The sequence below is a fragment of the Mixophyes fleayi genome, chromosome 2 (genome assembly GCF_038048845.1).
Source record: "Mixophyes fleayi isolate aMixFle1 chromosome 2, aMixFle1.hap1, whole genome shotgun sequence".
Taxonomy (NCBI): Eukaryota; Metazoa; Chordata; class Amphibia; order Anura; family Limnodynastidae; genus Mixophyes; species Mixophyes fleayi.
Window position 1 is genome coordinate 244126941 of NC_134403.1, and position 144179 is coordinate 244271119.

The following is a 144179-nucleotide window of genomic DNA, read 5'->3' on the forward strand; positions in this document are numbered from 1 at the left end:
TCGCTGCAAGGGACGTGCAGGTCGCGGCCCTCGGTATCAGTCAGCTGGCGAGGTAACAGTTGAGACAGCGGTGAGAGCCCACCAGGATGCAGGATGGAAGAGTAGTCAGCAAGCCGGGTGAAAACCAGAGGAACGGATATAGCCAAATCAGAAGCAGGAGAATGGTCAGGAAGCCGGTCAATACCAAATATCAGTCTAAGCAAGAATCAAGAACCAAGGAGAAGTCAGGAACAAGCCGGGCTCAGAATCCAAATAACAGCAACACAGGAACAAACGCTGGAGCAAGGCTGAAGACCAAATACTCTGGGACTAGACATGTGTCAGAGGCTGCCTTATATACCCTAAGGTGCCTCCTGATAGGGTTAGGGAGATTTTGGCGGTAAGACATGCTGGCTGCAGATAGGTGAGCAGAGATAGCGTCCCGCTGCTAGGCAGCAGGACGTGGTTGCTTGGAAGGTGCAGTCGTCCATCTCCTGCACCAAGTGTCAGTGCGGAAACGGCGCTTGACAACCCCATGTTCATAGTTTGTGACTATAAATACCTGTAAAAAACCTAATTAACTAGATGATAACCCCCAGTGTGATTCTTTTATTCACCAGGATCAGGGGGACAGATGTGGATCAGATAATACCATTTTAATCTGTAGCAGTGATATTCTAACAACTGCAGTAAAAGTTTTTTGTTGCTTTTTACAAAAACAAAAACAAACCAAAATGGTAGTTTAGTGGTATTATGCTTTGCTGGCCACTTAGGGCACTAATATGCCTAACTTGGGTTTTAGATAGAAGGTAAATCAGTAGTGGATACAGCGATCCTCTACCCTGCAAATGTAGTAATGCACAAAATTTCTAAAGCTTTTAAACATTATTTAAAGGTCAAATGCTTAAAGAGGTTCTTCAGGGGGAAATTGCTATCAACAATATACTAAATAAGTACATTTCTAAACAACAGTAATCCTGCACCCAACGTTAGGCGTAGATATTTTGCGCTGGCTTATACAAACCTTATGTTATATATTCACAAAAACCCATTGCAATACCAATGATAGATAAAGCAAATAGGTCTCACGGCACATATGTAGCATATATTGTGTAAATAAATGAATCATATAATAAATATAAATGCAAGGACAATAAACATATTTAACCAGGTCTACTGACCTCCCTAATATAAAAATTGCAATAGAATCTCAAAATCTCCAAATGGCTAATATATATCATTAAAATACGTATTTAAATAAAATAAATGCATAAAATCTAGACAAAATGTAAATAAAACAATCTTGGTAGAGAATTTCAAACCAATTTCGTTAAAATAAGTCTCCCATATACTTCCTCACTTGAAAAAAAGAGTGGGTGGGAAATGTCTGTATATAATATATATAAAAATAAAAAAGTCCAATAAAATGCATGCAAAAAAGGTAGGAGTACTCACTCTGTTGACAAGTTCTTAGTAATCATTTCTGTAGTACAGGATCACTTATAAGTACCAGTATGTTTGTAGTCTGGTACTGTCTCCAATACTAGCGATGCCCTGGCGTCCGATTACAAAACGGGGGATTTCCAGAAAGCGCAAAATAGATGCTATCTAAGATAAAAATACCACCATAGAATTATATTGATATATAATAAAATGTATTTTAATCACAAAAAACAGTAAGTTAAAAATCAGTATCACATACAGTATATAAATATAAAAAATATAACTCATGTAACTAATGTTGCGCGATGATTGGCACATTTGCAGTAGCTAATTACTTTATGGCCACTGCATTTTCAGACACGAACTGTACCTGCACAGTATTATCGGTGCGGCAATAGCGCACACCTGGGTATAAGATATCACAGATCCACAAAGGGGCCAGCAAAGCTGTACACAACTCCCCCGCCTTCAGAAATCTGATTTTCTGTAGTCAAAATTGGAGCTGCTTAGGTCAATCGCTTAATTAACATGTCAAAAGGTATCCTGTACTGAGACTCTGCCCACCTTTGGGGTGAACTCACTAACAGACACAGGAATTCTGGTCATTTTTGGTGCTGAGATGAAGTCACTAAAAAATATCTCTCCATCCTTCCTGCTATATATATTACATGGAATCAGACCCATTGAGTTTTTACAATAAGGCTAAGTAGTTAAAACTAATTGTTGTAACATGTTACATAGGTAATTGTGTGGTGTTAGTTTTTAGTTGATTTGTATGTGATATTATTAGTGTACTTAGAAAGTGATTTGGAAGATTAACATGGTTGTTTTAGAAAGTGAATAGTAAGTGATTTGATTGTATAACACTGTAACTATAGAAAAATGATTAATGCAGTTTAGTGTAACATGGCAGCAATGTGCAATATGACTGCCATTGTAAGTTAATATGAATACCATGGTATTGTTAGGACTCTGTGTTAAGTCTCTGCCCTTGTTTTGTGTCTGGCTGCAGTACCTCTATGCCACCAGAGGTGCTACTGTTCTACCTTTGAACATTATCCCCTCACTGGTAAGAGTTAATCTTCTGCTCCTTTTTAATTACCACACCTGTGTGGTAATTAAAAACACCTGATTATTTATGCCTGCTTCCCACAAGGTACCTTGCAGTTCATTTTTTTTGTTTTTCCCTTGGACGACCTGCATTGCTACATTCTGTTCCTGTGCAATCCTTGATCTTGCCTGTACCTGCTGTGCAGTGACCACTTACTACTCACCTGTAGCCAGTCACCAGGATGTTAATCTGTGTTACGCTTGGACATACTGCAAATTTACAGTTCCTGTGAATTCCTGGCCTTGCTGTTAATCTTTGTTCAAATAAGTTACCTGTACTTGCTGTGTTGTTTTCATTGCCAATTACTTGTTATCCTGCCACACCTGGATGCAGAGCCGGATTAAGACCTCATGGGGCCCTAGGCAAGATATTGGTTTGGAGGCCCTCCCCCTAAAACAATCCATAGCACTATATTTTAGCATAGCATATACTCCTATAGTTAAGTAGAAGGGTAAGCTATGTGCCGCTGCACATCACGCTGCTCCTCCTGCATCACTATGCGGCCCCTCATTATTGTCCCTCTCATCACACATGCCCCCTCTCTGTGCCCAGCACCTTCACACATGCCCCCTCTCTGTGCCCAGCACCTTCACACAGGGCCGTAACTAGGGCTGTACGACAGGGGCGACCGCCCAGGGCGCAACGCTAAAGGGGGGCGCAATTTACGAATATTTTAGGTTAATTTGGTTAAAATTGAGGGCTAGGGGGGCGGCATTTGTCTTTCTCGCCCAGGGCACTAGAATTCTAAGTTACGGCTCTGCCTTCACACGTGCCCCCTCTCTGTGCCCAGCACCTTCACACAGCCCCTTCTCTGTGCTCAGCACCTTCACACATGCCCCCCCTCTCTGGCCAGCACCTTCACACATGCCCCCTCTCTGTGCCAAGCACCTTCACACATGCTCTCTCTCTGTGCCCAGCAGTTTCACACATGCCCCCCTCTTACACTGCAGCTTCAATCTCAGACACACTAGCTCTCCATCACAGTACCCCTTCTTCTTACCTTTATCTGTAACTCCAGGAACAGACAGAAATGCTTTAGCTCCTGCACACTGACTACCATAGAGATCCAGCAGCCCGCCGAACACTGTGTACCATGTGATCGCTACCACATGACCCTGTAATGACAGTGACCTAGCTAAGCTAAAGCAACCCCCGCCCGCACGAGTCGCTTGTCGTGGTTGGGTGCCGTGAGTCGGGGGAGAGCCCCTAGGCATGTGCCTAGGGGTAAATCCGGCCCTGCCCGGATGTTTGCTTATTTACCAAGTCTTACCTGGTCTGTGTTTACCTTGCATTAGCTGGCTTGTGTTCCCGTTGCAATAAATAGTTTTTATATTTTTATCATACTTCTGACTTCATGGCTGTCATTGCAAGGATCTCATTTTGGAACAGAATCATAACAGATATATTATTTGTGATATCTTATTTGGAAAAGTTTGTATGGAAAGTGAAGAGAATCTTACTCAAGTGAAGAAATCTTAGATGGGACTGGATTAGAAAGTGATATTGGAAGTTGGTACAGAAAGTGAAATAGCATGTGGTTTGTACAGGATAGTCATTGGGCGGATGTTAGGATATTGCTGAGGTTTACATTGTTACATGGGATAAGTTCAGTTTTGTTAGGTAATATGGCAGCAAGGTAATATTTACAAAGATTGTATTGTTGTGGTGGAGTTTAGTATCAATATGGCTAAATGCTAGTTGTAGAGTTTAATACGGATTGTATTGAGAAATATGCTGGTTATACTAAGATGGCCGACAGAGTCAGAGTCATACGGCCTGGTCTTCATTTTGTAATGTCTTTGTCTACCCTGTGATCTATCCTCTCGTGAACGCTCTTCTCTCATGCACACTCTCACGCACCTGCTTCTCTAGCGCAAGCTCTTCTCTCTATTGTGCACGCTCTCATCTCGTGTACACACTGTCTTGTTTTATATATATATATATATATATATATATATATATATATATATATATATATATATATATATATTTAGTGCCAGGGCCCCACTACTGCTGAAGCACACGCGAACAACTTCTTCCTTTTTACGCAGTTTTAATGAGACCCTAAATGATAGCTAGACAAAGACCAGCTCTCTAAAGACCAGCCAGTTTCCCCAACGTTGGTCTCTGTGAACAATGAAACAAGCAAGCTTTTATACATGACACTCCTCCTACAGCCCTAGTTTGATGGGCAGGTGACACACCCACCTTCCCTTTAAGAGGAAACTCCCATCAGTGGTTTTGTTTGCCATGACAGACACCCCATCTGTTTGCTGTGGGGGAAGGACATTTCAAACTATCTAAGTTAAACTAAACTGTAGTGCTCAGTCAGCAACTATACAGATGAAGAGAACAGGTCAAAGAAATCTGTAATCTCTGTTAGTCATTGAGCAAAGCCAGCTTGGAAGTGACAGATTTTTTACTTATGACTTTTACATAACTGGATTACTTATCAGTGCTGTCCATCTGGTGGCTTATGAGCTGCAATTAGTCTGCAGTATGGTACAACATTGTTGGCCATTGTGAAAGTGAGTGGTCTTACTTTCCTCTAATACAGTAACATTCATGAAAATGGCTGTTGCCTGTGTTTCAGATAGACACACTGGGTCCGATTCATCAAGAAGCGCAAATCCTGATACGTGCCGTATTTTGTGTAAAATTGGTTTGCGCATGCTCAGAAAGGATACACTAGTGAACACAAGTGCAGTGTTCTTCAAAACGCAAATGACACTTACTACCGAGTATGAGTTTAAGGGCAAAATGGGAGAGAAAAGGGGCAGGTGACCATAGCCAAAGTACAGTAAAGGCATTCCTAAATAGACAGGCGATTTGGATGGGCGCAGAAGTAAGCTCCTTCTGTAAAGTTTGCACCTGCTCCAGGGTGTAACTGATGGATGATAGTGATGACTAAACATGGCATTCACTGTCACAATCCATTGTGATAATTGCCTGACACCACTTCTCTAGGCAAATAACATAAGATCATGGCAGGAGGATGTGTAGGAGCCATTACGTTTTAAAATAAAAAGGAAGATTTAAAAAAAAAAAAAAAAAAAAGACTGATTACATAAAAGAGCCAACAAATGAGGAGAATGTAGAAAAGTCTTGCAAAGATTAGGGCAGCAAGCTTTACTCGGACCTAGGAGGATTATCACAATATTGACATATATACATTTCAGTTGTCAGTGTTTCACCAGAATCTTCAGGTTTATCTCTAATTACTTGTCTTTTAATTCTACCATTATATGTGTTATTTTTGTATGTGTTATTAGTTGTGAGTAGAATGAAGGATTAAAAACAGTTCTGATTATCCATTTTTACTATTGTCGAAGTAAAAAAATTGGATGAAGTTGTTTAAATTAATAAATATCGGTTGTTAGTTTCCTGTGCGATTGTAATTAGAACGTAACAGCGTACAAAAGGTTAATTATGCAATTGAATAGGAAAATACAGTAAAAACACTTCCTTTCACACTTATACTTGTAAATAGTTCACTTTAAATAAACTTATCAATTGACATTCTTTTCTTATTAATATAAAGCTTAGATAAAGATGTATCACAATATGGTAAACCGACATTAAATATATTTATGGTTACATACATAAGAAATGTATTGTTTGGTCTTATATTAATGCACATTTCACCAGCAGAAATCTGGTATCATCGGAGAGGCGGTCGCATATTTCGATTGCTAGCTATGATTAGTATGAGAATGATACTCAACAATATTCTGTACAGCATATGTTATTATTTTAAACTGGATTTCCGGCGGTTCCATGAGGCAAAGCACATACACAGTTATTTGAGGGAGTTGCCCCCACCTTTGGAGAAACATCATTTGAACTGACTTATGACTTGCATTGTGCTGAACTATCCTGAACCTTGAACCAATGAAAAGGATTCTACACTATAAACCTCAATTTCTTCAGAACCACTACCAGAACTATCAGATCCTCATTAAAGAAATGTCCATAAAAAATAATATAAGATGTAAAAATCAAAGAACAAATCATGCTTATAGAGATGGCAACAGTAATAAGGATATTGTTTTTTTGACTTCAGGCTCGGATTCTTCTTCCCAAACCACATCATTGTCAGAATCCTGAAACAAATGTGTTCTATCTGGTTCCAAAACTTTATTAGTCTTTAAGTCTTTCCAGATAAGTGTCAGATCGACTACCTTCATGCAGTGGGATGAATGAGTGAAAGGGCTATATTTATTAAGATCACATCGCCTGCGGTTTAGTGGAACAAACTGCTGCATTTACTATAGGGCGGTTTGAGGCTGACATGTAAAATGGCTGGCAACATGTGGCAGAGTGAAAACCACCATCCAAAAGCCAGTTTTTTTTTAATACCTGCTTCAGAATGGCTTGATAGTTCAAATATGCTGTTTGAGCTATTTTGCCATTCAGAACATAAGAGGAAACACCACTGACATTTAAATTATTGGGACAATCATTATTTAATGATTAAGGAGCAAAATTAATTTAAAGTAACGTAATTTTATTTTTCATTATCTTAAGGGGACAAAATTATTGAATGTCCAGGTATTCCTAGGTTACCTGCAAAGTGCTATATGTGGCTTGATTGAAAACTGTCAGTGGTGAAAAGGATGTGATAACCCTTTTCACCACTATACCTTGCATATTGAGCAATTATATTGGTTAATATTTCTAACCTTAGTGCTAAGATCAGAGATTGAGCGCTGTGCATTGTTCTTCATTTTTGGTATCTAAAGGGAGTTTGATTGCCCCTCATCAGCTGCACTCACTGGTGAATAGTTAATCTGTACATGAGCGCTTCCAGAACCCAATTATTGTACATCAGTTAGGAACATTAATCGACCATAAAAAAAAAGGAGGTTTCATGTTTTTATCTAGGAAAATGTATATGCAAATTGTCATATTGTAAGTGGAATATATTAAAGGGTTTTCATTTTTAAAAAGGATTTTTTGTTTCATTTCTATACGTACATTCGGCGAGCCTTTTCTACATATAAGAACATTAGTAGTACTAAGAAAAGGATCAAGACTTCAATCTAAATATTATCTATATGTTGATCTTTCACTTTGCTCACGTGTATGTAAAATTGGCAAACATCCATATCACTTATAAGTGATTTCTAGCAATATCCCACCATTATATATATATATTTTTTTTCTTTGAGGGGAAACCATACTTCAGAAAAAACTTGGTTTAGCCTCTTAAAGATACATCAGCGCAAGTCAGTGTATCCTAAACTTTCTCCGTTCGAGGCACCCTTAGGGTCTACATCATTTTTTCAAGGCGACTCTAAGTCAAAATAATTACCAAATACTCCTCCACCTTGCCTACCATCAACCCTTGCGCGGCACCTCAAGGAGCCGCGGTGCAGTTTGAGAACCACTGGTGTAAGTCATTGTTACATGTGAATTCATTACACCTGGGTGTGAGCACTATTCACCTAATGTAGCAGGTGATATTTGCATGCAGTGTAAAAGTGAGGTTATAATACACAAGATAATACTTTGGTTGTGCTGTTAATTCTGGTTTTTATTATCTAACTTTTATTTAAAGAGATAAGTATGGCTGTTTTTTTTTTTATCTAAACACAAAAAAAAAAATATCTTTGATTCATTATTGGGAACTTAATACAAAGGACTGTTATTGATTTTTTTTATTTTAATAGCGATTCCCCCCTTTCTTTATTAATCTTCTCATTTTGTATTCCGATTTCTGATACCGCAAATTGCTCCTGGGTCGGTTTCTGACTAGCCCCTCCTGACTTCTGTCATATGACGGCCCATCAAGTGATCAGGAAGTGCATTCCTCCAGGAGGAGGCATCAATAGCAATTGCTGCTTTGTCAATCATCTATATTCCCCCTCCCCAATCCCACATGGATGATAGAGCATATCCACTGACAGTGCACATTCGCTGTACAAAGGAAGGTATACCTCATTAGCATACATGTAAAAATACTTTGCTGTGACTTTAAAGTCCTAATTGAAAGACGCAATATATACATCAAATTGATAAAACCGAATTAAACAAACTAAAATTACCTTTTTTTTTCAACCTCTACACATCGTGTATTGGTATGGTTTATCTTTCTTTCTACACCAATTACTGAGTAACTAATATCCTCTCTTATATTTGCATAGTTCATTTAATGACAGAAAATGCAAGGAAAAAAAAAAAAAAAAAAGGTTATTTATAAATAAAGAATAAGTTTACTGGAAAATTTAGCATGCACAATAAAAAATGTACTATTGGAACTGAAAATATTAGTTCATGGTGACCGTTGACATTTATAAGGAAAAAGATTATAGTAGACAATATAAATATTCATGACACCCTGTGAGAACATACTTTTGAAGCCGTTAAGTACACAGCTAGCTCAGTCAGTCAATATATTTACTGGGCTGGCAACAGAAGTCAAGATATGAGCAGTAAAAGTGCCCATACAAGGGCCAAATAGGAGAGATCTGGCCAGGTGTGGTTTTTTTTTTTAACTGGGCTGACATTCCTGATACTGTGTTCGTTTCAACAATGTACATTAATAATGAGTGACTATTTTTTAATATATCTTTGAAATTTGTGGGCGAGTTTTTTTCCACCTGGAATAGTTCTTTTCTGCCGAAGTGCATCACACAGCTAGGAATGCTGCTAAAAATGCACCCTCTCCACCCCTTTACCTCAATTCACTAATCATGTTCTGCAAAAATAAATAATTTCTCCACTGCTCTACAAAACTGCATCTTCAACATTTCAAAAAGTCAGGACACTGCCACGCTTCTCTGAAAGGTGATGTGGCCATGGCGGCACGTTAGGGTCTGCTCATGCAGCACTGGGTGTGCCAATGCCCCAGAGGTGTCTAGTGCTTCCATAGCACTAGGCCACCCATAAAGTCCTTCAATACATTTGGCACTCGCTCGTCATGGGGAGTGCAGGCCTACCTCCAAAATGCCTGTGATTTCGACAAAAGTGACTACCTCTAGGACATATATGATATCGGGACAGTTGGGAGGTATGTTAACTGCAACAAACCCCTGCCCTCAGCATATGCAAACACTGCCATATGCTCTGCACACATAAGCCCTTTGGGGGAATCTAGGCAAATTGAAGAGCACAGTGGAACCAAACCTTATTTTGCACTTTGTATCCATAACCCCCATGGTTATCACCTACAGAAGTGATTTCAAATAAAAATAATAAAATGCAGAACAATAGTGGTCAAAAAAAAAAAAAAATCACACAAACTCAGAACATATTTTTAATTTCATTAAGAATGCATGGATAATGTTTCTATGCACCAATTTCTTACTTTAGCCACAATATATGCACATTCACACATTTAAAATATGCAGGCACATAAAAGGATTAACTTAATAAATAGCTGTGCAGTAGGTTCCATCTCTTCAGCTCAGGATAGTAACTACAACATAGTGCCTATAATGTGGTTAAAAGCATTACATTGAAGATTTGTTTAATGAAGAAGTATGGATGAATTTTTATTTATTTTTTTTACAAATTGTGCCGCAATTAAGATAAATTTCAAAACTGCATACAGACTGAAAAGAACTTCTTTTCAGCACGTAAACTTTGATTTTTCTTCCATTATTTATGATTCATTTAAATAAGACAAGACAGTGTTTAATAACATTCTCAGTAAAACTAAAATATAAATTAGAAAAGGCATAACTTTGAAAAGACCTGCTTAAAATGTTCAATTTGCTTTTTTTACAATCACCATATCACTTTTCAACATTCTTAACTGGTGTAACTATTTATATCAGGATTCTACTATTCAGCAACCAATAGAATTCTAGGGGCTTACATACAGTAAATTTAAAATGTAACATTTTTACGACACTAGATGATGTTAAGCAATAAAAGGAATGCATGCATCTCATAAAAAAATGGCAGTGCAAGGGCATATCAAGTTAGCCATATCATTTTAAATAAATCCTCCTTGTCTACTTGAAGCAGTATTTTTTAAGATACGTGAGGAATGGTTTAATTTCTAGAGGGTTCTGACAGTAGCCTGTGGTAGTAAATTTTGTTGCAGATCCCCTTAAAACAGTCACAATAAATTATAATAAATCGGGCAGTAAAAGTCCAGGAGGTTTTGGTTCAACGCAGTTAATCCAGAAATTTGCACAACTGGCATGGTACTGGTGACCTCCATAGGAAAGTTTAAAATGATCAGTATCTGAATTAAATGCCTGTGAAAACAAAGCAGAAATCACAACATTGGTTAAATGAAAGGGACATATTTGTACGTATACTCTGTTAAAGACTAATGATTACTTTTGGTTACTACAAAAACAAAAAAACATTATTTAGCTATGCGAGTTAATAAACATCCATGTGCTGCCAGGCATGTACATACCATACAGCAAAACTTCAGTCCTTAATGGATGGTTTCAAGGATAAAATAAATAGTACCATGTAACTTGTGTAGCAGTTATTTAGAGATAAGCAACTGCATCACAGAGGATGAATTAGTGTTGAATACTACTATGTGCATTGGGCTTATTTTCTATTTTTAGGCATTTACATAACACAAAATATACAATTTTCATCAAAGAAAGAAGGGAAGACAGTGAAAAGGAGTAAACATCCCAAATAAACAAATAATTTATCTAGCAGAATGATAACTATTGGAAAACAGAGCTTCACTAGCATTGCCAAAAGGGAGGGGGATATGGGGCACATAAAAAGGTAATTTTACGAACATACAAAATTGAAAAATCTCAATGCAAATGCTGTTTTGTGACATCAAGCCTATTTTGTGCAAATATTCCTATTTTGCATCATCTGCTGGGAGGAGAAAGATGGATCGGGAGCATTCTTTATTAAATGTGAGCTAAGCAAATACATGCTCCTACTTATGAAACCATTTCAAAAACAAGATAATGTTTTGCAAGCGAGAAGTAAAGAAGATCAAAGGGTGTTAAGGAGGTATTGCCTGCCTGCCCTGCCAAAGGCCGTACAACATATTTATGTTGAATGACTTGACTTTTGCGGGTTATCAAAGGATACCTTTTTGCACTTTCCAAGTGCATTTTTACAGAAAACATTTTTAGGTGAACTGCAACCAATATAATTAAAACACATGAAAAGGACATATGTAATAAAGGCAGTCCTAATGACCCCATTCTCTTAAATTATGCTACCACAAAAGGTATTTTAGGAGAAGAACTAAAATGTTTAAATTAGTGAAAGGGTGGTCCTAAAGTGGTTGCAGGTAGGACTTCCAATTTCCAGCTGGACCCACAATCCTACAAAATAAAACACTGGCTGATTTTCTGGGAGCAGTTTCAATCATCAGGATGTGCACCTATGAATGTGCTAGGCAGATGATTAAACACATTTATGCAAATAGACATGCTCTGCAGATTTAGGCAGAGTACACACTGGAGTATTTTCATCCAATAATAGGCCAAATCAGCTGGCATTCGACCATTCAGTTGGAAGTCAAGTTAGTGTGTATAGTGACACAATGGTCGAAAGTCGTTCCAAAGTGTCAATTATCTGCTCATTTGGTTGGTCGTACTGTTTAATATTTTTCGACCAATCCGCTCAACGATCATGTAGAGTGTATAAGTTTCTGATTGATCCACAAGCAACTGCCGGTTGGTACTCGAGCTGCGACTCCTTTGGGGGCGTGTATGGTAAGTTCTGATGCCTATACCAGTCCCACGTGGTGCGGTGTTCGCACGTCAATCATTTGGTAATTTTGTGCTTCTAGCGGTAAAGCAATAGCAGGTGTCTATTGCATTATTGCGCACAGCATATGTCTGCCATTTTAATTAGAAACCTTTGTCAGTGTAGTGTAAAAAAACAATGTTCATTTATATAGTGGCGCTATTTAAATAACTGATGATGTTGATGATTGCAGAATTTTCCGACCAACGTGTTATCTACAGTGTGTACCTAGCCTTACACATTCCTAAATGACCATTATAGGCCGATAAGACATGCCATAAATCCTAGAGGTTGCTACAAAGATTACCTGTTACCAAGAAAGTTTAACTTGGTTAAATATGCTAAACTCACACCTACTATACAACCAGTGAATTAGTTAAATTTTTATCTCTATAAGACAATTATATGAACCAAATGTAAAAATACTACTAGTACATTCTTTCATTCATTTACTTTGGAAGTCTCATCTTAGGTTTATATTGTTTACTTTAAATAATCTTGCAGTGGCTTTATGCTACTTAGATTTTCGTGGTTCTATGTTTAGCCTATTAGAGTAGTATCCCTCTAATCGAGCGGTTCCCAAAGTGTGCGCCGCGGCTCCCAGGGGTGCCGCGGGCAAGCCAGAGAAAGAAAACAGACAAAACAAAAACTTACTAATCCGCGCGGCGTTGGGACCCAGCATCCTCCTCTCTCCCGCAGCTTGTCACTGAATGTGAGGGAGGGGGGAGAATGCTGGGTCCCGGCGCCGCGCGGATTGGTAAGTTTTTGTTTTGTCTGTTTTTTCTCTGGCTGGCTGCGGCAGAGGAGGGGGGCAGCGTGTCTGGATGCAGGGGAGAGGGGGGCAGCGTGTCTGGATGCAGGGGAGAGGGGGGCAGCGTGTCTGGATGCAGGGGAGAGGGGGGCAGCGTGTCTGGATGCAGGGGAGAGGGGGGCAGCGTGTCTGGATGCAGGGGAGAGGGGGGCAGCGTGTCTGGATGCAGAGGAGAGGGGGGCAGCGTGTCTGGATGCAGAGGAGAGGGGGGCAGCGTGTCTGGATGCAGAGGAGAGGGGGGCAGCGTGTCTGGATGCAGAGGAGAGGGGGGCAGCGTGTCTGGATGCAGAGGAGAGGGGGGCAGCGTGTCTGGATGCAGAGGAGAGGGGGGCAGCGTGTCTGGATGCAGAGGAGAGGGGGGCAGCGTGTCTGGATGCAGAGGAGAGGGGGGCAGCGTGTCTGGATGCAGAGGAGAGGGGGGCAGCGTGTCTGGATGCAGAGGAGAGGGGGGCAGCGTGTCTGGATGCAGAGGAGAGGGGGGCAGCGTGTCTGGATGCAGAGGAGAGGGGGGCAGCGTGTCTGGATGCAGAGGAGAGGGGGGCAGAGTGTCTGGATGCAGAGGAGAGGGGGGCAGAGTGTCTGGATGCAGAGGAGAGGGGGGCAGAGTGTCTGGATGCAGAGGAGAGGGGGGCAGAGTGTCTGGATGCAGAGGAGAGGGGGGCAGAGTGTCTGGATGCAGAGGGGCATTTTTGCATACAACTAAATAAGTATTTCTGTTCTGACCTAAATACTTATTACATTTTTTTGACCCAACTACTTCTTAAACAGGACTGCTCAGTAATTATTTTGGAGGGGTGCCTTGAAATAATTATGGAGACTCTAAGGGTGCCGCGAACTGCAAAAGTTTGGGAACCACTGCTCTAATCACAATTTTCTGTAGGTCATGCTGTTTTAAGCCAGAAACTTTGTAACAGATAATGGCTCACAGTCAGTATACTGACCCAGGTGGATTGCATAATTAACGATTAGAAGATTTCAGCCACAGGGCATAAACTTTATACCTAAATATGCCTGAAGCAGCTATTAGAATATAAGGGACCCCTATACCTGCACAATTTAAAATAAGTGATAAGTCGCCATTTGACAAGCTTACACCGTAGTGGCCATTGCAACAAGGCTTTATTGTATCTTAATTATTATTGCACGACTTCGTATAATTTCATGCTTATAATCAAAAGAATAGGATGTTGGACATCTTTCCCTCCACATGTTCTATTTGTGAACATCTGTTTGCAGTATAGCATCTGCAAACTCCCAGTACACATGATGGTTACTGGTTCCCTGCAATTTTTGTTTCAAACTGAGAACTTGGTATAAGTCCAGCACACTCCCTGTTATTATGTTGGTTATGAAATACAGTATTTGTACAGTAAGTAGTTAGGCAGTGAAACCTGTGCTGATTATATTATCACGCAGCAACCCTCACAAATATTGGCAATCAGAACGGTGAGATTTGGAATTTTTCAATCAATTAATTTCAGCTCTTCTGAGCCAGGCTAACATATTTTTCTTTTTTTGCATACCTTGCTTCTGGAGTCTACATTTAGCAAGCACACACCGCATGCTAGTTCTTGAGCATTTTTTATTCCTGGTCGTAGCATACAAGAAGCAAAATCCAGTGCGCTTTCATCAGGCTGTAAAAAAAATATGTACAATCAGAACTGTGTATAACATTCTAAAACTTAGCTTTCAATTTGGTATAAAGGATATATATATATATATATATATTTATTACATGTAGAACAGAGGTGTCCAAAAAATAGTTTTCAAGGGCTAACAGGTCATGTTTTTGGGTTCCTGTCTGTAGAAACAGGTGTGATAATTACTGACCCATTCCAACAGATTAACTCACCTTTGCATGAGTAAAGAAATTCTGAAAACGAACTGAATTTGGACACCTCCGATGTAGAAAGTCTGTAAGGTTGAGTCAAAATCACTCTATGGGGCATATTCAATTGCTTTGAAACCCTGCGGCGTTAAAACGATTACCGTTATTACGGTAATAGTAAGTGAGCTGCGAGCTGAAATCCAGCAAGAAAACTACTGTAATAACGGTATTTACGCGCACTCATTAGTAATGACGGTAATAGTGCGCACACCGCGATATTCTTGGCGTTTTCGCCAACAATTGAATATGCCCCTTATAGTTTTCCTTAAACAGGTCTCAACAATATATATTCATATTTGTGGTTTTGCACAACTATAACAGTTTGAGAAAGGTAATAATATGAATAGCAAAAAAAAAAAAAAAGCTTGTAACAATTTTTGTAACTATATGACACCAGCCTATATTAAGAAGCATGTAGCACACTTTTAGGTCTCAATATTTCAATATTTTTTTTTTCCCGGGGAAGGGGGTGGATCCAAATTTTGGTAACTGATTAATGTAATTATATATTGTAGTGAGAGACATCAGTTATATTGTATGATACATGAGCTTGTTCATACATGAACATTTTGGACTCATTAAATAAACTTTAGAGATGTATATAAAAAAAAATGTGTACTAGAGGAAAAGTAACAAACGTAATTAAAAATGTATTCGTATAATACATTATTCTGCTGTTCTGTAAGTAATCCATCATGCTTTATATGTGTAATCAACGATAGGGTCTGAACATATTTTTTGTTACATTTTGTTTTCAAATACACAGTCAGTCATAAACAGAATAAAATGCAGGATAAACACTGAGATACAATGACTGGCATAGTAAAATGCAACTGATGGAATTACAGGTGCTACTTACACTACAGTTGCAAATAACCAATATACAGACGTTTAACAATCAAGTAAATCAGTAAGTAATACCTGGTCTTTGTGATTATGCTCTACAGCAGTGTTTCTCAACTCCAGTCCTCAGGACCCCTAACAGTGCATGCTTTCCAGGTGACAAGGGAAATAATTATACCACCTGTGGATCTGTTAGAATGTGTCAGTCAGTAATGAATACACCTGTGCTTAGGCAAGGAGATATGGAAAACATGCACTGTTAGGGGTCCTGAGGAATGGAGTTGAGAAACACTGCTCTACAGGGATCAGTGCAGTGTACTGAGAAGGAAGATTGTAGCGGGGGCAAGACCGAGTAAAGGAGTGCACCTACCAGTAATGACTCACAACATGCCTGGAGATGGGGCATTATTATAACATTCAAGATTTGTATTAAACTTTGAATTAGAATACATAACCAACTTCCAAAATGACAGAGACAAACCAGATACGATTGACAACATTTGGAGGGAGGGTGTGTGGGGTTATTTTTTCCCAGCTGCAAGCATACTTGGTATTTTGCTGCAGAGCATATGTGTAATACGAGTTTGCCTAGGGATGTATCTATATGTGGTATGGGGGAGCAGGTTGGTGAGCAACAACCTAAGGGTTTGTCCTCTGACTTTGGTAATGAGTGATTTTATGAAGTTTCAGAATGAACAGATTTTCGGGCAGGATCACGAAATGTGAACAAATCTGCCTACTTGGCCACATTCTCTCCAGCATTGATTGGATGATGCAGGATAAAGTTTGTGTAGGAGTTTAAGGACCAGGTACCAGGATTTTATAGGGTATTCTTTTATAGCTACGCTAAGCAAAGTCTGGTGCAGATTTTGTCCAAGTTTTTTTTCCAAGTGTGCTCCTTAAGTCTGTTTTCCAGGCTACATCTGTTTGCTGGGAGGTAATAATTGTGTGGTGGAGCAGGTATATGGAGCAGTTTATAGGCGAGTTGGGTGAGCCGCTTTGTTTGGACAAATTGATGGGTGCCTGAACATTTTTTTTTTGTGTGATGATGATGATGATGGGCAGACCTGAAGATTCCTCACTCAAAAGGATAGATTTGTGTATGAGCATAACTATTAAAACTATTAACATAACTATTAAAAATTATATCTATATATATATATAAATAGATGCACTAACCCATGCAAGTCTTACTATTTGTAAATTCCTTGTAAACACAAAAAGGGAAATATATATGGTTATTTTCATTTACAGACTATTGTTCTATTTATTTCACTACCAACGGGGATTCAGATGTGCTGCTACTGTGGTAGCAATTGCAAAATATATAATTTTTACTACTATTATACAACGTCATATTCCATTTATGGATGCAATCCTGTGATTACCAAACATGTTAGGTGTCCCTACTGCTAGAAGAGAGTATTGTCAGACTTTATTTTCACAAAATATAACTAGCAATATATTAGTCATTATAGGAAACCTCCACAAACTTACCATTAGGGCAGCTAGGGACATGAATCCTATTAAGTTGTTCCAGAGCTTGTCAATTTCTTTCAGTAACAACTGCAGTTTCTCACTGCATACAGCTGTGGATTTTATACCCAATTGTACTCGCTTGGTGACTCTGTATACCTCAATCACACCTGCAGAAATGAAAATAATACATTTAACCAGGGGGGCTAAAAGCTTTACACTAGATGAACAAGCACACGTAATTGGACCATTGAGAATTGGCTATGCCTGTTTTTTATGATTATAGTAGTAGGCATGGTGTCAAGTTCTCAACATGTAGAGCTGTCATTTGGGATCGATAGTATTATACCAACATAATTTTTTATATATACATACATAATATATATATATATATATATATATATATATATATATATATATATATATATATATATATATATATATATACACACATACACATACATACACACACACACACACAGTCCTAGTTTGGTGACCTGAACCACTACACAGGAGGGGGTTCTATAAAAGTGGAGTAAACAGAAGGTGGAGGTAGTAAATTCATTCTATATTGAGTGGTAGAAAGCCAAGAGTTAATGCAGATTTTTTTTTGTTGATGGGGCATAGAGTTCATTTACCCCCATTTTAGGGTCAATTTACACATCCTGCTTACACCACTTTTATGTTACTTGATATCACAATGTAGCTTTTATTCACTCCATACCAAAGATGTATAATTTAATTGTATTCCTTAAAATATTAAAATGGAAATTAGTATTCAAGTTACTCTTAGGACAATGTAAAGTGATGCTATTCCAATGTTTGATAGACAAGATATAGATTCTATGCTTCCAGCCCAAGCTCAGAACTAAGCCGAGACCTTTAAACTTCTTAAAAACAAAACAAATGAAAAATAAATGTTCTATTGCAGATATGATACAAAGAGCCGATGCAAATAATAAATACTATTCTTAGATAAGATGAATAAGAATGCCTACAAGAATAAATATAATCAGTTGCAGATTAACCAATGTGTTCTGCACAATACAGAGTAATGCTAAATAAATATAGGTAAAACTAATATTGCCAATACAATCTACACAAAAAAAAAACAAAACTGGTGCAAAAGTATGTACACCTTAGGTTGGGGACACAATACTGTGTTTTCTAAAACCGACTATCGGGCCAATATCCTGATATCACAGTAGTGTGTACCCTGCAACAATGAACTATTATCATTCTAAAGCACACAAAATAGTTGACGGAAATCTTTCAATGACGGAATTATATCGATCCAATTCTGCAGTGTGTATACACACTGCAGAATTGCAACAATAATTTAGCAGCATTGGACTTATGTTTGACAGCGAAAGTGGTTCCAGGTTTTCTTCTGCAGGAAGGTGAAGACTGACAGCTTCATCCTCCAATCAGAGGGTGAAGACAGATTAACAGCTTCACCTGTTCATGGGACTGACGGAACAGTTCTAGACAGTGAAGATCGATCAAACTCTCCTTCTGGGGTTATGTTCTGGTATCTCACCCCCATGATAAAAAGCCATGCGCAGGGCAAATACTTAGGATAAAATCCATGACAGGCTCTCTCCTTGGTCCTCATTCTAGACCTGATCACCTTAGCAATGTTCAGCACAGTGGCATAGGAGAAAATATCATGTAGGAAATAGCAACTCATGCACACTGCGTCCTCGAACACCCAAGGGTAGTGGAACCAGATAAAGTTGTAGAGTTCTATATGGATACTGATCACCAGGATAAGGATATCCAATAGTGCCAGGCTCACCAGGTGACAGTGCACTGTGCCCAGCAAGCTGTGCTTCTTCTGCCCCAGTCATATGGCCAGCACATTTCCCATGGTGCGCACATTATATTTATTCTTCTAGTTGTCTGGGAATGTAGTCTTTACAGAGTGATAATTACAATGATTTGTTTTGTGAAATGATATGGTAGAACTTATGACAGAGCTTGCCAGTCCTCCAGTGATTAGGCTTCCCACCAGCAAGTGCACACTGCCGGGAATATCCAGTGAACGTGCTACAAAGGCCAATATGACAGGCAGTCCGGTATTTACTGTGTGTAATGAAACAGGCTGGCAGGTAATCGTGTACCACAGGTATAGTGTGTACACATGAATTGGTATGCTGATTGTGACTTCCCTCCCCCCTCCCCCCCCCCCCTGCCGTTGGTAAATCTCTTATTGTTTGAATTTCCCTGTAGTGTGTACGTAGCCTTAAAATGCCTATTATATTATATGAAGGTCACATACATATAAAACAAGTCTTATCAGTTTTTCATACACTACTCTCTGAAATGTGCATTAAATTAATATTTTTAATTCATTATGCATTTACATTTTTGGAGGATGTTCTATTATAGCATTTATTTTAGTTTTATTGTATTATAACTCTCCAACGTACTAAACAACATTGATAAACCAAGGACCTATATGATCTGATATGACCTATATAAGATAAAAGTGCTTTATCGCATTCCGCACTGCTCTCATTTCGAAGATATTTATTACATGAAGTATTTTCTCATTTTGTGACCATGTCCCTTTTGCTAGCCATTTCAGAAGGCGAGCTCCCCAGCCTGCGACACTGGAGTCTGTTGTGACTTGATGTGGAAGGCAATCTGTTTGACACAATATTGACTGTTAATGGATAATATTGCATCACGTAAGCAATACATTATACTTCTATTTTAATTAGGTACATAAGTGTGTCTAATTCTGTTCTTTTCAGAAGTCGGCTTGTACATGTTAAATGACATGATCTGATGTATTTTTAGTGATAAGTGTACTCTGTGTCTTTGTTTAAGAAGGGTCAATAAGAAAGGTCAAGCAAAATTAAGTTGACTGTGAAACTTACAATGTCACTACATTTTTTTAAACAATGTTGATATATGTTTGATCTCCTATCGGCCAAATCCAAGGGTCATTTCTCCCTACTCATCCTCCTTGACCTTTCCGCAGCCTTTGACACCGTGGATTACCCCCTCCTGCTGCAAACTCTTCTCTCTCTCGGCCTCTCTGGTTCTGTCCACGCCTGGTTCACCTCATACCTCGCTAACCGCTCCTTCTCTGTATCCATGTCTGGTTCTTCCTCCTCCCCCTACCCTCTCGCTGTAGGAGTCCCACAGGGCTCCGTTCTCGGCCCTCTACTCTTTTCGCTCTATACTTCCTCCCTTGGTGCTCTCATCTCCTCCTTTGGCCTTCAGTATCACCTTTATGCTGATGACATTCAACTTTACATCTCTTCACCTGATCTTTCCTCCACCCTCCTAGCTCAGGTATCTGACTGCCTCTCCGCCATCTCCTCCTGGATGTCGGAGCGCTTTCTCAAAATCAACATTTCCAAAACTGAACTCATTGTCTTTCCTCCTCCCAGCCTCCCATCCCACCATGACCTCTCCATTGTCGTTAACAACACTACCATCTCTTCTGTCACCCAACTCCGCTGCTTGGGTGTCACCCTTGACTCCTCTCTCTCTTTTGCCCCCCACATTCATTCTCTTGCCAAAGCCTGTCGCTTCCAACTACGCAACATCGCCCGCATCCGTCCCCTTTCTCTATCAGGAGGCCACCAAAACCATCATACACGCACTTATCATCTCCCGCCTGGATTACTGCAACCTCCTCCTCACCGGCCTCCCCCACTCCCGTCTCTCCCCCCTCCGCTCTATACTCAATGCGGCCACAAGACTCATCTACCTCTCACGCCGCTCCTCCTCTGCCTCCCCTCTCTGCCTTGCCCTACACTGGCTCCCCTTCCCCTACAGAATTCTTTTCAAACTCCTCACCACCACTTACAAGGCTCTCTTCCACTCTACTGCTCCTTATATCTCTAACCTCCTCTCCATTCACACTCCCACCCGCTCCCTGCGCTCGGCCAATGACCGCCGCCTCTCCTCCACTCTGATCACCTCTTCCCATTCCAGAATCCAGGACTTTTCCCGTGCAGCCCCCCTTCACTGGAATGACCTCCCTCGCTCCATCCGCCTCTCTCCTACTCTGTGCTCCTTCAAACGTGCACTCAAAACTCACCTCTTTCTCAAAGCCTACCAACCATCCACTTAACCCCCATCTCCTCCACTCATTCTCCTTTCTCTCCCATTCCCTCAACTGGCTCCTCTTGTGCCTGGTCTGTTTAACCCTCCCTTAGGATGTAAGCTCACTTGAGCAGGGCCCTCTTCCCTCCTGTCTCCTTACCCGTTCTTCTGCTCCGTGTCTATTGCATCTGCCTGCCTGGAGTTTCTGAAGTATTGGTACTTTTGTTTATTGTTCTGTACTGTTATACCCTGTATAGTCTACTGTTTGTACTATGTGCGGCGCTGCGGAAACCTTGTGGCGCCTAACAAATAAATGATAATAATAATAATAAGTTATTCTCCATTTCAAGACAGCCAATGTGAATTAGAAATGTGATAATATAGAGAAACTGTTAAATTAGAGTAAAGACTTTGTGCCTTATCATAGTATTATCCACTCAGACTCTAAAAAAAAGTAACACTTCTTTGGCCTTTAAGAACCACCAGGAAGTGTCTCAGCTGGTGGGAGTGTGATGGCATGATTCAGAGAAATCTGTTTCATAGACAGACTGTTCGTTAGACTGGGTTAGAATTTCTAGCCGGAGATCAATGTGTTACACTGCCCAGCTAATGATCCATAAGGTGGAGTAAAACAATCCCAACAATCAAAATCCTTTCCTTATCATTGTTTGGTGAAAAGTCTAATTGAGGTGCCAGGGAATGGATCTTGATACACATTTCTACTGATAGAGAGATACCTTGTTTTGTATGGTGCTTATCCGGACCCCCAGAAACTATTTATTGTGATGAGTCGAGATGACTTTTTGTCCTGTTCACAGTCCAGCCATGTTCTCGCAGAAAGGCCATCATTTAAGCTTTCCTGCAGTTGATAATGTGCTCCAAATTCTCCTTCACAAGGATGTTGTCCAAATAAGGCCCTATCGTGGCCGCTCACATTCTTAATTCTGCCACCAGAGCAACTAACACTTTGGCCTGGCAAAAATCGCTGAGAACTTTTACCAAAGGGCAGGCAGGTGAACAGAAAGTACTGACCCATGACCTGAAAAATTGTCATGCAATGAACTGCAACCAGAATATGAGTATAGTCATCCTGAAGGTCAGTGGACATGAGAAAATCCCTTCGCTGAAGGCAATGTGGATATAATTCATAGATTTCATGTGAAAGTGTCTGTACAGAGATAATATACATGTGGAGTCTCTTCAAATCCAGAACCGTGCAAAAGGCTCCTCATAATTTCATGACGAGGAAGATTCTGGAATAAAATCCTGTACTCTGCTAATCATCAGGAACAAGATAAATTGCTCTAGCCTTTATTTTAAAGTGTGCAGACTGTTGTGTAAAGCTTCCAACACTGCTTGTATTGATGGAGTCTTGCATTGGACAAAAGTTTCCCCTGGAATACTAATGGAACTCTATCTTGTATCCATTACTTACAATGTCTAAAACCCATCTGTGATAGAATGTGCCCATTTTTCTGCATATTGTGATATTCTGCCCCTCACCAGTATTAATGGGGACTAATCCTGGCAATAGAGATTGTTGAGTCCTCTGACTATTCCTTCATCCGACACCATGTTCTTTTTCTGCCTTGCATAGCACCCAGATTTTCCTTGTCACAAAAGATTCCTTAACCTTAGATATAAGTTCCTTAAACTGTTCAGGGGGCGGACTAATTATCCTTAGCCTGAGAACTATATATTACACAACAGACCCCTTCAGATTTGGTTGAAGACTTATGACAGGCTCCACAAACTCTATATTACTGTACTTTGTTCTCCTTCTTCCCTTCCACAGGCTCTAAAAGGCTATTACTGACAGCTACTTCCAAGATTGACGCAGGAATAAAACACACCAAACTTAGGGCTTACTTAGAGCAGGTGACCTTTGGCTTTTTGGAGTTGGACTCTGGCTCATGTCCAAGATGTTCCTGACAGGAGAAGACTACTATCTTCACTGTAAAGCAGCCGGACAAGTAACGTTAAAAGTAGTTTAAAGTCCTCTGTTTGCCTGGTCTTTCATTTAGGGTCCTTATCACATATTACGCCGCATGCAGATGCACATAACACTAACATCTGGGGAAATGGTGAATTTTTTTTTCCACTCCAAATCTGCTCCTAGAGGTGGTAGATTGCGGTCCCTGGTTAGCGGACCTCAGTCCTCCACGGATAGTATATCGCCGGCACCACAAAGTAAGTAAGCCCCTGCATTACAGGCAAAATAAATAATACCTGCCCTACCTAGTTCTAGAGGCAGGAAGAGACGTATGGGAAGAGTAGCAGCAGACATATACTGTCTGGGGACTTTTTTATTTAACTTGTCTTTACCAAAACTAGAAGGGACCTTACGAATTGTAATGGCTGACATGGAAGATTGAAGAGGAAAAAGAATATTTTGCATTTGAGTATAAATGCTCCTATTAGTGCTGTGTATCTTTTTGCCATTTCATGGCATATGAGACTATCAGGAGTAATGAAGTCCATGTTAACTGATGGAAATTCCTATATTGTATGCAAAACCCAATAAATTTGGATATGCTATGTAAGGTAAATACTGTTTTCTAGTAATTACAGGCCATATCCCTATAATATATGAGAAATCAACAAAAGTATTGTTCCCTCTCAGCGAGGTGTCTAAGCCAAATGCAGACAACCACATACTAAGCATAACCAAAACATCACGTGATAATGTTGTATCATCAAGCATAGGATGTTCTGGTAAAAAGAGCTTGTATGGGTAAAACATATTCCATTGAATAAATGACAAAGGGAATATCCGTGTGTTTGTTTGTACCAGCGTGTCGCTTTGCCCCATCCTCCAGCTGTGCCCGTTTGGCCATTTTGTTTACTATAGCAATTAGTATTTGTCCAGCCATGTATTAGAGAATGTGTTTACATGCTATAACCTGAACTTTATGACATACCTTTTCTTCATAAGGAACCCATAGTTTTTCAATATATTAAACATTCTCACATATTTATATATAAACTTCATTGCCCACATTAGTAGACCAATTATCTTTTTGATGTTAACCAGATCAGAAGGAGCGCGATACCGCCGGTCATGAACTATTTTCTGTTTTGATGTTTATTAATGTTTATTGAAATTCATTGAAAAGCGTTACCTGTACAACCGTAGAAATTCGTGACATTGGTTCATACATATTTATTGACATAGCAGACTATGAATGAATCCATACCTAACAAATATTCCATCCCGTGAGCTGACTGGATAACTTCAGTGCAGACAGATGAACTGCTAATTCCATTAAGAGCATCATTAGCTTTTTTAATGACCTAAATTATGAACAATAGGACAGGTTTATCATTGCATGCAATTGAATGTCCAGAAATTAAAGAATTAAGGTGACAACATTGTAACTTGAAACTAGATAAATCGTCCTTTATTTTGCACAATCATTCAGCATTACCAATGAAGTAACACACTATATCATAGTACATGTTATATATTATTCAAAATGTGCACTCAAAGTACAATGGCAGTGATTCAAAGTGAAAAAAAAAATATATATTTTGCACACAAAGGGCCTGATGTAGAGTTGACTGCAATTCTGCAGCCGCAAAATACTGACCTAACTTATGTATTTTAAACTACACATATCTTAAATATCTTAGAATTACAAGAATCACCATGCACATGGATTCCAGGGCCCACTGGAATATGTAGTTCCACAATAGTATCTAAGTGGAAAAACAAAACCTTTACGTCTTTATTAGACTCTTAAATTCCTAGGTAATCTTCTGTCTTCCCCCTCATGCAGACTAGGTTGGGGCTGGTTTCACAATGACAGGGGAATTTCACACTACAGATCACCTCGTTTACAGTGACGAGCCCAGCATGGCATAAGCTGGGGCTGGTTATCGCTTTTGCAGGGAACTTTTATTTCGAGATCTGAAATACATACGTCTCCTAAAAGTGATCTCTCGATATGTGGTCTAACTAAGCCATATACAAAAGGCCTAGTGCCTTCTTACTCATTTACACATGTAAGTTCAGTACTGTAAGTGTACGGATAAAAAAAAATATCTTTATTTCAAAACAAAAGAATGTTGCATAGCTCTATCTCCACCCCCCTAACGAAATCTGCAAGCCAGACTTAACACATGCATTTAAAGAAATTTTATTTGTGGATGTGTCTTGAGCGCTTTTTAAAAATCAGCTGAAAAATGTCCATGTGCACGTAATCTAAAAGCCAAGGATGTATGCAAAGTACATTTTACTTGCTTAGCTGGTTCTGATGAGCCATTATACTGCAGTGAAAAGGGATTAGCTGTGACATTCTGACATGTGCACTGCAAAGACAACAGTCTACACCTTATGTACAATATTCTGCTGCAAAGAATACACATTTGTTAAGCAAATTTATCCAGAACATCTCAACATACTCTCTATGCTTTTTTCTCATTGTTTTAGACGTGTAAGTTCATATACTTACTTGAAGTGCACTTTCCAAACAACGTTGCCATTCATATGCATACCTTTCACTCTCCTAGTAATAAAGTAACAAATAATTAGACTTAAATCACATGAGACGGTGATAAGTATAAGTTCTATTTTTAAACCTTAAATAGGTTATCTACAGAAATAGTATTTCCTCCCATTACCACCCACTCAGTGTACCTTAATTTTATATTTATCACTAGCCTTACTTACTTTATTGCAGCATGTAAACTACAATTACCAGTTATTATACCCAGTTAGCACAGATCTTTTAGCGAACAGTAAAGAGGAGAAATGTGAACTTAATCATTGTGTATAAGGATCACTTGGCTAAAAACAATTCCTGATCACAGCCCTCAGATAGCCACTGACAATTCTGTATCACGATAGTGGTATTGTGTGTTGTTGTGATATTTAAATTATTCAGCGCTAAGGAGGAGTGGAACTCTTCCTGCACATGCACATTGAACTTCTTTAGTGTACTTTTAAAGTAATTACATATCCCCAAGCGAGGATGCAGCAGAGATAGGTCGTCATTCTGCTGTCTCCTCACATGTAAATCACCATACAATACAACACTACAGAAACATTGGGGAGTCCAGGATGAACTAAGGGTTTGTAATGCCCATGCTGGCTTCAAGTAACTAAGAAAACCCTTCAACTGAAAGAGAATAGCCCCCTCTTTCAAATGATGTGCCCACTCAAAAGTTATTATCTGGTGAACAATTTCAATAAAAGACAGAACAGTGAGACTTTGAAAATTCAGAGTCTTATGAAAGAAAACAAGATATAATTTGAATGGGCACTGCACAAATTAAAGGACTACTATAATCTCTTAGGACTACTTGTTTACGTTACGTAGAAAATGGAAACCAAACAAGCTAGACACTGCAGGGAATGGCATGACCCAGTCAGAATCCTGTACAAGAATCTATGCAAAATGACGCACATCATCTGCTAAATAAGTAAATATCTTCCAATCTCACCTCTACTTCCCCTGTGAGATCTTTGTACTTGTCCCTTATTACAGGTAAGGTGGGCTTCTCTGTAACGGTGTTCGATCGGTCTCTGAACACTTGCTCTATAGCAGGTGGCATTCTGTTGATTTCTTTATCTCCAAGGCTAAGGCTTCTCTTATGAGATCCTGTGGAAACATGTCACAAAAGTTTAAGGCAGTACTAAAGACAGCCAACAAATTATCTCCTAAGTAAAAACATGGGTTGTTGCCTTCATTTAAATTACATATGTAAAAAAGTACATTTATTGACATATTATAATCACTATTGGGCTAGAGACTGATGTGAGTGAGTTCTCTGTACAGCGCTGCGGAATTAGTGGCGCTATATAAAGCAGATGATTACGATGATGATATTATATATTTAGAAGTCTATAGAGCACATGAAAACCGAGAGAAACTGTGCAGTTGTCCATACATGCATATCAAATACTATGTATTACACCCAAACAGAAATGATAACGCCATTGAGAATAATGAGTCAAAGAGTTCAAGTATAAAAAAAAAACCATATACTAGTTCCAAGATGCAGAACATGTTATGATGAGCATCTTTTTGATCAAAATGGGAGAAGTCAGATATAAACTAAACAAAAAAAAGATACTATAACAGTATCAATAACGGTGTCAAAATAATATTTACTAATGAGGAAAGATTAATTTTTCCACATAATTTGCATGTTTGCCATTTGTTTTGTAAACAATATTTGAAAATATCTTATGGGAACTAGATGTTCATTTAAGTTATACTACTTGTCTCTTTTCGTGAAATGGTGTTGCACCCTTCATCCTGTATGTCTTTTCCCTTTCTCAGGCTGCTTTTCTGTAACTAGGGTATGCCTCTAATAAGGTAACCCAAGGCAGTCATCTCAGGCTGCAGCATAAATGGAATTAATTTAAAAATGGCAAATGTATTAATGCAATTAATTATTGAAATTAGTGGTATTTATTTACTTTGTTTGATTTCCAACAATACTTGCAAATTTCAATATTTCCACTAACGTGCAACTTCTAGAAATGCTTATGACAATTTGTAGTGGGATGAGACAGGTGCCATAAAAATTGCCATCTCAGTTGAAGATTCAGTTGTCCTCTGCATCCCCCCTTAATTCAGTCTGCTTGCACCTCGGTTTTTCTGACTTTTGACTCTTTCCTTTTTTGTGCATTTTAGCTACTTTGGTCTTCCGCTTTGTGCCTCATACATCCCTCTATCCTTTATGCCCTGGTTTTCTCCAATTTCGTGTCACCCCTTTGTACCTGTGTTTTTTTTTTTGCGTTTCTCTCTTTACCTGACAGACATTAGTTTCTCTAACCTATCTGGGATAAGGAGAACTGTATCTCCATGGCTGCAGGTGAGTAACAGGTCCCAGTTAGTTTAGTTTAGAGATCCAACTGAAGGGAAGCCACTGTAACTGTATTCAGTGGAATAGGCAAGGCTTCCATACAATGAAATCATGGTTCTGGGAAGTGTAGCCACTTAAAACTATTTGGCTCAATATTAAAATGACAGCAGTCAGTGATAAACAAAACTTCTGGAAAACAAATCGCAGTTTCAATGTTGAAACCTCTATCTGCTGTCTGCAAGAGTTATCCTGGTAGGTCAGGTGCAGCCCATGGGCAGTTCTTATGTAGCAAAAGGATTAACAGTACAAACACTGAGTGCATAAGGTGATACATATCAAGAGGTTTTATTTTTTTAAAGCATTGTGTGTCATAAAATGCATGAGTCATGTCACAAATGCATACCCGCCACATATGAACAGGGGAGAAAAATCCCTTAAGTTTAGGGACCTGATTTTAGCTGACATGGGCTTTATTTACCAGCTATACTTTTTTTTTGTAAAGATGTACATTAAAAATGTATTAAATCCATATATATGTTCCCCTATTTATAAAGTAACCATCACTGCGACACCAGTTTTGCCCTGATTTTTAAGCTGGAGGTATAAGCAGGGAACAATGCACAATAAAAGCATACTGGATTAAAGCAAAAGATGCAAAGTTCCTAGTCGAAACTCAGATATTATAAGACGTTTGTAAGAATTATTTAGATTTAGAGTATCATTTATGGGAAGGCACAATAACAGCAGAAGTAATTATATATAATTAAGGCTCCAAGTATGGAGAACACTTACCTTGAGCACAAAGATCCAAAGTTTCAAGCTCTGTCTTAATCATTTCTTCACTTGATTTCATTTTCCCTTGAGAACTTGCCAGTATAAAGTCAAATTTACTTATTTTAGGCTTTTCACTCTGAAACTCTCCAAAATCATCAGTGTTTCTTAGCTCGGTAGCAACATTACTGGCTGACATATCATGGGTTTCAGCAGTATGTCCCAAAGCAATAGGACAAATATCATCAAGACCACTGACCAATGTGTCATCATTTGCTTTTTCACTCTGACCTTTGTTGTCTGCAATACAAGGGTCCTCTGAAGCATGGATGTCACTAGAAAATGTAGTTACTTTTGATATGGTTGTCATGGTAAGATTTTCGGTACTTCCAAATGAAGTCTCTTTCTTTGAGAACACAGCTGTAGAGGAGCCAGCACTGTAATCTGGGCTGAAAAAAAAGTCTGGCTGTTTTTTGTTCGTGTGTACGTTGTCCTTCTCTGACCAATCACAAATTGTCAAACTGCTTAGTAGGGAGCAATTGTTGTCATTCGTGCCTTTAAAATCATCTACATGCAAAAGGACAAAGAAGAACCCATATGTAGGATACTGGCAATATTAAAACAATCACCACCATGTAGTGATGTAAAACATTCAGAACCCCTTTTATCTACAACATATCACTACGTTGTCTTCTAATATGGTTTATCCCAGGTCTAAAAGGAACATGTATACAAGTTCATGTATTCTAATACCATTCATTTATTTAAAAAACACGCCACACACACCCCTCCACCAACCCCCCCCCCCCCCCCAGGAGATTCCATGCAGGTTACATCACATAAAATGTTTTTAGAACCATGGGGGTTTTTAAACTAACGAAGTATAAGGGTAATCAACCAAAGATTGAATGGTCTAACTTTAGCAGTAACAGGACCCTGCACACCTGCATTTAGTTTGTGAGAAAACTCAGGAGTCTGCTTGTGTACATTTATATTTCAAACAGTCTAAACACACATTTTAAGTTTAAATTTATTGGAAATCTACATCTTGTACAAAGCTCGCAACAAAGTTTATAAACCAGTCATTTGGATGCTGAAAATGGACACTATATGAAAATGTGGGGTTTGATAGGATTCTTCTTGCAGAAAAAATATCAATGTGACAACCATACCTAAGGTCACCTGCCCACTGGTGGTTTACTAGCATTTTAAGGAATATCGAACCCATGAAGTGGGATGTTTTTTTATTAGTATTTTAGAGCTTCCTAGGTGTGCTTCCATGTGGTAAACACAAGAAATGGAACAAATATCGCAACAAAACGTGAGTAAAACACCAATTGGTATGGGAACACTAGCAAAAAATTGCTTCCAGTGGAAGACCTGTTCAAATGCATGTAAACGGGTATTTAAAAAAAAATATCAGTGGGTAGGAGATACATTTTTCATAAGACATGTAAAATGCAGAGCAACCATATTTAATCATAATTTAGCAACTTAGGGGTGTTTACATGGCCATTTAATTTATTTTAAATAGAAGTATGCAGATGTGCTTCTGTGAACAACTACAGAAATACTATGAAAATAAACCCTATTTGTAAATAAAACACACAGGAATGTTGTTAGGATATCAAAGAGACCTGGTTCAAAATAACAAGCAAAAATGTGTAGTAGTTACCATAATCACAATATAAAAACTTACAAAAGAAAATCAATACATATCTGCTTATTATAGGTATAGAATCATACCATTGTTTTACAATCCATGGGCAAAAGTTTTGAGAAGGACACAAATATTGGTTTTCACAAAGTTTGTTGCTTCAGTGATTTTAGACTTTTTTTGTCAGATGTTGCCATGGTATACAACTAATTAAAAATTACACGCATTTCATAATTGTCAAAGGCTTTAATTGACAATTACATTAAGTTTATGGAAAGTGTTCATATTTGCAGTGTTGACACTCCTTTTTGGAGTCCTCTGCAATTTGCACTGGCATGCGGTCAATCAACTTCTGGGCCATATACTGACTGATGGTTGCCCATTCTTGCCTAACCAATGCTTGGAGTTTGTCAGAATTTGTGGGTTGTTTGTCCACCCGCCTCTTTCGGATTGACCAAAAGTTGTCGATGAGATTAAGGTCTGGGGAGTTTCCTGGCCATGGACTCAAAATTTTGATGTTTTGATTCCCGAGGCCCTTCGTTATCACTTTTGCCTTATGGCAAGATGACATGTAATACAGTCCAGGGGGTAAATGTATCAAGCTGCGATTTTGAATTTCCAGCGATTTTCTCGGGCGAGTTTAAAATCGTTGATTAATGAATTTATTACCCAACGATTTGATATAAAAATCGCCAGAGATGTGTTTCTTTCAAAATCACTACAAATTGCAGTCCTGAATTTTTGCCACTCTAGCTACATAAATCGCCAAAATGTATGAAGCTGTGATTTTGCAAACTCGTCTGAGCAGTGGGGCAATATGTATATTTTTATGATATGGCAACACTTAATTTTCTGATGGGGACACCACTTGTAAAGACTTGTAGCACTACAAGTGCTTTTGTGCATGCTGACACTTGTAGTCCCACAAGTCTGTACTTTTAATGGTGTCCCTATCAGGACATTTTAAGTGTTGACATACGATAAAAATATACATATTGCCCCACTGATGAAATAGTAAGCCACTGCTATATATAAAAAAAAAAAAAAACCAAAAAAACCCAAACAAACCAAAAACCAACACCGCACTTACATTTAATCTATAAATTACATTTGGGTCACTAATTTATTCTTAAAATAAATTGTCCTCCGTAAAAAAAAAATCATAATTTTTGCCCCTCTACAACAAAAATTATGATTTATTGAAACCTCCATTGTACCTCCATTGTACCTCCTATTATATTAACATTGCCCTGCAGTGTAGCAGTGATGTGCTTGCCAATCTCGCCTATAGAAAAAAAGCCTGTTGTATCTGGCAATTTTGAATGCAAACTCGGGAGATTTTGTGTTTAATCTCCCGTGAGTTTAACTATAACATTGGAGAGATAGTGGATTTAAAATAGATACAAATCGTCACAGATACATATGACTATTTAGCACTTTAAATTGCTGGTTCTCTTGTGCGATTTAAAGTGATTTTAAATCGCAAAGAAAAAAAAAGAAAAAGAAAAAAAAAAAAAAAAATCACACCTCGATACGGTTACCCCCAGATGTCAATTTTAGGAATCATCTAAGACACACATGAAGCTAAACCAAGCAGTATTTTAGGAAAAACATGGAAAAGCTTAATTGATCAAATGGATATGCAAGCGTCAGCAGGTTGGAACTTCACAATGACATTTCCCTCTCTTCACGATGCACATTTACAGGAGCATCTGAAAAGCCAGGCGAGGATTAATTTAACAAGGGCAGTTCCAAGGACTGAAAAGTGGACATGCACCTCTAAATATGCTCGGAGGACAGCAACAGATATAAAAGGATTACACGTCCAGAGTTTTAGTGTGTGTGTGTGTGTGTGTGTGTGTGTGTGTGTGTGTGTGTGTGTGTGTGTGTGTGTGTGTGTGTGTGTGTGTGTGTGTGTGTGTGTGTGTGTGTGTGTGTGTGTGTGTGTTTTAAGTTAATGGCCATTTAACTATACCTTGGATAATGACAGAAATTACTATTTTATAAGAGCCATTTTAGCAGCATATTTCATACCAACATTTGTAATTGGAAAATCTGGACATACTCAGCCACTTCCTTGAACACCAAAAACACAGCCATTTCTATTTTGTGATGTTAAAATACACTTTTCTAGCAATCTAATGTGCTTTCGGGAAACGTTTACATATTAATTTGTGTTACTATCCCATTTCTTAGTTATGTCATTAAGGAGAGCATGGCAAAAAAAGGAAGAAAAAAAAAAACCAAACAAAACCTAAATCATATTACAATGCAAGGAGTGCAACTCAGCTTATTATTTTGTACATAAGTTAAATACTGTTTGTACACGTAGGACACAAAAACTTCATAGCTTTATTTTTACACTGAAATGTAAAGTTTAAAATCGAGGACATGCCCTACCCCATCGATAAATCTGTCACCACATTTTAAATTTACTTCCCCCCTCCAATGCAACATGGTTTTGCCAACGTGCAAAGTTACTTTTTGCTTTGCTCTCGTTAATAACTCAGGCTCTATATGTCATCTGATTTTTTGTGAATTTTAATTTTTGCTTCCAAATCAATGTTTATATTAATTACCCCCAAACCAACCAACCTGGAATTCTGCATACCTTCATAGCACTGCTCCCAGCTAGCATAGTGATTGACATTGGTAGCCGGTGACTGAAAACAGCCTAGTTTCAAACACCTGCACATGTATGTTGTCTGTACATGGCACGCTGTAAGGAGTGAAAGGGCACTTGAACTTAAATCTATTTAACAAGCGTTCACCGTAATGCTATATAGTGGGCATGTGCAAAACTTACCTATCTGGGGAGGTCAGGAAGCAAATTATACAAAAACACATTCTCTGTTTGCCCATCAAATATTATTTAAAATGGTGTGCAATCCGCACACTCGAAAGAAATGGATATTTAATTTTTGCTGGGTGTTATAAGACATACCTTCTATAATATGATTGCAAATAGAAAGCAGGGCAATATTAAATTTCACTTCCACAAGGGTGGTGTTAAATGAGCTCATTGAACACTGGAGCTATTCCAGCGATGATTAAGCCCACAAACTGCTGCATTCAATAAGTGCTGATGGCTACTTTGGCACTATGGTAGGGGTACACACACACACAGCTACTATCTGAGCATACAGAGATTCACTGTTTTTACTGTACATATACAGTAAGCAAAATAGTTGAATTTTTCCCTGCTTAAACAATGGACTTTCGATTCTACACGACCACCTCAATGGACTGTTGTGACATTGTCCCATTGCACTATGGGCAGGGCCTATTTTCCTACTAGAATGTACATTGTGAAATAAGAAAATGGAAAAGCATATTTGGAACAAGTGCAAGTATGGTGTACAAGGGTAATTTTTATATGCCAAGTACACTTTAATGGAAAGATAAGACTGTTGGGGGTAAATTTACTAAACTGCAAATTTGAAAAAGGTGGAGATGTTGCCTATAGCAACCAGATTCTAGCCACCATTTATTTAGTACATTCCACAAAATGATGGCTAGGATCTGATTGGTTGCCATATAGGCAACATATACACTTTTTTAAACCCACAGTTTAGTAAATATACCCCCTGGAGTCTACCTACACTTTTAATCAAATGAAAAGATGGAACAAAAAATGTGGCATTATGGCTGTAGTTCTGTTATTCATTTTATTACAGCAGTTTTCCCAACTTAAAATAGGCAATACCTGGTTCTTGGACTTCCAGATAGACCAGGAGAACACGATAGATGGGCACTGGCAACACATACCTTTAGTAACATTTTAAATCCTCCATAATTTTGTGTGTAAAAAATTTAAACATCAGGCAACACAGGCATGGGATCTATTATGTGGAATGCTGGGGTCTGGAATGAGCTGGATACAGGATTTTTCAAAATTTTGGAGCAATGAGTCTAAAATATATTAAATTACTCCCATGTTTACCTTTATCTTTGTCCCTGTTATTCCCCTCCTCATTAAATGGTTTCACAGGAATTATAGGTGAGTCTGGTGATCATGTATGATAATATCACAATTTGTTACATTCTATATATCTTTCATGAATCTCATAACTATAGATCACCTTAAAAACACTCAAAAATAGAACTATTAAGTGATACAGTATTCCACTAAGGGGGAGATTCAATTCCCTGCATTTTTCTTTAGAACGTGGGGTGCGCATCATTAGCATTACTATGGTAACTGATGTGCATTATTACTGTTCGTACGGTAAATTCAGTGCTGATTTTTGCTCGCAGCTTACTGAGCCGCGAGTGGAAATCAGTGTTAAAATTAATGATGCACACCCCGTGTTGTTCTGAAGAACAACGTGGGGAATTGAATCTCCCACTAAATGAAACTGCAAAATATTACAGTTATAAATCAAGTGTGTATACACCGATCAGCCACAACATTAAAACCACTGACAAGTGTGAATGGGTGGGATATATTAGGCAGCAAGTGAACAATCAGTTCTTGAAGTTAATGTGTTGGAAGCAGGGAAATGGGCAAGCGTAAGGATTGAAAGATTTTGACAAGGGTTAAATTTTGATGGCTAGACAACTGGGTCAGAGCATCTCCAAAATGGCAGGACTCGAGGTGTTCCCGATATGCAGTAGTTCGTACCCACCAAAAGCGGTCAAACCTGTGAACTGAGAACAGGGTCATGGGTGTCCAAGGCTCATTGATGCGCGTGGGAAGCGAAGAATAGCCCATTTCGTTTGGACCACAGAAGAGCTACTGTAGCCCAAATTCTGAAAGTGTTAATGCTGACTATCACAGAAAGGTGTCAGAAATCAGTGCATCGCAGCTTTGTGCGAATGGGGCTGCATAGTCACAATCCGGTCAGAGTGCCCATGCTGACCCCTGTCCACTGCCAAAAGTGCCTCCAATGAACTACGGAGCAATGGAGGAAGGTGGCCTGGTCTGATTAATCACGTTTAATTTTACATCAGGGTCATTCCCAGAGCTGGATTAAGGCTCTGGGGGGCCCGGGGCACTTTAGACAGGGGGGCACCTTCGGTGTACTATGGCTATAATTTTAGACATATACAGACACAATACTGTGTGCACTACTGTTAGGAGCAGGCAGCTCTGCCTTCACCAGTAGTACAGTGTGAAGTGGGACATACCTCCCAACTGTCCTTATAATTGGACCAAATCCCGACTAAGCGAGAGTCACCCAAATTCGGTACTGTCCCACCAGATTCAGGACAGAAGGCAGACTGTCCTACTCTCTCCTACCTGTTCTTGTCACTTTCATCATCTGTGGCTGCTGGTGTCTTAAACTCAGTTGTTGCTTGTGTAGATCCCGGAATGTTCATGAAAATCTAAAACAGCCCTGGCATTAAATCAATAGCACCCACATTTAATAAGTAGGCCTCCCTCCCTCCAAATAGGCCTGAATATAAAATTAAATAAAATCATTAGTATACAAATTTTATAGAACTGTTCCTCCCAACTAGCCCCAACATTGAATAGCATACACATTTAATAAAAACTATTTCCCTCCCCAAAAAACAACCCAGCAATAAAACGAATAGCATTCACATGTAACAAATAAACCCATTTCACACAACCATTTATATTTCATATTCACGTTTAATAAATTAGCCCTCCTTCTCCCCAAACTTAGACCTGAATTGAATAATAAATAGTCCCGAAACCAGCACAGCGTTTAAATATTCCACCAACACCAGTGTAAAATAAATATATATGATAGCACCTATCATTAAATAAATAGTTCTCATGGAAACTGCACCATTAAATTAATAGCCCACATATTATTATTATTATTATTTCTCTCAATTTCTCACCTCTCTCTCTAGTTCTCTCTCTCTTTCTCACGTTGCCCTTTCTCAGCCACACCGTCTCAGCTTCATACTCTCTCCTTCCCCATGTCTTCTCTTCCTCTCGGTTTCTCACACTCAGTTAATTATTCAGTTATATTTCAAGAACATTATATTGGCATTTTGTACACTTTCTTCCAAGTCATACACAGAACAGTTATGATTGCTATTCAAGCAGAAGGTCCAAGACAAAGCTGTTATCACTTTTTTTTTTAACTCACCTAAGATTCACATTTAAGTTCTGTGTGTCCAGCTGTGAGTCTCTCCTTCTCACCGCATCTTCCCCCCCCTCCCCCCCCCACCGACGCAGCCACGCACCTCTCATTAATACAAACCCTCGCCCCTTCGGACGGACCAAGTCATTGGCAGGAGTCCAGACGTACAGCAGCACCGCGGCTGCTATACATTTTAGATCGCCGGCTTGTAGCTTCTTCTCTATCAGCTGGCGGCGGGGGGCCCTCAGAGAGAGGTGGGCATGTGCCCCCCCCCCCTTAATCTGGCCATGGTCATTCCACATCAGCTCACCCAAAAAAAAATAAAAAAAATAAAAAAAAATAATGAAATGTCCACCACCCATCTCAGATTTGTTTGAATTTTTTTTTATAGTTGAGAGGATGTCAAAACAACTTTTTCTTCCAAATATCTCAACTGTCTGACAATTAGGTTAATTAAATATTGATTTTTCAATTTATTAAATAATTTACTAATCGCGGCTTCTTTATTGAGTTTATTTGAAGTATCACGGGTGTTTATTAAGGAATCACCACAAAATTTGGACCCCTAAGGTAACTCTTCCTCCCGAATCCAAACCAAATGACTTCATCTGCCTTACGTTTTGCGCTACGGCAAAAACGCACGTTTTTTTCAAATAGAATTAAAAAAAAAGCTTGGTTCAATCAACATTAGGTATCCCTTTTTTGGGGGGGGAGGGGGCGTTTAAAAAAGGTACACATTACTACCACAAAAATTTTTTAAAAATTAATCAGCAGTATACTCTGTTTCATAGTGAAGAAAAAAAAATAATGAAGTTGATGCTCGATTACTGGTGTACAGCATACATAAATTTACACGTTGTTAAAAACCATACCAAAAAGAGTGAACTACACTGAGGCAATTGGATAAAACTCCCAAACAGGAAATGAAACAAACAGAAACTGATGGGAAGGGGATTCCCTTTACAGAATCCAAAACTGAAACTTTACAGAGAAAGAGAGAGGGAGATACAGAAAGATGGTCAATCATGGCAACTGCTCATGAAAAGTGCACATTTGGTAGTTTTTTAAATACGGACTGCCATATTACTGTCTACTCAAAATCCATTGGATTACATAGCCGGGAACACTTTACAGATGAGGAAAAAAAAGAACTTTTGATTCTGGAGAACTGAAGTTTCAAATGCAGTAACCAATGATCCTGAAACCTCAGTCTGCTACCATCATGAAAAGCTTCTACTGTTAAGATATGAAGAATTTCAGAAAACATGCTGTAATCCCTTGTCTCACAAAAAAGGAGCCAGAAAAAGCTTAAAAGTTATGTCACTAAAGTGGGCCAAAGAACATGGTGACGGTCAGCTTCATGCTGTTATTAAGCCAGGACAGAAACTTTGCCCAAAATGCAGAATTCAACTGTTACACTGTAAAGAACAGACAGACATAGATATGCCAAAAGAAGAAGTGGAATCCCCGGTGGAGGGTGTAACTGAACCAGCAGAAACAGATGAGCTGAATGAAAGCATTACAAAGCTTGGTTGTTCACCAGTGAAATTGCATCGGGTAAAGAGAAGACACCGGGACACATAGGCTAAAAGAAAGAAAGAGCAGGCAAGTACAGCCATTCAAGAGAAGCTTACTGAAATGTTGTCTCTTCCTAGCATATCACTAGAATCACCCCAGAAAGTAAGCAGATGTTCAGGTTGTGATGATTTACAGAATATGATATATGAATTAAAGCAAAAGTGTGAAGAGGCGCCACCAAAAGAAGTAATAAAAATATTAACTCTGGCATCAAACAGCTGGACAATTAAGCAGACTGCAGAAGAATTTAATGTCATAGCCGTCTAGAAACACAGATTGTGGCAGGAACACGTTCTCATCACAGATTTCGGCCTAGTAATGATGAGCTACACATATATTGATTGTTATCAGACGACATAAAGACAGACTTTTAAGCTTTTTCTGGCTTCTTTTTGAGAGACAAGAAAGGATTACAGCATGTTTTCTGAAATTCTTCATATCTTAGCAGCAGAAGCTTTTCATGATAGTAGCAGACTGAGATTCCAGGATCATTGGTTCCTGCATTTGAAACTTCAGTTCTACAGAATCAAAAGTTATTTTTCTTCATCTGTAAAGTGGTCCCAGTTATGTAATCCAATGGATTTTTAGTAGACAGTAATATGGCAGTCTGTATTTAAAAGACTACCAAATGTGCACTTTTCATGAGCAGCTGCCATGATTGAACATCATTCTGTGTCTCCCTCTCTCTTTCTGTGGAAAGTTTCAGTTTTGGTTTCTCTAAAGGCAATCTCCTTCCTATCAGTTTCTGTTTGTTTCATTTCCTGTATGGGAGTTCTATTCCATTGCACAGTGTAGTTCACTTTTTTGGTATGGTTTTTAACAATGTGTAAATTATGTATACTTTACACCTGTAATCGAGCATCAACTTCATTTTTTTTTTTCTCCACTATGAAACAGAGTATACTGCTTATTTTTTCTTGTGGTAGTAGTGTATACTTTTAAATGAGTTGGGCTCCAAATTCCCCAGATGTCATTCTGATCGAGCAACTGTGGGATGTGCTGGAAAAAAAAAAAAGTCTGAGCCATGGAGGCACACCTTCAAGTGCATGCCACGACAGGTCAGAACTGTTCTGGTGGCACAATGGGGACCTACACAATATCAGGCAGGTGGTTTTAATATTGTAGCTGATCAGTATGTATAAGAGATAGATAGAAATGTATCTATACACACATATACTAAATTAGTTACAAGCATAGTTTAGTCAGCTACAGCAGTGGTAGACAAAATGACGCAGACTGTCGTAAACACTTGAGAGACTGGAACCCTAAGGGCTTCTCTCCAGATTGGCCAGCTGTCATGGGGGTCAAACCATCTGCGGATATCCAAGCAAAATGGGATCTACCAAACTCTAAGATCTGGGGTATACAGGTAATGTTTCAGCTGTATGTATCTCCAGAGATACGCAAGATGGCCGAAGGGAGCTCAACCCATTCAAGACCCTTTGAACCTCCACACAGTACACAAGGACTACTTAAACATATACAAAAGCCTGATCGAACACTCACTCCGTGCCAAAATACACCAGGGATTGGTAAAAGATACTGGTGTCCCAACCTCTTAGCCAATATGTACCCAGGCCTCACCGATTTGTGCTAAAGATGTAATCTGACGCACGGCTCCCCATTTCCCATTTGGTGGGGATACTCTGAACTTCACCCCTTTTGGGAGGCAGTGATGCTCATTTCCAGGGAAGTCGCTATAGCGAAGGTCTTCGATAGCCCCAGTTTCTGGCTGCTTAATGTTAATGAGATGCCCATTTCTCTCTACAAGAAATCTATTCTGAAATATTTAAATTGTGCTGCAAAGGTGCGCTGTAAAACTAGTGCACTGGAGGTCCCACAACCCGCCATCCACAAAGGAGTGGTTTGCGAGACTGGACTTTTATATGTCCATGGACGACTTTATTTTGTCCTCTGTAGATAAATTCTGAGAATACTGTGCCATATGATTTTACCGGGTGGAAGTCAAAAATGTGTCTTTGTATTCCCAGTCGAATAAATGAGTAATCCTTCCCACCTTACCTGCTTCCCACCTTACTAGAACTGCATGCACCACTACTTTTCAGGGACAGTGATCCCGGCTAACCTCATTTTATGCTTACCCGCTCTCTCTTCCCTCCTCCCTGCCCCACTACCCAGCCAAAGTGATATATTGATCAGAGTCCACTACTACCAAAATATAACCACCCCATGACCTCTTTCTACAGTCGAGCTGCAGTGAGCTGGTCTTATAGTAATGTGTTATGGCTGGTGGATGTCCACAATGAGCAGTTGTACCACTTTGATTCTGTAAATTACCAAGGCTATAACACTTTCAATAAAAACACACTGTACCAAAAAAATGCCAGTCAGACAGATATAGGAGCCTATTTGAGTATTTAGTGAGCAAGAAAACTGGTATACTCTGCGAGCACTCCTGAATGGTCCCCAAAAATATATGAACAGAGTTCATGGCCTACATCTTGGTAATTTGTCTAGGCCTGAGGTAATCAAAGCATTAACAAGATTACTAATGACAACATGAGTCAGCCTAACCCGACAGTGCTAAACATTACACAATAGTGTATGGAAGCTGGCTAATACTGCCATTAGCCAGGTATGGACTTTACAACATTTTCAATATATATTTATCTTAAAGTAGCAGAATGAATAAAAACACCAGCAGAACACTCCAGTTAGTGTAATATCTATTGCAATTTATTTATAAACCAGAGAAAATACACACACGAGAACTAAAATAAATGATTAAAGCAAGGGGAAACAAGGGTTCCACCAATATCATACTGTCAGTACATAGTGAACAAAATTCACCAATGTTGTCCCTTAAAACCCAAAATAAAGATCATTAAGATTCAAAAACCAAGGAGAAATGGACAAAGCTACAAAAATTACATGTTTTTTATTCTATTGCAAAAGAAAAGCACTAACAGAAAAAAAATGACAGAACAGTGTTATTAAATAAAACATATCAAAAACGGTCTTCAAATGAATACAGTACTACACATCAATGGCATTTTCACCAATATGGGTATAATATACCACATAGAGTAATACAATGCTAAAAAAAAAAAAGTATAAATACATCCCATCGTAAATCATAATTCATTAATACATCACTAAGTGGACCCCAACACATAGTGGAGCAAACAATCAAACAAAAAAGTGACAATGAGTAGCGAAACGCACTAAAGACAAAAAATGGTTGACATGGTAACCGTAAACAAAATAAAACCAATGGAGGAGAAAAAAAAAAAAAGTGTCAAACACGGAACAGCAATATAAGTATGCAAAAAATGGAAACGAACCAAGACCAACAAAATAAAGAGAATAAAGCATGGTGTAAATGGGAGCTCAGGTCAGACACTAGGCAGCTTTTAACAATATAACAGTGAATTGCCAAGACTGTACTAATCATAAGCATATCAAAACATGTAAGCAACGCTAAGAGATGTATAAATTCCTGGCTATTAGCATCAGGAGTCAGAAAGTCACTTCTTCCCCAAAAACTCAGGGAGACACCCAAGAATTAGTAATTCAAACCTATACATGGGCACCATTTAACAACGCTCTGCCAAGGATTAAAATGAAGTACAGCAAACCAATGTAGTAATACTTTGGCGGTATAAATGCTGGTAAAACAAAGAGAGGAGATCACTGTTGCAACACAAAAACTACAGAAACGACCAGGGAACCAACATTGTATACTTAGAGAGGGCTTTGAAATAGAAGTGAAGGACTCTAACTGAATAGAACAGCAGACTCTATATGCCGAGAGCCCATGGCTATGTTATGCCAATGAAGGGGCCTACCTACCACTTATGAAGTTTGTCTTCTACTGGCTACTGTTCTAATCTATGCATCTGAAAAAGAATTACAATTTTGTTATATTTATGTATTTCTATTCTACTGTTACATTGACAAAACGCTGTAATTTGCAAAAAGTGTTACCTTATTAATGTACTCATTTAGCCAGTTGTAAGTTGGCGGGGCTTTCCATTAAAAGGAGTTATCCGATTGAGGCTTCTGACAAAAGGTCTCAATCTAACAATTACATAAAAGCCCCTTTTAAATGTTTTCTTGTGTTTTTATCTTTATAAAGCAAGCCTCCTCAGCCCTAAAACGAGCCTAACTGTGGGATTCTGGTGTCCGGGACACCGGCAACTCCTACAGCGCTCACGTGTCCCTCAGAAAATTAAAAGGTCAGTATTCCAAGCAATCACCAGTGTAAGTATATTGAGCAACGCTGATCTGACTGACTGCCATGCCCTCCAGCTAGCTTAATAGATACATCTCCACTGTTAGCTGTATTCATTCAAAATTATTCCAGGGTGCTGGCACCAGGAAAAGAACTGAACGTTATTTGCCAAGGCTAGGGTGAGCCTGCTGGAACTGCGGGAGCCTGAAACACCGGAACTCATCAGATTCTCGACAGTGGTCTAGGTTGTTTTATTAAAAATTCAAGACCTTTAATAATGTTTTTTCAACACCCTCTAATGCAAAGTTTATTGTAGTAGCTTATACTATACTGTACACAATACTTGTACCAGAGGTTTGGTTGTTTATAAACCAAGCAAGTATATTTGATAGAGTAGATTTAGTCAAACAATACAGTTTAGAGATCAGATGATATTTAGGTTCTTTCTACAAATAAGCAGACTTGCAAAGAAAACAGATGACATCAACACAATTAATTACAAGCCTCAATATATAAATTCTTCATTGTAAATAAACAAAATAGCAGCTGCACAAATGTACAATTATTTAGATTACAAGACAAAAATAAATAAATAATAATACCCCACCCCCTCCGATCTCTAAGTTTTGAAACACTTAATGTAACTTGAGATTTTAAAGAAAATACTGAACTGGTTACATTTCGAAAGCGTATTTAAGTGCAGATATTTATAATAACACTTGAAAAGGTCATGAGTTTTCAAGTGGAACACTGTTTTTGGACATATCAATACAAATGCAATGAAAATAACTGTAAAACACAGTTAACACTCACATTTTGTTTTGGTAATGCTTTAAGGTTTTGGTTACTCTTCAAGGAGAATAATGGGAATTGAATTCATGTCGTTTCAACCATCATGCTAACAATCCCCTGCAGGTCATGCCTTAACGCTTAACCTGTCTGTGGCAGAAATGATTTCACGTGCTATGTACAATAGTTATAGTTAAGGAGAGGGTTGAGGAACTATGGTGTAGTACTTGTGATCACAAAACATCTTTATTTCCAACAGAGGTACCAATAGCCAATCTGGAAAATTGGATTTCATTTCTGTATCAGTTTCATGTGACCATTGGCAGTCACTGTAGCAAACAATGATTTAAAGCCACAACATTATATTGCAGTCACCATGCTTTCCGCTCATTACCTCAGTGAGCAACCCTGGAATAATCTGTTCAATGCAAAACATTTGCACTTGAAAGGGTCACTAACTATACAGCAGCATTAAGTGTGTTTTACATGACACTTGCTTTGCAGCTACATTAAAATACCATTCAACTGCGAAAGGAAAATTATATTCGAACATTTCTTATTTAAACTTTTTTTCTTGCAGAAAAAAAACCCCAAACAATATGCAATGTCAGAGAGGTTTTGTTAAACTTGTATTGTAAACATAGGGGCTTAATTAAATAACATGTATTGTCTTAAATTATTACAGAGAGTAAGAGTAATATGTGGCCCTTTTGATGGTTAGAGGGTCACCCCATGCAGCCACTTATAGAAAGTTTATGTCTATGATTGATAAAGTTGTAAATAAGATTAGGCCACTGTATCAATGTAACCTATAGCAAATATTTTGTCAAATTATTTTGTTAAATTTACAGTTGACACCATTTTGTAGGCAATCTATGGCTGATAATACATTTTACTTGAGCTGAGGTAAACAATATGGAACCTTCCACACAACTTAATAAGTATTAATACACAAAGACACAAGCAGAATAAATTCTTCCAATGGGTTTCATATACCATGTATAGAAAAGAATGTGAAAATTAATTACACTTACAAGTATATTTCTCCTTTAAGCTATATATCAATGTACCCGCTAACTTCATTGTTAATGATCAAATACAACATGCTGAATAAATAATCTAAGGAGTTCTATTAAAACAGTGCACAAAAGATTTCCTTCCTTATATTCCACAAAAATAAAACTGAGAAAATAACACTGAAAGCTCACAAATATGATGTATATAGAATACTTCACCTATCTCATCTTTACCAAAGTAATCTAACCAATTCCTCACCTGCAGCAGCTGGATGCTGACCACTAACCGTGGGCAAATCCAGAGAACTATCAGACATAACATGCTTCAATTCCTCGCCCATATCTGACAACTTCATGTCAAACTGGATAGAAAGCGCATCTTCAGAGTCTTCTTTTCCAAAGCTGCTGCCACCAATAGAAGGAAGATCCAGGGATTTAATGGACATGGAGTCCTCTTTGGCTTGCTTGAGAGCAGAAAACTTGTCCACAAAGGATTTCTCTGAACTGTTCTCAACAGTGGTGAATTTGTCATACTGGAATGTAAAGTCATTGTTTTTTGTAACATGGGTAGCATCTTTAGGATCATCAAACCCTGTGGTAGATGTTTCCAAAGTAAGTGGCTCAAATAATCCATATTTGTTAATTGATGCAGAAGTATTAGGTTGAATATTTTGGGGAAGAGTAGTAGAGCGTATTAAGTCAACTGTGCTGGATACCTGCTTGAAAGTGTCAATATTTTGTTCAACAGAATTTGTATTACTTGTCATGAAGTCAACAAAGTCATTTTGACCACCAACAGATGTAGTGTTGGTTAATGGCCCAAAGAGCGTAAAGTCTCCAAAATCATCAAGAAGAGAGGAACTTTTAGCAGGGGCAAGTGAAGCATGGACATATGGTGATGACGCCGACATTGATGACAATGAAAGTGGGGGCACAGGCAATGATACGGGCTTGGATGTATGGAAAGTTTTTGGGAAGGCATGGCTTGTTAATGAAGTGAAGGAATCAAAATCAGATGATGGTTTTAATTGTGTTGGTGATTTCTGTTGCGGAGGGCCAATGAAAAATGCGAGAGATGATTGAGTTTCTCTCAATGGAGTATCTAGTGGAGATATACTATCAGCTGTTTTAAAGTCTGTGAAACCATCATCTGCTCCAGAAGATTTGAAGTCTGTAAAACCATGTCCTGAAAATTATGAAAACAAAAGAAAATTTTGGGTTAGGTTTCATATTTATAGGGTTATGGATTTACCAACATATATATTAAGTTACATACAATTGAATGCATGATTGTGTAGGCAAGCTAGTTTCCCCCTACAATTGAAAAGGATGCATCTTTTGCATTATTTTACCTTGTTCAAGGAGGATGTGCTGTGCCTAATCTTAACAAAAGTCAAAGGGTGTTAACTAGCTAACAAGTTAAAGTCACTTGTATATTAAAATACTACCACAGCTGTAATAGACTAGCAATATTTATTTCCTTTTTTGGCATAATGATGGCAGTGTGTGGCAGTAAGGAGGGATATAGATAAACAGAGAGCCAGCGACAGAGATATCTAGATAGATATATTAGAAAACAATGTCCCAGCATATCTGTTTCCAGTGGGTTATTCCATTATGTGACCAGACATGTTCGTGTGAAAAGTAAAATTGTATTTAAATATTTTTTATTTTTTTTAGATTGAGACCTTTAATGTACGAGTATAATATGTTTTAACTGTACGTTTATGTTATGTATAACCTATGCATAAACTGTGTCACCATGTAAGTACTGATACTATGTCTGAAAAATAACTGTAGATACCCTAAGGAAAGAGTGATACTGCAAAGTATGCACCAAGCGCAGCCTGCTCCATAGGTATATTAAGTGCCTGCCCATGCATCCGCAAGTAGTGGGAAACAAGAAACACACAGCGGTCTAGTTAACACACACATAGTGCTATTAGGTCTGGAACTCTGGATGTCACTAAGGCTTGATGGGGTTAATTCAGGAAGGTTACTATAGCTAAGCTAATCATCCTTGATTAGGCTCTAATAGCTGAAAACAACTGTGCTAATTTATCATCTCCAAAGCTAGCGATGGCAGCAGGGGTTAGAACCAGTAAAAATGCCCTTGATAATTATATTTACAGAACATTCTTTTGATCGAGATCCATTGTAGGAATCTCTTCTCTACAGACATCGTGGAGCTGCCACAAGCAGGATGTCTCAGATGGTGATGATCCAGCCCTGGGATATAAGACAGAGAAGGCATGAGAGGAAAATGCCACCCTGAAAGATGGGAACTGAAGACTGGGTAAAAGGCTATGCCTGGAGACCAGAAGGAGACTTGTGAGGAGCTAAATGTCAGAAACAGCATTGTAGAGATTGCAGCTCCTGCTGGACCAACTGAACAATCGAAGGCTACAGTGAGGATCCGCGGAGACGACACTCTTCTTTCTGCATCTGAAATCCCTGCAAGTCTTGTATATCTGTGCACCTGCTTAAAACGAGGTGACAATGAAGAGGGACCGTTGCTTTGCTGGCAGTGACAGGAATAAATCGTCAATACTGAAGAAGCAAGCCTGGAGCAGATTTCCTTGGAGTGGCTACTAAAAGACTGGTATTGCTATGTACTTGTATTACTGGTATGTTATGTTGCACCTACTGTAGTGCGCTTTAACATATTCAGAGAAGTGCTATATTTGCGGTCAGTGTTTTGCAACAATAGACAATGCATACTTTTATATTTCTCTGGGTGTGTAAACATGTTCTCACTTCAACAGTACTGAGGGTGGTAGGTCGAAAGAAGCCCAGTAAACTAATCTTGTGTATGATTCATTGCTGGGTAATCCTGGGTACACTCTCCACCATTTGGCCAGAGTAAATTAGCCTGTGGGTGCCCCACATGCTATCGAGGCAGGAATATACATCAATCATTCCTGTAACTAATCTATTGAACTTACTCTATTTTGTGCACTTCCTTACAATGGGAATGGAGATGGTACAGTCCTTTGCCAACCCACAACCCTCACTTTCATTTCATCTGCACAACAATCAACCAATCCAAAAACATCAGCACAAGAAGCTACATGCGCTGGAGTTTCAAGTTGCCATCTTTATATTTGTATTTTATTTTTTTTTTTACACAAGACACAACATACCTGTAAGGTGAACTGTGTTTTCCAGGAGGCTATCCGTATTGATTGCTTTAAATACAGCATATCGATCAGTAGTTGTAGACATTGTTGATGTTGTCCCAGACACAGGCATAAGCAAAGGAGGAGCACTAGGAAGATAGAGAAGTAAAGATGAACATGTAGTTCAAAGTATTTCAACACATGTAAAAGTGCTATCCTAACCAATCAGAAGCAAATGCCAATGTCTCTTCCTGTTTACAGTTGGTCACATTGTACAAAGATTCCTGCCTGCTGTATCTCTGCCATCAGCATTTGGGACTTTAATCCAAATCATACCCTGTACCAGAGTTCTAAGGCTCAGGATAAAGGCTAGGAGTATGTTTGTGTGCACATGGTCCACAGCTTTAATTTTATCATATATTTCCTTTAAATTACTTTACTGTTGGCTAAAAGTATTACTTTATTAAAACTGAATCTTTGGGCAATTAGCCAAATGTGAATAATGTTCTTAAAAACATACTTAATTTGTAGTTCATAAAAGACCCAGTCTGCACAATTAAGACCAGTTAGGCAGTTAATAGGAGTAGAAAAAACTCTAAGCTTCTATTTGTTGTAGCTAATTCATTGGTAAGAAACCACAAGCTCTGCAGAATGATGGTACTTTATAAAAGAGAATACAGATAATTACTCAGTATACTTGGACCAGATACATATTAGAACTTTTATATGTAATTTTTTAGCAATTTTATGAATTGACATGCAATATTCTCTTAGGCCTATGTTCAATTTATTGAGGTGTAATTGCTTTTCATTTAACACAGTACACCCAAGCACTAATGTAGTGATTTACTTGTTCATAATTAGAACATTATTTTACTTTGAATAGAGGTGTTCTCTAAAATGGGAGGGGCTATTCATGGACAAGTTTTTTTAATATAACCTTTTGACAAATTGATCATTGTATAGGACTGGCAAATTAAGGCTTTTTAATTGGGTTAATAAAGTAGTGGTCTCCTAAAGTGGGATGAGCTTACAGTTTATGTCCTTAATTAAAGGCATTTATTTCTATGGTTCTCAATTACACCTTTACTAAAGATCTCCAAATGTTGCAGATTTGGTCAACCAGTCTAAGCACTTTGCAACTGAATCCACCCAATTTTGTTACTCACATGCGTCCTAACTGAACACATCTTGTTGCTCAGTGTTGACGCACAACATGTACTTTTTAAAAACAAACATTTAGATAAATAAAAATATATATTAATATGCCTTGGTGACCAATACAAGGCTGGCAAATATTAATATATAGCATGAGTAACTCTGGATAGTTTCTTGGTCATTAATATTAAGTGCACCGATCTTTTGACTTCAGACATTTAAAAAAAATGTAGCGATTCTCTCATACCTTGGTCCCCAACCGCCACACCCTATTCAATGTGGTCTTGCATGGCTAAAGGGATGTTGGAAGCGCACATCGTAGTCATACATAAAGGAGGGGAAAGACCCAGCGCAAGCTAAAATCCTATCTCCCTCCTTAACGTAGATGTCAAGATATACGCAAATATTCTGGGCACTTACTTAGAGTCCTCCCGGGTCTGATATGATCAGGTGGGATTCAACCCAGGCCATCAGGCCAGTGATAATACCTGTTGTGTGATAGACCTAGTCTAAATAATAAACTAGAGAGGTCTCCCTGCTATGTTGCTCTCCCTGGACGCTGAGAAGGCATTCGACTGGATTTCACGGAACATTATGTTTCATGTCTTGAGGGCGTACGGCTTCTCAGCTGAATTCATGACAGGTGTATCTGCCCTTTACGATTCGACCACCTAGGGTTTTGGTTAACCCCCTCTCCCTTTTCAACAGGACGAGGTAGTGTTGCCCCCTGTCACCCCTAGTCTTCGCTCTAGTCATAGAGCCCTTGGTGGCAATGATGGGACAGACAGTTATGATAACGGGTGTTGTGGTGTGACCCTGGGAATTTAAAGTCTCCCTCTTTGCAGACAACATACTCCTCTTCCTCATGAATCCCCAGGGGTCTTCTATATAGACTCATGGACGAGTATCATCATCATTTATTTATATAGCGCCATCGGATTCCGTAGCGCTTTACAATGGAGTATGGCCTTCTGTCGGGTTATAAAATTAAATTTGTTAAATTGGAGGCCATGCCCCTACACGCCCCCCTTCCCTCAGGAATGACCTACTTTTGCTTTGCGCTGGCAAACCCCCCTCCCAGGCACCCCAATCATTAAATTTAAACAAAACCTAAAGATGTGGAGGAGCTATATCATTGTGGCTGGAGAGGATCATCGCTATTAAAGTGAACCTGATACCTAAACTTATATACCTATTCTAGAGTCTCCCGATGAAAGTAAACGAGTGTTTCGGGACTCCATTTTTTCTTAAATTTGTATGGCATGGCAAGCTCCCTAGAATCTCTGTGCAGGGCTCAAGAAGCCAAGGCTCGGGGAGTCAGTTTTTCTGGATATCAAACTCCATTACTTGGCATCCCATCATACCCAGATTGCAGTTACCCATATCCCCCACCAGACCATAGTGTGGATTGACTTGGAGAAACAGTTCACAGGGGTCCCTACCCTGGCATCACTCTGGGGCTTCCCTCATGTAGACAGACCACCTTTGATGTGCCAAGACGACATGAGCGAGAACGAACAAATTGTATAATAGGTGGTACTATACCCCCAGACAAGCTGTCTAGAATGTTTTCCTATACTGCTGGCAGTAATGTGGTCAGAGAGGACCGATGCCACATATATGGTGTACCTGCCCTTGTATAGTCCCTTTCTGAGGCATGGTCCTTGCATTTATAAACTCAGGGTCCTTTTCAACCTGTTGTTCTGACACATTGTCATTCCTTGTCTCTCGCCCCATACCAGACGAGAGCACCCACTCCAACAAGCTTATCTCCCATTTACTAGCAGCAGCTAAATCCCTAATAGCCAAGCATTGGAAAGACCCTAATCCTCCCTCTATGCAGGAACTACGTAATTGCATACTAGCTCCACGACAAATTCTACAAGGTGTGGGCCCAATTGTACTTACAAGAAGCCATAGTTGTCTATCCACTTTGGCTTTCCCCCCTGCTATTAGAAGATAGTATTTTGGCTGCCTCTGGATGCCTTGTCCTTGTTGATGTTTTATCTTTAATTGCATGGGGCGTTTGAAAATATGGCTAATAACAATACGTGCAACACATCTGGGAACAATGTTATTAGTGCCTTCCCCACCCCACCTCCTCCTCATCTCCCCTTCTGCATCCTTCCCTCATCTCTGATCCTTTTCCCCCTCCCCACTGATAGAACACATAAAACTAATGAGGAAACATCCTGTATTTTCATATTTTTCGAAGTACTGTGATGTTTGTATTCTTCTTGTTGTTACATAACTAAATAAAGAATAAAAAAAATGTAGGACTTCTAATGTTTTTTCTATGGAGCTACTGAATTTAGGTTAGGGTTTTATATTCTTTAAGCTTCTTGAAGCCTTGCTTCTGTTTCTCTCAAGGTTAACATTTAATATTGGGGATATAAATTCAGATGTAACCTTGTAACAATTGCACAAAATGTGTACTGCATCTTCGGTCCACAACACCCCTAAGAGCCCGGCGCAAAGTTACCAATACTGACTGGGACTTGGTACTGACCCTTTCTAGGATGTTTCAAGGACGACAGTTTCTATGGCAAAGTCACCTGCGCGAACTATCAGCAGCAGTGAAAGATTATCCAGTATCTTATTGTTGTTACTCTGAATTTGGACTTTCTGCACCAAGCAATTATGAACTAGCTGTGTTCTCTGTATGTATCGAATATAAATATTAAGAAATGATTGTAGTTTTAATATTTTAAACCATTTTAAATGTGCAGTGCTGAGTAGGGTGAAAATATCACCCACTGTTACCCTCATCGGAGGCTTCTCCATGAGCCATTTTTCCCGCCACCCTATCTTTAAATCTCTGTAGATTTCCATTAGTCCTCCTGATGCTACCTATATCTGCCGTAGAGCACTGGGGCAGAAGTCTGTGTGGAGTTTGCATGTTCTCTCCATGTTTGCGTGGGTTTCCTCCCACACTCCAAATACATACTGGTAGGTTAATTGATTGCTATCAAATTGACTGTAAACTCCAATGGGGCAGGGACCGATGTTAGCGAAGTCCCTGAACTGCGCTGTGGAATTGGTGGCGCTATATAAATAGCGGATAATGAACGCTTTTCCTCTACTCATGCTATTAGATATTTTGTTCATTAAACACTTTAACAAAAGGTGGTTCTCTCTAAATTATGTAAAACACCTTTTATCAACGGTTTCTTACATATTTAATTTTAAAGCAAGCCAGATTCTAGACAGCCTTTTAAATTATTACACAGTTCCTTACTTTTGAATAAAATAAATAAAAATAGGGGTTTTCTCTGCATATCTGCTGGCCTAGGAGAGAATACATAATACAGCTCTGCCAGCATACACTATGCCCTCTTTTAGGGTGGCTGCTTAGATTCCTCACGATTCTGCCACAAGTTCAAAAGAAAGATGCCGTGCTGTATTAAATGCTTTCTCCTGGTGATGTTGAATATATAATACACTGAGCACTATGTAATATTCAGCCTGCACTTTTAATGACTAGCATATTAATGTAAAACGTTTTCCTACCTGTTTTGCAACAGCGAAGATACTGATTTTGAAGTACCACATTGGAAATCAGAGAAAGAATCATCAATTGGTCCAGATTTAGAGGCGTCTTGAAAATCTTGAAAATCATCATCTTCTGATTTAAACAGCTATACAACAAATAGGAAATAAACTATTTAAAACACAAGTCTGTAATGAGTTTGTACATTTAATTCACACAGCTTCTTGAAAGTATAAAAAACAAACAAAAAAACCCTCTTAAATGTATTGATCAGACATCATACCAAGCACATCATTTTGTAGTGAAGAAGAATTCCTCTCCATAAATATCACACTCCACTATGACAATAAAACACTGACATCAGAGAGAAATCCTTCACCACGCAAAAATAGGATTTTTATACTTACGTAAAATCCGTTTCTCTTCGACCATTGGGGGACACCGGGGACATAGGGGTACAGAGAAGGGACAGAGCGATCTGGCACTATAAGAACTTCCGTTAACTATACACTAGCTCCTCCCTTTCTATAACCCACTTCTTGCTAGCCTCAGTTTATGTTTATCCAAGCCCACAGGAAGTGGAGATAAAGAGGAAACAGGAAAAGACAACATGTCAACCAGTAGGAGAAAACAGAGCGTTAAGGGTGGGCCCCCAGTGGACTAAGAGAAACGGATTTTACGCAAGTATTAAAATCCTATTTTCTCTACCCTCCTTTGGGGGGACACCGGGGACATTGTGGACATCCCAAAGCTCAGAAGAAATGGCACGGAGCACCTTTCTTCCAAAACTTGCATCCTTGGATGCAAACACATCAGATTTGTATAACCGCGTGAATTTGTGTACAGAAGACCACGTGGCCGCCCGACACAGCTGTTCACTAGAGGCACCATGGCGGTCTGCCCAAGAAGCACTCAAAGACCTTGTAGAGTGCGCTCGAAGATCATCTGCAACAAGCTGCCCAGTCCCACTATAAAGTCTGATGGATTACAGCCACAATCCACCGAGCAATAGTCATCTTGGAAGCTTGCCAACATCTCTTGCGTGCATCATAGAGAATCAAAAGATCCTCAGTCTTTCGCACATACTGAGTTCTACGCACATAAATGTGTAAGGCTCGGATTACAATTGAGAGAACGAATGGAAGCTTCGCGTTCCGAAGACCTAGACGAAGTCAGGGCAGAAATGAATGTCTTTATTTAAATGAAAACTAGACACCACTTTAGGGAGGAAAGAAGGCTTGGTTTGAAGAACTGCCCTGCCCTCATGGAAAACAAAAAAAAAAAAGGAGACTAGCAAGATAAAGCAGCAAGCTCTGAAACTTTTCCTGCCGTAGATATAGCCAAAAGGAAGACGGATACGATGGAATTTAAATTTGTGACCTGGAAGACAAAAGGGTTCAAAAGGCGGATGCTGTAAAGCATTCAACACCAAATTTAAATTTCATGGTGCTACAGGAGGAGCAATAAGAAGTTTCCACATGAAGCACCCCCTGAATGAAAGTGTGCACATCATGCATGACAGCGAGACTTCTTTGAAATAAAACCAAAAGGGCTGATACCTGACCTTTAAGAGAACCAAGGCACAAACCTGCATCCAGCCCATCCTGAAAGAACATAAGTAATCTGGATAAACGAGAAAAGACGTAGGATACCCATTCTTTTCACACCAGGTAATATATGTCCTCCAGACTCAATGAAATTGTTGCTGAACCCGGTTTACGAGCCCGAAGCATGGTTTGCAACACACGCTCGGAAAAACCTTTAGCTCGTAGGATCATGACTTCCAACAGCCACGCCGTTAAAGTCAAACGATCCAAACCTAGATGACAAAAAGGTCCTTGAGTTAATAAGTCTGTGCGTAGCGGCAGACGCCATGACTGACCTCCCGCCAAGGAAAGCATGTAGGTGTACCAGGCCCTTCGAGGCCAATCCTAGGCTACTAGAAGGACTGGAACATCATACCTTTTTTTTTTTCTTTAAACACCCGTGGAAGCATGGCTACTGGTGGGAAAAGGTAAACTAAGCGTTACCTCCAAGGAACAGATGGTGTCTACTGCGATAGCTAGAGGATCTCTTGCGCGGAAGCAGAAGAGGTGAACTTTGTGGTTCATCCGAGACACCATCATGTCGACATCTGGCGGATCCCACCTGTCCACTAACTGACGAAACACCTCCTGATGGAGGGACCATTTGCACGGATGCAGAGTCTGCCTGCCTTGAAATCGGCTTCCCAATTTTCTATTCCGGGAACAAAGATAATCATGACCGCCTGAAAGTGTGTTTCAGCCCACTGAAAGATCTTGTCCGTCTCTTGCATGGCTAAGGGACTCTTGATGCTGCCCCGATGATTAAAGTATGCCACTGATGTGGCATTGTCCGACTGAATTTTCACCACCCTTCTCTGAAGCAAATGTTGCGCGCTCATAGGTGCTTGATACACTGCCCATAGATCCAACGCACAGATTGTAAGCTTGGATTCCTTCAGAGTCCAATGACCCTGAAAGCGAGCGTTAAGACAAATTGCCCCTCAACCGTGAAGGTTGGTATACGTTGTGATCAAAGTCCAATCCCAGATAGAGAATGGATGACCCCTGCAGAGATTTTGTTTCTGCAGCCACTGCAAGAAGCGAGTGACGCACATGCGGAGACGAACGGAATACCTGGCCTGACAGATTCAGATAAGATTTGCTCCATTTCGACAGAAGTTCCAACTGTAACTCCCGTGCATGAAACTGAGCAAAATGGACCGCCTCGAAAGTAGATACCATCTTGCCTAGAAACCTCATGGCGAAATGCACAGAACTCTGTTTGCCGATTTCATCATCTTCTGCAAGACAATGAATCTTGTCTGGAGGCAAGAACACCCGTCATTGTTCGACACCCGACAAGAGTGCCAAAAAGATCATGTGAAGATACCGGGATTATCTGGCCCAATGCTACCCACTTCACGCTGGCTGGCCACCCACGGGTGCCTTCCTATGCAAGGGAAGTCCACCCAGTACCTTTCAGGATTCGTATGGTCACTCAGGCAAATGCAGTTATAGAAATACAACAGTATATTTATTGTCATACAAACAACACTAGAACATTATGTACACACAGTAAATAAATGCCAGGCAGGTTTACCACATCATCTGTCCCTCACCCCAATAGCTTAAGTAGCAATAGTCACCTGGCTGTCCAGACTTCACAACCCATGGATCTCTCTCAGCTGCATATTGTCACACGCCGGTCCCATAGTTAGGTGCCGGCGCTGTGACTTTCCCTTTAAGAACCATGATTGTGCTTACTTCTGCTTCAGAGACATTACTCTCACACACGTGTTCCTTGCTACCTTGATCTGGACCTCCTCCCGATTCTCATTGGTCCTGGAGCACTATTTTAACCTCCCATGATTATGGACTCTTTGCCTGTTCTTCGTGTTACTCACTCTGCATTAGGATCTGGCTGCATACCTTGACCTTCCGTTTGTCTTACCTGCTCGCTGAACTATGGACTGCTGCCCTGCGTCTATACCCACAGTTCAAGCTATCATCTCTACTCGGCTGCTTCAACATCACTGTACTTACTGTGGGTTCTACTGCCGATGTTACCTGTCATCTTTGGTTCCTGGCCGGCTCAGCTGAAACTCCTCTCCGCTGTTCATCTGCACGCTGAACTACTATCGTGAGTTGTTTGCTACACCTGCGCCTAATCTTTCGGCTCAAGTTCATCTCTATCTGGCTGGCTCTATACCGCTACATGTCGCTGATAGATCTACTGTCAAGTTACCTGTCACCTGTAATTCCATGTCTGGCACGGTTTATCCTCACTCTGCTGTTAACCTGTTTGCTGGACTGTTATTGTGAACTGCTTGCTGTACTTGTGGCTATTACTTCAGTTCAAGTGGCGTGGCTCTGTTCAGCTGCCTCATACTACTGTGAACTTACCTTTGCATCTACGACTGGATTACCTGTCACCTGTAGTTCCACGCACGGTTCAGATACTCCTCACTCCTCTTCTACTTCTAGGCAACATTTTGCTGGATGTGTTTGTGGTCATCCAAGTCCTTGGGTGTTGTTTAACGCTTATTGCTCTGCTATATAAGAATCACTGCGATACCAGTAACCACCTGCTACGTTGAATCATCTCTATTCTCGGATCAGCCAACTTCTATATACTACTCTGTTTGGACTTTAGCTGTACCAGTGATTCACATTCATCTGCTGTGTGTTACTCTGTTGGATCCAATAATTCTTATTCATCACCTCTGCGTTGAACTGTTGTATTATTCATCTCATGCCGTTGCCAAGGGTTACTAACTATGAAGTAGCATATGTGATTTGTCTCTGCAATTTGACCAACTGCCGTGTGTTCATCTCTGCCGATATATTTACAAATATTTTCTCTCATTCCTGTTGTACCATCAGTCAATACACTACTTTGCAGCACTACTACTATCGCCTGTGTTATTATTATTATCAGTGATGCTTATGAGCTGTGAACTTTTAATCCTGTGAATATCACCATTCTAAATACCATTGTGTTCTGCCTCCACTATCCTCTACTAGTACTCTATAGTAGAGGCAAGGGATCTACAAAAATCATTCAGAGCCGTGACACATATATAGACTCTAGTTAGAGACTGACAACTCAAAAGCTAGATATTGCAGTCTTCATGAATGAACACCCTTCCCCCTTGGAGTGACTCCTTATATAATCGGGTCTAATTTCCACAGTCTTTCCCCTCCCTCTGCAAACCCCTGGGTCTATTCTCCTTAACCATTGGTCAGTGTTGGACATGGGGGGGTGGGTTTGAGAGGGGAGTGAAGATGAGCTGTTGTTCCACAAAACCTCCCCTGTTAAATGGCCTGTCTGGACTAGCCTGGAGAGAAAACAATGGACACTAATTAGCTTTCCCACTCAGCATCTTACAACCTTATCCCTACCCATAATCCCCCTGACTTCAATGCAAGTCATCAATATACAATATACATATGTACACTAAACTACAATGTCCCCTTAGCCACACGTTATTGGACAATACAGTTGTAGTCTGGTGAGCTGGGGAACAAAAGCATGGGCTATAAAAAGTACTTGCTATAATCCACATTATGTGAGAAATGAGAAACCGAATGCTCACAGGGTTATCACACTCATTTTGTCACAGATCATCTGCTGGGATGGGATCAACTTGGACTTTTTGAAGTGGAGAACCCAACTGTGAGATTCTAGAGTCTGGATAACTACTTGGATAAGAGACCGAAGTCCCTCTGGAGATTCTGCCTTTAAAAGAAGATTGTCTAGGTAAGGGATGATTGTAATTCCTGTGGACCTTAGCAGAGCAGTTATGACCGCCATGATCTTGGTGAAGATCTGTGGGGCCGTGGCCAAACCAAAAGGGAAGAGCCTGAAATTGGAAGTGCACTGACTGAACCGCAAACCTGAGGGACTGATGATCTTTCCAGATGGGAACATGGAGATAGATATCCTCGATATCTACAGCCACCATGAACTCTTCCCCTGTTCCATGCTGTGGATGAACAACCGCAAAGCTTCCATCTTGAACCTGGGCACATTGGTATTCAAGGATCTTGGATTCAGAATGGGTCTGAATGAGCAGTCTGGTTTTGGCACCAGAAAAATGTTGGAAAAAAAAAAAAATCAAACCTTTGAATCTCGCATCGGAATAATCACTCTGGAAGAAATGAGGGATTGTGTCACTTCTCGTAAAGCCAGTCGCTTTCTTGGACACGCTGGATGCACTGTGGTAAAAAAGCGCTCGAGGATAACGAGCAGATCGATCTTGTACCCCCGGTCCACAACTCCCCATACCCAGGCATCAGCAGTAGACTGAAACCACAGACCCCTGAATAAGAGAAGACGGGCTCCCACACAGACGACCACAAAGGGGGCAAAATTCCCGTCACGCTGACTGCTAGTCTGCAGGCTTAGCTGCTGGACATCGAACAGACCAGGCCTGACGCCCACGCTGCAAACCACCCCCCTGGGGGCAGATGACTGACCTCTGGAGGATTAGCCCGAGGAATATTGACCTCCTAGAGCTGTCTGAAAACCGAAATGACCTGGACATTTGTTTGGGAGCATTTACAGAAATAAAAGTGCTCTTTCCTCCCGTTGCTTGACTGACAATGGAGTCAAGCTGAGGGCCAAATCAAAAACCCCCGGAGAAAGGAATGGTCTCAAGAACCTCTTTAGACTCAACATCAGCATCCCAGGACTCAAGGCAGAGAGTCCGACAAGCCAAAACCGCAGAGGCAGATATTCGTGCCCCTATCAAGTCCGTCTCCCCTAAAAAAATAATAAAAAAAATAAATAAAAAAATCTGTGTTGCCATCTGAATTGACTCCACCAACAGAAGTAGTTCAGAGGACGGTCATCCTGCCAACAAACCTTCAGACAGTTGTTCTGACCAGCGTTCTAGAGGCTGATTGACCCATGCAGACGCCATGGCGGGCCACAAAGAGAAACCTGCCACCACAAAAAATAGACGGTGTCAACCTTATGGTCTGTACGGTCTTTAAGAGTGGCTGCGTTGGGAAGAGGGATAGTAGTCACTTCGGCCAACCTTGCAACAGCAGCATCCACATGTACTTCCCATTTAGCAAGAACTTCAGGAGAATAAGGGATAGCATGATTGCAGCCGAAGAGACACCTGGAACTTCCGATCTTTGGAAGCACAAGGCTCAGCCAACAAATCTAATTGAGAAGAAGCGGGAAAAGACAGATTGTTTTTTCCACCGTGCAAAGAGAGAAAGTTCCGCAGCGACGGGGACAGCCGCCTCAGCAATGCCAAGCACCCGACGCACAGCCTGTATTCATTCCTCCACACAGACGCTCAGAATGAACCTCCTGCACCACAGGTGGAGTGTCCATGTCAGAATCCACCGCTAATTCGCCCTCCACCTGGGAAGAACAGTCAGAATCTGACAGATTACCCTGCAGGGGTGCCGCCACCCGCTTGCGCTTATGTGAGGAAGACTGTGTAGCAGATTGCAACATCAGCTCTAAAGAGGAGGAATCCGAAACTAAACCTTGTACCGAGGACACCAGCCCCGTACCCAGGCCGGTTCTACAGAATCTGCCACTACATTTCCAGCCGGACCTTGACTTAGAGAACCAGAATCCACGTCACTTGACACAGAGGGAGGGGGATTAGAAGAAGGACCGCCCACAGACACACTGCAACTATTAGGCAAGTTCAGCCACAGTATTGGAAAGAGACAGAGCACAGGTGGGCTCCGCTGAGTCAGAACCAGTGCCTGACTGTCCGGACGGTAACTTATTACAGGCAGCAAAGGTGAACATCAACATATATGTTAACCCAGTTATACCCGCACAGATTTGCCTCTGACATGTTAACAGATGGAACAAAAATACACAAATAGCCAAATAAAAACAGTGGAAAAAAAAAAAAAAAAAAAGTAAATAAGACAAGCAGCACACAAATCTAGTAGAGAGAGTAAGCCTGCAATACAGCTAAACAGCCCCACAATCTAAAATACAAAACCCTGGGAAACAACCACCCCCAACCCGTACCTTATAGGACATAGGACAGAAAAAGGGAGAAGCTGGAGCTGTAAAATTGCTGCCTATTCTGGTGTCTGCCCACAAAAGGAGTGAGAGACCACCAAGGAGGAAGTGCAATAGAGGAATACACTTCATCCCCCCTCCCCAGGGCCCAGCACTGAATTGGCAAGCATCCAACAGGAGAACCCCCTCAACTAATTCAGTGTCTAGCAGGGCTCACTATCTTAGTGACCCTAGCTTGACCCAGTCCCCTTAAGCATGGATTATTTATTTATTTTCAATTAACCCAAAGGCTGCCTCTATTAAAAAAGACAGCCTACTTAGGGGACACACTGCGATTTCTACCCCACCACCCTCACTCAGCACTGTGCTAGGCGAGGGTACACTTACCTGCTACCAATCCTCCTCACGCAGTAGCTGCAGCTCCTTAGTTGCGTGCACAGCAATGGAGGACAGGCAGCCTGCCAGGCTCCTAGGAGGGCTAAAACGTTGGGAGAGGGAGGAGGGGGTCTGGCATTGAAAGCACCTCCGCTCTCCCTCTCCAGACAACGCACAGCTGTCCGTGCTGTGCATTGTGAGTACAGATAGCAGCAGTAACTGACAGCTGCGGCTGCAGTTCTGTAAGCCGCCAACTGTCACATGACCGGAGGAAGAAACCTCTGATTGAAAATAAATAAAACTCAAATAAAATAACTGAAGAGAATCAAAAAGGGACAAACACAACCCCATAGCCGGGCACTTAAACTAAAAAGGAGGCTAGCAGGAAGTGGGATATAGTGAGGCAGAAGCTAGGGCTTAGTTAACTGAAGTTCTTAAAGTGCCAGATCGCACTGTCCCTACTCTATACCCCATTGCCCACGGTGTCCCCCAAAGGAGGATAGAGAAAAGGTTTTTGTGCTTGTACAGATTGCTCAATAAATTTAAGAAAGCTATTTTATAAAACTGTCATATTGGTTATCCTTTACATTAGTTGCAGTCAGGGGGTAAGAATACCCCTTTTTTGGGCAACGTAGAAATGTACCTTCCATGGTTGAGGGGAAAAAAAACCCACAAAACAAAACATATACATGGGGGTTTGACAGGGAAGTCCTCCCCAGCTATTGGCCCCATTGCAGCTGCACCCCATGCTATTATAGTAGTTACACCTTTGGTTATAACCCTCCGACCCATTGCTTTGACGGTCACAAAACAAACAAAAAAAAAAAAATCTTCCAAGCTAAAAAGTGTATGGGTTATAGCACTGCCATTGGTACCAAGAGTTTTACTGCAATTAACCTTTATGGATTTAAATACAGTGGTGGTTCTAAATCAATTAAAGCATGCAAGATTTAGCCTTACCGGCTGAGCAAAGGAGGATGGCAGGAAAGTGGGCTGTGCAACATCTCCCAAAGAAGTTGATGTACTCTTCAAAGCAACGGTTGACTGGCTAACATCAAGCGGTTTAGATACAACAGGCATTGGAGACACTACATGCCGTTGAGCCATAGTTTTGGGGAAAGTCACTGGGAAGTTACTTAAAGTTGGTATAGGTGCAGATGTAAACTGACTCAGCATATCCACATTCAAGGCACAGTCTCCTCTCTGGTTGTACAAAAAAAAAAAGAAAAAAGAATTTGGGAATAAAATGAAGCAATAAAAAATGTTTCCATTATATAGTTCACAAGACATATGGTAATAAGCAATTCAAAAGGTAATATATACAAGCTGCTAAATATTTTTTTTAAATGGGGTGGGTGGCATATGTAGAATATGACTACATGATGGCTAATAATGTAAAGTGTCTACAGTTAATTTTAGAGTAGCTAGACAACAACAATAAAAAAAAAAGTTTAAATAAAAAGGAGCAGAATACATAAACCCTGCAATAAGCCTCACACTTTCAAATAGCATAGCTTTACAATGATCTTCATGCACTTATTCAGTGAAAAAATAATGCTGTAAATGCTCAACGTCACAAGCAATCATGTAGCAAACAACTCCCTCCATCAGAGTACACACAGACCCTTAGAGTTGGAAGCAAGTCTAATTGCAGGCCACAAAAATCCACTTTAACCTAAAATTCTGCATGTGCAGTAAAATAAAGTATACCAGTTTTTTGTTTTTTTTATTTAAACATTTTGTATAGGGAAAACACAATATCAAAATTTATTGCATCAACTCTCAATTAATGCATAGAGAATTATGGCTAAGCCATATTGGCATTTCAGATTATAATGGAACTTGTGAATCTTCATCATCCCCTTTCTCAAACTGTGAGAGAGCTTTGCCTATTTAATCACATGTTTGCAGTACTTTGAGGAGAATATGTCAGGCCATAGCACTGGTGAAAATAATGTACATCTGAAATTATAGTTAGGTGACAGCAGTTTGAGAATGAGCATAAGACAGTAGTACTGTAATGTGATGTTTATCCTCATTATCCCTCCCTCTGAGGATAACCATTTGATCTCTTGTCCAATGCTCATAAGGTGGTCAAATGATTATAAAAATTTACCACAGCATAATCCTATATTTGGCATGAGAACAAAAAAATGGCAAATATTCTTAAACAATGCCATATAGCTAATAATGTTGTACAAGAGAAGAATCAATACTAGTATGGGTGGTAATTAAGCAATTGAATGTACTGCTAATGAATCCTCATCCTACTTTGTAATTAAACCAAATGTGATGGATGGCAACATTTGTCAGTCATATAGAATGCAAAACAATCTGTGTTTGCAGATTTTGGTCACAATGCTTCACAAATGAAATAACATATTGCATAGCAACAGAAATAAAGGAGTGTACCTGCACAATGCCAATCATTGCAAGCACAGTATAAAGTTCTTCTTTTGTGAGCTTCCCAGGAGTAGTTTGATTTGCCACTGCCCATATTTGCCCCAGTGTTTCCCGAGGAAGCCCAGATGACAGAAGAATTGGATACAATTTGGCTGTATCTATTCCAGACGTAGAAAGGGTTGTTTCTAAAATACTCTTGTAAACATCTAAGAAGGAAAAGATAAAATATAAAATAAAAAGTATAAATCTTTAGACGCTCTTTGAAAACCCATCTCTTCTTTAGAGGTGACCTTATAACCAATAACACTATTCAAACTAATACACCCTAACAACTGACCCAATTCCATTCTAAGCCACATTTGCTTCTCTTGTTTCAGCTGTGCCCGCTTCCATTTAGAATGTAGGTCTCTAATGAGCAGGGTCCCCCATACCCTTTGTTTTCATGTCTGAATTCATTTTGTCTGCCTTTTATGTCACTGTTTTATGCATGCACTGTTTTCCCTACTGTACTGTAGTGCCTTACAAAATAAAATAATAATAATAATGCACAAATTGATAGCTCATGTTTTAGATCATTATGTTATGCTCTCTCTTTACCAAAGACAAGTCATTCGGTCACAGAATCAAATTTTCATTATGCCGACAGTCAAGGCTCCTCAGAATGGAGTAGCATAAAATTGTTGTCACAAAGAAGCAAACAGCATAATCCCATCTGTGACAAATAGCATTTCTCAAAAGAAATTACAATTAAATTAAATAGAGCTTAATCATTCTAAAGTTGAAACTAGACTTAAAAATTTAACAAAACAATTTTGATATTTAAAGTGAAACTGTAACAAACATCCAATTTGAAATTACAATAAAACAACAACGAATAGGAAATACCTGGGACAAGGCTGTCATTGTAAATCCAAGAAGGTAGTATCGGCTCAGCTGTATCTGTTGTTGAGAACATTCTAACACCAACTGGAGCAAAAAAGCAAAAATAATCCATAATTTGAAATCTCTGGCATTTACTACACTAAAACAAAACAAAAAAACCCAAAACATTCTGCTATGCTGTATAGCAGAGACTTCCTGAGCATGCTTTGATTCAAACAAATCATTTATATATTTGTCACATTATGTGGAAAGAGTATAAATATTTCTAACTACTTTAGAGGAATAATAGAGACGTTTTCCACCTAACAAATTTAAATTTTACTAATTAACTACCTTTAACAATTATACTACTTTGTTGGCGGTCCTTGTATGAGAATGCAGATGCTCCAATGGAAAGCCTTCTGTACACTATTCATCTCTCTGTGTAGCAGGGGACTCTGATCCAGCAGCTCTAAAGGTGATCGGCAGAGTACCTGGCTATATGCAATCCCCAGTGTGCCTGGATCACATATAAATAACTTATTGTATAAATTTATTTAAAGGAAATAGCGCAGGGTGCTTATGTATATAATTGCAAATGTACTTATGTTTGATATTGTATTGCACTTTTTTAGTAGGAAATGTATTGGCCAGGAAAGGGATTTGCTTTTGTTTGTAAACTTGCTAGAGAAAATGCATTCATGTCTGAGGGATATGTTTGATTTCTGATAAGCATTTGTAAGTCTGTTGTGTAGTCTAGAGGATGTCTTCATTAAGGCTAAATAAGTCTATTCAATGTGAGTGACCAACACTTTAATGCACAACAGGGGGCCGTTACCTGAATGCAGGTCGCTTTAAACAGACAGGAGCTCTAAACAATGGAGACAGCACATCTGAAGAAATCTGGGTGATGTGCAAGTTATATTGTGCTAGATGCAAAATTAAATTACATCCTGAGATCTGTGGGAATATTCTAGACGGGTCGGAGCCAGATAGGTCCAAGAGGCTGGCTCACCCATGCTAGGAGTTATGTCAAACCTGTATAAAAGGTGAGCCGTTTGAAGCAAGTGATGTTTATTTGCACTCACTGGTTAAAGATACATTACATGCTCAAAGACCTACTTGAGAACATCTTCAGTATTGCTGTATTCCTGTGACCTGCAGATTAGACCCTAAATCTAATCCGTTCTCCGGCTGTCTCTGAGGTTTGGACCCAAAGTTTTCCAGTACCACCACTCTGCCTGCTACCCATGCAGCCCTGGCGAGTGTGATAGACCAGGGGGGATCTATCCATAGCTTCCTTGATCCATAGTAAGAGGTCAGGAGTACCAGCCCAGGTACACCAGCAATGAGATAAGGTAGTAGCGTCCGTTATCCAGAAGAAACCCGGTAAGGAGTCCAGTGGTGGCAGCCTTTGTAAGCCTCACTACTTCGGCAAGAGGGCGCATTTAGGATAACAAAAGGGAACGGTGGCAAAGTAAGCCCAGCCGGTTCCCAGCAACAACAGACAGGGTGGCATAGGCGGTCCATCCTGTCACACCCAGTATCCGGCTACATACAGCAAATGGTGGCGACTCCAGTGGAAGGACCCTCACCAAAGTACAAATAATAGTAAAACAAAGTTATTTATCTGAATTGATTTTTAAAACAAAACCCAAAAAAATATATAGCAGTTCTTATGCAGAATTATTTCTTTCGTTGCTCGAATTGTTTCAGTGGAAATGTCCTGATAAATTTGGATCAGATAGAGTGTCATTTTATAGCTGTAATCACAACCAGACAAACCCATATTTTGCTAATTTCTTAGTCCACCATCTAACATACCAGAGCAAATCGGAGTAATGCAAATAAATATTAAGAAATGGAAAACACGCTCTCATTTTCCCAATATTGTAGACATTTTATGGATATTAAATACTGTTTAAACCAAATATATACTTTTCAGTTATATGATGGCCACCCTTTAAACACATTTATGCGACGGCTATAGACAGAAAATAGACAATGTGGAGAATATTGCTTACATATGTTACTACACATTTTCAGAAGCAAATTAACAGAATATGGAAAAATCTTGGCATCTAAAAATAGGTAACAGCAGTAGGTAAGATAGCATTTTACTCAAAAGTATTACCTGGTTTCCTAGCATGCAATACTGGTGTAGGATGCATTCTGGCATCTCTAGAAAATCCATCTAAATTTCCTTTAATGGCTTCCATGGCATCATCTCTGTTTTTTTCAGCAGTCTGAAAAAGAAGCAAAATAATGTTTATAAGCAGTCATAGTAAAATTGCATAATAGAAAAACGATGCATATTTATTCGTTTAGCATTAAATATGTGGAGAGGGAATAGAGACATCACTTACATTAGGCTACACCAACTGGAAGCAGTATAAGGTCAGTTAATGTACAACAACAAAATGAAACAACTTTCTGAGAAAAAGATCGATAGAAAAAGTTCAATTAGCAGAATACCAAACAGAGTACCAATGGGAAAGCCTGCAGCCTGTGTATATTATAGAGAAGACATCCTTTTCAGAGAAAGGGATTTAACAGCAACTTTATAAAGAGCAATTAAACAAACAAAAAACACAATACATTTGGCCTCCAGTCTAAATGAGTACAGGCATCAGTGATGGGGATGTCCCAAAGGTTTAAAATGGGATTAGAGAAATGGCCTCCACAGCAGTATGACATTTATCCTGTAAATAGTAGTGAATCTATACAAAACAATGCAGCCACTTATACAAGTGATCAACAGAAGCATAACATAGCTCTGGTGATGAAAAGTTGACTGTTTGTGTGCAAGAAACCCCAGAAGAACAAAAGAGAACTTGCATATTAAACAGTATAGTTTGTGATGTGATGCACTTAACCCAAAGAAAGATCGAACATCTGGCACAAACTCCTAAAGAAGACTTTCTGCATAGGATGGCTGTAAGATGGGGAAGACTGATACAAGTTGGCCAGCTTACCATAAATTGCAATATATAAATGTAATGCATACAAATTGAAGATAGATTAAAGTCTTAAATCTTAAAATTATATATAACTTTTTTTTTTTAAACTAGCATACATTTGACTTTTGCAATATCAACTTTTACTAACCTGTCATCAGCAACAAGACAATTTCTTGCAAACCATTACGGAAATTAAATTTACAGACACATGACTGTATATTATTAGTAGATGGTGAGCAGACTATTAGGATAAAGAATCGTGCTTTAAGTAGTAGGTATCCTAAAGTCTGATACATATGAAGCAACCAGATGTATACTGCTACCATCTTTGGGTTATAAATGCCATAGTTGCCAACATAAAACTTATGAGGACAGTTTCTGGACATGTACATTTAAGTCTGTCATATGTAGTACTGTCTAGGGCTGTGTTGGTTAACCTGTGACATTCCAGGTGTTTGTGAAACTACAAGTCCCAGCATGCTTTGCCAATATATAGCAGCTTATTGCTGGAAGGGTATGCTGGGACTTGTAGTTTCACAACACCTGGAGTGACACAGGTTAGCCAACACTGGCCTAGGTGGACCTTGGTTCACTATAGTCTCCATAACGATATTTTTTGATCCACAAGTTTAGATTCTTGGACGGTCCTATTAAATCTGTTAACCATGAAAAACTACAATTTTGTATATAATGCACACTTTATATTGTGTTTTGCTTTAACTAATCAGAATGATTTCTGTTTTTCTTTGCAATTACACTTTCTACTGCCTAATTTAGAAGAGATTGCGTTAGACATTACAGAAGAAGTCTAAGCTAAGTATTTATAAAATAAACCCATACACTGTTAATGGAGTTTTGATAATTTCATAACTTACTTTGGGTTTTACATTACTTAGCAATCTTAACTTCTGCTTTTGTTCTTCAAACTGACGTCGTTTTCTTTCTTCCTCTAACATTTTCTGCTGTTGTTCAAATATTTTTCTGAATAATATAAACACAAAACATCTATTAGAGGCTGCATGGATAATACTTATTTTGAAGTGTTATTTATATATCTTCTGTAGAGTCAATATGCAATAGTGTTAAGATAAAGGAGGGGGGGAAGGCATGATTTATAAAAAAAAATAATAAAAAAAAAAAAAAAAAATCCTTTTTTTTCCCCTTCTACTTTATACTGTGATGAATCCCTTTCTCAGATTCCATCTGGGGGACACTGCTACCATGGGGGTTGTAGTTGGGGAGTGTGGAGTTGGCACTTAATTTGTGGCCTGCTGACAGACTCCTCCCCTCTGCAACCCCCTGTAGCTCGTCAGTGCAATTATAAAGCCCTCAAGGAAGGAAAGTCAAACAACCAAGAAGCAAACAGAAGAGCAGGAACGCAATGTCCCCCAGATTTAATCAGAGAAAGGCATTTATCATAAGTATAAAAATCCTCTTTTCTCTTTCTTCCAAACTAGGGGGACACTGCTATCATGGGGCCGTACAAAAGTAGCCCCCTTTAGATAGGGACCGCTCTGGAAGCCTGACTACAGCCAAAGCTACCGTCTGAGAACACGAAAAAGTAGAACTGATAAAATTTGGTGAATGTGTGGACAGAGAACCAGGTGGCCACTCGGCACAGCCGAGGACCCATTCCGGGCAGCCCAGGAAGCCCCTACAGACCGGGTGAAATGTGCCACTATGCAACTAGGTACAGACATATTGACGTTAAGACACTCCTGTTTTATTGTAGAAGCCATTTACTAATGGTTTGCTTGGAAGCTGGCCAGCCTCTCTTTTTTTTTTTTTTTTTAAATCAATTAGGACGAAAAGAGAATCCGTCTGTCGAATACTTGAAATCCTCTAGACATAAATACGTAATGCCCTGACCACATCCGGATACTGTAAAGGTGGAGCCTGAGGGTGCGTCTTGAAAGACTGGGACCATCTCCTGATTGATGTGAAACCCGGAAATCAAATTTGGTTGAAAAAAATGGACAGTCCGAAGTACCGCCTGTCATCATGGAAGATAAGAAAAAGGTTCTCTGCAGGAAAGGGCCCCAAGCTCTGACACTCGTCTGGCCAACAAGTTGGCCAGCAAAAACGCCACCTTCCATGTTAGGAAGGTAAGGACCACTGAATGTAAAGGTTCAAAGGGGGGATACTGGAGCATGGAGAGTACCAAATTCAGGTCCCAGGGTGCCAAGAAAGGAATAAAGGGAGGTTTAATGTGCAGAACCCCCTGCAAAAAAAAAGTATGAACGTCTGGCAGATCTGCCAGATGCATCTAAAAGATCGAAAGGGCAGATACCTGGACCTTTAAGGATCCCAGGCGAAGCCCTGCCTCAAAACTATTCTGGAGAAAATAGAAAAGAATTTGTGGAAATTGCAGGCACATTAAGATGCAGCCCAAGTTCTCACAGAGCAAGAAACACCAAACCTGCGTCAATATATCCAACGTACAAAAATGGGGAAGTCCCAAGGGTTAAAAATGGAATTTTTTATTTTTTTTACACAGAAAAGGGAAACCCTTCAGAGTGAAAAATATGTAAGTGCTTCCTGTTTGAGGAAGGAGGGGGGGAAAAAAATAAAAAAAGGGGAGGAGGAAATAGAGGAGGATTACTTAAACGTAAAATGCTCAAGAAAAAGTTTTTAAACAACATATCTACAGAGATTAAATAACTCTCTGGGAAAGTGGATATAAAAATCTTCAATTTGAGTAAACATGTTCTAACTAAAGATAAAGAAAATGTTCTTAAAAAAGACTAAAATTTGCCCAGACGAATAAGATACATTCTTTTGATTTATTTATAGATTTACAAAAAAGTTTCCTTGAAAATTATCGTTGAAAAATTCTTCTTAGAAACAGGAGAAACAACTGATAATCTAGGAAATCCCAAAAGAGAGGAATCTATAGATGATGATTTGCACATTAAAACAAAATTTAAAAAGAAATCTACATTCAACCCTACCTCTAATAGTTTGTCTTAGTAAAAGTTTTGGAAGGATGGTACAAGTTGATATTTAGGACCCTAGAGAGAAGTAGGTGTAGATGACAAAATCTTACGGAAAAAAAAAAAAAAAAAAAAAAAGGAAAGAGAGAAAAGCCCTTAAATCATTACAAAATGAAAAGGAGTTGGTAATTAAACCCTCCGACAAAGGGGGAGGAGTTGTCCTTATGGCTAGATATTGCTATGTTAAAAGGAGTCGAGACAACTTGAGGATGGAAATATATATAGTCCTCTAAAAGCGGATTTATCTATAATGCTTGAAAAACATAGATTAAAGGGAGCCATTAGTAAAGAAGAGATACAATATGTTGTCATAGCTGGATGTTGCATGCTATCTTTATATATTCTTCCTAAAGCACAAACGGGTGCTCAAAATCCCCCTGGACGCCCGATAGTAGCGGGAATTAAATTGGTTACTTCAAATCTCTCAGAGACGATAGATCATTATTTACAACCTATAGTAGTAAAGAATAAATCATACGTTAAAGATACAGGGGATGTTATTTTCAAACTTAACATATGCAGTAACAAGGATATAATGACTCTCACTTAATATCTTTAAGTCTCTGTATACCTGTATAGACTGTCTAGAATTTATTGACTACTTCCTACAGAAGGAAAAGTACCATCAACCATTAAAAGAATTTTTGTTGGAGGGTATAAAATTTATTCTAACAATTATTTTTATTTTGAAGGCCACATTTATGTACAAGTGGGCACGGCGATGGGCACCAGGTTTGCCCCGAGCTATGCAAATCTGTTCCTGGTATGTTGGGAGGATCTGCATGTTTAGGGCAGACATGAGCTCAGGGCAAACCTAGTGACTTGGGCCAGATATATTGATGAAGTTATGTTTATTTGGAGTGGAAATCGTTCCACTTTAGATATTTTTTGCAAATATCTTAATTCTAATGATATTAATGCGGAATTTACATATAAAGCAAGTACAAGTGTCCTTAATTTCTTAGATCTTAAAGTTTCAGAAAGCAATATCTATACTAAAACTTTCAAAAAAAAACCACAGATTCTAATACCTACATTATGACCAATAGTGAACATCATTATAGATGTTGACTAATGTACCTACCGGTCAATTTTTATTTTGAAAAGGAACTGTACAGATCCTGAAGTCTTAGAAAAACGAAAACTATGAACATGAAGAAGCCATTTTTAGCGAGGGGATATGAAAAAAAAACTATTAGAGGAATCCTTAAAGAAGGTTTCTTCTTTAGATAGAAACTCCCTTTTTGAGAAGGAAAAAAAAAAAAAAGGAACCTTAAGAATTGCGAGTTTGCTTTTATCACCCAACACAATTCTCACATGTGGACGAATACTCCCCAATTACTTATATTAATGTTATATATGATAAATATCTTAATGCAAAACATCATTTTAAATTTGTATGTTTTACATTATGTGAATGTCAAAAATGTTTTTGATTGTATACTAAATTGAATTATGGATCTCCCCTGGACCATTTTAGCCATGACAGGTAGGGATATATTTACGAGAGGTTTGATATTTTATTATAAAAGAGATCAAAAGCAGAACATCTCATTATTGACTGAAGAGTGATCGAATATATAAAATCTCTGAAATATATACGAGGTGTCGGGTTTACTCATTAGAGTATACCTTATACTAATCACATGAACGGACTAACAGCCAATGAGAAGTACAGAATATTTAAAAGATTGGTTTTAAATCAACATCCTATATCTATATATTCCTATTAGTTTTTAGTATTTACATTCTATGATTTGAGTTCAACTATGGGAGAGATCGTAGAAGTTGTCATTATTATGGTTTCAGGTTTGTTTTGTTATATACATGGACGGAAGTTCCCAAATTATCCATATTGACGTTCGATTTAAGATATGTCAATTAAACTTGTAATGAATGAAATAATATTTATGTAACAGTATTTTGGATATGTATGTTTTAAATTATGTATTGGTTTAAGAATCTTTTAGAATGTATATATGTCACTGGATTATGGACCTCACCTGCGTTAATTTAGCCGTGATTGGTGGAGATGGGTTTAAATACTCATCACCTTCCTCTTCCTTTATCACACCTTGAATAAAACTCCGGGGGTCAAAACGCATTGGTGCGTGAAGAGGATGGTGACTATTTGGTGGTGGAGGAGACAATTCCGTGGAGCCTGCATAACTGACAGCTTGAGTCCGGACGCCAGCTGTCTCGTTTCTGAAGGCTCCTAACTTTTGGCTATCTGGTACTGACACTGATCACACTAATTACGAATACCATAGATGTGATGAGGTTTGTTCATATTTTATATTTGTGAGTGCAATAAAATACACATTTATTTTTGTCACGACACTGAATGATTTTGTAGATCCCTTGCCTCTATTATATAGGACTTGCCCAGGAGTGCAGAGTCTAACGCATAGGAGGTATTCACCAGGGATCCCCGCAAGGGGATATGGACTCCGCTGATCCTATTCCGCAGGTCGCGGTCTCCCAGACAAGAACTAACAGAGGGTAGTGGAGGCAACTCAGACTGAACACAGAGGATGAGGATGTTCACAGGATTAACAGTACACGGCTCACAAGCATCAGGAATAGTAATAACACTGGAGATAGTAGTAATGCTGCAAAGTAATATATTGGCTGATGGTACAATAGAATGGAGGAATAATTAGAGATAGATATATATATATATATATATATATATATATCTCTATCTATATAGACACATACTAAACACATGGCAAATTAGACAACATGTAGAATGCAGATCATATCATGCCACTTCATAGTTGGTAACCCTTGACAACTGCATGGGAGGAGTAAAACAATAGTCCAAACGCAAAGAAGGTGAACGGAGAATGCTTGGATCCTATAACGTAACACACGACAGATAAATGTGAACCACTGGTACAGCAATAGTCCAGACAGATTGATAATGTAGAACTGGCTAATCCGAAGACAAAGATGATTCACCGTAGCAGGTGGGTTACTGGTATCATGGTAATTCTCAGAATGGAAAAGCAATAAGCGTTGAACTTGTGGTTCTACAGATAATCCCAGATGATGAGAATAAACATAAGCACATCAAACAGTTCATTACCTAGAAGTAGCGGAGGAGTGAAGTGTATCCGAGCCGTGCATAGAACTACAGATGACAGGTAACTTCAGTAGTAGACTTGTCAGTGAAGAAATAGCGATGTTGAATCAGCCGGGCAGATATAGAAACTTGAGCCGTAGGAATAGCCACAGGTGCAGCAGACAACTCACAGAAGACGTTCAGCGTGCAGGTAACAGCGAAGAGGAGTATCCGATGAGCCGAGCGTGGAACTACAAATGACAGGCACCCTCGGCAGTGGATTCAATAATGAAATAGTAGCTCTGTAGCAGCAGCCAGGAAGAAATGGAATCTTGAGCCGAAGGAATAGCCACAGGTGCAGCAGTCAACTCACAGTGGTAATACAGCGTGCAGGTTAACAGCGGAGAGGAGTATCCGATGAGCCCAGCGTGGAACTACAAGTAACAGGAACTTCGCTGTAGGTAGTGGTATTTCAGTGAGCAAGTAACAGCAGAGAGGCGTTTCAGCTAAGGACAAACGGGAGGTCAAGTAACAGCAGCCAGGACCTAATGCTAACTGAGTAACACGAACAGGCAATGAGCCAAGGACCATGGATAGTTTAAATAATACTCCAGAAATAATGAGAATTGGGAGGAGGTCCAGAACAAGGAACACCTGTGTAAAAATAGTGTCTTAGAAGCAGGCGTAGACTAATCACAGTTCCTGGAGGAAAGTCAGTGCCGGCACCCATCTATGGGACCGGCGTGTGACAATTTTATTTAAAATCTACAGTATTGCAGTGTGTTTCTTTTTCTCCTATGTATACCACACATGGAGTGATATTACCAACTGGTTTTTCCCTGAACAAAATCAAAAGCAGGTCCCAGAATCTATCAAGACTATTGAACTCCTTTTTAAGGACACCGCATCCATTACAATATAGAGATTAAGTCAAAACATTTAAGCTACAAAAGAAGAGTGTCTTTGATATTGTGAGCAACATTCATGTGGAAGAAGAAACTTTCTATTGAGAGGACAATTTGTTTAAAATTAGATTATCAGATCCTACAATGATTATTATTGTTTTGAAGTGAACAAATGTAAAATGCAAAATGTAAAAAAAGATAAAAAGGGGTCTGAGCTTCCTGAGACAGCGTTTATGGCGGCAGCCGGATTATGGGATGGGAGGAGGTGGGGGTTCCAACCCTCCTAGGCGAGACAGAATGCAAGAAATTCCCAAGGCGCCTTTAGTAACTCAACAAAGGAGTCATCTGCGCGATACCAGCCATATGCTTGAGATACTAAAAAGTACAGAATGGAAGGAAGGCTTTTTTTCTAATGACTTAACATCACTTTATACGATCATAGACCACGATGCTGGATGCAGACATGCGAGATCCATTCTGATGAATAATGTCAAGCGTCCCATCGAACAAATTGAGTTTATACTTGACTGTATCAATTTTATTTTATATCACAAATATTTTTGGACCACCAGTGGGTACTAAAGACAGATTTGGTGGGACTGCTATGGGAAATTCATGCCCATTTACGCAAATCTGTTCATGGACCACTGGGAGAATCAGTCCATATGGGATAACAACCCATTTAGGGACCACATCCTTCACTGGTACAGATTTATAGGTGATGTTCTATGCCTATGAAAAGGCCCTAGAGATGTACTGGACTCATTTGTGAAATACCTCAATGAAAATAATCTGAACATTCATTTTATGGCCAACATCAGTCCCACTAGGGTAGAATTTCTGGATCTTGACATATACAGAGGACAACAAGATAGAAACCAGAACTTTCCTTAAGGAGGTGGACTGCAATTCTTATATCCCGTCCTCCAGCAGCCACAATACCAATTGGCTACGCAACATTTCTAAAGGACAATTCATTAGGCTCAGACGCAACTGCTCTAAAATGGAGGATTATGACCTGCAAGCCAGCACACTTGAGAGATTTAATGAGAGAGATTTAATGAGAGAGACTATGATCAGGAACTTGTAGAGAAAGCCTACACATAAGTACAGAATAGAGAGAGAATGTCTTCTCACCAAAAGAAAAACAGGGAAGCCCATGACATTTCTACACACCCTCCATTTGTCATTAAATTCAACAGAGATTCAAGAAAAGTTGAAAATATTGTTAGAAAACATTTGGGAGTTCTGCTCTGTGATGAAAAAGTGAAGGACATAGTGCCAGTAAAACCAAGGTTCATTTATAAAAAGGCAGATAATCTTAGAAATAGGCTAGTTAAAAGCAGTCTCCTTGCCGACATCTATGGCTCCATAAGTTCCTGGCTAGGAGAGAACAGTCATGGGTTTTATCATTGCAACAGATGTCTTGCTTACAAGACATATCGGAACAACAGCACTAAACCAGTTAAGACTCTTTGATGTCCAATGTCACGGGCCAAACTCACAGTATCAAGAGTAGATTATCATATGATAGCAAGGGAGTCATCTACTTACTGGAATGCCGTTGTGGCAAACGATATGTAGGCAGAACTATTCGAAGCCTGCATGTATGCATCTCAGAACACTACAGGAACATCAGAAAGGGGTTTGAGATACAGTGTCTCTGACCACTTTGCTTTGTGCCATCAGAAGGATCCCTCTGTATTGAACTTTGTAGCAATATGCAAAGTTCCAAAACCTTGGAGGGGAGGAGACTATATTAGTCACATATGTAGAGAAGAGAGTAGGTGGATGTATAACCTTAAAACCCTGACATCCGATGGGTTGAATATGGATTTTGAAATGGCCTGTTTCCTCTAAAAGATTATGGTTTCATAAACGGTCTTATAGTGCTCCTATACTACATTGATCATTTCATCGGAGAGAGAATAAGATATAAACAATATTTACACTATCATTTTACAACCCGTTACATTTTCTATGACATTTATGTTTTTGCCGATACTGTGATTATTGTCCCTACAGGTGCATAAATATATGCACAGTTATGCATGCTGTTTAGGAATACTATAATTGTTTTTCTGGTGCATTGAGACTTATGCAATTTACTTGTATACATCAGCATCTTTCTGAAATATTTAAAGAATGTATGGGTGCACCAAACATTACTAATTTCTTTCTTTAAATGCACCTATGGTACCTATCAGTATGGGACAGAGTTAATCCTGGGTGCCTTTACTGTTACCCAATGGAACATTTCTATTATCAAGACTAAGAGAGGCACATTCACTCTCCTCTCTGATTTAGATTTAATTAGTGTAGCTGTGACACTCATAAGCCAAATGCTACGCAGCTGCGCTGCTCTGATGGACCCATCACAAATCAACAGGATCCCTATCTATATATTTAAAAGGAACCCTGCTACACATTTCAACCATCCCTGAGGAAGCCAGTTTAACTGGCGAAATGCATTGGATTGGACTATTTACATTGTTTCTCTCATAACCATTGATTATTTCTAACAACGGAAGATTCTTGTCGGAGGCAGAGTCTATCCGCTACAGAACATCAAACGCATGCGGGACAAAAGGACCGTAAGTGCCAAGATTGCACTACACATCTGGGAGGCAAAAACTAATGCGGACTACACCAGGAAAGGACACTTGGAACCGGAGAGAGTGAGACGCTGTATCTGTACTTAGGGCGATCATTCCCACCCGCAGTTTGTTTGTGTTTTTTTCCCCATCCGCCTCTGCTTTTTAGTTACCAATCTGTATGGACACTTCTCAGACTTTACAAGAAATATTTTTCAGATTTAATTTGAGGGTACTTACATCCAAATCAGGTGAACTGTGTAGGAATTACAACGGTTTCTATATGTGCCTTCCACTTTTTAAGGAACCACAAGTAATGGGACAGTCGACTCCAAAGCTATTTCATGGACATGTGTGGGCTATTCCCTCGTTATTTCACCATCAATTAAGCAAGTAAAAAGGTCTGGAGTTGATTCTAGGTATGACATTTGCATTTGGAATCTGTTGCTGTCGACTCTCAATATGAGATCCAAAGTGCTGTCATTATCAGTGAAGCAAGCCATCATTAGGCTGAAAAATCAAAACAAACCCATCAGAGAGATAGCAAAAATATTAGGTGTGGCCAAATTTTTTAAACTCTTTATTTGAAGAGGAAACAACAGTAAACAGTACATACAACATTTTTGACAAGAAAAATCTTAATAATCAAGGTGTTTCCTCTGAGTTTTATACTTTTATATCGGTGGGGAGGGTGAGAAGGGAAGGGAAGGGGGGAGGGGGGTTGAAAGGCACAAATATCGTCAACAAAATATCTAATAAATAGATAGGCACGCAAATTTGGAACATTGCTAAGAAAAGCTGGGACACACAGTTACAATGGCTACCCGACAGAGAAGTAGCATATAGACATTACTCACCAACCGCGCACCATATCCAGCCTGGGGGGGGTCCAGAGGCGGCCCAAAAGCTATGTTCCAACATGCTTGCGACATGACCTATGTACGACCGTAACTCCTGCATAGAGGGAGCCCTCGGGTCTTTCCAGTGTTTCGCTATTAGGGATTTAGCGGCTGCCAGAATATGGGAGATAAGCTTGTTAGAAGGCGCGCTCTCATCAGGTATAGGGCGAGAGAGAAGGAATGACCAGGGGTCCTTACTTATCTGTTGTTCTGACACAGAGTTTATGAGTGTAAGAACCATGTTCCAGAAAGGAACTATACGAGGGCAGGTCCACCATATGTGTAACATCGTACCTCTCTGGCCACATTCCCGCCAGCAGCTCGGAGTGGCCGTAGGAAACATTTGAGACAGCTTATCGGGGCGTTCTCTCTTTTTAAGAATGTTCCAGAGAGCTCAGCAACACCAAAAGACCCGGAAGACCATGGAAAACAACTGTGGTGGATGACAGAAGAATTTTTTCCCTGGTGAAGAAAAACCCCTTCACAACCGTTGGCCAAATCAAGAACACTCTCCAGGAGGTAGGTGTATATGTGTCAAAGTCAACAATCAAGAGAAGAGTTCACAAGAGAGTGAATATAGAGGGTTCACCACAAGATGTAAACCATTTGTGAGCCACAAAAACAGGAAGACCAGATTAGAGTTTGGCAAACATCTAAAAAAGTCATTACAGTTCTGGAACAACATCCTATGGACAGATGAAACAAAGATCAACTTGTACCAGAGTGATGGGAAGAGAAGAGTATGGAGAAGGAAAGGAACTGCTCATGATCCAAAACATACCACCTCATCAGTGAATCATGGTGTTGGTAGTGTCATGGCGTGGGCATGTATGGCTGCCAATGGAACTGGCTCCCTTGTATTTATTGATGATGTGACTGCTGACAAAAGCAGCAGGATGAATTCTGAATTGTTTCTGGTAATATTATCTGCTCATATTCAGTCAAATGCTTCAGAACTCATTGGACGGTGCTTCACAGTGCAGATGTACAATGACCCGAAGCATACTGCAAAAGCAACCAAAGAGTTTTTTAAGGCCAACAAGTGGAATGTTATGCAATGGCCAAGTCAATCACCTGACCTGATTCCGATTGAGCATGCATTTCACTTGATGAAGACAAAACTGAAGGGAAAATGCCCCAAGAACAAGCAGAAACTGAAGACATTTGCAGTAGAGGCCTGGCAGAGTATCACCAGGGATGAAACCCAGCATCTGGTGATGTCTATGCGTTCCAGACTTCAGGCTGTAATTGATTGCAAAGGATTTGCAACAAAGTACAAAGTTTCAATACATTTAATCATCTTCTCAATCCTCCCACCCCGAACCCTCCATCTACTATCAGTGCTCAGGATCTTGCTTCCTACTTCAAGGACAAGATTGACAAGATCAGACTAGAAATGGTATCCTCTTCCTCAACAAGCCATCAGCTCATTTCCTTCCCACTACCCTCTGACACCCTTTCTTCATTTGACCCCACAAATGAAGAGGAAATTTCTACGCTCTTCTTATCTTCCTACTCTACCTCCTGTCCTCTTGATCCTATTCCCTCGCAAATTGGTAGATCCCTGTCTTCTGTGCTCATTTCACCTCTAACTCAAATCTGTAATCTCTCACTCTACTGGCATCTTTCCATCACTATACAAGCATGCAGTGATTACTCCTATTCTAAAAAAACAAAACTCTGACCCAAACTCTCTCTCAAATTACCGTCCCATTTCTCAGCTCCCTTGCCCCTCCAAGCTTCTAGAGAGACTTGCCTACACTCGCCTCACACGCTTTCTTTCCGCAAACAACCTGTTGGATCCTCTTCAGTCTGGCTTTCGTTCTCAACATTCCACAGCGACTGCATTGACCAAGGTTGTTAATGATCTGATCACTGCTAAGACTGAACGCCATTATTCTCTCCTAATTCTCCTTGATCTCTCGGCTGCATTTGACACCGTTGACCACTCCCTTCTCATACAAACGCTGCAATTCCTAGGTCTTCAAGACAGTTCTATCCTGGTTCTCATCTTACCTCTCTAATCGCTCTTTCACTGTTCATTTCTCTGGAGCAACCTCTGCTCCGCTTCCTCTATCAGTTGGAGTACCACAAGGCTCAGTGCTAGGTCCTCTGCTGTTCTCTATACCACTTCTCTTGGAAATCTAATAAGTTCCTTTGGCTTTCAGTATCATCTCTATGCGGATGATACCCAAATCTATCTATCCTCTCCTGATATCTCGACATCTGTGTTGTCCCGTGTAACTGACTGTCTTTCTGCCATTTCATCTTGGATGTCCTCTCGTCAACTCAAACTTAATCTTTCTAAAACAGAGTTAATAATATTCCCACCCGCCAACAAGAGCATACCTGACATTTCTATCTCTGTTGATAACATGACCATAAATCCCACCCCACAAGCTCGCTGCCTAGGTGTAATCCTTGATTCACGCCTATCCTTTGTTCCCCACATTGACTCTATATCTAAATCATGTTACATACATCTAAAGAACATTTCCAGAATCCGCACATATCTCACACAAGACACTACTAAAACCTTAATTCATGCACTAATCATCTCCCGCATTGACTATTGCAATTCCCTCCTTACTGGTCTTCCCAAAAACAGACTCAAACCCCTAAAATCTATTTTGCATGCTTCGGCAAGACTGATTTTCCTTGCAAATAGCTATTCCTCTGTTGAATCACTCTGTATGTCTCTACACTGGCTGCCTGTCTTCTACCGAATCCAATATAAAATACTTTTACTAACCTACAAGGCCATCAACAAAGCTGCACCAACATACATCTCCTCTCTTGTCTCAAAATATCTCCCAACTCGGCAACTCCGTTCTGCAAAAGATCTGCGTCTCTCATCCACCCTCATTACATCCTCCCATTCCCGGTTACAGGACTTTTTTCGGGCTGCACCCACTCTATGGAACTCTCTCCCTCGCACAATAAGACTCTCCTCTGTTCTACAAACTTTCAAGCGTTCTCTGAAAACCTACCTATTCAGACAAGCTTATAATATTCCTCAACCACCATCTTAACCTCACTACCTTTAGCCTGTTACACAATTTCACACAAGACAACTACCCCCGGACCAACATTGTTGTGTGACAGGATCATTTAGCTTATGAGTCACCTTACCTTTGCAGTCTGGCTGGGCCAAGATGCAAAATGTATACTTAACCTCATGTGTCAATCTCCCATTGTCCCATAGATTGTAAGCTTGCGAGCAGGGCCTTCTCACCTCTTTGTCTGTTTTACCCAGTTTGTTTATTAGTTTATTACGTTTGTCCCCAATTGTAAAGCGCTACGGAATATGTTGGCGCTATATAAATAAATGATGATGATGATGATGAAAATATTAAAAAGTGAAAGTTTGATGTAGGATTGTTTAGTTTGTCCCATTACTGTTGGTCCCTTAAAAAGTGGGAGGCACATATAGAAACCGTTGTACTTCCTACACCGTTCACCTGATTTGAATGTAAATTCCCTCAAATTAAAGCTCATCTTGTTTGTTTCATTTCAAATCCATTGTGGTGGTGTACAGAACCCAAAATATGAGAATTGTGTCGATGTCCCAATATTTATGGACCTGACTGTAGTTTCTTTAATTACCATAATTGAAGAGGATTAGGATATTGACACTAAATTGGAAACTGTTAACGTTATTCTATAGTATAATAAAGAAGCAGAGATGTTGCAAATGCCTGCTCATGAACTTATGACTGTCTAATATATATACACACACACATACATATATACACATATATATATACATACATATATACACACACACACACATACAAACTAAGGTGCATCAAACTTCAAGCACAAACACTATTTTACAATGGACCATATGGGACACACACACTCCTATTTAATTCCCTTTTAAGAAAATTTTTACTTTCCCTTTGCACGGCAGATGTAGGCCAGTACATACAGGCACTTATTTAATTTTACTATTCAGTGACACTTTTTGCACGTTTTCCATTTGTTTTGTCTACACGTTTTGAGGAGTTTGGGTCCAGAACCTTATGACGGACCTTTCTCTCCATGTTATGGGAAGCTCCCTCCTTCTGGTGCAAGCTTAAGAAGCAGTTCCCAGAGGAAACATTCAGTGGAACTCAGGGGAAGAAAGGGGCCCACCAAGCCTTGATGCAGAGGTGAGCCTGAAGACCCTTGCCTTCTAAGGGCCTTTTGTATATAGAAGCCATGGATGTCAGGAGCCCCCACCCCCAGCTTTGGTGAAGGGGGGCCTGAAGGCCATTTTCCCTCTATGGGGCCTTATTGCCCCTGTGGGATGGGGAGGAACAGGGTCTTTCCCTTTAAGGAAGGGCCTAAAGTCCCAAGCCCCCAGCACAATCTGAGCACTGCACATGGTGAATGGAGCACTCACCTCAGGTATCAAGAATAAACAAAAGTAAAATAAAATTGGGTAATGGCTCTGTTCAGTTTAAATATCTTTAAAGCTTTATTCCAAAATTTCTATAAGCAAGATTCCCTGACCTACTTCGATCAGGCTCACCAAACACACCTAAAGTGTGTTAGGACAGGACATTAATCTCTCCCAATGTGGAATCCTCTCCCAGAACAGTCTCTCTCCTCTGAGCAGGCCAGAAGGAAAGTAATATAGGATCAAACAGGTTTGTGACTGTTGGGCTTACTTCGCCACCCAGTCTGTTGGGGGAAGAAGTAGAAGGGATGCAATTACACAGTTTATCTGGGTTTCTTTCTCAGGTCAGTCAATAACAGACTGCTACTGACTACTCCTACTGGTGTCATCTTGCCACAGGCCACTTGCTGACTGAATGGCAACTGTGCAATAAATTGTTGGAGAATATCGGCCACCACTAGGCTCCTTCACGGCATGCAGAATTGCTTACTTCTGGCTAGCAGTTATAGGTGCTCCAGCTCCTCTTTGCTGTGGGTTGCCTGATACCTCCTGCCCACTTACTATGGATCAGGACTGCTGGGTGGCAGGCAGAGCATTGACACAGATACTGGGTTCAACACAGGACAGCCAGGGAACAGATTGGAACGTAAGCGCTTATTTGTATACAGCAGGCGTCAAGGAGAATCTTCAAGCAGTGAAGTTCATTGCTCAAGGTTATGGCAAGGACCTTTACACACTAATTAGAGGTACTAGTGATTTCTAGAAGTTCAGATGGTATAATAAAAGGTTAAAATACAGCATTATATACCGTTTCTGATACACATTAGCAGGGGGTAAACCAGCCCCCTTTCCTACCCGACAGCACAAAGTCTGAGATATTACATTCCATGATTAGCATCAGGATGTAATATAAACTTGGATTTAATGCAATTTAAACTTAACAAAATTCACATCAATCTGCGATTTCCTAAAGTTACTTGCTGTTACATTATTCGAATAGGTTTCCAATCTCCCCACACAGGATAAAAAGGCTAATGGCCCCCTCTTTTGCATTCAAGCCAAAAAAGATATGTTGGCAACTCTCAGATGAAAAGGCTCAATTAGCATGAGAGTTCCTTTCTTCAGACAGTTACAGAAACAAATTTCCTCTATCATGGAATCAGTACATTTCCAATACAAAACTTGCCACTATGTGAAATAAATTTATATAATAAATTATTTCTATGTGATGCAGCCACAGGGTTGTTTAATCAAAGTTTCATCTCCCCTTTGTGGTTGTGGTCCAGGCACTTCTCTGCATTAAGAGATCAAATATCGAAATACAGTAACCTTGGCGCTGAATAATTGTCACATATGGAAAGAGATGAACCCTGCAGCTATCATGGGATGGTGCTGACACCCCTAAAATATATATAAGATACAAAAAATGGAGACAGCGCTGGGATAATCTCAGACCAAGACATACATCACAGGTGCGATGTCAATCAATACAATAATCTCCAAGTCAAACAGCCAAAAAAGAATCTGGAGATTATAAACCAATAATTTAATCACATATACAAAAGAAGAGATAAATGCACAACTTTGGTGACTCTAATTACAGTATAAAAATTCCATATTGAGATAACATAGCAAGAAATAAAAAGTAATAATAAAAAAAAAAAAAGAAAAATACAAATAATGGTGTATAACCCTCGGTAGGCCTATGAGCTCAATAATTAAAATTACAATTGCACAAGGTGGATCATCAACACAAAACCAATAATAAAGAAGATAAATCATAAATATCTGCAAATAGGAGACTCCATAGATGTTAAGGATGTGTAAAACACAATCTTACTGTTTTGCAAGAAGTCCTCCGATAATTGTGAATAAAATAGATTGAGTCCAGGTAAATCTTCACTCTGATGTTAAGTCTGGGAACTTGTTGTTTTCACAATCCAAACTTGCATTAGATGATAAAAAGGTTGCAGCTTTCTATAAGTGTTGGTCGCGGCATGCCAGTTAAATAGCTCCGCTGTAGAAAGATAAGTAGAAACAGGTGCGCACCTGAAGTGGGTCCGTAAAAATCAGGATAGACGCCGGAGTGTTCTTAATATGTCCTTAGTTAGCGTACTCGCATGAATAGATAGGACTAGGTCACTCCTCGGCTATTCTTGAATGTAGATTCAGACCAAATGCCTAACAGCATGTGCTGGTGTGGTAACCCATGACTGTCAGTCAGTGTAAAACAAAATAGAAGCCAGAGTGTTCCTAATGCGTCCTTAAGTCAGCGTACTCGCATCAACGGATAGGACTGGGTCACTTCTCGGCTAGTCAGATTGTAAACAAGCACAAATAGTTTGCAGCATGTGCTGGTATGATAACAAATGGCAACGCGTTTCGTCCACCGTGCTGTGGACTTTCTCAAGCCTTAATGTCAATTGTCTAAAACAGTGATCTTTAAATAGCCCTTGTAGAGTGGGCTTAATTGGTGGAATCACACCTTGTGCATAATGATCATATTAACATTACCTTTAAGATGGTGATATAATAATAAAACAGATATATATACTTATACTGTTATATGCGATAACTTACTATAATAGTAAAAATAAATATAAAAATGAAAATAAAAATAAAAATAAAAATAAAAACAAAAATAAAATAAAAATAAAAATAAAAATAAAAAAAAATCAAAAAGAGAAAAAAATAAATAAAATAAAGAAGAATAAATAAAAATAAAAAATATGATAGAAAATAAATGAATGAATCAAAAATAAAATAATAATAATGGGTCATAATTTAGTGGCACCAATCATTAAACTCAATGGTCTCGTTCAAACCTTCCGGGAATAAAGTTTGTAACTTAAAGATCCACATTGCTTCACCCCTACATAGTTTTGAAAATCTATCACCCCCCTGGATGTAGCTTCAAATTTCTCTACCCCTATCAATGATAAACCTAAGGCTTCCTTGTTGTGTTTCTCTGCAAAGTGTCTTGAGACTCCATGTGTAAGGAGTCCTTTCATGATATTAGTTCGATGTTCTCTAAATCTAGATTTTAAAGGGCGAGTTGTTCTGCCCACGTATTGAAGGCCACACGGGCACTTCAATACGTACACAACAAAAGACGTTTCGCAATTAATAAATTGTGGAATCTTAAATGTTACTCCATTGGAAGTAGATTTAACCTCTTTAGCCCCATTGCAAATATATTTGCACGTCAAGCAAGTGTTTTTGTTGCATCTAAAGCAACCATTTATTGGTGAAGGAATCCAAGTTTGTTTTGGACAGGGTCCAGTCGTTTGTGATTTAAAAAAACTAGGGGCCAGAAAATTTTTTAGATTATAATTCTTCCTAAACACAATTTTCGGTTTATCACCTATATGGTTACGTAGAATGTTATCTTGTTGCAAAACTTTAAAATTATCATTAATAATCTTTTTGATCCTATAGGATTTATTATTATATTTTGAAACAAATAATGGAACATTATCTTCCTTCCATGCCCCCATGTTGTCTCTTGATCTCGTTCGGGGAACTAACAAGCCTTCCCTTTCTGTGTTGATAGCACACTCTTTTGCAGCGTCTATCCTTTTTTTTTTTATTATTACTTTTTATTTCTTGCTATGTTATCTCAATATGGAATTTTTATACTGTAATTAGAGTCAACAAAGTTGTGCATTTATCTCTTCTTTTGTATATGTGATTAAATTATTGGTTTATAATCTGCATTAAGAGATACCTACTTACTCCTCACAAACCTGTGCTAATGGTGCTCCCAGGGCAGTAATATTTGCAGGGAGGTCGCAGGCTTATGCTTTCACGGCTTTGTTCTATTCCTTATTGCTCCTGAAAATAACCACTGTGTTGACCAATTTCCCTAATCCCTTCCACACAGATCAATACAAGCTCCAGAGTATACAAAGCTGCTTGGGATCATAGTTATTATTTTGTAGCGTATACCCCAATAGTGTGGTGCTCTCACAAGCCCTAGGGTCAGCTTTGGTGGAAGGCAGAGGCATTGATATACACCACTCCTTCATACTTGAAATTACGTTTGCCAAAGCTGCCTTGTCGAGTAATTTTTTTTTCCTATACAATATTTCTTTATTGGAAATTTATACAGACAAGTAAAAAGCAAGAAAAACTTTGCGCAATAATAATAATTTGAATTACACAGATACAATGCATACAAATTAAAAAGACTAGTACAAAGCACCAGGGTTTAATGGGGAGGATCAGCTTCCTTGTTATCTTGACCTCAGGGTATATCAGTGGTGTTCTAGATGTTTCTCAAGAATGAAAGGCAAGTATTGCATCCCTAGCAAGCACTATTTTTTTAATGTGTTTGCTTCTGCAGGACTTTCTTCAAATGGCATGTATAACTAAATTGTCAGAGACTTAACTTTCCTTAATTCCTCCACTACTGATGAGAAACAGGGGATGGCCGACAATAACCCTAAAAAACATCTTATTCTAGACATGGGCGGGTTCAGACAGTTATATTAGAAACCACTTGCCCCCAAAATTGTGCACTGTTAAAGACGTCCTTGAAGGGAAATGTTCTTTGCAAAAATCCTTAGGGCACATCTGGTGTTAATTTTGTTAACAGATTTTGACAAATCTTTTTGTTACATCCCAACTAGTTTAATTCACCTTGATCAAACTAGGTTTGTTATCGGGAAGCAGAAGTCTGATGTTCATTTGGTCTCCCTGTTGACTACCTCATAAAAAGCTTTCAAAAAGGATCAATATGAGGTATATGGAACTCGTCAAACAATTCATTCTTTTCCCACCCTTTCAAAAGCAAAATATTTGTTGTATGGGTTCTCTCTCCGACCCCTTTCTTATGCAAAAAAAGGATTTTGCCTTTGGTCTTCGTAGCTAAATATATATAAAGCAAAAAAGAGTTGTGTGTCCTGGTTTGTTGAATATTACAGATATCATGTTAGGCAAAACACATTAAAATATTGCCTTATTGACCAACATTGCTTTCTTCAGTGTGTCCAATTTGGTGAAGCGGCTCTCAAAATATGGGAGGGGGATCTAGTTCCTCGATATACCACTCAAAATCTGAGGCCCTCTAGATTGGTAACGGCTGCCCACTTTTTGAAAAAGTACTAATTTCAGTATGTTGTGGAAAAAAAAACATGTATTTCCTACAACTCAACGGAATTGTCAGAATTAGAAAGTTGATTTCAGCTACAATCCAAATTAAAGGCTTTTGAAAAAACTGGAAACCATTACTGTCTGTGATGGGCTTTAGTGTAATTGAGGTTATCATTCTTGTGTGATCTGGTCACCAACTCGCTGGACATCTTGCGAGTTCCCTTCCTCATTCTCCCCACCTCCACATTCCTAATGACTGCTTTTTTCTTTTTCGTCCCTTATTTGTTTATTTTTGTTGCCTTTCATTTTTATATATGTTGATTTAGTATTTCTGTTACATTACCTTGGCTTTACACAGTCAATTGCATTTTAATGTATAGGCTAAATACTGTAAAGCAAATTTCTATAATGTTGCATTACAATTGGCTCTCAGCAAATCATAAAACTTGTTAGTACAGAGAGTGGTCTAATATGTATTGAAGACAAATGGTCATCACCTACAGTGGGAGAGAAAAATCCATATGATGAGGGATCGAGGAAAGCAACCTGGTGCTCACGAAGAAGCAGGCATGTGCTGGTTGCCTTGATAGTCACTCAGCTTCTACAGAATAAAGTGTTTAAAGTGTGGGAACAGAATTCTCTTGTATAACTGGGTCTGCTTTACTGTCCTTGGAAATTATGTTTTAATAACATTAATATATTCCATAAAGTGTTCCTTTATTATTTCACGTTTTCTCAGTTTGTATGGAATGTCTGTGTCCTGAATAATATGTGAACCAAACATTTCTTGTCTGACAAATATATTCCTTACTTTTAAATGGATAATGGTTACAGTCAGAAGGCAATTATTTATTCTAATTCTGAAACCAACTATTCTCAACACCCATCAATAACATCCAATAACTACAGACCAAATGTTCCTTTTTGCCACTCAAAAATATGTGGTCAGAAAAATTCACTCACAAAATAAGTCACGTACCAAAAGCCCCATGCAACACATTATCCAACTAAAAATTGGAAAACAGACAATTATATAGGGATTCTGTGGCACTCACAAGAAGTGTCAACTCCCCTTCCACTTTATATATATATATATATATATAATCAAATTCAGAATCCCTAAATCGGGAAAATGCAATTATTCACTGAGCGGCAATTGTTGCACCCTCAGTAAGCTGTTGAAATCTTACACAACAGGTGGCTCTACAAGAAGTTCTCACTGTACAAGACTAATCTCCATCCTCTATTGATCCCAGGTGCCATACTCATTTACTTCTTAGTTTTCCCTGTGTGTCCTCCTTTAAAACCAATGATGGATGTTTGTAACTTATAAATATTAGTTTGTTTACGTCTCTAAAAACTCCTCATGAATGTAAACTTCCATTTTCTCTGGTAGACCCACAAACTGCAAATTATTCATCCACTGTCAACTTTTGGTTAAATTAAAGCATCTGGGTAAACAAGTTAATTAGTCTACCTTTATAAGTAGAAGAAACTCTGTTCCATCTCCCTGACCCTCTCTTTAAATTTCTGCATATCTTGTCCATTTTAACTCCTGCTGTACATTCAGTGACCTGGTTCTGATGTAGCAATTGTTTTAAATATCGGTCCCATTGTGGGTTCACTGGTTTCCCGAGTTAGTGCAGTTACTTTCAGGGCTGCTCCGCTGTGGAGATGGCAATTCGGTGACCTTACCAGTGCCAAGTCCTGTGGCACTGAATAATCCCCTGTGAGTACTTCGAAATTGCATGATCAAGTAGACTGAATGTTCTTCAGGGCAGGAAATTACTAAACTGAAAGTCCAAAGCAGATCTGGGTTCCAAGCTACACTTGTATTATAAACTGTGGCTAGCTGCACAGCAATAAAGATGTACTATATAAATACAATAGTTACCCATCCGGTACAAAATTTGTAAGCTCATAATCAAAATATCATTTTCTTCAAGTACTCACAATGAAATCTACACACTTAATATCATCAAAATGCAATCAAAATTATGAATGCTCACCTTCAAAACCTAACACTGCTAGCCAGTATTACATGATTAAGGCAAAGCCCACACATAGTAATACAGTGCATTTCTATTGCAATGTAGCTAGCACACCTTAAAATACAGGTGTGAGATGGATATTTATGTCTGTGTACTCAAAAAACACTTTCCCTGGCCCAAATATCATCCTTATTCATTTGGACACATCACAAACCTCTGCTTTCCAGACCCAATGTTTAATTATTGCAGGCAAAGGAAATTACTTTTTTTTGTAATTCCTCACAGTCATATTTTTACCTAGCCAAATCAAAAGAATGTATGTTATGCTAATCACTTTGTAAATATTACACAATTGTAAGTTTCTGATAAATAAAAACAAGAGTAAAAAAAGAAGATAAATCAAATGAAAAATATCACACTTCCAGAGAGCCTTCACTTACTGTTGTCCTTCAACTAATTGCTTCTGCATGTCAGGGGTATACTGAGGAGCCTGTGGACCCATTCCTAAGTAACCAGCGTGTCCCATAAACGTCATTGCTGTAGTTTGCATAGGGCCCATAGATAATCCACCCTGCAAAAGATTAAAAAGTTTTACATTCTGGATAAAAGTAGTACATCTTTCAGATAGCTGTGCTAAATAAGAATGACCAGGAAATAAAATAAAAACATATAATGCTGAATAAGCCATTTCAAAAATAGACCACAATATACTTGTAGGTGGCTACATATGTTTCAAAACAAAACAAAAAATTGTTTTATAATTGATTCATATAATGTGCCTAACACTATCCAGTGATTACTACAGGTTTGAAATCTATGATCAATTATGCTCAAGACGTGGGTCTTTTCGGATAAGTATTTTTCTGTAAGCTGAAGCAAAATTTAGACAATATACATAAACATGTTTTGAAATTATTCCCAACTTTCCCATAATGTTCCTGTAGTTGTAAGGAGTTTTGAAGAGAAGGACCAGGGCAAACAATTGGTGTCTCATCTAGAAGTTAGCAATAAACAGACTCCTATACGATCACAAGTTTGAATTTATAATGTGTGGACAGATTTATAATTGGGAGGGAACACATGCCCTAAAGAAACTCTAAATCCGTGCCAAAACAAAGCCGCTTTGTATTAATATGCTACACAGAGGAAGCTCCCCTGAAAAAAAAAAAAAAAAAAAAGTAATTTTGCAACATAGTTGATCATATTTGTGTGTTTATAAAATAAACAAGCAGGAGCAATCTTTTTTTTTTCTCCTTTGCTTACAAGGCATTAGAACATTTACTTAACAATTGAACACATTTATGAATGACACATTTTTGTTTTATTATAGGTTAACAAGTTAACCCGTGCATGATACTCATGCATTCTAGTCAAATCAAGCTACTTAAGGTGTTAAAAAGGTTCTTGTCATGCATTTGGGGCTAGCCCAGGCCTCCTCAGGGGAAGAGCGTTACTTCCCGATGCAAGCGCCCTTTTTTAACGTGGTTTTGTCCACATGTCACCACCTCATCATTCTTCTCCATCACCTCATCCTTCATCTTCATCGCCACATCTATCCAGATGTCTATCCAGACACAGGGATCTCTCTCAGCGGTCCTGAGTATCACACTCCTCTCACTCTGTCACCCCCGGCAACCACCAACCACTCCCAACTGTCACCCCGGCAACCACCAACCACTCCCAACTGTCACTTCTCCTTCAAGAAATATATATATATTTTTTTTTTTAAATCTTTATAAACACTTAACAATTAACAAATTAAATTAACAATTTAAAAACATCTTAGTATACCAAATTTCAGCCCTTTGAGGGTTTTTTTCCACCCACACTAAAAAATTTAGTAGGTCAGTGTATAACTCCGCCCAGCAAGTGGCGCTGCAGCTTGTTTTGTTTTTTTTACACACACACACACACACACACACACACACACACAGACTAACACACGCCACTAGGCTTTTATATTATAGATAGTTATGCAAGACTATTTAAAATCATGTGGGTTGAGGATAACCAAACAGATAATACAGAGAACGGTGCTATCATTACCAATATGAAACTATTGCATGTACATGTTATGGGGCTTTATGAAAGCCATCACACATAAGCATTTTCAAATTAATTATAGCATTGTTAAATGATGTCTGTCTCTTCTACTCCTTGCTCCATAATCTATTCTGCCCTAATAAGTTAATAAGTATTTTTATGCTCATAAATATAAACTGCATGTACAAATCTATGTGTAACTAAGGGTCATTCCACATCAGATCACCCAAAAAAAACATGAAATGTCCACCACCCATCTTAGATTTTTTTTGACATTTTTTTTAGTTGAGAGAAGGTCAAAACAACTATTACTGCCAAATATCTCGACTGTCTGACAATTAGTTGATTAAATATTGATTTTTCAATTTATTAAATAATTTACTAATCTTGGCTTCTTTATCCAGTTTATTTGAAGTACCGCGGGTGTTTATTAAGGAATCACCACAAAATTTGGACCCCTAACGTAACTCCTTCTCCCGAATACAAAAATCCAAACCAAATTACCTTATCTGCCTCATGTTTTGCATTACGACAAAAATGCATATTTTTCGAATAGAATTAAAAACACTAGGTTCAATTGACATTAGGGATCCCATTTTTGGGGGGCTGTTTAAAAAAGGTATACATTACTACAACAACAAAAAAATAAAAAAATAAAAATCAGCCGTATACTTGGTTTCATAGTGGAGAAAAAAATAAATAATGAAGTTGATGTTCGATTACTGTTGTACTGCATACATAATTAACACAAGAAACCATGAAATTTAAAACCTTTAACATAACTTTAGTCCTTAACTGTAGTGGAGTCAACAATCTCATTATTTTTCCCTTGTTTGGAACTTGTTTTAACAGTCTGTAATTTTCCTTAAAGTGTCAGCAGAAAGTGTATACTGCCTTCCAGTACCTCCTTGGATAGTAGGCACTTCCGTTACACAGAGGACATGAATAAAAGGAACAAAACACTTATCTCTTGAAGGCCAGGACAGCACATTTGTTGATTAGTTTTGTTTCATGAAGTGTACCAGCACAATATGTTCCTCCTCATTACATTGAATGATATATCCAATGTACCAGATGTTATCATACACTGCTGCCATGTATGTTCCTGGTTGCAGATCACTTTTGTCCACATTTTTTGTGACTGTGGTCATAGAGACACTAACTTTGGTTCCTCCTGTCTTTATGTCGTTTGATGACAAATCGATATATGTGTAGTTCATTATTACGAATAGGCCGAAATCTGTGATGAAAACGTGTTCCTGCCACAGTGTTTGCCGTTTCTAGACGGCTATGCAGCTTGGTTTTGCAGTCTTGTATTTCGTTTTGTGACACGTAAAAGAAACTTCATGCCATGTACATTTTCAAAAGGTGTCAAGATGTGATGGTTTCCATTGCTTGTGGACTAGTGCATGTGGCTAGACGTTTAACTGTCCCACCAATGCCATCACATGGGCTCTTACCATGAGATGTGGCAAAAAATGTAATTCTGCTTGAATGTTGAAGTCATCCTTATGGAAGCATACGCTAAAAAAGTGTTTGCAGTTCTTGTATTGTGCACTAGCACCATCACTAAAGTAGTAAACATACTCCAATAGTTTCGCTAAGTTATATATTATGTATTATAGCTACATGGTCATGGGTATCTCTAATAACGCACAGGCTCACACAGTTTGAAGTGTCACAATCATCTTTCCTAAAATATACGACAAGCTGACAGTCACCATGTTCTTTGGTCCACTTCAGTGACATAACTTAAGATTTTTCGATCTCCTTTTTTCAGAGACAAGAAAGGATTACAGCATGTTTTCTGAAATTTTTCATATTTTAGCAGCAGAAGCTTTTCATGATGGTGGCAGACTGAGCTTTCAGAATCATTGATTAGTGCATTTGAAACTTCAGTTCTCAGAATCAAAAGTTATTTTTCTTCATCTGTAAAGTGGTCCCAGCTATGTAATCCAATGGTTTTTGAGTAGATAGTAATATGGCAGTCCGTATTTAAAAGACTACCAAATGAGCAGCTGCCATGATAGGAAAACACAGAAAGAGTCTCTCTCTTTCTCTGGAAAGTTTCAGTTTTCGTCTCCCTAAAGGGAATCCCCTTCCCATCAGTTTCTGTTTGTTTCATTTCCTGTATGGGAATTTTATCCCATTGCCTCAGTTTAGCGCACTTTTTTGGTATGGTTTTTAACAACGTGTAAATTATGTATGCAGTACAACAGTAATCGAACATCAACTTCATTATTTTTTTTTTTCTCCACTATGAAACAAAGTACCCGGCTGTTTTTTTTTTTTTTAAAACACCCCCCAAAAAATGGGATCCCAAAAAATGGGATCCCTAATGTTAATTGAACCTAGCGTTTTTAATTCTATTCGAAAAACCATGCATTTTTGCCGTAATGCAAAACATGAGGCAGATAAAGTAATTTGGTTTGGATTCGGGAGGAAGAGTTACCTTAGGGGTCCAAATTTTGTGGTGATTCCTTAATAAACACCCGCGGTACTTCAAATAAACTGGATAAAGAAGCCACGATTAGTAAATTATTTAATAAATTGAAAAAACAATATTTAAATCAACTAATTGTCAGACAGTCGAGATATTTGGCAGTAATAGTTGTTTTGACATCCTCAACTAAAAAAATTTCGTAGAAATCTGAGATAGGTGGTGGACAACCCTGGTTGAACTGACATGGAATGACCCCCAAGTAAACTGTGCAGAAAGAAATTTTGAGAGATATAGCATTTATTTTTCTTCTATTTTTGTAATATTATTGCAACAATACTTTCAAGCCAAATACACTAGTTACACAATGCACATATTACATACACATTAACAAACAAAGCCATACATACACACAGACTTATTTTGTGTTTATCCCCATACCCTGATTTTTCCCGTTACTCTCTCCCTCCCACACCCCCCATTTGCTCTGTGCCATCACTTCAAGTCTCTCAAGCACAGATCCAAATGGCAAATTGGAGTTAGAATGCCACACTACCTGTTAACTTCAATGGGATCGGTGCACAGGAGAACAAATAAGTTAGGTTCCCTCCACATGTATCCTTATCAAGGCAGCAGATTAGTAGAGGTAGCAGCCACCGAATTATCCGAGCAGCAATGCTGCTTCCTCCCCCACATACATTCTTTGTCTTCCTATCTTGCAAATGGATCCTTTGGCAGGCAGTAGGCATTGAAGGGAGCATAATTGCTGCTATAACAACTATGCAGTTCTTACTAAATCTGCCCTGCAAAGTCGCTGATTATCAGACTTGTAAAAACCACATATTGATACATACACAGGGCTGATTTCGTGAGAAACCAATTAACCTAAATGTATGAGTTTGGAATACGGAGAAAATGCCATAATGATAGCAAAGGTCAGCATTAAACTGAAGTCCCAGTCCAACTGATGGTTAATACCCTATAGGTTCACAAACATTTCCAAAAAAAAAAAAAAAAGTTAATGTTGGGTAAACATTCAATAAACAATGAAAAGGAACATATTTTTGCTTATTATATACTTTGTTATCTTATTTGGAGTTCTCAACTGAAGTCATATGGCTATAAAATATTTACTGATTTAGAGATATATAAATATAGGTTATTCCGCCTTGACCAGGCAATATACTTGCACACATGTAAACATGGAGGGCCTTCTTACCTCTACGTATGTATTACCCAGTATTGTTTTATTACCGTTTGTTCCCAATTGTAAAGCGCTACTGAATCTGCTGGCGCTATACAAATAAATATTGATGGAGAAAAAAAAAAAAAATAGGATATTCACTTCCCGCTAAAGCATGTAGGTGAACACTCTTCAGGATGAAGGAACTTGGTACAAACTTCCCCTCGTCCCCAGTTTACCACTAGCCATGCAAAAAGCAAGGCTGCAGACTATAGGAAGGGAGAGGGAAGCATCAAAACCTAGTGAGCGATTGCCTACTGCAGTATCTTACTCTTAAAGAAGGCATCTCCAGAGGCCATCACTGCAACTTAACTACAAGGTCATTAGTAAAAACATGAAAAGTACAGTCCATTATCTCTGCAACGCGCCACTAATAATATGCAATGTCTGAATATGTTCCTCCACAACAATCTCCCTGAGAAAGCTGTGGTTATTTGTCTTTTATTCCCCTTGTGAAACTGGCTTTCCTCACAGTCTGTAACAAATGCATGAAATCATTCTACATCATCATTTTATTTATAAAGCGCTACTAATTCCGCAGCGCTGTACAGAGAACTCATTCACATCAGTCCCTGCCCCATTGGGGCTTACAGTCTAAATTCCCTAACACACACACACACACACACACACACACACACACACACACACACACACAGAGGCAGAGACAGACAAAACACAGACAGACTAGGGTCAATTTTGTTACCAGCCAATTAACCTACAAGTATGTTTTTATTTGGAGTGTGGGAGGAACCCGGAGCACCCGGAGGAAACCCACACAAACATAGGGAGAACATACAAGCTCCTCACAGATAAGGCCATTGTCAGGAATTGACTCATGACCTCAGTGCTGTAAGGCAGAAGTGCTAACCACTAAGCCACCGTGCTGCCCATACAGATATAAAAGCACTGTGATCACACTTTTTCAAACACAGTTGTGAATAAATATATATCTTAAAACACTCACACTGCACACTATATTACCCACAGTGCAGCGAGTGTGCCCATACGGAGGCCTAGAGAGTGATGTTATTGGGGGTACAAGCTGAATACAGATAGTTCCACAGATTGTAAATTTGGCACTAATAATATAGTAATTGTAACTTACTTTACATAAGATGGGTCTAAAGCTCCTGTCAGTTTGGGCACACAGACTTAGAAGGGCCAGAGACAAACAGCAAATAGTGAAAGTCAAGCAAGGGGGGGTTGCTATGAGCATAATACAAGCTAACGGGCTGTTAATGAAACAGAGTATAACACAAGCTTGGGGGGAGAGGACACATGTATAGCCACTCTAGAGCAGCTCCCTCTGTGGAGGTTTTGGGGGAACCTTTTAAGAGGTTGCCTGTAAATATCTAGGCATGCCCCTTATAACAACCCTCTGCCTTCCATCCCATGGGTAGATATCAAAGCCAGATATCTACCCATGTACCTTTTCCGCTAGACCTAGAATTCTCACTCTATGTACTAATCTGCTAAGTGGGGCATTATCATATACCAGGGTTTTCCAAACCCAGTCCTCAGGGACCCCCCCCCCAACAGTGCAGGCTTTTGGGGCCACAAGCGAAATAATTAGGACCATATGTGAATCTATCAAAAATGTGTCAGTCAGTAATGAATACACCCATGTTTCAGCAGAGATATGGAAGACAGGCACTGTTAGGGGTACCCGAGGACTAGTTATGGGAAACACTGCCATGTACTATGGAATCCAACATATCACATCCACTGCAATATCTACACCCAGCATGCAACTTATGTTGGAAAAACAAATAAGAATGGTTTGGCAGGACCATTACTTTCTTCATCAACCCATGCAGACAGACCCATGCAGAGTTTATTACCCATTACATATGTCTGAATAGCTTTTCCTTTATTTAACACACAAGTGATGGATTTAAAAATTTGTCAATTTTTTAATTAAAAAAAAAAAAGTTACCTGCATGGCCATGGCTGCTTGGGGAATCTGAGGATTGTATCCAACAGCCATCATGTTTTGTACATTTTGCTGCATTACAGGTACCATGGGAAACTGAGCTGATTGTTGTTGCATTGGTATCATTCCTGTAACAATAATAAACATGTCTAAAAATTAGAACACTATGAAATAAGACACACAATATACTAAAACTATATTATAGTTTAAATATCTGGAAGATGCTCAAATCTTGTTGAGCAAAAAGACAGGTATATTAAGCGCCAAAAACTATTTATTGGTGATAGCATGTAAACATTCATTCTCTAATCATGCTACGTTAGTTGATGGGATAATTGAACCTTGTTCTAGTAAGGAATATATATGTGTTATTATAATTTAGCAGGCAGCACTAATTAGGAGCAAAAAAGAAAATGTATGTCTGAACATGTTGCTACTCTTCCATAACTGTAGATTTAGATTTGTGAACAGAGCCAACTTCTATTAAACGTTATAGTGCTGGTAGGCAGGCGGAGACCTGTTCCACTAGAAAGTGTCTTATGCAAAATAGTACATATGGATCGATTGTGTTTAATTAAAAGCATGCGAGTCTTCAGAAGGTTGACTACTACTTTACAGTACAAAATAATTTCTTTATCAGTTTTGCCGTCTCTGCACTTTTTTTTTCCTGCTTAAGTGGAAATGCTCTGATGAAAACATTACGTGGCTTAAAGATTAGCAGCTAGGGGTATTCCCACTGATTAATATAAACAATTCAAAGAAACATGAAAATTAGTCTTCTGTAGGTCTTTACAACTCATTAAGTTTAAACCCGACCCACATGTTGTGCTGTCCCAATCCTAACAGAAAGCAAGGAACAATGTTTATAGGGAATAAAATCCATTGCCACGCTGTTCTTGTTCTTCAAACCTATAGAAACAAGGCTAACGTTCCACAAAACCTTACATGCCTAACTGTTACAAACTAATTACAGTGGCTACACATCATCAAGCAGTGGTGTGACAGAAGTGATTTAATAAAATAGATATTAAGCGGAGAATCTGCCACTTGGCCCTTTACTTTTTTCACTATATACCTCTTCTCTTCTGGAACTTATTTGCTCATTCGGTCTCTAGTAACACTTTGATGCCAATGATACCCAAATAAATGTCTCTTTCCCTGACCTATCCTCTTCTATACTATCTCATGTAACCTAGTGCCTTTCTGCTATTTTGACATGGATGTCCCAATGCTACATAAAGCTAAACATGTCCAAAAGAAAATGTATCGCCCCTCCTCCCAGAGTCACCACCTCCCCTCAAATCTCCCTCACTGTCAATAACACCACAATTTCCTTAGTCTCCCAAGCCCGCTGCCTTTGCGCCACCCTTGACTTCGCCCTCTGCTTTATTCTTCGCATCCAGACACTCACTCAGTTTCGACGACTCCACCTTAAAAACCATTGACAGCATTCGTCCTTTTCTTACCAAACATGCTACCATTTTGACTACTGCAACCTCTTGCTATCGGGCATTCCAGACACCCCACTTCAATCCATCCTGATCTTCCTCTTTCAGCCCGCCACATCTACTGCACCCCTTTGCAAATACCTACTCTGGCTACCTGCATCCTCCAGAATCCAATTTACACCCCCTTAACTACAAAGCTCGCAACACAAACAGCCCTTCTTACATATCAAATCTTGTATCTAAATATTCTCCCTCCTGCCTTCTTAGATCTACTTCTGACCTGCCTTGTTTTTGGTAACCACCTCTCACACTGGCATACAAGAGTTCTCCTCCAATGAGGCTTTCCCACAGCATTCAGACTCTCTCTGAAAACCCATCACTTTTTACCTTTTTTTTTGTACAGTTTACCTTATCCCTGATATTATCCACACTATTACACCCTTGCAACTGTCCCAAAATCCGATCTACACTTTCTACCTCGTTTCAGCTGTGCCCTCTTCCACTTAGAATTGAAGATAATGAGTAGGGTCCTCCATACGCTTTGTTTTCAGAACTGCATTTATTTTGTCTACCTTGTATGTCCTTGTTTATTGTATATCCTGTTTTGCCTCCCTTCAGATTTATCTACTTCTACACACACACACACACACACACACACACAACTAAACAATTCTAGTTTGTCTCAAGACTTACTCTCCATAGAGTGGAAAGTAGGCATGCATTTTGAGGAGCACTAGGCAGACCATTCAGCTACACCGATGCAAAACCAAATTGATTTATGATGCATATTTAGTGTGCTTAGAAAAGAGATCCACTATTGGCAACAAGGAGTACAATTTAAACTTCTATAAAAATATCTTGAGACGCAAAGACTTTTTGGAGGAGCCACAGCACATTATAGTTTAACCCTCCACTGGGCAGTCCATAGCACAAATTACCCTCCAGACCTTGGACAACAAAATGCTGATTGGTATAAGTTTGTTTGGATATAGAGGTCTGATAAGGTAAGGTGCATATCACAATGACCTTTAATAAATACAGGTATCAGAATATAGGTGGTGAAAGTTATAAGCCTTAAAAGGAATTTAAAGCAGCTGAAAAATTAGTTCTATTTTTTTATTTATTTTTTTGACAGAAGATGGCAAGTAGGGGCCCTCATCTTCACCATACCCTAGCAACTGCCCTGATCAAGTGGCTCCAGCGACTCTTCATACTATGCGTAGATGTCGTCAGCCACGGCACACTAAAGTAACGCAAAATTTACAAAAGCGTCACCGTTGTAAAGATTGTACTTCTAATGATTTCAGCGCATATACTGCCATCTACCACACTGCTAAACAAGCATACTTCCAATCTCTCATCTATGCTCAGGCTTCTAACCTCAAATTACTTTTTAACATATTTAAATCTTCTCAATCCTCCCACTCCAAGCCATCCGACTACCATTACTGCCCAGGATCTTGCTTCCTATTTCAAGGACAAGATTGATAAGATCCGATTTGAAATGGTATCCTCTCCCTACACTACCAACCAGCTCAATTTCTTCCCAGCATCCTCTGACACCATCTCTTCATTTGATCCCACAAATGAAGAGGAAATTTCTACTCTCTTATCTTCCTACTCTACCCCCTGTTCTCTTGATCCCATACCCTCACAAATTGGCAAGTCCCTGTCTCCTATGCTCATTCCACCTCCAACTAAAATCTGTCTCTCTGCTGGTATAGTTTCATCACTATTCAATCATGCAGCGATTACGCCTTTTCTGAAAAAAACAAAATTCTGACCCAAACTCTCTCTCAAATTACCGGCCCATCTCTCATGCTTCTCCAAACTTCGAGAGAATTGCCTACACTAGCCTCACACGTTTCCCTTCTGCAAACAACCTATTAGATCCTTTTTAATCTGGCTTTCGCTCTCAACGCTCCACAGAGACTGTGCTGACCAAGGTTGTCAATGATTTGATCACAGCTAAAACTAAAGGTGATTACTCTACTAATCCTTATGGATCTCTCTGCTGCTTTTGACACAGTTCACCCCACGCTCCTCATACAGACGCTACAATCCCTAGGTCTTCGAGACAATGGCCTATCCTGGTTCTCATCCTATCTAATCACTCTTTCAGTGTTAATTTCTCTGAAACAACCTCCACTCCGCTTCATTTATCAGTTGGAGTACCAAAAGGCTCAGTCCAAGGTCCTCCGCTATTCTCCATCTACAGCACTTCTATTGGAAAACTAATAAGCTCCTTTGGATTTCAGTATCATCTCTATGCGGATGATACACAAGTTTATCTATCCTCTCCTGATCTCTCACAGTCTGTGTTGTCTCACGTTACCGACTGTCTTTCTGCCATTTCATCTTGGATGTCCTCTTGCCAACTCAAACTCAATCTTTCCAAAACAGAATAATATTCTCACCCAACAATAGAAGCATTCTGCCTGGCAGTTCTATTTCTATTGACAGCATGACCATAAATTACACCCCACAAGCTTGCTGGCTAGGTGTAATCCTTGACTCGCAACTATCCTTTGTTCCTCACATCAACTCTATATTTACATCATGCTGCATACATCTAAAAAACATTTCCAGAATACGTACATATCTCACACAAGATACTGCCAAAACTAAATTCATGCACTCATCTCCCGCATCGACTATTGTAATTCCCTGCTTACTGGTCTCCCCAAAAATCAGACTTGAGCCCTACAATCGATATTTCTCCATCATCCTATCTGGGGTACAATGCTTACCACGGGGCTGTGGAGGGGAGCTTGGGAAGTTGGCACTTAGCTAGCTAACTTTGTTACATGTATGCTGACTGACCTCTCCCCTTTACCAACCTATGAAGCCTCAATTCAAAACTAAGTGCCCAAGGAGTTTGGCTTATCTTTAGGTGCTAGTAATGTTTTACTTTTATATTTTGTTTTTCTTTTTAGACATAGTTTTAGGTGGATCGATGGAGTAGGTTATATTTATAGAGAACACACTCCTCTGTGGCTGCAGCGGCACTGCTCTGTTGGAAAGAGAGCAGGTTAGCACTAACAGAGCAAAACAGTGCCTTTCTTAACAGAGTGATAGGCGGTTTATTCAAAGCCCGATCTGCACGCCAAAGGAAGCCCGGGAACAGACTTCCTCAGAATGAAGGGACACTGCTGACTGACTCCTCTTAGCTGGAAGGCTAAGTACCATTATTCTTTTTATTGTTTACCTTTCTATTCATATTAGATAGGCGGCAATTTATAAGGTGCAAGTAGTAATAAAGTCTTTGAGTATTCTACTTAGCCATCTTTAACCAATTTTTATTACAAGTTACAACTTTTAGTGTTATAGACTAGTTGCTATACTTGTATTTAAATCAGACTATATCTTGTGTGACTGACATATTTGACAAGAGAAAAATCACACACAATGCAAATATAAACAGAGAAGAGAAAAACACCTCTCACAAAATATTGTTCAACATGTAAGGTTAGATTGCCCTCTGGACAAAAAGGACCCAGGGGCACTTTGTACTGATTGTGTAGCGAGGTCACTCACTACAAAGGCCCCGTCTATTGTAATTTCGATACCAGAGGAATCGGCATGGGCAACTTCCTTGATGCAGTCGGTTACTTCCCTGGTTCAGCTTCTTACCAAGTCCACAAATTTAATAGTGGCCTTTGTTCAGAAACCACTGGATTAACAGCAAACAGCCCTTCCAGTAAGTGGGGGAATGCCTGTTACCGCTTAATCATCGGAAACAGCGGTGGCGGGTCCATCATCCCTGGTCACAAATCCAGGCTCTACCTCTGGAGAACCAGCTTGGTCCTTATCATTGGTCAGAGGCCTGGATAGGTTAAAAAGGTTGCTTGAATCTTCAAAACCTGGACTTTCAAGAAATAAGAGGCTTCGGTCTACAAATCCTTATTTATCCCCCTCTGATTCGGAGGGGTATTCTGAAGAGGAGGGTGAATCCATTTTTGATTCGGACTCTGCTCAGATCACAGACCTGGAGGAATCCTCTAGAAATCAGAGTATTGACGATCTGGTCCAAGCATTTAAAGGAAGCTTCTGGGTATTTATATGAGGCGGCCCAAAATGCAGCCTCTATTTCCTCTTCTATACAGGCTTCTGCGGTGTCGACAAGAAGGACTTTATGGTTAAGGTCTAGAGGAAAATGAATTTTTAGCGTCAATAGATATGAAGGACGCTTACCTTCATGTCCCTATTTGGAAAGGGCATCAATCTCTTCTAAGATTTACAATTGGGGTAACCCACTATCAATTTCAAGCTCTCCCCTTCGGCATTTCCACTTCGCCGAGAGTTTTCACAAAGATAATGTCTGCGACGGAGGCTTGTCTTCGTTCCAGAGGAGTAAAAATAGTTCCGCATCTGGACAATCTCCTCATCAAAGCTGCATCAGGGGTGTTGTTGTAACAACACCTGACTTTAAACATCAGGTTTCTCGAAAACCACGGATGGTTAATAAAGCTAAATCTCAGTCGATCCCCTGCCAGCGTATGACCTTCCTGAGGATCATCATGGACACCAAGGAATAAAAGGTGTTCCTGCCGGAGGGGAAGGCCAAGTCGTTACGAAAAGTAGTTTTGCAGGTCTTCGCCACTCCCAGTCCAACAATTCATTTATGCATGCGTCTCTTAGGAAAGATGGTGGCAACCTTCAAGACGATTCCCTTCGGTCGTGTACACAACCGCCGTTTTCAATGGGATCTCTTGACAAAATGGTCAGGCTCCCACTTGCAGTTGGAACGTCAGAAAATCTGTTTGTCTTCCAAAGCAAGGATGTCTCTTCAGTGGTGGCTGGTTCAGGATCATCTGGCAGTGGGCAGATCCTTTGCTCTGTGGTCCTGGATCATAGTGACCACAGACGCCAGCTTAAAAGGATGGGGGGGCTGTTGTACTTTATGTTCGGCTTCAGAGCCTGTGGTCAATTCAGGAGTCCTCCCTGTTCATCAACATTCAGGAATTGAAGGCCATGCTGTTAGCTTTTCGGGGTGCCCAGACCTTACTACAAGGTTTTCCGGTCAGGATTCAATCAGACAATGCCACGGCAGTGGCTTATGTCAACAGACAAGGGGAAACCAGGAGTGCAGGAGCAATGACAGTGACAGCACAGATCCTCGCCTGGGCAGAATAGAATGTTACCACAGTCTCAGCAGTGTCCATCCCAGGTATCCAGAACTGGGAAGTGGATTATCTAAGCCATCATGCAATTATGCCGGGGGAGTGGTCACTCCATCCAGAGATCTTCCAGTCTCTAACTCGGAAATGGTGTCTTCCGGACCTAGACCTCATGGCATCCAGGCACAACAGGAAGGCGACTGAAATATAAAGAAAATATGGCGCTTCTTCTTTAAAAACAGGAAGGTACCAAGATTCTGCGCAAGGGCAAGAGACCTCCTAGCAGTAGCCATCGACGTCATGACAATGCCATAGGACTTCCGGTTGGGATATCCGTTTCCCCCAATACCCATGATTCACAGAGTTCTCAGACATGTGAGACAAGGGGGACTACCAATAATACTAGTGGCCCCTGTCTGGCCGCGTCGAGTGTGGTACACAGATATAATCTCGATGGCGGTAGGTCAAGAATTGCGTCTACCACTGCAAGACAACCTTCTCCAAGGCCCTTTCCAATATCAGGACTTGCCTCGGCTGACTTTAACGGCATGGTTGTTGAAGCCAGCCTTTGGAGATCTAGAGGTTTCTTGCCTAAAGTCGTGAACATACTGCTGTGAGCTCGTAAACCAGTTTCGGCTCATATTTACCACCTTGCCTGGCGTACTTATATTAAATGGTGTGAGAAGCGGCTCTGTCATACTTTGTCGTTTCGTCTTTCCCATTTTCTGGCATTCCTTCAGGATGGCCTGGATGCAGGTCTTCCAATGGGTTCCTTAAAAGTGCAGGTGTCAGCTCTTTCGGTTTTCTTTCATCCCCGATTGGCGGATATGCCAGATATTAAGAGTTTTCTGCAAGGTGTCTTATATAACCAGCCTCCTTATACTCCGCCTACGGCACCATGGGATCTTAACCTGGTGCTTGATATGCTTAAGGGTCCTCCTTTTGAGCCTTTACATTCAGCGGATTTAAGTTTTCTGATGTGGAAAGTAGTATTTCTTTTGGCGGTTGCATCGGCCCACAGAGTGTCAGTTAGGAGCGGTTTCTTGTCGAGAACCATATTTGTTTTTTCACGAGGACAGAGCGGTTCTACGGACATTCCATCGTTTGTACCGAAGGTGGTTTCGGCTTTTTACATGAACCAAGAGATTGTGGTTCCAGTGTTTCGGAGTTGATGGAGAGATTAAATGTGGTCAGGGCGCTTCAAATTTATGTTGGGAGGAACTCTCAAATTTGTCACATTGGTTCCTTATTTGTCCTTTTTGATTTTCATAAAAGAGGTTGGCCAGCCTCAAAGCAATCCATAGCAAGATGGACTATTACAACCATTAGGCAGAGTTAACCGGCCTGTGCCTGGAAGACTTACTGCCCATTCCACCTTGTCGGTGGGAGCGTCTTGGGCAGCTAAAAATGGGGCCTCAGTGGGCCAACTTGGCAAAGCAGCCACTTGGTCCTCTGTGCATACTTTTACCAAATTCTACCAATTTAATGTCTTTGCGTCTTCGAGCGCCAATTTTGACCGTAGTGCTCTACGTGCCGTCTTTTCAGAGCGGTCCCACCATTAGGGGGGATACTTTAGAACTTCCCCATTGTAAGCAGGGTCCCCCATATAGGATGATAGAGAAAAGAGGATTTTTATACTTATGATACATCCGTTTCTCTGATTCCATCCGGGGGACACTGCGATCCCTCCCTTCTGCTATTCTGCTGTATTTTCTTGGTTGATTGGCCTATTTTCCTTGGGACTTTATAATTAAACTGAGGCTACAGGGGTTGGTAGAGGGGAGTGGTCAGTCAGCATACATTTAACAAAGTTAACTAGCTAAGTGCCAACTCCCCAAGCTCTCCTCCACAACCCCATGGTAAGCAGTGTCCCCAAGATGGAATCAGAGAAATGGATTTATCGTAAGTATAAAAATCCTCCTTTTGCACGCAGCGGCTGGATTGATTTTCCTTGGAAATGTTAGTTTCTACATTGGTTGCCGGTTTTTCAATGAACCCATTATAAAATTCTTCTACTAACATACAAGGCCATCAACAAAATTGTACCAACATACATCTCCTCACTTCTCTCAAAATATCTCCCAACTGGACACCTCCATTCTGCACATGATCTGCGTCTCTCTTCCACTCTCTTCACTTCCTCTCATTCTTGGTTACAGCACTTTTTTCGGGCTGCACCCACTTTATGGAATTCACTCCCTCGCACCACAAGACTCATCTAGTATTTCTCTACTACCCTCTTAATCTCCCTAGGTTACCCTATTACCACCCTCTACGCAGCTAACACAAGACAACAACCTTTTGAACAACATAGTTGTGCGACTGAGCATACAGCCCACTAAATACTGCGTAACCTTTGCATTCTAGCTGGACAAATACACAGATATAGCACTTACCCTTGTGTATTAAACCAATATCCCATAGATAATAAGCTTGCGAGCAGGGCCCACTTACCTCTCTGTATGCATTATCAAGTATTGCATTATTAGTGTTTGTTCCGAATTGTAAAGTGCTACGGAATCTGCTGGCGCTATATAAATAAATGTTGATGACTTGTGGAAAGTGTTTTCACTGCCCGACAGAAAGGTCTAATTCACAGGATAAGGCTAGTGAAGGCAACTTTTTTTCATATTTTTTTTTTTTCATTTCTGTATGTCAGACATTGTCAGTAGCCCTTTATATAACCTTTTATGACTGAACTAGTTAAATCACAAATCATGTACACACCTTGAGATGATCCAATACTGGTTGGTAAAGGAAACGCAAACCTGATAAAAAACAAAACAATAATATTAGCTTTAAATATAGGCAAGTCAACAAGAACAGCTACATACAAAGTAAGCCAGATTTCACAGTTCACTTGTTAGTTTTTTTTTCTCATGGTTTTGTAATTTGAGGGTGCAGCACCCTACATACGCTCTTGCTCATAATATAAAATTATATGTATAATATATCTCCCCATACATACACAAATAAATTTAAGAGCGTTTTAGAGCTCTTTTTTGTTTCAGACGACATACAAAGTAAATGCATTGTCTGGCAGGCTTATCAACTGGTTCCCCTGATAGGTAACACTTACATTTCATTTATTTATATAAACCTTGTAAATGAGAAGGTTGCAACAGTATCATTTGTCACACAGAAATGGTAGAGGGACAAAACATTCTTTGGTGTGTTAACAATAGTGAGATGGAAAATGTTGTCAAGTATGCTTATGTAATAAAGTTTGCTTGGACAGTTTGGTACACAGCTACTGAAATGAGTATTTTCTATCATTAAAATTTTCTAGAAACCAAAAATATAGAAGTATTACAATAACAAGAATCCAACTTGACAGATAACAGAGAAGCAAGTCAATCAATTATACATACTGTAGTACTTTAAAAGTAAGGAAAACACATGCAGCCAAAAATACCAGTCCTCCATTAACACAACACATTCACAACCAGGGTGCAAAGGAGCACCTCTAATAACTATTTATTTATGACAATATAGCAATTGCCAAAGAAGTACACCTTTGTGGTTATGTCATTGCAATCAACAAACATTTTAGAAAAATAGCAACAACTAATGCACATGAAATCACTTAGCAGTGTGTGTGTGTGTGTGTGTGTGTGTAAAACCAACATCTTTAAAGAAAACATGTCATGTTTTTGATAGTACTTGTTTTTCATAATGCCTAGTGCATCCTATGGAAGCATACAAAAATGGTATACTTTCTCTGCTCAAAGGAAAACATGGAGGGAAATAAAGGGGGAAAAAAAAAAAACACATTTCCATCATCTATTTATTTATATACAGCCACTATTTACGCAGCGCTGTACAGAGAACTCATTCACATCAGTCCCTGCCCCACTGGAGATTACAATCTAAATCTTTTAACATAAGCTGGGTACACACTACAGGGTTTTTCTCCAATAATCAGCTCAACCAGCCGTCATACAACCGCTCGTTCGAAAGTCGGGTCAGTGTGTGTAGTGACACGATGGTCGAAAGTCTGCCCAAATGGACGATTATCGCCTCATTTGGTTGGTCGTACCATTCAATTTTTTCAGATCAATCACCCAACGATCATGCAGTGTGTATGCACTCATGCTGACGATCTCCATAGAGTTTACAGAGTCAGGCTCTTTTCAGCCGATATTAGCACTAAATGTCAGAGTGAATAAATGTAGAGTGCTGTAGAAGGAATAATTCATTTGTTCGTTCTGAGACAGAATATTTCGTTTCAGAGTCACAGAAGCTAACGAAATTCGTTAGGACATGTAGATAGCTATAACAAGGCGGTTTTAATCAGTGTGACAATAGTGAATGAATGAATATTGTGCTGTCATTCTCCAGACAAAGGACCAGATGGAGAGCACAGAGCTGAAGGTAAATCATGTCAGTGTGTATGCATGAATCGTCACACTGATCGGACCTTCAGTCGTAGGTATAATCGTTTGAGATAGCAGGTCGGTCTGAACAATTCTTCAGTGTGTACCCAGCTGAAGAATAGCAGACAATTAACCTACTAGTATGTTGTGGGAGTAAAAAAGTGGAGTCTATAGTCAACCTGCACTATTCTCAATCCTGGACATTGCCTTGCAAAGTTGAGTAGCCATTATGCGGCTACAGTAAAGAATCATTATGACTCTTGAGCAGAATTCCCTGCATTTGCACACAGATCACTTTTTTAAATATTGAACAGAAGGTGCATATAATCTTTTGTTTTTGTTTTTTAAACATCCATTAGTGCCCTAGACATGATGCAAAACAAGTATTATCTAAATGACAACATTTTCTTTAGGTGGCAGAATCAGTCCAAGGATTTAATGATTTGTCCGTGAAAATATCTTTACTTTTCACATCTGACAATAAGGACCAACTGCACAGTGCATCTTTTCTTTTATTTATATCATACACAATTGTCTCTATTATTGTCTTTAAACTTTATAAATGAATACTTATTGAAGGGGTTTAAATAAAATGTAATGAAATTACATTATAATCAAGATTAGTAAACTCCAAAGTCTACCTGTATAATACTATGAATGACCTTTTTCATTGGACATGTTCAGAATCAAAGTGTCCCTAGTATTATTTTAAAATATTTTTAAACTATGGTTAGGAAAACAGTGTAAACAGCATCAACGAATCACATGTTCCATCAGCAAATGCCACAAGTGAATTACCAAATGGTTAATCAAGAATTAGATAGCCATACATATAAAATTAGAGGACTTGGCATCAAATTGCTAACTTGATTAACAGAATTAATTTGTACCATTTCTGACACTTATATAAATATATATTAATTTTAAAAAGCTACTTTTGTTACTCTTTGGATGAAATATAACACTTAAAACCCCCATACAAATATATGTGTATGAGTCCTTAAACAGTTACCTTTCTTTCATACATAATTTTACACTTTAGAACCTTATAATCTAAACCAGTTTTAGGACCATCAGTTAATTCCCTCTCATTTACACAACGGGTTTTTATTTGTAGGCATACCTGTGAATACCAGCAGAATCAAAGCCTTTACAATTCCTACAACTGTGTACCCAATTTTAGCATGGTAAATGTATCATAATGCCAAAAGAATCAGGTGTCCACAGAGCAGCTACTTACAGCTATGTAGTTTGCCTACAATGATTTCATACATCATTGTTTTTTTGCCTTTACTTTCCTACTCATTTGTGCATGCTAAAAAATATTGTGAAATACTCAAATGATGTTTTACTTTATAGTTAATTTAGGATATATTAAACCATGTTGAAATACAAAGTAGGCTTAACATAAAGATGAAAACAACATTCCAACAAAGGAGAGCAAATGTGTGAAACTAAGAACAGCACTTCTTCTAGTACTCTGCTACTGGACAGGTAAACTGACATACACAATGTGCAGTGCTCTCAAGATACACATGATCACAGGCTAATATACTATAAATATAAAATCAGAAGATAGTTGGGCAACACAAAATAAACATTTAAAATACTCCCAACATCAGCAACATGCATTATACAAAGAACTGTATTTCCAACATAATTAAAAAGGGAGTGTACTATACATTTAACCAAACCAATACAAGAAAAATCGTAAGATTCTGGATATTAGGCATAAATCGCAACTATGCGGGAAGTCATACATCTCACATATGCATTGTCACTTTCTAACTGAATGAATACAGCCAAGTGAAATGCACAGCAGCTTCTCGAAATCGGCTAAATTCTTGAGGAGTAATGGGCACACGCATACAGGACAGTATAACATGGAAGTTATCTCTGAGATATGTTAATTTGTGTAACACCTGACCCGGCTATTTTGCTCTGTCATGTTAATCCCAGGAAGCAGCTGCTTTCGTAGAAATACAAGCGAAACAAATAACATATATACTTATTTTTATTTTAAATAAATTATATACTCGCCTGCCCCTGCCGGCACCTCCGGCTCCCGGTTGCATTGCCATCTTACTGTGTTGTAAATAAAGAGATACCGAGACCACTTCCGGCAACAAAGATACACTCACTTCCGGTTCCGAACTGCTCAGTCACACACACACACACTCGCACATATTTAATTATAATATAATGCACAGGCAGTGTCTGACTCAGCATTGTTTATGTAGCTGGTATTGGAATATACATTTCTGGTAACTTATAAACACTGTATAAAATACGAAAGTTAAAAAGATTTACAGGAAAACTAATCTATGTAATTTATACATAGCAGGTGCATTTTAGTAAAACATAATTCTATTAGTTCTGTCCTATAAGAAGGTGTGACTGTGGTATCTTTAGATAGTAGGCAATGTAGTGTACACATAAATACCAATATAAAAATATTCTGATGTACAATAGCATATCTCTCAACATTTAGAATCCCAAAAGGACAAAATAAGCCCCACCCAAATTATAATCAAGATTAGTAAACATGCTTTGAATGGGACCCAAACTCTGCCCACACATGACACATTCCTGCTAAACCCCATGTCACGAACGCACAGCCTGTCTCAGATACAGCAATCTGAACAGCTGGTCGAGTTACCTTAGTCACTTACCAATGAATACACCTTTTTCTGCCACTTCAAAGGATTTACTATGGTGACCTTGCGTTCACCAAAACCACTTATTAATGTTTCACACTTAAATCACATACACATGTAGCATGAGCCTTTCTTGGCTTTGTACGTTCACAAAGAATCACGGAGAATACGTTAGATTAAATGTATTTAATCTGAAAAATGTTTCCAAGGCTTGATTACAAAACAGTTAATAACAAGACATACAAGATAAGTTGCACAAATAAGTTTCAGAAATAAAATAGCAAATAAAACCAGAATCACTAACTTACTAATTAAGATATGGCAGGTGAGGAGTAGGAGAAGGATGGCACACTTTTACCCTAGATAATGTAGGTCTCTTTAGAACTGCACAAATTATTGTCTTGAAGATTTTAAACCTTTTTCCACATAGCTCTCACCCCCACCTCTGGAGGTTAGCTGTCAAGCAGAACAGATTGATTTCCAGAATGTCACAGGGCTTTTTTTGAAGTGAGTAAGGGATGTCCTGAGATCTGGAATGTAAACAGGGTCTGAGTTCTTACCTCTGCTCGTTCTGCTTGCCTGGTCAGGTCCACATCTTCTGCATACAAAAATACTCTTCAGAGATGCTTATTTGTCCCTGGGTCTGGCTAATTTCAAAAGATTATTGACACTTGCATAGGTTCAGACTCATGTTATTTAGCAAAGCACACGTTGAGATTACATTACAAGGTTACATACAATATACATTGTCATACCTGAATATTAAGGGAAAGCAACAATAACACTTAATCATCACACCCCACCCCTTTTGTGGTCTGTAAATCAGTTTGTCCCGCCAAAATCGGACAGTCGGGAGGCATTTACAGTGGTATGTAGAAAGGGATACATTAGGAGTAGAGAATATATTTAGATGGGGTAAAGGGGGATATAGCAGGGGGTGGGGAGTTGGTAGGTATGCACATATTTGCTCTCTGCCCACATGCATTACATACACATGCCCCCCTCTGCCCACATACTTTACACACATGTCCCCTCTGTCCACAAATTTTACACACATGCCCGCTCTGCCCACATATTTCACACACATAGTCCGTCTGCAAACATGCATTACACACATACCTTCTTATTTTTTCTTCACCAATTTAGATTCCAGTTACACAGCAGTACGAGTCCCAGCAGCATGTCTGCACAGTGTACCATGTGACTGCTGTAGCTACATGGCCTGGTGACGTCACAGGGACGTTGCTTAGCAACAACTTCACTGAAGAGAAACCTCTCTCCAATATTAGGACAAACTGTAAGTCGGGTGGGACAGTGGACGAAAACTGAAAAATGGGACTGTCCCGGCTGGAAACAGGACGGTTGGGAGGTATGCAATAGGCAAAGGTTTTTTAGAGGGGAATTTACAAATTCTTAAATGTGGAGGGAATATGACCATCCCATGGAAAATACATAACCAATTTTGCATCCAAACCTCTACATTTCTTTTTTTAATGCTCACCACTGCAACACCACTGTTTATTGTGTGTAGCTCACAGCGCTGCCCTGCAGCGTAGGACAGCATGACAGGTGACATACTTTAAATGGTCTTTGCCTTCTAATTACATTCTTTCCCCGTACACTATCATCAACACCTTCATCCAGAGGCAGAACTAGCAAGCTTTGGGCCCTGGTGTAGGAAGACGGGGAGTAGGGCACCGTGCCCCGGACCCTCTGCATCTGCCATGCAGCGGGTCACATTATCTGCATGGGCCCCAGTGCACTGGACCTGCCACACCAATGGTAGTTCCACCACTGCCTTCATCCATATTACAACCAGACTCATATCCCATTGACAAAGACTGTCATATCCATATCTCCCAACTATCTTTAGGCAGGACAGTCCCGGTTTGAGGATTATGTCCGGCCATCCCGATCCGAACGGTGGGAAACTTGGGAAGTATTCTCTGTTCGTAGAGCAGCAGTGAATGGGTATCGTTTGAAAATGCTAGTCATGGGCACGTCCCCATCATGACGTGGTCACACCTTCTGTACCGAGCTGGCTTCCCATATTTTGTGAGGTATACATATGATCTGTCATTGCCATCCTCATTGCCCCCTCCAATGCCTCATTGCCATTCTCTTTGCTCCCTTTCCTGTCTAATTGCCATTCTCATTGCCTTTCTCATTGTCTCCACTAAAGGATTTCAGGCCACTTACCCTGTAAGTCTTAAATGCACCGACCCCAACTTATCTCTTGATCATGATCTATTCCTGATCTGGGCTGGACTTCACTTGCTGCTGTTCCACATCGTTCTCCTCCCACCATGCTCAGAGATGAAATGTGAATATACATATCTCCTTTCAGAGCATCATTACAATTGGCATTCTAGAATGCTGACCCATGTGCTCTTTATCCTTGGGCATCAAATTGATTAAAGTAGTAGTGGCGCAAAGAGAACGCTGCAGCTAGATTGTATTCAGGAGGAGTGGGATTTAAGCCCAGAGGGGGGATTCTGGGAAACAGTAAATCCCCATTAAGTGCAATCAGGGCCGCCATCAGGGGGGTACAGGGGGTACCCTTGTACCGGGCTCACCAGGGGGCCCGGCTGCACACTCTTACCAGGGGGCCCGCTATCTTCAGCCTGGCTGTCACTGTGACAGCCAGACCGAAGACAGCAGCGAAGACGCCAGCCTTAACTTCCGCAGTGAAACGCATCCACCAACAGGAAGTTCCAAATGCCGAACTTCCTGTTGGTGGAAAGCATATGCGTTCCACTGCGGGATTTAAGGTCTGAAGTGTTTTTTTTCCCTCCCTCTCCCCTAATACTAATATATATATATATATATATATATATATATATATATATATATAATTACTGTTTACACACACACACACACACACTATATATATATAGTGTGTGTGTGTAAACAGTGCCCATACATGTGTATATATATATATATATATATACACACACATATAATCACTTTTTTTTTACATAAAATATATATTATATATAATATATATATATATATATATATATATATATATATATATATATATATATGTATTAGGGCCCCCCTTAACTTACCTGTCAATCGCCTAAGTCTGACCCCTTTCATGGAAGAGAGGACCAGGGAGGGAGCTGGATCGTGACCACAAAAGGTAAGGTTTTTTTTAGGTTTTTTTTCTACAGGATTTTTTTTTCATTGCCTTGGGCCACCATTCCTCCTGGGCCCCCAGGCACCTGCCCATCATGCCCAGTCGCAAAGATGGCCCTGGTTCATGGGGAGGGGGTCATCGGCGGGGGGGGCCTGCCTGCTTCATTGTACTAGGCCCCACAATTTGTGATGGCGGCCCTGAGTGCAATAACTACAGGACTGTTTTCCCTTAAGCTGTGTACACACTACAGGGTTTTTGTCCAATAATCGGCTCAACCAGCCGACATTCGACCACTCGTTCGAAAGTCGGGTCAGTGTGTGTAGTGACACGATGGTCTAAATAGTCTGCGCAAATGGACGATTGTCGCCTCATTTGGTTGGTCGTACCGTTCAATATTTTCGTTCCATTGTATTTCCGTTGTGTAGTGTGTATAAATTTCCGACCAGTCCACAACAATCCTCCGATACTTCCTTAACCTGAGGGGCATGTGCATGTAAATTTGTGATGCCTGTACCAGTCCCACGTGGTGCGGTATCTGCACATCATTGACTTGTGTTTTGTATACATGTTTATTGCACCTGTCTGGTTGCAGACCATTACACTTGTGTAAAGCATGTGTGTTATTACCCTTTGCATCTATATTGGGAACATATTCATATTTACCCTTTATAAACTTATACCTTTATAAACTATTAAACTTATAAAGTCATATTAAACTTTATAAACTAATATTTGTAAAATACCCAGAATAAACCACACAGTGTTCATGCAACAGTTTTATTGCAGGAAAAAGTACAAACATTTTTATTGCAGAATATGACAAGTGAAAAAAATAGTATTACACTTTAAAGGTGCTAGTGGTTTGTGGCAGAACAGTTCCAAACAGCATACACATTTCAACAAAATTTTTCTTAAGGTTTTTAATTTATTTCTTGTTGTCGCTTGAGTTTATATTCCCTTTAATTTCTTAAAATACGAAACAAGGAAAAAAAAAATGTTTACCATTAAACTTATATATCTGTAATCTATGTCCAACACCAGAAATACTCTCATTTGCTCAGGCTAGTGTGTATGCAGCCCATGGACCGAGCGATCAGACGATCGATCAGATGTAAAATCAAACGGCATAAAAAGTTGGTGGAAAATTCTGTAGTGTGTACCCAGCCTTATTCTCTGTTATGGCAATTACTATCTTGAAGAACAGAAGTATTAATTAGATATATTTATTTCAAGATATGCATATAGACAAACAACATCAATCAAAATAAGTTATTTTATACATGCTTCTAATCAATACAGCAAATATGAGTACATGCATGACTTATATAAGACATAAATACGACTCAGAAGAAGCAGTATTTTAGAAGAAAAATGTAAGTTTAACTCAAGGGCATGGTTCTAAATTGATAGTGTTCAGGCTTTTGAGGGAAATTATTTACCACCTGGTCCTGAAATCCTGCAAAGGATTATGCAGATAGTTTGGAGTCATTTCCCAAATCAGGATCGGGGAGTGGGTGTGTACAACTGTACAAATGTACGCACTCTGCAGTCAAATCGGTGAATTTCTTAATAATTAAATGAGCGATGCATCCTTATAGTCTGCAATTAGGAAATTACCAAATTCAGGGCAGCTTTTTAGGGGGGGAGGGGGGTGCTACCACACAGTGAAGTCCCACAGTTAGCAGCTTCAACTGCCCAATCTACGATAGGGTACCACCATTATTATAGTAATTCAGTGGCTCCCTGGTTATTAAAAAAATACAGTTGAAGCTTTCATTTTTCCTGTAAGTGCCACAGCATCATTACTTTATATCCGTGATGATTAATTATTTGTGCTGGACGAATGAGTTACTCTGGAACTATGGGACCTAGACATATACAAACCGATAAGCCCCTTCTGAACAGAGTACTACTTCAATAATTAGTTATGTGCATGTGCAGAGGTTGTTATGTAATGGCAGAGCCTTATTTAACACATTAAGTTACAGTGCAATACAACATAGACATTTATTTTCTTCAAATAGCAAGAAGAATATATTTTAAGCATACATGATACATCATTTTTCTTAACTGTCCTTCTATAAATCCTTATGGCAAAATCTCTCTGGAGAGCATACAAATATGTTTGCCAGTCACACTCACAGACTCTCAGGGGTAGACTTATTAAAGAACAGATTGTTATGCAGTTTGCAAACCAGCATACATAACAACCTCTACACATGCACATAACTGATTATTTAAGTAGCACTCTGCTCAGATGGGGCTTATCGGTTTGTATATATAAGGGGGAGGGTTGATGAGGGGGTATGAATTAAAGGGGCATTGTAGAATGAGGGCATGAATAAAGGGGGCATTATAGAAGGATACATGGATGAAAGGAGCATGACTATAAGGTAGCATGATTAAACAGGGAAATTGGTAGGGGCATGAATAAAGGAATTAATAAAAAGGACATTATATAAGGTTTCATCATTGAATGGTGGGGTGAATATCAGAAGGCATTACAGAAGAGGGCATAAATAAAAGTGGGCATAAATAAAGGGTAAATTATTAATGGGACAGTAAAGAGTGCTTGAATTAAACGGGTCATTATAGTAGAGGGGATGATCTCATCACAGCTAAAACTAAAGGTTATTACTGTAATTCTCCTGAATCTCTCTGCTGCATTCGACACTGTTGACCACTCTCTCCTCATATAGACGCTACAATCCCTAGGTCTTCAAGACACTGGCCTATCCTGGTTCTCATCCTACCTATCTAATCGCTCTTTCACTGGTAATTTCTCTGGAACAACCTCTGCTCCACTAATATTATCAGCTGGAGTTTCACAAGGCTCAGTCCTAGGTGCTCTGCTATTCTCTTTCTACACCACATCTCTTGGAAAACTAATAAGCTCCTTTGGATTTCAGTATCATCTCTATGCGAATGATGCACAAATGTATCCTCTCCTGATCTCTCACCATCTGTGTTGTCTCACGTTACTGACTGTCTTTCTGTCATTTCATCTTGGATGTCCTCTCGCCAACTCAAACTTAATCTTTCCAAAACAGAATTAATAATATTCTCAACCAACAATAGAAGCATCCTGCCTGACAGTTCTATTTCTTTTGACAATATGACCATAAATTTCGCTCATTCCGCCTCCAATACCACCTCTACGCTGATGACACCCAAATCTATATCTCTTCCCCTGACCTTTCTCCTTCTATACTATCTCGTGTAACCAACTATGTTTCTGCTATCTCCACATGGATGTCTCAACGCTAGCTAAAGCTCAACATGTCCAAAATAGAACTTATTATCTTCCCTTCTGCCATAGTCACCATCTGCCCTCAAATCTCACTCACTGTCAATAACACAACAATTTCCTCAGTCCCCCAAGCTCACTGCCTTGGTGTCACACTTGACTCCGCCCTCTGCTTTATTCCTCACATCCAGACTCTCTCCCAGTCCTATCAACTCTACCTTAAAAACATTGCAAGAATACGCCCTTTTCTTACTCTACATGCTACCAAAACTCTTATCCATTCTCTCATCATCTCCTGTCTTGACTATTGCAACCTCCTGCTATCTGGCATTCCTGACACCAATATATCCACACTTCAATGCATCCTAAATGCTGCTGCAAGACTGATCTTTCTCTCCCACCACTGCACATCTGCTGCACCACATGGCAAATCCCTACACTGGCTCTCTGTGTCCTCCAGAATCAAATTCAAATTACTCACCCTTATCTAGGGCCGGATTAAGACATTGTAGGCCCTTGGGCTGGGGATACTGTGAGGCCCCCCTTTGTCAAGCAATTTATGCCCAGTCCGATATTGGGGCCGCCCCCAGTAATATCGTATTGGGCATCTCTACCTTCTCACAATCTAACCCTAATTTTTCCACCACATCATCTTAAACCTAACCTTCTCCTACCTCATCAAAACCTAACTCTAACCTATTCCTACCTCCTTTTAGCCTAACCCTATGCTCTTACCTACTCAAAGCTCCCCCATGGAACCACTAAACTGCAAGTGAATGAACCCCAACTTCAAATGAATCTGCCTAACCCTAACCAAGTACAATCCCAGTGTGTTTCATGGCACTAAGGCCTGCGGAAGAGAATATATTCACAAAGCTCACTTGTATTTCTGGATAACAGGTCAAGTGCAATATAAATATATAATATATATATATATATATATATATATATATATATATATATATACACACATACATATACATACATATATATATATATCCTTGTGGTTTTCCTCTGACTTTTCCCTCCTTGTGGTGGTTGTCACTTCTCCAAATGGCTGTCACACCAGTCTATTTACTCTTTACCATCAGTGGTCCAAAAATGTCTGAGCTGTTTAACCAAAATAGTTCATGGGCAACAATAAAATCAGTATACCCTGCAATCTATCTAATCCGACCAAGCTTCTTTGCTTGTGTTATTTTATGCATGGATTTCCTATTTCACTATATAGAAAGTGACCATTAAATATCATAACATAACATTTTAAAAAGCCAGGGAACATCAACACACACCCTCACTGTCACTATCACGCACTTTTTTAATTCGTTTGCTAACTACTTACCTGTGCTGGCGCTGCTCAGCTTCATGAAGCAGGAGGCATCCGTCTGGGCGCGTAGCTAAGGAAGTCACGCGATAGCCTCTGCAGTCCCCTCTCTGTGACAGGCAGCCTCCTTATTCGCTGCCCAGACAGCGTCACTGCCGGATCCGCCCCTTCAGGTCAAACTAAATACGAAAGATTCGCCTATTACCCACCACCATCCCCCGCACCGCCGGAAAACAAACAATAAAAAAAAAGTACTGAAAACACATGAGGCAGTGTATGGATGGCTAATCCGCCCCTGGCCCCCAACCCGATGAAAGCCAACGTTTTTAAAAAAAAACAAAAAAAAAAAACATTTTAAAATCTCTAGGGCCCCCCAGCTGCCCAAGGCCCATGGGCTGTAGCCCATAAAGCCCTTTGGTTAATCCGGCCCTGCCCTTATCTACGAAGTCCTCAACAACAACACCCCTACATACATCTCAAATCTCATATTAAAATACTCTCCCTCCCGCCCTCTTAGATCTACCTCTGATCTGCGCCTTGTCTCGTCTCTGATAACCACCTCTCACTCCCGCCTACAAGACTTCTCCCGGGCTGCTCCCCACTTATGAAATTCGCTACCATGCTCAATCAGACTTTCCCACAGCCTTCAAATCTTTAGATGCTTATTTGAAAACCGATCTCTTTTTTAGAGGTGACCTTATCCTTGATAACACTATTCACACTAATGCACCCTCACAACTATCCCAATCTCCACTCTGAGCCACACTCGCTGCTCTGGTTTCTGCAGTGCCCTCTTCCCCATAGAATGTAAGCTGTCTAATGAGCAGGGTCCTTCATACCCTTTGTTTTCATGTCTCCTTTCATTTTGTCTGCCTTGTTTGTTCTTGTTTTACGTATGTACTGTTTTATGTATGTCCTTGTCTTCCTTACTGTACGGCGCTGCAGAGCTCTGTGGTGCCTTACAAATCTACGATAATAATAACATTAATAATAATTTGTGGTGACCTCGGCTTGTCTGACCTCTCTTTGGACCCTCCTTCGGTACTGCCTTCTGGTTGTCTTGACCTGGATCGTCTGACTGCTCTCTGCCACCACACTGGTGGCTGTCTTGGAGGACTGTGACCTGCGTATCCCTTGCAGCCAAGTCCAAACCTCCTTGCGGGGGTCCCGGGTGAACAAGAGATACATTAGACTCCACACCTCCTTGTTCAGTGGCGCTAATCTCAGTTGGTGGTTCTGATACATCCCAGAGTCTGACAGCGGCACTTTTTGAAGTCTGACAGTATACTCTGGCCGTGACAGATGGTAGTTTCTCGTTTAAACTCCCTTCAGGGATACTACAATCCACCGCAACCAGCTCCTACTGCTGCACCTTCCGCCAATGTCAGTACTACTTCCGCAAGGAATTTGCCCATCCCCAATCCTGAGAAATATGATGGCAACCCTAAGGGATGCAGGGGCTTTCTGAATCAATGCTCTATCCAATTCGATCTAGCTCCAGAGAATTTTCCTTCAGAAAGAGCCAAGGTGGCCTACATAATTTCCCTCTTAATCGGTCAAGCGCTAGCATGGGTTTCCCCACTCTGGGAACAGGATGATGCCTCTCTATGCCATTCCTCTGTCTTAATCGAGAATTTTCGTTGGGTCTTTGATGAGCCTGGTCGAGTTTCCTCTGCTGCATCCAGTCTTCTTGCTCTTTGTCAGGGTCCTCTGTCGGCTGATCGATATGCTGTTCAATTCCTGACATTAGCATCCGAGCTAAAATGGAACAATGAGGCCCTTGTAGCTACCTTTTGGCAAGGATTATCTGATCAGATTAAGGATGATTTGGCCTCTCAAGACCTACCACCCAACCTGGATGACCTCATCTTCCTTTGCATCAAGGTGGACATTCACTATCGGGAACGCTCTCTGGAGAAGGACCAAGCTCAACGTTTTTGCTCCCGCCTGGCTCCCTGCTTTCAGTCTTCAGCACCTTTAGTTGAGGAACCTATGCAGATTTGACGCTTCCGTCTTTCCTGGGATAAACGTGAGCACTGCATAAAGAATCACCTTTGTCTTTACTGTAGAGAGGTTGGTCACCTGCTGTCTGCTTACACCAAGAGGCCGGGAAACGCCATCTCCTAGGCAAAGAAAGGGGGATCCAGGATCTAGGATCCCGTTCCCACACCCACAGCTCTTATAAGAATGCCAACTTTCTGATGCCAGTCATCATCTACTCTTCGGATGGTCCCTTTGCATGTTCCACCTTTGTGGATTCTGGATCCACAGGGAACTTCATATTTGCCACTCTTGTTTCTAAACTCCATTTATCGTTCCATTCTTTGCCGCAACTCCTGGTACTAACTGCAGTGGCTGGCAATCGCGTCTACAATGGTTCCATCTCTTGTATCACTAGTCAGGTCCAGTTGTAGGTAGGAGCTCTTCACTATGAGTGGATCAAGTTCCTGATTATTCTGCAATTCGTGAATTCCATCAGGGCTACCATGGCTAAGGACGCATTCTCCTCAATTTGATTGGCATCGGGCTCAGGTCATTTCTTGATGTACCTCCTGCTTTCAACATTGTCTCTCCAAGATTCCTCGTCCTGTGGCTCAATTATCCTGTCTCTCTCTCTCCTCTCAAATGGGTCTTCTTGAACCATTACTGGATTTTCTTGTTGTGTTCAGTAAATCTGTTTCCGACAAACTTCCTCCACATCGAACTTGGGACTGTCCTATTGAACTAGTTCCTGGTAAAACTATCCGCAAGGGCAGTGTCTATCCCCTGTCCCTATCAGAGACACAAGCTATGTCCCAGTACATCTCAGAGAACCTTCAGCGGGGCTTTATTTGAAAATCTTCTTCCCCTGCTGGGGCTGGTTTCTTCTTCTTTAAAAAGAAGCATGGCTCCTTAAGACCATGCATTGACTACCACCGCCTGAAAGCTATAACGGTTAAAAACCGTTACCCTCTTCCTCTCATCCCGGAGTTCTTTGATCGCATCCGTGGAGCTCGAATTTTTACCAAATTGGATCTCAGAGGAGCCTACAACTTGGTGCATATTCGTAAAGGCGATGAGTGCAAGACCGCCTTTAATACTCGTGATGGACACTATGAGTACATAGTGATGCTCTTCGGGCTCTGTAACGCCCCTGCTGTGTTCCAAGAATGAAAAAGTGAAATCCATCCGTCACTGGTCACAACCATGTGGTCTTAAGTCTATCCAGCGGTTCATTGGATCTGCAAACTATTACCACCAGTTCATCAGAGGATTCTTTTCCCTTATCGCTCCTATAATGGCCCTGGCTTGAAAGGAAGCCTTATGTAACTCATGACCTCCTGATGCTGTCTCTGCCTTCAAGTCTCTCAAGTAAGTTTTAGTTTCTGTTCCAGTACTTAAACAACCCGACATTTCTCCCGCATCCTGGATTTCACAGAGAATCGGGTCATTTGACGTGACTCTCGGTGAATCACGCCATTTTGGAGGGCGGGAGGGGGCGGGACGAGGCCAATCGCGTCATTTTGGCCCCGCCCCCGCAACGCAAATTACGTCGCGCCCCCTCTCCCGGAAACAAGTTTCCGGGAGTTGGCAACTATGGTATAGAAGGGCTAATGCCTAAATGTAATTCTTCAAAACGTGCTCTACTGCAATAGTGGATTGAAACTGACAAAAAATTTAAAGAGATTTAAAATGTATATATTGTCAATCATGCTTGCCAACCTTATGTTAGCCAGGTCCGGGAGATCCTGGAGGGCACGAGGGGTTTATGGGCGGAGGGGACGGGGCTTCACAAATCACATCTTTTTGGCCCCGCCCCAGTGACGTAATGTATGGTTTGTTTTTTTTTACAGTGGTTAAAAGACCCCAAACAAGCATTACATCACTGGGGACGGGCAAAAATGACGCGATATGCGAAGCCCCGCCCCCTCCGCACGTTCATGCCAGCTCTAATTTAGTGCAGTGGGCAGATGCGGGAGAATCGCCAGCTCTCCTGGGATTCCGGGAGACCTACCCGGAATCCGGGAGTCTTTTTCATAATTTTTCTTACTCTGCTTGTTGTAAATGTCGGTCGACATATAACTTAAAGTATTCCCTCCAGACTCTTGAATGACAAACCCCATAATATAATATTATTTCCCAGTGGTGATTTTTTAAAATGTTTAATTCTGTTTCCTTCATAGGTGACTGTAAAAAAGGTCCCTGATGCTGCAACATCAGCAGTCAACAACTCATTTGGCAAATGCTGATAGAAATGCATCTAAACCGAAGCAGTGCTTCTTAAGTTGGGTACAGAACCCAAATACATGTTTAACCTGCGTCTATGTGAAGCTCTCACTGCCACCAATATACCTGTTGGTACTAGAGATGTTCACTGACCCCCGTGTTCTGGTTTTGGCTTTGGATCTGGATTAACTTCGTGTTTTGGTTTTGGCAAAGCCGCCCTTGCGTATTTTGGTTTTGGTTTTGGATCCCTATTTTTTTTTTTTTAAAATCAATATTTTTTTTGCTAAAATCACATAATTTTGCTTTTTTTCCCCCTACATTATTATTATTAACCTCGATAACACTAATTTCAAGTCATTTGCAGCCAATCTGGACCATCTCACAGGTCACAATATTATTTTCAGACACTTTCAGTGACCTGGCTGGATGCTAAGCGACAGAGTTATGACTCAAACACACGGCAGTTCCTAGCACATCTAGGAAACATTGCCACACAGCAGTGTCAGTAAAGAAAAGTGGTGCAAGATGGAATTGTATGAAATCAGTTATGGTTCATTTGATCACTCCACTCTTTCCTTGGATAACTGTGGTAATTCTACAGCTAATAGATGGTGACAAGCATGCGCAATGCGCTACGTTACTTGCGTAAGCGCTAGATACTGTAATATGTGATTTCCCCACTAGCGTGGGAAAATACCATAATACAGTAGTTAGCTCTTACACAAATGGCGTGAGAGCATTGCGGCTAAGACCTACTACTAGGTAGGAGGTGTTTGCGGCGCCTCAAGTTTATTTTTTTTGGAAACTTCAATCAAGCCTAAAGAGTCGGGATGTTACAAATATGTGCCCCTTCTGGGCGAAGAGTTCCTGTTGGAAAAGATTCCCTTATGGAGGTATAAATGGCTGGGACTGGGGCAAGCCGGCAAGATGGATTTACAAATACTTAAGGACAGGACCAAGCCATCAAGAAAGAAAGCATCATTGGTAAGTATTTGTTTTTTTTTATTTTTAATAAATAGTGGTGGTTAACAAAAGGGTGGCTAGTGTCTTTACTGTGGGTTTTATTATTTTAAATAAATATGTGTGGTTTGTATGAGGGTGTTGTGGCTTTGTAAACTTTTTTCTTTGTGGAACTACAGGGCCCAGCAAGCCAGGGATGTCAGGGCATGTTGGCACTTGTGGTTCTCCAAGTGCCAACATGCCCTGGCTGCCGTGGGTATGCTGGTGCTTGTAGTTATACAAGCACCAGCATGGCCACACTGTTTTTGCCAACCTGGCTGGCTGGGACTTGTAGTTCCACAAACAAAATTGGTGTCAGTTTGTTTTTTTCTACTATTTACCGTCGTATTACCCTACTACCCACAGCCCAGGGGTAGTAGGAAGAGCCCTAGTGCTATCAGCACTGGGCTGGTTCTTTCTAGGGGGGGGGGGCCCGCTCATTTTTTTCAGCGGACCCCACTCCCTAGGGAATCCAGCCCAGCGCTGAACAGTCTAGGGTTGGTTAGCCATTATGGCAGGGGGACCCCTGCCACGCGTCCCCCTGCTATAGTGCCGCCAAAACCTCGCTGGTTTGCCTAGTGCTGGTAAAGAGAAAATCGGGGGAACCCCACGCAAAATTTTTCCCCGATTTTCACGGGACCAGCACTAGTCAGGCAGCACTAGGGTTAAGCATAAATAGCGGGGGGACCCCACGCTTTTTTTAAAAAAAACTTTTATCTGTTCTTTAACATTTTAACACTGCCAGGGCAGTGTAACAGTGATGTGTTGATACAACACGCTGCTATCAAGCAGCGTGTTGTATCTGGTGTGTTTAGAAGCAAACTCTCCTGAGTTTGCTAACTCGCAGCTTGATACATTGTAGACTTGTATAGCTGCAGTGGCAAACAGTGGTGAGTTTGATCTCTGGCGATTTTGCAAGTAGCGATTTTGACAGAAGCAGAACTCTGGCGATTTTGTATGAAAACTCAGCTTCATACATCGGCTAGTTTCAACTCTCCTGAGAAAATCGCTGGAGTTGCAAACTCGCAGCTTGATACATTTACCCCCAGATATCAAAATGTTGTGCTGAGTCATCTGCATCATCCCTATGTCTCTTGGGAAAGCTAAGTTTTTTCCTAGCAGCAATTGAGTGAGAAACTGAAGGAGGTGACGCCGTCCTGTCATGTAACACTTCAGCTGTCATGTTGCACACCAGGAGCTCCTTGCATCTCTTCAGATCTGGGTCAGTTGGATCAAGCACAGTTGCCAAAATGTAGTGATCTGATTTCAAGATTTTGATAACGCTTGGATCCTGGCGAAGCTGCTTTTCCAAAAGTCTAATTAAGGGAATCACTTGACTCAAGCTAGCAGTGTCTGAACTCACTTCATAGGTGACTACTTCGAATGGTTTCAGCACCTTACACAACAAGGTAAGTATTCTCCACTGTGCTTGAGTAAAATACATCCCCCCTCCTTTCCCAATGTCATGGCTTGTGGAGTAAGCGTGGATGGCTATTTGCTGTTCCTTCATCCGCAGAAGCATACACACCGTGGAATTCCACCTGGTCACCACCTCTTGCTTCAGTTGGTGGAAGGGCAAATTAAATTGCTCTTATAGCTGTTGCAATCTTCTACATGCTGTTGCCGAATGCCGGAAATGTCCAGATATTTTACGAGCCACAGACAGCATCTCCTGCACATCCCTGTCATTTTTTAAAAAGCTCTGCACCATCAAGTTTATTGTGTGAGCAAAACAGGGAATGTGATGGAATTCACCCAGCTGTAATGCTCTCACAATATTGGTGGCGTTATCAGAATTGACATATCCTGAGGAAAGTTAAAGCGGGATAAGCCATGTTGCAATGACATCCCTTCGTTTTTGTAATAGATTGTCAGATGTATGCCTCTTAATGAAGCCGGTGATACACAGAGTAACCTGCCTCTGAAAAATGTGACGTACTTGGGTACATGCTGCTGGTCATCTGACATCTGCATGGTCATCTGTCCGAAGCAATTCTTTTAGCTTAGATGACTTTTAAATAATACAATTTCACCAATAACATCATCCTATGTCTGTGACCAATGTAATTTATGATTTCCTTCAACCTGTGTTTGTAAAATACACTCTAATAATATCAACAGGTTTTTCTTCAACACTTGTGGGGCGGGCTATTGTCTGTTCGTTCTTCCCAGTCTCCCAATACTCAAGTTTCTTTGTATGTGAAACTGTGATCGGCCTGCCACATATTGGGAGACTTCAAACTAAGGGTCCTAGCTGTATTACCTTTCCCCTACTGGCCTCCCAGTCCATAATTCGGGCACCTCAGAAATATTTAGTGGAAAAAGAACTAGTGCTACTTGATATAGTCTCTGAGGCACATGAGAGCACATCCAGCACTCAGTTTGGTCTAAAACCTTACTCACCCAAGAATGATAATCATTCTCATGGATGCCTGCTCGAGTCCGAATTATTATGGGACTGGTATCGCTAGATGCACCTCTCTTCAACTATGGGGTCAAAGTACTTGCGGACACAATACTCCTCAGACGATAGCCCCTCACACTGTTTTCGAGCTCCAAGGTTAACAAATTTTCCTTTTACCCCTGAATTAAATAGTGTAATTGGCTGGACCGATTGTGCTAACAACTTCTCCTTCATTCCCAACTCCTCAATACCACTACCTGAACTGCCTCCATCACCTGTTCACAATTGAAAGAATTGGCTGTCCTGAAAAGAGAATGAGATGAGAGAAACACTGGACAGGGAAAAAAAGGAAAAACTTCTGCTCCATGCTGGATAACAGTCTTTGCAAAGTCCTTCGCTCAGGTGTTGTTAACTGTGATCTTGGGTCTCCCGGAACAGATTCACGAGTGTAATTGGAACCTTCTCCAGGTGTTGACTCCTCTGCAGTGGATGGAATGGGTACAATGTATAATTATATACATTGGACATTCATTACATCCTAACGATTGATTTGCTAGAGGCTGGTTATTACATGAGAGAACCTTTTTGACATATACACTGGACTAATCGTTTTTTTTATCATTGGATATACATGGTGTCCTAATTTTCCACTGTATGTAAACGTGAAGGTCCTCATTTGGACGTGATTTTGTGGATCTATATATACTTTTTTGTCTTATATTCATGATGACAGGAATCTATTCAAGGAAATTAATATTGTTATGTGCATAATTAACCATCCACAATCCTGTTTATATATCATTTTTTTTTTACAAAGATTCAACATACTAGCCACCATGTATTGATCTGGACGCTGATGAGCCTTGATTGAATAGTGCAATCTGGATTGCTTGAGTTGTGGGTTATTAGGCTGATAAATAGTCATATATTTGTATTATCTGTGTTCATTATAGATTTTTATGATACCAATATTTTTAAATATTTCAGTATTAAATTGGCTATTTTTTATCAGTGCTTCCCGATTTTTCTGTTATTTGTACTACTCTATTTTCCCACTGGTTTGTGGCTGATCAAAAGTATGTAACTTACTATCACTGCTCATACATTATACCCATTATCTAAAAGCCATTACCAGTTAGAATTAATATGCCTATCACCTTCTAGGGCTACCATATCTACTAACAAAATTCTTGAATATGACACAGCAATATTAGAAACATTTCAATAAACCTTTACCCAGATATATTTCATCAGTATACCCGTACATACTTGAGAATCCTGCAAGGTGGCAATTGGATGAAGTTGATTTGTTTTACCTGGTGAAAGTCCATCTGTAGGAAGGGTATGGGATGGCACTATTGGTATTGTCTACCCAACATTTTTCCTCACTCAAGTAAGACAGGACATTGCCTTCCTACCAGCTTGAGAAGCAAAGTCTGGTGCCAACCAATATGCTCTTACCAGCTTGCACATATCCAGGGTCCAGAGGACTCCTGACCACCTCCCTTCATCTTCCAGAACGCTCTATTCTTCAGGCAACACAAATCTCATATATTAGCTAATTCATGTGTGTTTACAATGTTAAAAAAGCAAAAAACATAAAAAACAAAACATTGATTTGTTGGTTGTCATGTTTAAACCTGCTGTCCACTTGACAGCTATGTCTGCCCTGTTATTAAAGTCATGTACAGTCATGTGTGTAAGTTTTAACTTAAATAACAGCTACTTCAGTTGGTAACTGTGTCACTGTCACAAGTCATTCATGTAATGTGAGTGTTCTACTCATGTACTGTTATTGTCATAAAAGTTACTCAGTCGCCTCAACGTCGCCCCCTATCCTAGGAAAATACTGACAACCAATGTATATCAATTGATTTACCCTCTGCCAACTAACATGCCATTCTCAATCCCACAAGTTCAGCTACTTGGCTAAGTGAGGAGGGCAAAGGGATCAATTTTTCTAGCACCTTCGTCAATTATAACAATATCCAGTACATGTCTGACTATGAAAACATAAAACATGAACATTTTACATTTTCTAAAGGTTTTTACTTATTTCAAGTCTTGTGGAAAAAATCTTAATAACATGTTCCACACAGTCAAGCATATCGGTATGTCTGCCTAATTCACCTTCAACTAGTCTCCTGTCTTCTTCCTTCCACCCTTTGGGCATCTAGAGCAGGGGTCAGGAAACTTTTTTTACCTTTTATCCCCAAATATATGTAGATACGCCGACGTTACCCCCTTGATTTGAAAGGAAGGATATCATATATTATTAATTATTGGAATTAAAAATGTTATTGAATCTATTCAAAATTTCTTTGAAAGCTTCAACTTCAAAACTTGGAGAAATTATGTTGCTTCATTTTTGATACGAGAGCATCAATATTGGGGCATTTTGATGTCAGAGCAATTTGGATACAGTCATCAGCATCCAATCGATTTCTCTGCTTTGTTTTTATGTTCGTTAGAGTGGAAAATCCTTGTTCACAAAGGTAGGTTGTTGCAAAAGGCAGCAACTTTTTGACTGCCTCCTCATGTGCAATGTTGATGCCTTTGCAGCTCTTGACATCCAAAAATATGACAGATCTGCTTTGTTTTCAAATACAATACATGCTTCATTATTGCATCGAAGCTCAAGAAGTGCCTCTGGTACAACAGCAATTTCACAGTTAAAGGGATCTACAATCCAACTGACAGCATGTGAATGGGCAGCATTACCCCCAGGAATTTCATTTTTACCCCATTTGGGGTAATTTACCCCTGTTCCCTGACCACTGATCTAGAGGCACACTTTGTACACTTTGTTCAGGGGACATATATAGTTTAGACAGAACTTAAGAGGGCAGATACCACATGCAATCTATAAAACAAATCATATTTCTAGACCAAAACTCCTGCTTAAAATCAGCAGCTTCTATAAACTTAAAAACAAAACCTTTAGCTACCTTCATGACTATGTCAGTGTAGTGTGTGTACCCCTAATTCTGTCCATTGTCAAAAACGTCTTAGTCCCGTGGGTGAGACGATAACTCAAGTATTGGACCTTTGGAACAGAGTCTGTCTATATATTTTGTATCTCTTTATAAGAAAAGAATGAGATACTGACAATTAGAAATGTAAGAATGCAAAATAAAACAGCAAAGAAGAAGAATAATACTGAAGTGACTTGCAGAACAATCGAAAAGCAGAGGAGATTTACAGCAAAATGATAGCTGGATGGGACACTATGGGAAAATGGCTCTACTATTTCACTAATCCCATAGCTATTAACTAATCTATGACCCCTCCCCCATTCTTATTAACTTTAACAGGGAGTTACATCACCCATTCAATCCAGTTAGCTCCTATGGAACTTGGTATCTATGATTACAATAACTATAAAAAATTGCAATGGACTTGTGGCTATAATAGAGAAGTGCAATATTAACCCTTTGTGATGCATCTCTGTATCTCCCATGTGTGTCTTTCTGGAATACATAAAACAACATTAGAAGCAGAGTATATACACACTTCATTTTAAATAATAAATCTCAACCAAATAAAGTATCATAGCCCACTGCAGTTAGAAGAAAGAGTGTTACAATGACCCATTGTCTTTTAAGGGAAAACTTTGTACTTCTGCAATCCACATAAATACTATATATATTTATTTGGCTGTCCTTATCTACAACAGTGAAGAACAATACAAAGTTAGTATCAAATAACAAAGAAAAACAAACATGTTCATTTCTTTACTTTCAATTCTTATCATCCACCAGCAACAGGAAAATAAACACAAGACAACAAAAAACAAAAGAAAACTCAGTCTGCTTTCATTCCTTGGTGACCATTGTTTCTATGCAGGAAAATTCCCTAGCAACATTATCTACAATCTTTCTATTGTTCTAAGGCTATATAGCCTCATTGCAGTAAGGGTCAATTAACTAAGTCCATTTGTCTTGACACAATGGATATCTCTCACCTACTGGATAGCACATACATGTGACTTTTTTCCTTCTTTCCTGAATCTAAGCCATTGCATGGACACCACAAATTTCTTTTATCCACTTATTTTCCCTGGCTGCACTTTATGAATAAAAACAAAAGTTTCTTCAGATTGTTTTTTCTAAATTCAGTCACACACACCATACAGAAACACAAAAGAATATATACATTTAAGTTACTCCTCTTTAAACCTAAACAGTTACACTTAACACAGATTAACAGGTAATTTACCTGTTTGTAGAATTACAGGTATGACTTGACCTCTGGCTATTCATTTCTCCACTACTCTCACCCATTTCAGCTGCTGCACCTGCTGGTGGGACGGCTCCCTTTTCTTGTCTGTGTGGTACTTCTTGCATGTTAATAGCATGTGCAATGGCTGAAATAACAGTAGGTTCACCATCTTCTTCAGAAATATTACCTTTAAAATTGCTTAACATTGGATATACATTGCTTGTTTTATTTTTATTTTTATCATTTTTGGTATCGGCTGTACTTTTTCCCTCCAACCGCATATGACGATGGGAGCGTGCTTGTGCTCGCTTCTCGCTTCGCAACGCTTTCTTCTGGTAAGCACGGGCTACCTTGCCATGTGTTCCCTTCCTGTTGCTACAGTTTTAAACAGTCATTGTTTAATTCTCAGTTTTCACAAATATTTTTATCACTAACCTTACTCGGTACCTCTTGATAAATATTACAAACCATGGGAAAGGGTATCAAACATTCATCGGTCATCTTGACCCACTGATCACAGTATACCCTTGTACACTTACCTTTACTGTATGCCAATACATACATAACTTCACCGTATACTTGGATTTACTGTATACTTAACCTTACTGTATACTTAACTTTACTGTATACTTACCTTACAATCTCTACTCACAAACACAGACCCTATCGGGCCTACTTTGACCTGTACGTCGGTCATATCAGCCATCTCACACATTTGTTCAGAACCCATATGGAAACGGAATTTTCTAACACTTCACAGTGCAAAACTTCTGTGTAAGATTTGTGGTGGCGTGGACGAATTACACAAGCTGCGTCCACTCACTTCTTCTCAACTGGGCACAACTTAACACTTCATGTGATGATAAGCTTACACAGTGAGGACCCCTAATACACAAACTGGGAGAACAGAAATATCAACCATGCAATATCCTGCTTTTCCAGCACACCTGTTAGAGTACTTTAGAAATGGGAGAACTGAACATTGAAGAATATCAGCCTTTCTAGCAAATTTCCTCTCCACCATCCACAATTTCACAATCACGTGTGTATGCCACACATGCGGTCCGATCTCATGACCTGCAGGTACTAGTTATCTGCAAGACTATGCAATTACAAATGGGATTATGACGAAAACCCTGTTTTCGTATAACACATACATATACCATGATGTCAATTTGTATATCATGTCTTCTCAACAGAACGTCTCCAAAGGTCAATTTTTATACCCTGTTTTCTCAACAGAACCTTTGCCTTAACCAGTACTTTCACAATCACACAATTCACATACACATGCACCTTTGTTTTCTGCGCAGAAAAACACTTTCCCAAGTGATTGTAATTACTTTTCAGAGGTTTTAACAATTAATTTCACTATAAAATACAATAGGACTATATCAAAATATCTGATTAAACACCTGGCAACAATACAGGAAATGCATGCGCTATGCAAAACAAATCACATTAAATCGCACAATGACAATAAAAAGAAACAATTTTTTCTTGCTTGTACCTAAGTTCTAATCAGCGCTCCTTGGATTACACAAAACGGACATTCAGTTTCACAACACAGAATGATAAACAGGCCTTGAACACATTGCGTTCCTACCCGTATATGACGTGTCCTCTACCCTTTGTAGAGGAACTGAAATATTCCGGTAGTGTGATCTCACCACTCAGAGCCCCCAAATTATTAAAGTTATTTCATTGCTTACCAATAAACATTGTCCGCTGCGATTTCCAGTGAAAGGCAGGTCATTGGTCAGTTCAAACGATGCCCTCCAAGGGTGGAGGTCAGCTCTCCAACAGCTGCATTGTATCTTCCTGCCAAAAATCTGGTTTAAACTGGTCTATTTACATTACACACACAATACCATTCTGATAATTTATTCCCTATCATCCATAACTCGCATACGCAAGGTGCGATCTCTTAGTCGATAGAAACGGAGGTCTGAGGATAAATAGGGGATTAGAATAATAACAAACATGATATGTTTCCTGTATCCTGAAGCTTGGATCTCAATAAAGTGCTTTTAACATTATTATATTTAAAAAAAAAATATTTAAAAAAAAAAACGTTTTGCAACAGAAAACTACAAGATGAGTCCACTTTCAGAAAAAATGATTTACTCCATCTGTATAAAAAGGCCATTGAAGAGATATGGGCAGAGATTGCTGACCACTTCATCTCGTTAAGTGAAGAAATTGTGGATGTCTGTGGCAGATACATTGCCACCATCGTTGTGGGGAAGCTCAATTGTGAGGAACCGACTATACCCCATGTTATCTTATGCAGGGAGCTTCGGCAAACGAACCACTCCATGTGTCCATTGCAGTGAGAGATGCTTTACAGGTCCCTTGGCCAGATGCAGAGAAAGAGGAAAAGTTATGCTTGTTTGTGACAGATAGTGCAGCTAATATGCTGAAAGTGAGTGTGTGTTTGAAGGCTTTCCACCTTCACATGCTCCATGTTACCTGTCTAGCGCATGGGCTCACCGGGTAGCTGAAGCAATTCAGGAGCAGCATTCTGTTGTCAACAATATCATTCCTTTAGTGAAGAAGATCATTCTGAAAGCACAGAGTCGAATCGTTACATACAGGGAGAAGCTTCCATACTTCTCCCTCCACAACTTGTAGTGACACGGTGGAGGACCTGGCTCTCATCCTCAATGTATTATGCAGAAAACTAGCATTATGGAGGTCATTGATGCACTAGATGAACATGAATCTATAGCTATTGTAGGTGCAAAGAGAGCATTACACTCAGTTGTACAAGAGCTGAGCTACATAAAGGCTAACTTTTCCTACCTAGAATATGCAATCAAGAAGCTGGATGACGAAACTCTCTCAATGACAGAAGCACTTCAGGTCATGCAGGAAGTGAGGAACAAAGTGGCTCCTGGACCAGTTGGGGCATCCATAGCCAAGAAGTTGGAGGTTGTGCTGGCACGCAATCCCAATTTCAAGAATATTTAAAAAGTGGGTCTTGTTCTCTGTGGAGAGAAACTGCAAGAAACACTGTCTTGGAATCCTATGGAAATAGCAGCCATGGAATTTGCACCTTACCTCATCCTAAAAATCCGGGTATTATTTATAACACCGGCTACAGAGAAGTATATGTTCCAGGCAAACAGTCTTGTGATACAGAGGTTATTGTCACAGCAATATTTATAATAAGCAGTTTCACAGAGCACTATCTACTACACATCCGTGTAGTACCGATGTATGTTTTTATATATATATATATATATATATATATATATATATACATACATATATGCCAGCCAGGCACTGCACGCCCATGCAGTGACATTATTATCGCCCTTACAATGCAGCACATAAACCCGGAAACCGAAGGAGAGCAGTCCCTTATGTGCAGTAGAGATTATCGGCAGATGCCATTGAGCATGCGGTTGACTACATAGACGGCCCGCACGGAACCGCCATGTCCAGTCCTCGGCAAAAGGTAGACAGCTTGTAGTGCTTATATTTCGTAACACATAATATTTTGATTTATTAAATGGGAATGCTATTAATTTAATGTGGATGGTGAGAGGAAATAGCGCTACATAATAAATGGGATTGCTATTAAATGAATATCATGCTGGTTAGGAGGACAGAGGCCTAATTATTAAACTTTGGTGCTATTAATTTAATTTCACAGCTGTATGAGGAAAAATAGGCATATTCATAAACGTGAATGCTATGAATTAAATTCTGGGGCTGATTAGGTTGGAAGTAGGCCTGTTTATTAAACAAAGAAAGCTGCTGATTTAATGTGCAGCTGGTTGGTGGTGAGGGAGGTCTAGATCACTCAGTCACTGCTCAACTTTCCAGAAGGTGAATAACAATCTCTTTTCCAAACAGGACCCCAATATTCTAGGTCTAACCAAGCAGCAATTGAACTTAAGGAACCAGCAGCATGACCAGGTAAACAAAGCTACAATAATAGGTAGGAGATTGCAGCACAGGGTTGGAGAATAGTCTTGTGATTGTAGAGAACTAGACATGTCCCCATGTCTCCAACGTAGGATGACTCCCCGGCCATGCGCCACAGCTGAGAGCCAACATCTACATCCGCCAGAGTACACACTTGCCCGTTACACTGAAATATCTAGATACGTCTCTGATGAAGATGCGCAAAGTTATGTTTAGTTTTGCAGTGCATTTACACACATAACTATAGTTTACATTATAATAATTACAAACCAGTGGAAAAAATGGCATAGCTGAAACAAGAGGAGAGAATGTGGTTCAGAGTGGAGATTGGAACAGCATTGAGGCTGCATCAGTGTCTAAGAAAAGAGGGTTTTTTTGAGAGTTTTTAAAGATTTGTAGGCTGAGGTAGAGTCTGATGAGGCATGGTAGGGAATTCTATAAGGGGGTAGTGGCCCTGGAGAAGTCTTATAGGTGGGAGTAAGAAGTGGTTATCAGAGGTGAGACAAAGTACAGATCAGAGGTAGATTTATGAGGGTGTGAAGGAGAGTGTTTTGAGATGATGTTTGAGATGTTTGATGAGCTAGTGTTGAGGACTTTTTAGGTGAGGTTAAATCATTTTAATTGGATTCTGGAAGATTTCGGGAGCTATCAAACAAACAGGGCCCCTGTTTAGTGTTTCAGTGGATGTGAATTGGCAAGAGATCAGACTTGTCACACCATTTTTGATTTATTAAAGTTAGGATAGATTGGTAAAGATAATGCCAGTTTGGAGGTGGTTGCAGTTGTCAAGGCATAAAAAAAGATTTGGTTACAACTTGGGTAAGATTAGGGTGTATTCTATATTTCAAAGGTGAAGGAAACATGACGGGGAGAGAGACTAGGGGGTAAATGTATGAAAGTCCGTTTTTTTTCAACTCGCCGGAAATTGGCGAGTTTACAGCTAAAATTTAAAAGCGGCTTTAAATTTTAGCTGTAAAGTCGCCGATTTCCGGCGAGTTGAAAAAAACTGACTTTCATATATTTACCCCTGGATGTGAGTTGTAAAGTAGAGGGGAGTCAAATGTGACACCAAGGCAGCAAGCTTTTTTTTTTTATTATTGAAAAAGTACCTTTATTTTGCATAAAGGTACAAAAAACATATGATACATTACACTCAAATGTACTGCGTCGCAGCACAGCTGAAAGCTCAATATACTGTGAAACATAATCATTCATACTTTTTAGCACAATACATGACATAAGGTGCAAGCTATAACAGCTTATACTATACATCAAGTACTGCACAAACCATGCATCACTTAAACAACACAACAGTTTCAAACAAACAATGATTGTTAGGGGAAGGTAGGTAAGAGGGGTACCCGGGGGGGATCACAAGCCTGAAGCTTTATTGAGGAGGGTGCATAAATTAAGGTAAGACATTTCAACAAAACTTCAAACAGTGATGGGGGAATTGGTTGGAGGGGGAGACCAACGATTTGCTGAAAAAAACAGACACATGGGGGGAGAAGGAAAAGAGGGAGACAATAATCAGTTATCTTCCTCGATATTGGCAATGGTGTTATAGTCTCTTAGCATGCTGTGAATCAATCTGTGACAGCCCTGGATGGTCATCTTTTCCCTTTTCAAAAGGAGGTGATTCCTGGCAAGTCGTATAGTGTCCTTAAAGTAGCTCATAAGGCGCCAGGCCTCTTGGATTGCCCCAATAGTGTGAGTCCCAGGAAATAATCTATAAAATACTGAATGGTATGCGGCGCTGCCAAGAGGAATTCAGGGCCCCGGTACAACAACTTCATGGGGCCCCTCTTATAGTTTAGCATGTTAACATTTTTTGCAAAAGTGGAACTGGGTGTGTTCATATGATTGGGGGCGTGGCTATGCATCATTTTGGCGTGGCTAGCAGGTAAAAAGCGCTAGGCCATCCTCCTGCAGAAGAAAAACCTGCATTGTTGTGCACTCCTGACTTTAAGGACATCTAGCACCGTAGTGTAGTATATAAAGAATGCAGTGTGTATATAAAGAGTTAACAATCTTGGCCTTCCCCTTACATTGGGCAGAACAGTCACCAAAAATTGGTATTGTCCAACTAGAATCACAACATTTCACAGACTGTCCTGCTCGCTCCTACCTGTTCTTGTCACTTTCACCGCCTGTGGCTGCTGGTTTCTTTAGTAGTGGCTTGTCTGGATCCTGGAATGTTGGGGGCCGTATTTGGATTTTTTTTTTTGCTATATTTAGAAAATTCCAATCAGGCCAGGCGTTAAATCAATAGCACCCACAAGTAATAATTAGACCTTCCTCCAGCCCCAACATTAAAATAATAGTATTCCCATTTAATAAATAAATCTATTTTCCTCCCTGCAAGCAGCCCCAGCAATAGATTAATAGTATTAACATTTCATAAATATACCTATTTCCTACAACCTTCACTGCCATTAAATAATTCATAGTCACATTTAATAAACAGACCTCATTCTCCCCAAACTCACCCTCACATTCAATAACCCCCAAAACTCCCCATGTTAAATTAATAGTCCCCACTATTAAATTGTCCCACTATCGTCCCACAAACAAAATAGCACACATTAATTAGCCACCACCTACCTCACACACTACATTGCCACAAGGCCCCTGTACAATCCCACACACATTACTGTGCCTGGCCCCCCTTCATCACACTGTGCCATGCTACTACCCCCTTCATCACTCTGTGCCATGCTGCTCCCCCCCTTCATCACTGTGCCATGCTGCTCCCCCCCACTTTTTCATCACACTGTGCCTTCCTCTCCCCCCTTTTTCATCACACTGTGCCCCCACTTTTTCATCACTTGCTTCATCTTCTTGCTGGGTCCCCTTTTTGCGCCGCTCCTCACTGAATGTTGGGCGTGACATCATCAAGTCAACACTCAGTGTGAACGGAGCAGGAAGAATGGAAGAGGGATGTCGGCGTTACGAGTATATGTATTTTTTTTAACTACCCTGCTCCCCCCATCAATGAACGGGGTGGAGACACCCTACGACCGACCTCCCCCCCATGCCGCTAATAGAAAAAAAGATGTAGGTTAAAAAAACAAAAAAAAGTTGGCAGTGAGGGCCCGTGACAGGCCCCCTGGCATGTCCAGGCCCGGGTAATTAGTATCCGCCCCCCCCCCTCTCGGCAGCCCTGATGGTGTGGAAGAAAAGTCCGGGCACCCTTTCCTTAAGTTCTGTTTCAAGGCATCCAACAGTGCCTGTGCAGAAAGGGCAGTTAACATATCTGCAAAGGTTCCGGGAGCTCTTAATGTCCTGAGAGACAAACCCCACTGGATAGCCATCCATGTAATGTCTTTATGGCTATTGTTCAGCCTCTTAGAGGCCACATTCTCCCACACATGTTTTGCTATAGCAGCAGGGAGCCCTGGAACAGACTCCATATCGTCATTGGCTCTGATAAGCTTGTGGACAGTTTTTGGCTTCTACAACTCTGGTTTAAGTCCCTCAAGATGGTGTTCCCTCACAAATTGTCCAATATCCAGGTAAAACCAAGGTGTAATCCAGTTGTAAGGAAAGGTCCCACTTATCTCAACCAAAGGACATCCAAAGAGGCAGGAGGAAAAAGTGGGACATGGACTTCCCAGCAGAGAAAGTGATCTTTTAAATCAAAGTCCTTTGGATACAGTTACAAAACAAAGAAGGCTTGCAGCATGGTGGGGATATCGGGTATCTCTTTCCTACCTTTGAGGTGCTCCTTGTACATAACTGCCCACTTCACTCTGTTCATTTTAGAGCCCCAGATGAAGTGGAAGACTGTCCTTGTGATGGTCTTGCAGAGAGCAGCAAGAGCTAGCCAAGCTTGCGCCATGTTCTACTGAATGGGAAGGATTTCATTGTGTAGCATCAGTGCTTTCCCTTGATGGTGAGGTCTCTGAGGCTCCACAAACCAACTTCTGGCTGCCGTCAGTGTCTCTTCCCACTTTATGGCCGCCCCCTCTCCACCAAACCAAACTCCAAGAATCTTGATGAAGTCTGACTCAATTGTGAAAGGGAGTACAGCAGGTGATGACCGGTGCCACTGCCCGAAGAGCATTGTCTCTGACTTCCCGCAGTTGACCTTTGCCCCTGAAACTCGGCAGAAATTCTTGCAGGTCTGGGCAATTGCTGTCACCGAACGCTGGTCAATGCAGAAGACAGTGACGTCATCCATATAGAGAGAGCACGGCCCCTAGATGATCTGGACCCAGTGCGGTGATGCCACTTTCTCTGGATTCTGTTTGATGCACATCACGAAGAGCTCTATAGAATAGAACAAACAATAAGTAGAAGTGAAAGAGGGCAGCCTTGTCTGACCCCAGGCATGACTCAAATGGGGTCTTTCAGATGTTTGCCAACACTGAGCTGTAAATATCAAGGTACATCAGGTTAACATATGAACAAATCTTTTCCCCCAAGCCAAACCTGCGCAAAACCATACGCATAAAATCATGAGAAACACCTCCTGATCAAAGTCTTCTCTTGTTCAAGACTGACCAGGACCACGTGTGCATGACTATCTTTGATGTAATGGACTGTGTCCCTCAGCAGTGAAAGGCTATCTGCAATCCTGTGACCAGGAATGCCGCAAGTCTGATCTGGATGAACAATCTGCCCAATAACGACCTTTAGTCTGTTGGCTAGTACCTTGGCAAAGATCTTATAGTCCACATTCAGAAAAGAGATGGGATGGCAATTTTTTAGGTCACATCTCTCTTGTTTGTGCTTATACAGGATCGTGATCAGTCCCTCTATCAGAGTAGGAGGAATTCTGCCATCCAGCAAATTCTCCTCATACAGCTCTTGCAGATCCGAGCCAATGAGGTCCCTCAGCTCTACATAGAGCTCTATGGGGAGACCAACACTTCCTGGGGTAATACCCAGCCTAAATGATTTCCCAATGCCAGGGGGCGTCCATGGCCCCTATACCTGCAGGATCAATAGTATTTGTGATATCTGACAGGAATCAATCAGCCGTCTGTGTTATTGACCTTAGAGGAGTAGAGGTTGATGTAGTAGTCTGACGACTCCCATGATGCCCACTTTCCCCTTTCTGGGAATGCCGGTCTCATCTCGCAGCTCAGTCAGGGGAGTGGAGTTTTCTGAAAAAGAAAGTTACATTTCTCACCCTTCTCCAGATTCTGGACAGAAGGAGATGTGTCTAGATTCTTCCTCAAAGTACTGTTTCAGGCCCCCTTGGTCTCCACCAGATTATCCTTCACATCCCAGCCACAAAGTTGGAGATACAGCAGGGACTGCAGTTGTCTTTACAGCCTCCTGAAGTTTCTCTTCCTCTCACACACCTGTTGTCTAACTTTAGCCTGAAAGAAACTGCAAATTTTGACTTTAACATATTCCCAGCAGTCAGTCATACAATCAAAATAACATTTGTCATTCTTCCATGTGACATAGGCATCCCTCAGCTCCTCCAACACATCCTCCCTTTCCAGCAGAGCACAATTCAGTTTCCAGGAACCTAGGCCATGAGAAAAATTGTGGCCCGGAACCCCCTCAAAGAGAGTGGCCCTGTGGTCTGAGAAGAAGCAGGGAACCATGACATGCCTGTTCTGCCTTACTGCTCACGAGGTAAACACAAAGTCAATCCGGGAAAGCACTCAGCCATCAGGGCGGCTCCAACTATGATTAATAGAGCCAGCCCCCATGGATCCCACTGCATCCCGCAAGGATGCTTTGACTACCATCTCCTGCAGCAACCTAGAAGTAACATCTAGCTTAGAATAGCTCCTAGTACTATGACCCCCTTCCTCTATAGGACAGTTAAAATCCCCAGACATCACTACTGCCATGGTGCTTGTGAGCTGGGTCTGAAAAAGCTCCAAATGCTCATTCTTACCAGGTGATGCATACACACAGATTAGCCTGATATGCTCACCCATCCAAGAGCCATCTACGATAAGCAATCTGCCACCGAGAAACTCCTGAATGAAATCTAGTGTGAAGAGGCTTCCCCTGATAATTATGGTGACTCCCGCAAACTATCAGTCACACTCCCCAGACCAATAGGAGCGCCCATGAGACCACTGTCTATCATGATGTTTATAGGAACTAGAGTTAGGCAAAGAACATTCCTGCAACATGTAAACATAAAATTTCTGACTATCAAGAACAGTAAACACAGACTGAAGTCTAATCTTATCTTTAGCAAAACACGAAAAATTAGCTATTAGTTGGGAGAAAAAAGAAGGTTAGCACATACAGTACATTAGTTACCATCTGTCAGACGCCGTCTCCGTGCTATGCCTGCCGCACAGACACGGACGTCTGCTTCTGTGACTGAGCGCTCGGTTGCCAGGCAACCGAGCGTACTTCCGGGTCAGCGGTCGCGCGTTCCGTTGCTAGGCAACGGAACGCTTCCTAGTAACTCCGGCGGTGGTGTTTAGCGTCACCACCGCCAGTGATTGGTCTGCACCTGTATAAAACCTCACTCTGGCACATGGAGAGTGCCAGAGTATTAGGTCTCATCCTAGCTCCAGCGTTCCTGTGTACCGTTTCCAGCGCTTCCTGTGTATTACCCGGCTTGTTACTGACTACCCCTGTTCTGTGCTCCCTGTGAACTTGACCTCGGCTTGATATTTGACTCTTCCTCCTGTGCTTCTGACCTCGACCCGGCTTCCCTGACTACGGCTTTGAACTATCCCTTGGACATCTCCTGAATTCACGGTTTGGACTGGGCCTGTACGACACCGCTTTCATCTACTGCTTCACTGATTACTCCCTTAGAGGACCGCGACCTGCGTGTTCCCGCAGCTAAGACCACACTTCCTTGCGGGGGTCCCTGGTGAAAACCAGGAACACGTTAGACTCCGCACCTCTTGGGTGAGTAGTGCTAAAATCAGTAAGCAAATACCCTAAATCTGTGACAGTATACTCTGGCCATGACGTCAGATGGAAAAGGTGAACCTACAACTCGGGACCTCATTATCCACCTGGGCCGCCGAGTGGAACAACAGGAGGCGGACCAGGCTCGTTTACTCCAGTGTGTGCAGGGAATCCTATCTCGCCTGGACTCTCTACGGACAGGACAAACCCCTCCTACGGAACCATCTGCGGCTCCTTCTCGCTCTGCAGTGTCCCCTGTGGCTCCTGCTGCCCCTCCAGCCGCCACTACTGGACTAAGAATACCTTCCCCCGATAAGTTTGACGGGGATCCAAAAAGATGTAGAGGGTTCCTTAACCAGTGTGCCATTCACTTCGAGTGTAACTCTACAGCATTCTCCTCGGAACGTACCAAGGTAGCCTTCATAATTTCGCTACTTAGTGGGCAAGCCCTGGCCTGGGCATCCCCGTTATGGGAGCACAATGACCCTTTGCTGGAGGACTCCGCAGCCTTTATTGACATGTTCAGGAAGGTCTTCGACGAACCGGGCAGAGTCTCTTCTGCCGCATCTAGCCTATTGAACCTGCGACAAGGTTCTATGTCTGTCGGGCAGTATGCCGTACAATTTCGGACTCTCTCCTCTGAGCTTCGATGGAACAATGAAGCCCTCATTGCTTCCTTCTGGCAGGGTCTTACCGATCGAATTAAGGATGAATTGGCTACCAGAGAACTCCCCTCGGAGTTGGACGCCCTCGTTTCATTATGTATCAGGATCGATCTGCGTTTCAGAGAGAGAAGTTCAGAAAGGTCCTCTACAAGACGAACTCCCCGTTTGGCTCCCCAATTTCAAAACCCAATATCTTCCACTGAAGAACCTATGCAGCTTGGCCGCTCTAAACTAACGTCTGAAGAACGCGAGAGACGGTTCAAGCAGAGATTATGTCTATATTGTGGGGAGTCTGGTCATGTTCTAAGTCTCTGTCCCAAGAGACCGGGAAACGCCTCCTCCTAGACGGTAAGAGGGAGGCCGCCTTAGGAGTCACCGTTTCCACTCCCTACTCCATCTCCAATCTCGAGTTTCTCATGCCTGTCCAGCTCTTGACTACTAAAGGACCCCAACTAATCTCTGCCTTCGTGGACTCCGGTGCCGCAGGAAATTTTATTTCGGCCTCTCTTGCTTCAGAGCTCCAGTTAACCATTCAAGATCTGCCCCAACCGCTTACCCTCACTGCCGTGGATGGTAACCGTGTCAGCAACGGTGTCATCTCCAGCATTACGAGTGCGGTTCAATTGTTGGTAGGAGCCTTACATCAAGAGTGGATCCAATTCCTAGTATTACCACAGTCTATTAACCCACTGATACTGGGCCTTCCTTGGCTCCGGAACCATTCTCCTCAATTTGACTGGATTCGTGCAGAGGTAATTTCCTGGGGCCCGCAGTGTCATAAGCAATGTATTCCCTCACACCGCTTTCAAGTCTGTCATACTCAGACGAATTCTAAAACCTGTACATTACCTTCGGTCTATTTAGCCTTTAAGGACGTCTTCTCCAAACAAAGATCAGAGATTCTTCCACCCCATCGCCCGTGGGACTGTCCGATTGAATTAATCCCGGGAAAACAAATTCCTCGCGGTAGGACGTATCTCCTGTCCTTACCGGAGACCCAAGCTATGTCACAATACATATCTGAAAACCTAGCCCGAGGGTTCATTAGAAAATCATCTTCTCCAGCCGGAGCAGGATTTTTCTTTGTTAAGAAGAAAGACGGATCCTTACGCCCGTGTATTGATTATCGGCATCTAAATAAAATTACTATCAAGAACCGTTATCCATTACCCCTTATTATGGACCTTTTCGACAAGATTAGTGGAGCCCGCATCTTTACCAAACTAGATCTCAGAGGGGCATACAATTTAGTACGGATACGTCAAGGAGACGAGTGGAAGACAGCGTTTAACACGCGGGACGGACATTTCGAATATCTAGTCATGCCATTCGGGCTTAGTAACGCCCCCGCAGTATTTCAATCCTTCGTTAATGAAATCTTCCAAGACTGTTTATATCACTTCGTCGTTGTCTATTTGGACGACATTCTAATCTTTTCCCAAGACATTGCCTCCCATCGACACCATGTGAAGGAAGTCTTACTCCGATTACGAGCTAATCAACTCTTCTGCAAATTAGAAAAATGTATCTTTGAAGTGGAACAAATCTCTTTCCTTGGGTACATTGTTTCCGGAGCAGGATTAAGCATGGACCCACTAAAGGTGTCTGCCATTACCAACTGGCCTCTTCCCCAGGGCACCAAGGCCATCCAAAGGTTTATTGGATTCGCCAATTATTACAGACAATTTGTTAAAGGGTTCTCCTCCATTATTGCACCTATAACAGCGCTGACACGAAAATCAGCCAACCCCAGGAATTGGTCTCCAGAAGCCCTAAAGGCATTTAATCTCCTGAAACAGGCCTTTTCATCCGCTCCAGCCCTGTCTCAACCGGATCAATCTGAACCCTTTTTTTCTAGAGGTTGACGCCTCTGCTATAGGTGTGGGAGCAGTACTCTTCCAAAAATCCAAAAACGGTTCTCATTTACCTTGCGGGTTCTTTTCCAAAATTTTTTTATCCCACGAGAAGAATTATGGAATTGGTAACAAAGAGTTACTAGCTATCAAGGCTGCCCTAGAGGAGTGGCGACACTTACTTGAAGGGTCACGTCATCCAGTAACGGTTCTTACCGATCATAAAAACCTGCTTTATGTTAGCGAGGCTCGATGCCTTAATCCACGCCAAGCTCGATGGGCATCGTTCTTCGCACGTTTTGATATCATCCTGACCTACCATCCAGGATCCAAGAACATCCGAGCTGATGCTCTATCTCGATCTTTTGACAACACGGATCTCTGTACTTCCTCGGAACCTCTACCCATTCTAAATCCTACCAGGGTTATCGCCCTTACCAAAACCACGGCTAAGACACCCCCAAGGGGCTGTTCCTTCTTAGAGCCTAATTTGCGAATTAAAGCCCTCCGCTGGGCGCATTCCTCTAAATTGGCAGGACACGCTGGTGTTAAGAAAACTCTTGAATTTCTTCGTCAGAGATATTGGTGGCCGACACTACATTCAGATGTACGAAGTTTTGTGGCTTCTTGTGATACATGTGCCCGTTGTAAGAACCCCAGAATGGCCCCTTCTGGACTCCTTCAACCACTTCCCATTCCAGATTTCCCTTGGCAAAGCATATCCATGGATTTCATCACAGATCTTACCCCAGCAATGGATACACCACTATTTGGGTTGTTGTGGACAGATTTTCTAAAATGGCCCACTTTGTACCTTTGTCTGCTCTACCATCTGCTTCTCAGTTAGCTTCTATCTTCATTAAAGAAATATTCAGACTTCATGGATGTCCTCGTGAGATCATCTCTGACCGTGGAGTGCAATTCGTTTCCAAATTCTGGAGGGCCTTTTGTAAAATACTTGGGTCTGACCTCAAGTTTTCATCTGGTTATCATCCACAAACCAATGGTCAAACAGAGCGGGTTAACCAAGATCTCGAAGTCTTCTTACGATGTTTTTCTTCAGATAATCAAGCAGAATGGGCTAATCTCTTACCCTGGGCGGAGTTTTCTCACAATATCCATCATCACGAGTCTACTGGTGCCTCTCCATTTTTTATTGTTTATGGTTCCCAACCCACCCTCCCAGATTTTTCCAGCCAAAGTTCCTTGTCAGTCCCCGCAGTGGAGGATGTCATGCGGAACCTTTCTCAGATTTGGTCTAACACTAAAGCTAGACTCCAAGAGACTTCCCTACGCTATAAGCAAGCAGCAGACCGCCATCGGAGACTGGTCCCTCTTTTACAGGTTCACGACAAAGTATGGTTATCCACACGTAACCTTAAGTTAAGAGTACCTTCTCAAAAATTGGCTCCCCGTTATATTGATCCCTTTTCCATAACACATGTGATCAATGCAGTAACCTACAGACTCCGGTTACCCTCTTCCCTGAAGATCCACAATGTCTTTCATATCTCTCTTCTCAAACCACTTGTACTCAATAAATTTCATCAGTCACCTCATCGTCCAGCTCCTGTACGTACTACGGAAGGTGAAGAATTTGAAGTTAGTCGTATCCTGGATTTCCGTATCCTTCATGGACGACACCAATTCTTAGTACATTGGAAAGGCTTTGGGCTAGAAGAGAGATCCTGGGTGCAAAAAGAAGATCTCCACGCCCCACGGTTATTGAAACAGTTCTTCAAACAAAGATCTATCCAACAAAGTAGGGGAGGAGGTACTGTCAGACGCCGTCTCCGTGCTATGCCTGCCGCACAGAGACGGACGTCTGCTTCTGTGACTGAGCGCTCCGTTGCCAGGCAACCGAGCGTACTTCCGGGTCAGCGGTCGCGCGTTCCGTTGCTAGGCAACGGAACGCTTCCTAGTAACTCCGGCGGTGGTGTTTAGCGTCACCACCGCCAGTGATTGGTCTGCACCTGTATAAAACCTCACTCTGGCACATGGAGAGTGCCAGAGTATTAGGTCTCATCCTAGCTCCAGCGTTCCTGTGTACC

The 144179-nt window shown here is 40.2% G+C and overlaps 1 protein-coding gene across 1 annotated transcript; it reads right to left on the reverse strand.

The window, feature by feature from the left end:
* Nucleotides 1-9775: 9775 nt before the first annotated feature.
* Nucleotides 9776-105105, reverse strand: SYNRG (synergin gamma). The gene is made up of 18 exons (XM_075195722.1): nt 104977-105105; nt 95685-95809; nt 88463-88593; nt 66971-67076; nt 65270-65381; nt 63160-63240; nt 62284-62480; nt 60832-61074; nt 51984-52111; nt 47340-47464; nt 44456-45382; nt 28921-29466; nt 26758-26915; nt 25767-25820; nt 24510-24606; nt 17269-17417; nt 14564-14674; nt 9776-10743 (listed from the first exon to the last, which is right to left on the reverse strand). Exons 2-18 carry the CDS (start codon nt 95805-95807, stop codon nt 10612-10614), a joined length of 3420 nt encoding a protein of 1139 aa, XP_075051823.1. The 5' UTR covers nt 95808-95809; nt 104977-105105; the 3' UTR covers nt 9776-10611.
* Nucleotides 105106-144179: the final 39074 nt, after the last annotated feature.

Excerpts from the sequence above, each read along its gene's own strand:
- SYNRG (XM_075195722.1), bottom strand. The coding sequence starts at position 95,807 with ATGATACCAATGCAACAACAATCAGCTCAGTTTCCCATGGTACCTGTA. Across the intron at positions 26,916-28,920 it reads TTTGGATCTTTGTGCTCAAG|GATCTCATAAGAGAAGCCTT; the intron begins GTAAGTGTTCTC and ends ATGTTTCCACAG. Across the intron at positions 14,675-17,268 it reads TGTCCCTAGCTGCCCTAATG|CCTGATGAAAGCGCACTGGA; the intron begins GTAAGTTTGTGG and ends TTTTTTTTACAG.